Below are 113,004 nucleotides of genomic sequence, written 5' to 3'. Positions count from 1 at the left end.
TGGTGAGAACCCATATACCCATTGTTTTTCACCTTCAGTACAGTAGTCAATAAATTACACTAGATAGTCAATACTTTTAATATAAAATAGGCTGTTATGCTAAACAAAGTAAGTCAGAAGGAGAAAGATAAATACTGATGGTTTCACTTATATGTGGAATATAGAGAAACCAAACAAAGGGTCAAAGATAAACATTAAAACCAAGGAGAAAGAGAGAAAAATAAAGCTGAGCTGTCCCAATTAAGCTATCTAGTCAAGACCAGTCTAGAGCAAAGTCCTGAGTTCTAAGACTCTAGAGATATGAATGAACCCAACCAATATCAGCAAATCCCAATCTTGTAACTCCTGAGCTTAATGAATGCTATTGCTTTTGTTGTTTGTTACACACTATTATTGTGACTATAATTAAACAAAATGCACACTTTCTAGAGCCTCTTTCCCTATATTTCTCTGCTGTCCATAATAAATTTTTTTAAGATTTATTTTATTTATTTATGCATATAAGAGCCGGGGTGTAGGCCAGAGGTGCAGCATGGGGTGAGAAGATTCACCAGAGGCAGAGTGGGGAGCAGAACAAGCAGACTGACTGAAATACACTGCTGAGGGGAGCAGCAGTCAAGACAAGAGAAGTCTGTTGTGCCATGTGGCTAGCTTCCTGGCCAGGGATCTAACTCTTGTCACAAATAGTTTCATAGTGCTGAGACCCAACTTCTTGCACCACAGGGAGGCTCCCATGAGAAGGGTTTTTAAAATTAATGTCAAATAAGTCAATATTCAAGGAAAGGCTGTAGGATAGGTAGATGTGATTCTTACATTCCAACAGAATCACCTTTCTATTTCACAGTAAGTTTTTATGGCATTATAATACATTTAAACAAAGCTTAAGGATATTTGTTTAGAGTTACAAACAGCCAATTTTATTAAAAAAAATCATAATCACTGTTCTCCACCAACCATGGGCATTTTTTTTACCTACATAGTAGTAAGATTTAATACTTTCTCCCCTTTTGAATATTTTTTGCACCCAGCAATCACTTTTCTTATTAAAGATGGGTGGCTTAGGTTATCTTTGAAAGGAATGCTTATTAAGTATTTATTATGTGGCAAATATTTTGCTAAGCTTTAATGTAAATATTTTAGTCTTCTGTTTTATGACATCCCAAATATACAGATGATTAAACAGGCTGAGATTAAGCAACAAACTTTAATTCATTATCAAGTGGTAGAAATATAATTGAAGTGTAAGCCTTTTCAATTCCAAAGCCAGTACTCTTTTGCTGCATTATACTGTACCTTTAATTCCTTTTACAATTGAAAAATTTAAATCATATAGAAATAAGCAAACATTTCTTGAATTTATTATTTCCTTTGATGATGTAAAAATAAAAGATTCATGGCTTAAGGGCTTTTCAGGCCACCTTATTTCAACTTAGGTGTCAAGTTAACATGCTACCTCCAATCACCATAGTTACAATAAAGTGAAATGGCTACCAATTCTATTTCTTCTTATTGATATTGTTTTGTCAATTGTTTTATCATTAAGTATCTTCTCTTCATTGTTTTTGTTACCATTGACTTGTCATCTAAGTTTTATTCGACCTTTCAGAGTTAGAACAAGCATAAAATTGCTGAATGCATGCTATCCAGTTTAAAATTGTTCTTTGCAATGCTACTTAATGTGTATTTTAATTCAAGTTGCAAACCACTGTTTAAATAATTCTATACCATATACTTTAAAATCTGATGAAAACATCGTTGCCATTTGGACATTTTACTTTCCTGACTATTACAATGGGTTGAGGAACCCCGAGAAGTTCCAGCACCTTATCTTAGCCCCAGGACCAACATCAACCTATAGAACTTAGCCAACTCCTCTTCAAAAATCCCTTTTCCCACGTTATATTCCTCCATGACAGTCATTGGAGCAATTTATGTGTTTCCCTCAAAATTATATCACTAGAGGGCCTCCCTGGTGGTGCAAGGGGTTAAGCACCACACTATGAAGTAGTCCACAGCCTCTGCAGCGCGAGTTTGATCCCCAGGGAGCAACCCACATAGCACAGCAGACCTCTCCTGACTCGCCCTCTGTTCCCCTCAGCAGTGTGCTTCAGTATATCTGCCTGTTGTGTTTCCCAATTTGTCTCTGGTGAATCCTCTCACCCCCTGCATCTCTGGCCTATACCCCAGCTCTTGTATGCATAAATAAATCTTTAAAAAAAATTTTAAAAATTATATCACTAGAATTATCTTTTAGCTATGCTTCTATCATTTAAAAGAACGAGGTAGATAAAACATTCCATTGCCTAGCTAGTTATAAATTCAGCTAGTTAGGAAAAAAAAAAAATCACACTAACCTGCTTATTTAAAAAAATGAAATTAGGGGTGCTAATTTAGATATGAAACTAGTAAGACCCTTGTGAGACTTGTTACAGCATTGCTTGGTAGGTAAATATGGGAATAATTAATTATAGAAAATGAGTACATCTGTATAATAAAGGTAGAAGCATGTGTATGTCTATGTCAGGTTTAAAAATCAGGCTAATGAGCAAATGCATTTAATCCCTTAAAAACATATTTACATATCTGTTGATATGCCACAGATTAAGTATGGTTCTCTCTGGGTAGTAGGATTATAGGTAGTTTTTATTTGATGTATGTATTTTATCAAATAAATGTATTTTATCAAATAAATGTGTTCTTACATTCAGAAAAAGCATATTCAGGAATCATGGAAAAAATTTCAAATATTTAAAATAACACTAAGCCACATTTAACATTTATCTTTCAAGTGGGACTTTTATCTCTTTTGCTAGGTTATATTTTGTAATTTGTCTTCTTTAAACATGAAATAGTGGTATATCAAAAATTGTTACAGAAAGTTTTGTAAACCAATAGGTAGCAAAGTGTTTATAATTTGTCACCCCTTACATTTTGAAGAATAAACTCATATTCTTAACTAAGACTCTATGTCCTAATCATTCAACGGTACCAAGTATTTCAAAGTATTGCAAATCAATTATTTGTACTTACAACTACACGCTGGACTTGACATGTTAACAAGAAAGCAGTGTAAAGCCAGGCTGATCTGGATTAAACTCTTTACCATTTAACATTTTACTTAAGCACCTAAATCCCAATTCAACAAAAATGTAAGACACAGGTTGTTAATAAAATCAGCAAACAGAACATTTAAAAGTCTGGGTACACACCAAATTAAAATTACTATTTTAATTCATAGTAAAATATGCATATCCCATCTTTATACATTCTCTTTTTACATTCCAAAATTTTTTCCTTTGCAATAGTCTAGACCATGGGACCTTTTTTACCCCTATTGGAAATTTATGGCTCTATGTATCATAAATGTTGAGAGTGTGGCTCACTATTTTAGGCAGTCTTCTTTTTCTTTTTTAAAGATTTATTTATACAAGAACTGGGGTACAGGCCAGAGGCGCAGGAGGGTGAAAGGATTCACCAGAGACAGAGGAGGGAGCAGAACAGGCAGATGGACCGAAAGCACTGCTGAAGGGAGCAGCGGGCGAGACAGGAGAGGTCTGCCACGCCATGTGGGTATATCCCTGGCCAGCCGGGAATCGAACTCATGCTGCAGAGGCTGCAGACAGCTTCACAGCGCTGCGCATAACCTGCTGCGCCACAGAGGAGTCCCTATTTTAGCCCGTCTTTTTTTATGAAAAGATCTTTTTCCCTTTTAAGATTGGAAATAGTTGTACTTAAAAAACTGAAGTTCTCTTGGACACAATAAATTATGTAATTAATGTAATTGCACCTTCTTTGTAAGTTCAGAACATTTAAAGGAAGTACAGCATTCTTGCACTTTTTTTCTATCATGATTTATTCCACTTCTTTACTTTGGAAAACAGAGAACTTCATTCATTTAAGGAGTCTGGAGAATCAAATATCAAAGTACATAGCACTATGTCTGGGCTATCTTAAGGATTCAAAAATCCTAATTTCATATGACTGGTTTTGCACTTGCAAATAGCACTGTTTGGTTTACTCTTACTTATTACAAAAGTGCCTGATAAAATTCAACACATTCCAAATTCCCTTTGAGATAATGGGATTGACCAAAACCAAACAAATGTCAAAACTGAAATGGATAAGTAAGTTAGTTCCAGTACTGAAGGTTAAGAGAAATAGTATTATAAGCCTGATGTCAATGATACACAAACTAACATTTTGGTAATTTGTTTTTACTTCATCTAAAAGTGAGCTATTAAATACACTTTCTACTTACAAAAGACTTAAATGAAGAAATTATTTTGTCAACATATGGAATGATGTATAACAAAATTAAAAAATATCTTAAAGTACTTCCCCAAAAGTCCATAAAATGTACTAGCTCTATTAAAAATTAAGCAATGAAAATGGGTAGAGCAGAAATTAAAGACAACCATCGCCAGGTAACAATTTGAGGTATGTAAGTAGTAAAAGTAGATGATGCAAACAAAACCCTTGTCTTCTCATGTGGCTAGAGTAAAGGAATTATGCCACTTTAGTTTTTGTAGTGTTGATTAAGTTTTTCTTAACTCTTGAGAAAACTACCCACCCACATTACACAGGGAAATCTCACAGTTAATCAGTGCAAAAATTTTATTTCTTCAGTTTCCCTTCCCTCCCCCACTTTACAAGATCTGAAATTTTACTTAATCCACAGCATTCTTTTTTTATCATCTGCAATCAGTCATGTAAAATGTGAGGAAAAAAACACTAATCAATTTAAAATCTCAGTCCCCATTCCCCACTGTTACAGTAAATTTAAGATAAGTCTACAGCATTCACTTACTTTAGCTGGTTCTGATACTGAAGCATACTTTTTTATTTGAGAATCAACGCCTAAAGACTTGGCTAATTGTACAGCATTTGAATCGTCACTGATAAGTGTCCCAAGAGCCACAAGAAGTCTAAAAGTGGCTTCTAGGTCTTGTACAACTTCTAAGATTGTGCTAATTACTGACAAGCACTGAGCTTTCCCTTCAATGTTATGGTCTTTATGAAAACAAACAGAATAGTTCAGGGTTAATGTAGCCAGAGCAATGTGAATGTTCTTATTGCTCCCTGATTTCAGTTCTATTGCATGGGACATTAGTGATTCTCTCTGAGACATCATGAGCTTTTGTCCTGCCTGGCCAAGAAAACAATTGCAAAAAGTCCTGAGAGCAAGCAGCTGGTTTGCTGGCCTTCCTTTAGGATTCAGAAGACTGATAAGATGACTGCTGAACTGAGCTCCTTCCTTTTCATTGCAGAAGTTCTCATTTACACTGGGATGTTTAATCGACAACCGAAGAATGTCAAGTGCAGGAAAGACAATATCTATTAAAAAGAGAAAGTTGTTAATGTTATGTAACACCAAAAAATTCCAATGACGAATGCAATACTCAGTTTTTAAAATTTCATGTTCTTGTCACAAAATTAACATAACCATTTATAAAAATGTTAAAAATCATGTGCTTGCCTTATGAAATGCATTTTTTTTTCTGATAGTTGTACTAATTTTTCTTATTTATAAGGATTGATGTATTGCTAAACCATCATATATGCTTAAAAATAAGGTAAACTGTACTGGGCTGACACACAACACATATTTAACAAGTCCTTGTGGAAAAATGGGAATGGGACTTTGCTTTCAAAAATCCTATAGCAAGACCAAAGAATTGAATAAAGGAAGGTTAACTATAGAATTTCAGTTTACAAATGCTAATAGGATACTTAGAGGTTGGTGGAAAGCTTTATATTCAAGGAAGTAAGTGGGTAGACACCATCACCAAGAAAGGAAAGTCACTCAAAAAACAAAACTCGTACCAGAATCTAATTATATATAGAATCTAATATGTGTATTCTATATGTATAGACTTGAATTATCTCTACAGCAGAAACTACAGAGATAGAGAAATATATTAAAGTGTTCAGCCAAGTCCACAGTATGGAACATTTATAGGACAAATGGCTTCTTTTGTCCAACAAATCAACAGCATGAAAAATTAATAGGGGAAAGGAAAACTTGGAATTACAAGATTTAAGTGAATTAGCAACATGAAAAAACGTATAGCAAACATTTATAGCCCAGCTTAAAAGACCAGAGTTTCTTGCATGGTTTGCATGAGGATCTACAAATACTCTGAAACTGTATACAAAATGACATAAGTATGGGGATCAATATACATTACTTTCACATTCTCATAAAGCATGTGACCAAATCAAGACTTCAAAATACAGAGTGAATGCTTTTTGTGAGGGTTTTTACAATGAATTTCAGTACCCATTTTGCTTTCATTTAGTACAAAAAACACCAGAAATACTGATAGACATACAAAAAGACACTTTCAAGTTACATTTTAAAACGTGCATCTGTACCTTCAGGCCATTTAATAGCTTTCCACAAAATCTGAAGTTGCTGGGCTGTGGGTTTCTCTGAAGAACTATTACATATTAGAGATAATATCTTTTCCAGAAGTATCAGATCATCCTCAGTTAACTTCTTTTCTTCTGGTGCAGTCCCATTGAGCTCCTTCAGTTTACCTAGAACCAAAAACCAAATCTTCAAAATTATCAATTAGCCAGATAGAACACCAAAATATTCTATAAAAGTATTCCCTATATATCATGGGAAGTAAGACTTTTTTTAATGATCTTTTTAAAAATTTATTTTTTTTTTAGATTTATGCATACAAGAACTGGGGTATAGGCCAGAAGTGTGTGTGTGTGGGGGGGGTGAAAGGATTCACCAGGGACAGAGTGGGGAACAGAACAGGCAGACTACCCGAAATACACTGCTGAGGGGAGCAGTGGGTGAGTCAGGAGAGGTCTGTTGTGCCATGTGGGTTGCTCCCTGGCCAGGGATCGAACACATGCTGCAGTGGCTGCAGACAGCTTCGTAGGCTGCCTCTAAACCCCTTGCGCCCCCAGGGAGGCCCCTGGAAATAAGACTTTTTATAGCAATAATCAAAGCCAATAAAATAAGCAGCTCTGTTCGTATTTTTAAGCTGAGCATAGTGTAGGAAGCAAAAAGATTTTTATTTAACCTGTTACTAAGGTCTTCTGAAGCCTTTTGCTTTAAATAAATTTTTATTTTTATTAATTTTTATTTTAACATTTATCATTTTTAAAAAAAAATTTAAGACAATATTTGCTTCCCCCCACCCCCTCAGATTGAGTCCTCATAGAATTTCCTTCCCCAAGGCACCCATGCACCATCACCACAGTCCCCTGTGCTCCGCTCTCCATCCCTCTGATCCCTCTCCCTCCTCCTCCCCTGAAGTATGACTCTGGCTTATACTTGTCCTTTTTTACTTCGTTGTGTTCTGCACTGTTATTATTATTTTTTTATACCGATGTCTTATTTGGTTCCCCTATATTCCTGTTATAAGTGAAACCATCCGATATTTTTCTTTTTCCTTCTGGCTTATTTCACTGAGCACAAGTCCTTTTTTTTTTTAAGTTGGCAAATTCTTTATATTTCCAGCTGTTGAGACAATGTTTTTGAGAGCTGAGGTTACCTCTAGCGGCGAAACCAGAGCTAGCTATTAAGCAGCCAGAATGCTACAGTAATTGAATACATGACCATTTCTCTTTTAGCACGTTCTTTGTTCTCCTCTTCTAGAAGTTGTAGATGTCTATTAAGTTTGATTATCTGTCGTCTTAAGGAAGCTGCATCTAGAACAGTCATGTCATCTGAAGTTGTTTCACTTGTTGCATCTATATTTGAAATGCCATACCTGCGTTGTCATGATGAGGATTAGAAGTGCAGCAGCAGACCCACCCCGCAACACAGGTCTTTCCAAACGTATTTCATTTCATCTTCTCACACTGCGATTTTCATCCAGCACATCCAAGATCTGCTGGTAAGCCATGGAATCAGATCTGACCTGCTGTCCATTTTGGTGAACAGCATTTTCACTCATAGAGCACTCTCTTTTTAGCTTGCCAACTGCATGGATTTCTTCATTTTGAGGGGTTGGAGGAGGTCTTTCTAAATCCAGAAAATCTAGTGGTCTTTCACTCAGCGTAAGTATATAAGGTGGTGTTTTTAGTGCTGGGGTTGTAAAGGGGGTTGACTGAATAAGGTCAAGATCCGCTGGTCGTGAAAATGGAATGTCTTCATTATTTCCTGCTATAACAATCCTCTCTGGAACCTGCATAATCACACTAGCATTTGGAACCCCTTGTTGGAATCCTTGTTTCAGGTCAGCATTTGGTGGTGCTACCTTTAATTTTTCTGGTACCCTCATTCGCTGACTAATACCTTCAGAGTATTCCATTTCATATTGAATTTGACTAATTTCCACCATCTCAGCAGCAGTGGGAGAAGGAAAAGCTGCCCCACTCACTAAATGTGTTCCAAGTATTGCTTACAATTTGGTACTATATGCTTCTGTTCCTCATATTAAATCCTTTCGTGCTTCAATGTGTATTTGGTGGATTTAGAGCCACTTTTGTCCCCCGGGACCGCTGGAGGGTCCCCGGCGAGGGCCACCGCCCGCCGGCTCCCGGGGCGCTCGGGTCAGCGATCTCAGAGGCCACTGGCCGAGCACATGGAGGCACCCAGGCAAAGCACCGGCTGGATGGCCCCTGCTTTGAATAAATTTTTAAAGTATATCATATTTGTAATCATGAATGGTTTTCAAAAGAGTATCATGTCATACATACCCAAGTATGAGTCAATTCCCTATCTTCTAAGGAGAAAAAAAACTTGTAACAACTTCTAGCAAACTATGTCAACTTCTGCTTATGTTAATGAAATAATCTCTTAAATGCCTATATTAACTTAGTTCCATATGCACATTTGATATCACTTTAAGAAAGATTTAATGGAAATTAATTCCCAGCATATTCACATTTTATGAAATAGTTTCTTTCAAACCCTTCACACCCCACTTCAATATCAGCATCCCCATCATCATTGTGCTACTCTAAGTCATCTAACAACTGTTATCTCAAAAATCTTTATCTCAAAGGGAAAAAAGCTCAATTCCCATCACAAAAGGCTTAAAAAAAAAAAACTGTCCAAATAAAACTTTAAAAAAACATACAAAATTAACTGTCTAAATTTATAAATTTTTATCAATCATTACTGAAAGCAACGAGCATTCAAAAAATGCAAAAAGCAAAAGACTGCAGATTTGTAACAAGAGTTGAAAAATGTTAAGTTTACTAAAAGTGTACATATACTTCTCGATTTGCTCAAAATAAAGCAAATAAGTACACACCTATGGGTTATTATTATAGAATAGTATGAAGGATAACAATGACCAAAAAAACCCATCTTATATTCCAATATGAGTGCTATCATATCTCAATTAATTCTCAATGTATTTTTGTGGTCAACAGAACTAGTAGTAGTCTTAGATCATTTCTTTTTTTTTTTTAAAGACCTGAGGGATGCACAGGAGTTTAAGGATTCAAGTAGGTAGAAAAGGGAAAGACTACTTTAGGCAGGAAAGAGTAAAAGGTCCAGAGGCAGAAGTCATGGACTACAAGGAAATTAGCACAAGTATCTGAACTGGAGACCCCTGGCTTTTCCCTTCCTAAGTGAGTCCCACCAGACCGCAGCAGGTCAGGGTTCTGGCACAGCCCAAATTCTAGCAGCTCTGCGAGCTCCTTATGTGGTCACCTTGCCCCCTACGAGACAAGAAAACAGCCCTGAACTAGTGAGGAGATCCTAATTTTGCCATAAAATCTTGACCCAGGTGAGTATAGCTGGACTTTATGCTGTCTATAATGTCAGAGTTGATTGACCTAAGAACTATCTCTGCTCTTTCTGGGGAGGAATAACGGTCATCATCCCTTCAAGATTAATGTCCAGGTTCTGGAGTCTCTTCAACCAGGTCCTCTGAGCTCTTGCCCTTGCCTCTATTGTCTGGTTCAACAAGGTTCTTATCCTCCCTGGCAGGTCATGCACTTCTGAATCCTGTGAGGTATGCCCTCGTTCTACTCATGTCCTCAATGAACTTACCCTGCTCTGTAATACCAGCACAAATGACTTTCATAGATGGCCAACATCACAACATGGGAGAAAACCAACAATGTATATTTTCTGGTGGAAGAACACAGTTCTCCAGGGTGGAAAAAAAATTTTTTAATCCTCTTTCACTTACATTTGAAATGCAAAACATAGCTATATTTTTTTCCCACTGCTACCTTTTCCCCCTTTTCGCCTCCCCCCTCCTAAGTCTCACATCCTTTATTAGTGTCCATTAGTTTTTATAAGTATGTTGCCGTGTCTTTGTAGTTGACACAGCTATGTAATACCACAATAGAAGAGTCTATCATAAACACCCAGTCCCCAGCACAGTTGTAAGCTTCTCAAAGGGTCTGTGGAAATGTGAGAAAACTAATTATTTAAAATACACTTACCTAATATTTGTGTAGGGTTTGCTTGGTCAAAAGTAACAGCTTCTTTTTTAGGGAAATAAATATTCACTGTTTTAGATGCAGCTGATCGGTAGGCACTATTCCCTATTTATAGAACAGAAAATAATGAAAATCATAACAAGTGGTCAAAAATGAGATCTTAAAAATTTCATGACTTGGTTTTCAGTACTGAAGTATATAACGACTACTTAGTTCATGCAATAAAATAATGAAGCAATCTCAACCAAAAAGAAAAAATATTTATAAGAATTTGTATACTATTTGTATTTGTTGATGTAGAAAATAGTTTTTGGAATGGGAGGTTAAATGTAAACCAACATTTTTCCCATTTGACATTTTTTACTTCTCTGATAAATTTAAGACTAAATCTATATTAGACATTTTTAAGAGAAGAAAGAATAAAAAACAATTATAAAACTTCCTATTCCAGTCTTCTCTATGGCATATTGATCTCTTATGATCTCCTCATGTCTCTTATTGCTTATTCCATCTATGTAGACAGCACTGTCACATTCTCTAAATCATTCTAATAAATTCCCTCAAGTTACATGTCCCTGAAGAATCATGGTTCTAAGTCTTTTATAACATTTCTACTTTTTAAGTACCTATTACAGTAATAGAAACTTACTATCTGATAATGAACAAAATAACTGGCACAGGATGAAAATTCTACAGTACTCAGTGGACTAAGAGACTTCAGCTAAAGTTTAATTTAAATCTAATTTATACCTTACTTACATTTCAAAACTTTATATTTAATGTTTGCCCCAATGTAAAATTATTTTGCAGGTATTTGAATAATAAATTTTAAATTCCTAAGTATAACAGATAAAAAACACAGAAAAAGATGAATGACATAAATGCACAAAATTAATTCTGTCTGCTTTATAAAGCATGCTGTATAGACACTGCTTGCACTCTTAATCATTAGAGTATACAGGTAATTATGTCCTCCCTTAATACTGCACACTGGAATGACATTGTTTTAGTCAATTCTGGTTGTTTTTTCCTCACCAATGTTATAAGATCACAAACAAATCTGAATAAAGTTATTCTAGTACCTGATACAGTTATAGTAATAGGAGAATACAAATCAATTATCACTCAAAAGACTAAGTACATCAAAAAGTTCTTTAAAGGAAAAATAGAGGGTGCAATGAGAACATATGCTTGAGTCAGTGATCTAATCAAGAGCAGATCTGAGTGTCCAGAGCAGTTTCACTGAATTCATCTAATAAATACTATATTGCAAAATCAAAGAAAAAAGAAAAAGGAACGGGGAAAACAAACAGTAATTTGTGGTCTAAACAACAAAGCAAAGGATAAGAGTATTCCAAAAGAGAACAGCATGTACAAAACTCATAAAATAACATGGTATTCTCAAGAAATTGATTCAGGCCAGATGGCTGGATGGGGAGAAAAAGCAGAGGGGAATGTGATACAAGGCAGAGAAAATGTCCAGTGGGAAATCTTTAAAGATTTTAAGCAAGGGAGGGGTATAAGGTATGCTATCCTGTAAAAATTTTGCTAGCTGAGGTACAGACCATAGAGAGACCAACTTGGGGGCTGCTCTTCCATTAGTCTAAGTGAGAGATGACAATAGCTTAGACTAAAGTATCCAAAGATCCATTATATATACCCAACTGTTAAATACTGTAACTTCTGGAAAATGGTACAGCTAATGATTACTACAAGCTTATTTTGTATAAAGTGATACATATACATATATATTAATTATAGTTTTAAGTGCTTAACTCCAGGAGGTAGGTATTATCTCACTTTACAAATGAGAAAAAGCACAGGCACCGAAACAAAAGCATTGCTCAAGTTCAAACAGATAGAGTAATGGAAGTGAGATTTGCATCTAAACATTCCCAAGGCCTGAGTCCTTAATCTTAATTACAATGTTATACTTCAATACTGCCAGCCAATGTTACTTTTGCAATGAAAAACTAGCTTATAAAAATCACATACCAAAGTAGAGTGGCAGTTTTATTTCTTTTATTATGTTCAATAACATATATATTCTATGTCTGTGTGTGTGTATATCATAGAAAATACCATTAAGTTAGGAAAAATATCTGCGGAGAGGTTCTGTGAAACTTGCAAGAGGTGAACCAATTTATCTCTGCATTTTCCTGGCAGACAATACAAAGAAAAAAAATGACTGTATATATTTAACAATGATGAACAAGATACGTCAGACTCTAGGTTAGATACTAAGGATAAAAAAAAATTAGGAGAAGGATATTAAATATTCCAGGGTTAAATGATTAACGAAAATTCCTTTCTAAATCTTAAAAAGAACAATGTATAACATAGTGAATAATATTTTCAACAAACTAAGAATGAAATGGGAAACACTGAATAAACTCAGATTTTGTAAGGGCAGCGAGGAAACCAGCCTTATTGAGGTAGACTGAACAGCAGTTTTCAATCCTGGCTGCATAGCAGAATCACATTAGATTATAAAAGCAGCCTTGCCACGGCATCAGTCCAGAGCAGTATTAGACCAAGTGAACGTCTCTGGGGATCAGACTGTGTACTTTTTTTATTTTTTAAAGATTGATTTTATTTATGCATCTAAGAACTGGGGTATAGGCTGAGAGAGGAGGGTGTGTGTGTGTGTGTGTGTGTGTGTGTGTGTGAGAGAGAGAGAGAGAGAGAGAGAGAGAGAGAGAGAGAGAGAAGATGCACCAGAGACAGACTGGGGAGCAGAACAGGCAGATCTACTGAAATACACTGCTGAGGGGAGCAGTGGGCAAGATAGCAGAGGTCTGCTGCACCATGTGGGTTAGCTCCCTGGCCGGAGACCGAACTTGAACTCACGCTGCAGTGGCTGCTGATAGCTTCACTGTGCTAAGACTTAACTCCTTGCACCACCAGAGAGGCCCTGAGTACTTTTTAAAACTCCCCAGATAACTTTAATGTGCAGTGATGACACAATTCTGAGACTACTCTAAAAGCCAAGCCAAGAAGTTTGGTCTTGATTTACTACACAAAACATTCTCCTGCATGATAAGGACACCTATTTCTTAGTCTTTCATGAAATGAAAGTTTCACAAAGAGGGAGGGAGGGGAGAAATGTTTACCTGTAAATGGATCAACTCCAGTCATGGCAGTTCCCATACTTGCAGAACCTGGCACATAACGACCACCACCTAAAATGCAATAATAATCCTAGTAAGAAAGGTAACTACAAATTATAAAGTTCAATACAAAGGTCAAACTGCTTATTCTTTACACGGAACTTATTTTCATTATTAGTCACACTTCAGAATGGCATCTTTATATATGTGGTAGGCTGTACATTTAATACATGAAAATGCTTAATAGTGCCTACAACTTACAGTGCCTAATGTCAGAATTATAGAAAAGGAATTCTCAAGTTACAAAATAAACATTAGAGACTTTATACATCATAATTATAGAAGTTTCATGAATGATAAAAAAATTGGGATTGGTGACACGCTGAAAGGTGTTCATATTGAGATATGAACACCATTCTATTAAAATAAACAGGAATAGTGGCACATAAAACTAGCAGAAATGAGACTATAGAGTTTTGGGATGCTACAACAATAGCTTAGTCTCATACTTGAGATTATTTTTGTGGCTATCTCATTGACAATGAAAAGAAAGGAACATGAAAAACAAGTGCAGAAAGTCACCAGGATTTGAAGATGTTCAGAGCCCTGGATAAACCTATGTGGGCAGAAGAAAGATGAGCTATTATTCTAGCCCGAGTTTAGAATCTAGGAGTTGGCAGAACAGGGTTAACAGATGAAGAAAAAGTAAACAAAAGCCACAAATGTAAACAGTATTAATTAAAATAAGGTAGGACACAGAATACTTAGACTTTCTGAGCTTTTACTATCTGCTAGCTAGTACATTAAGCATCTCAAATGCACAAAATCATTTACATATTTGATACCCATTACTATACATAATATTTTACAAGAGGAAGGTTGAATAACTTGCCATGTCCAGAGTATAGTCCAACACTTTTCTAAATGGATCTTTGATCACCCCAATGAGAGTTACCTGTTCAACATGTAGATTCCCTGGGTTATAGTAACTCAATGGTTCTCTAAACTGGCTTCACCTTAGAAACCTGTAGGACATTTTAAAAGCTACCTAACAGCAAACCACACCCAAGATCATTTCATCAGAATGAATGAGGATCAGGGCATGAGTGTTTTAACTTCTTTACTAATATAGTATATCAAAATTTTATGAGTAGGATGGTGTGATGAGTAAGTTAAACACACACCCCAAAGAGTCTAACTGGCATTCGACATTTGAGAACCACATAAGTAAGGAAAAGCAGAAAGAATTAAGATTAAGGTTGACCTGAAGATGTAAACCAAGTGGAGAAACTTTTTTGGACCCAGTGCTGCAGGTAAAGTTGGGGGAATAACATCAACAGTAATAATATGTATTGAGGGCTTAAATATATTCTAGGCATTTGCTAAACACTTTACATGTATTATACCATTTAATTTTCATATCTTAAAATGGGAGGTGCTTATAATAGTCTGTCTCAGTTATTTAAAATAGCATTTAGTATGCTATTTTGCATATCTCCATAAGTCATTACATCTTCTGAATTACTGACATCGGGCAACAGGAAGATGTGCTGGCCATCAGGATAGTTCCAAGAGTTCTCTAATGTTGCTGGTATTGTTTGAAGCTCGGTGTGTTCTTTCTGTTCCAAAAAAAGTCGCCAGTGAGACTCAGAACTCTGTTGTTCTAAGTTTTAGGGCATCACCATCAAAGTCATCACTCTTCAGATTCCTACTATACTTTCTAACTGTATTATGCCATCAAAGAATCCCTTCATAGTCAATGTGCTACCACATTTAGCTTGATAGTTGGCTACTGTTAATTTACTGGTCATCAATGCACAAGGTACAGTTCTTGGCATCAGGGTTACCAATTCATTCACGGGAGCAAGGAAGATCACTGAGAATGATCATAACTTTGTGATACCAACCCAGGTTGTATGCTGATCCAATCTATGCTTTAGACATGATTGCACATTGTCGCTTTTAGAGCTCACAGTATATGTATGTCCAGTCAATGAACACCAAAAATGCTATGAATTTTTCTCCAAATCTGGTAGATTATCTGGGAACTCAGGTTGAAGATCCAACAGCAGCATCATAAAAAATATGTCAAAAGCTATTCTGAAAACACTTCTTCAGCTGCATTAAGGTCCGAGCTTGGCAATTTTTTTTCCCAGTAGAGCAGACTCTGAGATATGCATACCTTGGCAAAAAAAGTCACTTTGAAAAGACACACCAACACTTCCAGGACTTCATGAAGGACAAAAACTTAGATTAGGAAGATTAATCCGGGCTAGGTGGGTGAAATGTCTTCCATGCTATGGCAAAATATGCCTGGGCAGACTTCTTGACTGCATTGCTTCATCCAGTACCAGGGACTCATGGCTCCTCCTGCTTGTGATGGATAGCATCTCGCCACTGAGAGCATTCATGCTGTATCCTGGGTGGTGAGTTCCCCTAATATCTAATTTCACAGATAAAAAAAATAGGCTCAGACAGGTTAAGCAACTTGCCAACTTCTCATAGCAAGTAAGTGGTAGAGCCAGAGTTTGAACCAAGATCTGTCTGACTCTGAAACCTACACTTATAAAACTATTCTGCTCTTCGGGAGGGATCATTGGAGAAAATGATCAGTCCTAATAATATGTTTTAAAAGTCATGAGGAAAGATACAAAATTCCTCCAAGAAAAAGCAACCCGTCAAAACTGGAAATACATTAAGGGAACTACCAATTATTGGAAAAAAGCTCTAAAACACAAAATGCTGTACATTTAGTGAGGAAAGATATATTCACAAAAACTATAGCCTACCTGTAAAAGGATCTGCTGCAGGCACTGTGTTAGATGATACTGATGATGAGCCTGGAACATATCTGCCACCACCTGTGTAAGCAAACAAAGGAACAGCTGAAGTAGGCCAGATTTTGAATTTAATAAACAGCATAATGCTCACATTGTAAGATTCTAAATTTTGAGAAAAAAAGAAGAGCAAGGCCATCACATGACAGAAATAACAGAAACTAAAGTCAGGAAGTCTTATAGTTGGAAAGACTTGTATGAAACACATTTCTCTGATTCTCCAAGTTCTGTTTCGTAACTTTAATATTTCATAATACTTTAGTCACTGTACTCCAATATTAAAATGACTGTGAATTCAAATATAAAAAGAGAAATTGTAGGTGTCCCCTGACCTAAATAATACACACACACAAAATCAATTCCTGTTCCTATACAGATTCGCTAGAATTCCTGCTGTTGCTGTTGCAATCAAAACTGCAGGTATCAATGTTAATCTTTTAGCGAACCCCTGGGTTCATTAATTCATGTGTCAAACAGTGCATTCAGTGCTGGGAATCCAGCAGGGAACAAAATTGCTTGTATCCACTGAAGCTTATAACCTACTGGAGAAAAGAATTACAAAGGGAAAAAGTGCTACAAAGCAAACAGATTTCCATTTATATGTTTACAAATGTGTGGTTTGTGTATGTTTTGTTAGTACCTCTAGGGAAATAATCAGAGGCAACTACAAAATAATGTACTGAAGAATGTAAAGTGATCAAGTTTCAAAAGAACAAAAAAAATCAAAGTTTTTCAATACCTAGAGTTAACTGCTTTAATAACGCACATAATTCTGCAATTATTATTCACTCCCTTACACATTAGCCTGAAATTCCACCAAAAGAAATAAACACATTGTTTTTTTCCTCTTCAGAGAAAAAAAGTGCAATGATTGGCAGGCTTACATCAGTTACAGTTCAGTAGTAACTCAAGACTGATAATTCTAAGTCAACAAACAGGTGAAATTAGGTTTATTATGTGATTGAACAATAGTATTTTGGATTACGAGGGGACAGGACAATTTAAGAACATGAAGTATCTGTGAAAGGAAAAAGGCCAATGTATACATGGACTTAAGACAGGAAGAGTACACAGGATTCTTGTAAAACAAGAGAACTAGAACATGAAAGATGGAGTCAGAAATGATAAGAGGAAAACATTAACAATAAAGTGCCAATTTCAAATTTTTATTTAGACCGGGTCCTATAGCTAATAAAAGAATAAACATTTCATTTCTCCTGTATCATGGCATCAGTTCTCAGGACCCAGAACTCAAGCTAATCCTCCTAAAATTATAATCCATTTCCTAGAAGCCAGGATTCGGAATACACTACTACTAGGATTATAATTTATGATCTGGTATGAGATCACTCATGGGATTTAAACACTCAATAGTGTTACAAACTATTGACTTAAAAAAATGGATGTGTAGGGGGCCTCCCTGATGGCGCGAGGGGTTAAGCCCCACACTATGAAGCAATCCACAGCCTCTGCAACAAGAGTTCTATCCCCAGCGGGCAACAGAGAAACCCGCATGGCAAAGCAGACCTCACCTGTCTCACCCGCTGCTCCCCTCAGCAGTGTATTTCAGTCAGTCTGCCTGTTCTGTTTCCCACTCTCTGGTGACTCCTCTCACCCCCTGCATCACTGGCCTGTACCCCAGCTCTTATATGCATAAATAAATAAATCTTTTTTTTTTTAAAGTACTTCATTTCATTTTTTTTTTAAGATTTATTTATTTATTTATACAAGCACTGGGTACAGTCAGAAGTGCAGGAGGGTGAGAGGATTCACCAGAGCCAGATCGGGGAACAGAACAGGCAGACCGACGAAATACACCGCTGAGGGGAGCAGTGGGCGCGGCAGGAGAGGTCTGCGCGCCATGTGGGACCCTCTCGCTGGCGGCCGGGGATCGAACCGGCGTTACAGAGGCTGAGCAGCAGCTTCACAGCCCAGCGCTCAACCACTGCGCCACCAGGGGAGGCCCTAAATAAATAAATCTTTAAAAAAAAAAATGGATGTGTAAAATACAAATCACATATAAACTAAACTACCTACAATTCAGCCCTAGATTTGTTGCATAGCAAAGGAGTCAGAATGGGGGGGGCTGCAATTGTATGGGGAATATAAAAATAAAATTTATTATTAAAAAAAAGAAAAAAAATGTTACAAGATCTTTAAGGAAAAAAAAAATGAATGTGAAGTAAAAACCTGTGGTAGGTCTCAGTTTGTATGTAAATAGCTAATTATAACAGGAATTTAAATGCATCAAGAAAAAAAACCAACATTTATAATACATAAGAATATAAACCTTAACTTACCTGTAAACGGATCTGAAAAATTGGTGTTCCCAAGTCCCAACATTTGACCTTTTGTGTTATCAATAATAAATTTAGCCACTTGATCCAAAAACATAGGATTTAAATCATTCTTCTGCAAGAAGTTGTACGCAGTTAACCAGGGATCATCACTGATGTTATATGGCAATTTATATGATGGTCCACCTTCATTGACATCAATTGAGAAAACATAATCAAATTCCTTTAATAGGAATATAAAAAGGAAGATAAATTATTACTAACTTATCTGCTCAAATATTTTAATGACATAGATAAAACGTTATTTTTTTTTAATAGCTACATTACTTAAACTTTGTCCAAACTACAATGCTAAGATGTTCCACTTGACATATAATGATTAACCATCTGCATGTATTACAAAATAAGTGTTTCCCTGGGGTTGGAGGTGAGGGATGGATTACAACACTTATTAATTTTAAGGCCAAAGGTAGGTTTCCAATTGGTTGATCTCAAAGCCAAACATATCAGATGATACCATGCCCCACTTACCAAAACATGCTGGTATTGTAAGTACTGCCCAGCAGGGTCTCTCATGTCTTCTCAAATTAAATATAGTAAAGCACTAAACATTAGATAAAAGGTGGCACAGAAGCACCTAATCCTTAAAATGTGTTGGGAATAGCTTATGTATCTCACTACTAGGGCAATTAATGGCTACTCTGTCTATCCAAATGCAATACTCCCCATTTGAAAAGACTTACAAAATTTATTGAAGACCGGGAAAAGACAGAATTGCCCCACTGAAGTATAATTTCATTTATTTTATTTTTAAAGATGTATTTTACTTATTTATGCATACAAGAGCTGGGGTGTAGGCCAGAGGTGTGGGAGGTGAGAGGATTCACCAGAGACAGTGGGAAACAGAACAGGCGGATGTACTGAGGAGAGGTCTGCTGCACCATAAGTGCATCAGCTCCCTGGCCACAGTGGCTGGCAATAGCCTGACAGCACTGAGACTTTAACCCCTGCATCACCAGGGAGGCCTCAAAGTATAATTTTAAATGTCATAACACCAAAGAAAATGTTATCAGCATGGGGGAAAAAGAAAAGACAATCTTTAATTTTTTCTAATGCTTTAACATAATGATAATTAGAAAGTAGACGTTAACATACTTTCCCTTCATATAAAACTTTTCCAGATGTTTGCTGATTAGCACCAGATGAGCCAACAACATCACCAATTTTTATCCATCTCCCATCGCTAACACTCCACTGATAGGCTTCGACTTTCTCACCATCTCTGATCAGACGAGTCTGTCCTTCTCTAGTACCTTAAAATAAAAATTTTAAGAATCAAAGGTGGATGACACAGTGAAATTCAAAAAACATTTAGTTTTTTTATCATTAACTTTTTTGTTTTTTTGATTTAATATAAATTGTTATTAAATGAGAAATTTTAGAATGTAACTTAACTATAAAGTGACCAAAAAGAAAGTAACAGGAACTTTATTACATAAAAGAAAGTTAAAAATAAGATTCTACTAGCCAGCAGCTGGTCTATCAAACCTAACACAAATTTTATTACTGAGTATCTTCTAACAACACTTTTATTTCAGTAAATAACTCTCCATTTTTTTCACCAGCTCAGGCCAAAATGTATAGGGGAATCTGATTCCCTGTTCTTCCACTCCCAATTCTTTGGCAAATTCTATCACCTCTATCTTAAAAAAATATATCTGGAAAACTTCCTCATCTCACCATCTCATGGCAATCAACAGATTCATTACATATTGAATATATATTAATGAAAACTAAGCATGTTTTCAGAAATTTACAAGTCTAGTAGAAGTCTCCACTATTTCTCCGTTGGATTGCTTCAATGGCTTCCTACTCCTGTTCTGGGGACCCTACACTCTATATTCGACTCAGGTAACTGAAGAATATTTGAAAAGTTTAAGGAACTCCTGACACTCTTTTTCCAGAAACGTTCACTGACTTTCCATTTTAGTCTTGAATTAGAATCTAAGTCCTAGGTGTGGTGTATAGGGCCAGCTATAATCTGCCCCCACCACCTCCTCTGGTTTCGTCTTCTTGATTCTCCCCTTCATCCCATTACTCTACTTCAGTCATGGAGTCTCTGCAGTGGCCGCTTATTCTGCCAACAACACCCTTCACAAAGATGTTGGCAAGATTTGCTCCCCTATTTCCATAAGGACTTTACCCAAATGTCCCATTTTCAGTGAAGGTTTCAATGGCAGAGATAGCTGGCTGTCCTCCAGAGATTCACATCCTATTCCATAGGACAGTGTTGTCTAATCAAAGACTTACTAGCCATGACCACATTGTTCAGATCCTAGATGTCATACACTGAGTAATGGGCAGTGAAATTTGGATCGGTGCAATATTAAGTGCCAGTTTTAGAACTACTCTGTCATCCTCTATCCTCCCTTCTTACCCTATTAGGTAGCTGAATATCTACCTATACTCAAGGAAACCTTGGAAGTCACATGTGGAAGATTGTGAGTTCCATCAGCATGGGCCCCTAACTGACTATGAGGAGCAAAATTACTCTGAACATAGAGTTCACAGAGGCAGGGCTCCAGCATGGCCTGCCATCCAATCCACTAAGCTTTAAATATACAAGTAAAATTATCTTGTGTTAAGTTACTAAGATTTTTGGTTTACCTATTACAACAGTTACTGCTGTGTTAAGTATTATACATTCCCTGATGGTTATATTAAGTTCATAAAACAAATACCTCATGATATTGTTATAAATATCCCAAAACATTACAATTTGTAGAAATAGCTGGGCCTAAGGGTTTTTACTAATGGTTTGCTTAGCTGTATAGAAAATACTACAATATTTTACTGATTAAACAAAAAAATATTATAAAACATCCACAACCCCTGGTTCTTTTATCCCATGGTACTTTTCATTCCCTGATGTACTTATATATTTACTTATTTACGATTTACTTATCTGTCCCCTATAGAACATAAATTTTGAGAACAGGGTTTGTGTTTCTTTCATTATCTACTATATTCCCCAAAGTTTAGACAATGCTTGGCAAACATTAGGTACTTAGTAAATATCAACTGAACATCTATACACATACACACACACACACACACACACATATATAGTAATGAAAGGACTACATTTTTGTAAAGAATTCTAGGAATATTAAAAACAATGCAGCAGTTCTCAGATGTTTGGTTTGAAGATCTCTTAATAGTCATAGAACTTATTCAGAAGCTGAAAGAGCTTTTTTCCCCTGTGGTATCTGTCAACTGATTTACTGGATTTGAAATTGAACCTGAGTAAAAATACATATTTATTTCATGAAAAATAATAACAGATTCATTACATATTGAATACATATTAATGAAAATGAAGTATGTTTTCAGAAATTTAGAAGACTGGCACTGTTTTACATTTTGTAAACCTCTTTGACGTTTCTCTTTTAGAAGACAACTAGATTATCTGTCATACCTGCCTCAGCATTCACTCCACTGCAATCTGCTGTTTTGGTTGAAGTACACAAAAGGAGATTAAGCCTTATACAGATTAACATAATCAAAGCAAAAAGGACAAGTTCAAAAGTCTTTTTAGAAAAATACGGATATTAAAGTTGTAGGTCTTCAAAGATTGCAATGTAGGATCTGAAACCATATCAGTGATTTTTTTCCATGGTCTACTGCACTGAAATCCACCTTCTACTTTAAACTTTGATCACCACTTCTTGCTGCTTTATCCTCTGACTTTCAACTGAACTTTTACCCATTTTTACTTTTTAAACACCATTAATTGGTCATATTGACAGTGAATTAAAGCAGATCATCCACATATTTAAACATTTTATTTATATAAAAAATTGCATTTGTTAATAGTACCACTGATAGTATTAGAATAATCTTTTAAGCATAAGGAAGTAATCAAATCCTGGTGGCAGACATAAATTTCCCAAAATTTGAATTTTCATTTCAAAAGTTTGAATTGTATCTGGCAACAAATACTGCAAGTTGTTTTCTTGAAAGTAAACATGCTTAATTAGCTGATTATCAAAAAATGTCCGCCAAATATGCAAGCCTGAAGAGCCATAGTTATTTGTCCTTTGAAATAAAAAATGGCATTCTATAGCAAAAAACTCAGCCTGCAACTTAACTGACTTATCCTGGTGGATAGTATGATACTTCCGTGTATTTTATGTGTATTTTACATTTTGTAATCCAGAATATAAAAAAAAATCATATTAAAGGGTCAAAATGTAGTAAAATTAACTTTCAATGTATCCTCGAGGACTAATATTAAAGTCAGATGGCATTTGCTTTTAAATTACGACTGTGTGCCCGGTGAAGAACACAATGATTACCACAAGAATTTAAAGCCATTGCCTTGAGTGCAGCCTAAGGCATCAGCAGTTTCACCCCAGATTGCTTTCATACTTTAAGTGCAAATGTTAACAGTATAAAAGATTCTTAATGTTATGAAATTAGTTTTGATTGTATGGACACTATGAAAGGATCTCAGAATTCCCAGTGATCCATGAACAAGTTCTGAAAACAACTGATATAGGGGAGCAGGAATATATTGAATGGAAGATTCTATTAGGGCAATTGCCTCTGATTTTAAACTCAAAACTCACAGTTCATTCAGTAGACATCATCCTATGCAACTAATTTTTATTTTTAGCCTGTACAACCTTTTATGGGATTGAACTAACCAAAAATTATTAAATAGGTAACTTCTGAGTACTTACAATATATAAGTAATGGAAGTTTTATTTAAATAAAAAAGTATTTATAGGGAACTTATCTAGAAGTCTAAAACTAAGACAAAAGCAAGAAAAACATGGATTCTCACAATGGTTATTTCATAGTGATAGACATTCTCAAAAATCCAGATCTGAGAAAAACAGAGAATAACACTAGCAAAACAATCTTTCTTTTCTTACCTCTCCAAAAGGCAAACATGGTAACATTTTTTACTACTAGACATCCTGAAATATTTACCAGGTTCATTCAGATGTTCCCTTCCTGGAAGCTGGTCAGCATTAATATCTCCTAAATCACCAGTTTTGGAATCAATGGTTGCCTGAGAGAGTTCTTTTTCAAAAGCCTTGATTTCCTCAGCACTGGCTGTTCGATCCTCTGATTCTGTAAACACTCTAATAATACCATCACTATAAGGAAAAACAAACTCATTTTAAGTGACTGCCATTGTATATTGTTATCACACGATCCAAAGTAAAAATGTGTATTTGTGACTACGAGAAACATGACTCTGCCTATACAGCTGAATATTGCACTATGTGGGTATGTGGGCTTTAGTGCACACTACTCTATCATTTTCCAGAGCAATGTATAGAATGGGAAAAGGTTATTTCAGGGAAAAGGTACTGGCAAAAGATTAAGAGAGAAATATACTTAATATAGTTTTTAATTCCAAGTTAAATAGTTACCCTTCACTAAATAATTTCACCCATTTCGTTGATTTACTTTTTTTTCACAATGTCAAATATGCTTAGGAGGGAAAAAAAACTAAACCAACAAATCAATGTCCCACCCAGGCAAAACACTTCCACTTTTATTAGGCTCTGTGTCCCTTATCATTGTAGCCTTTTTGCCTCCTGCTGTCATTGCCAGAGTAGTCTATGATTCCATCCTCATTCATTTCCCCAAACAACTTTATATCTCCTCTTATTTAACTTATTCTATTGTTTTCTACTAAAATGTGATTTCAAAAAAGTCACTAATAACATTTTTTCAATTAAGAACAAAAGCTCTTCTAACTTTTCATTCTGTAAGCCCTCATACACCTGTTGACACTGATCATAATTTCCTTTCAAAACCTTTCCTTTACCATCTCTGAATTTCAGTATCTGAATTCTTTCTTCTCTTTAACCTACTTGCTTCTCTTTTTCTACCCACAGTATATGATGATTCAGTCTATAGCTTTCTATACCTCCTCCTATGTATGTACTTCCCTCAGAGAAAGATGTTCTATTGCTTGTCTCTGGCAGTTTTGTGCCAAGCTTTGCCTTCGGTTTGAGTCGTTACCCTACGCTGGAGTACATCTTCCTACACCCACTGGCATGAGTGTGGCTCTCCACCACTTGGACCTCAAGCAGGTCTATAACCAAGGTAATCATCCTTGCACCAAACCAATTCTTATACTTTGCATTTTTATTAGCACAGATTTCCAATCATCCAAAGTTTAGCTTTTTCTTTCATCCCCTTTCTGATCACTTTTCCTCAACATTATCTGTTGTGGTTTTTTTTTTTTTTTGTTGTTCTCTTATCCACCAGCATGTGGGGCCAATACTTCATAACGTCATACCCCTTACTACAACTGCTTTCTAATTTGTTTTCCTGCCCACTGTTACCATTAGTTAAATACTACTGACATATTTAATAATTCACAAATTCTGCTTTAATCTTTTTAATTCTAGCTTTAGAGCAAAAACCTTTTAACCCCAAACATACAATCTAAAAAAGGCCTGCCATTCAAGGTTCTCCATAATTAAGCCCCACCTTATTTATTATACACTATTCCCCAGCATTTGTACTTCATTTTCCTTCATCTTTACATGTATCACTTTCATTCTCAAGCTACCTTTATTAATCATTTCTTTCGATAAGCTTCATTTCCTTTATTATTATCTTTCAAAATTCAATTCAAATGACATCCTCTTCCAGAAAGTTTTCCCACAACAAACTCTACTTTCCTGAACATCAATTCTCTTACATTCATTGTTTCAACTGCATAACTTGCAGTACATATGTCATTTGTGTAAAAGCTGTTACACTCACTACTGTTTTGTTTAGTAACCCAAAGTGCATATATATGCCCCCCCATGCACCTGAAATTCCTTATGCTTATCACTGTGCACTCCCACAGTCTACCAAAGATTTAGCTAGACACTTTATTGACTGAATATAATATAAATACCTCGCACCGACCACAATGTCACCATTGTCTAGCACACAGCAGCACCATATAGACTGAGCTGGAAGTCGAATGGTTTGAGCACATTCCCCATGTTTCCAGATTCTCAGAGATCTGTCTTCTGCTGTTGTCACAAAATCTAAAATGAATACAGGAAAAGTAAGTGTGAATAAAAAAAGATATATATCTACACACATTATCTTTCTAGATAATTCCAAAGTATTTTAAAGTTTCAAATTTTATGTATTTGCCACTTATACCATATTATCAAAAATAACAATTTTATACACTATATCTTACATCCTATACCTCATTCTAACAAGTTATACAAAGTCTTTCCTCAAATATGTATGAACTTTTTACAACACATTCATCAAATCTGAATTAATACAAGGCCTCCCTGGTGGCCTAGGGGTTAAGTCTCAGCGCTATCATGATATGACTGCTGTGGCCTGAGCTCAATCCCTAGCCAGGGAGCTAACCCACATGGCACAGCAGACCTCTCCTTTCTCACTCGCTGCTTCCCTTAGCAGTGTATTTCAGTAGATCTGCCTGTTCTGCTCCCAGCTCTTTCTCTGGTGAATCATCTTACCACCCCCTGCACCTCTGGCTTGCACCCCAGTTCTTCTACATTCGTCTACGCAAAAATAAATAAAATCTTCAAAAAAAAATTGAATTAATAGTGAAATATAATCTTACCTTTACAATTTGGAAAGACAGATATGCTATAAATATAATTGGTATGTCCATAATATACTTCAAGACACTCGCCAGTGATTTGCCACCTTCTAATACTAGCATCGTTTGCACAAGAAAGAAATTCTGTTTCACTCAGGATTGCCAAACCTCTTACACAGTCTTCATGCCCTGTATTAAAAAAAGAACATATTTCAATAAAATGGATCATTTGCTGATAGCTTTATGTAACTTACTACACCATTACAGAAGATCAGTGAGTACTAAGAAATGATTTTTGAGTTAGAGATAATCTTTTTTTTGTAGAAAAGCCAAGTAAACAGTGTTTTGTGTTTGGTACCACTTTTTATCATCAGTCTTGCAAAGTTATTTTACATTCATCTTATCTTTCTTTTAAAACCTGCTAGAAACATAATTTTGATCCCCTCAATTTTCTATTTTTACCTGACAATTGATTACACCTAATTTTCCCCAATAACAAGAGTAATCAAGAGCATACACTATAATTGAATGTAACAAAGATTCCCTCAATCTCAGCACAAAATGCTAAGATTTATATTCAAAATACACTGGAAGAAATTCACAAAAATTGAGATCACAAAAGGAATTTAATTATTTAAGAGTCAAAATAAAAATTTCATCACTAAAAGTAAATTTTATTAAAATATAAGATAGGCTGAAAGAGATTAATTTATCTAAAACCACAACTAGTAGCAATGCTAAAGTAAGAATCAAGTTTCCCACTTCATAAGCTTACCTTTTTTTTTTTTAAGATTTATTTATTTATTTATTTGTTTATACAAGCACTGAGTACAGTCAGAAGCGCAGGAGGGTGAGAGAATTCACCAGAGCCAGAGTGGGGAGCAGAGCAGGCAGAAGGACTGAAGTACACTGCTGAGGGGAGCAGCGGGCGGCAGGAGAGGTCTGCGGCCATGTGGGACCCTTACCTGGCGGCTGGGGAATGAACTGGCGCTGCAGAGGCTGAGGGCAGCTTCGCAACCCAGCGCTCAACTGCTGCACCACCGGGGAGGCCCAATCTTACCTTTTTTGAATCAAATCATAACCTATTCTGCCGCTTTGATACAACCAAATTGCAAACAGAAAGCCAAACCCCACTGCATTATCAATGGAAGTATTTCACAATTTATATAAATTCAGGCATTAAAATGGTGAAATAAAAACTAATGATCAATGATTTTTTTTAAAGGTAAGAATTTATGGAACAAACTTCTTGCATTAGGTTCATATATGTGTATGTATATACATACATATGCATGCATATATACATATAGGTATGAATTAATGTATGTGTGAATATGCATACATGTGAATATATGTATGTATGTGTATACACACATACATGTGTGTATAAGCACACATTCACACATATATTCTACTTAACAGAAGCTATTAAATATTTTCAAAAACTTGATAAAATTTTATTTCTTTCACTATTTATTGAAGCATTGTTGAAGGTATTACTATATAATTAAAGGCAACGCATTCTATCAACTTGTGATCTAGTAAATAACAGCAGAAGTCACTGTGCACAATATCTGCTGATTTAGATTAACTATCCAGATTACCAACAGCTACACACACACGCACACACACACACACGTGCGTTTTCTGTATGGAAGCAGAAAAACAGGCATGTTTAGTTATAACTCATTGTCTATATTCTACCTACAGATAGCCTTATGTCCACAACGAACTTTTTACAGTACTATAGAGTGTAGTGTTCAACTTCAAAGAAATAAATAAAAGTAAGGAAAAAACCCATCAGAAACGTGACTCCCAATAAATTAGCACTACTGATATTAGATAGCAAATGCTTCAGTCTAAGAGTTATTTAAATGTTTAAATTTAAATAGACTACCCACCTGAAATCACAATAAAAGTCTAATATTTGTTATTATTAATGTACTTTATTACTAATAAAGATACTGATTTTTACTTCATGAGTGAAGATGACACTACTGACACACCAATAAGGTTTATGCTTGGAAGTTTACCTTGCTAAAATGAAAATAAAAGCCAAAAACATAATGGCTGGCCAGAAATTACATATCGGTAATACACAGAAGCACATACATATATCACATCTCATCAGGTAGCTATTATTAGTGCACATCTGATTGTTTTATGAAAGGTCTCATTATATCATTAAAATATATTAAATATTAATTTTTAGAAAAATTACATGCCATATTAAAGTGACTCAAATACAGGGATGCTTTTCAATTACCATTTTCTAGTTTCTAAACTTTAGAGAAAAAAACCATCTGAACAAATAAAAAAGGATTAGATTATAAAAGTTGTCTACTCTAATCTTACCTGAAAAAGTCCTCTCACATCTTCCAGCCTTCCACAGCTTAATAGTCTTGTCTGCTGATCCAGTTAACATTAAGCCCTGTTCAGGCAGGATCTTTACTGCCCACACGGCAGCTGTATGACCCTGTGAATAAAATGGGTAGTAATTTATGTTTCTACTGAATCATCATATTATTATCTAGAATAGTCACAAAAAAGTACTGTACCTGTAAGGTCATCATGCATTTGTCATTCAGCCAGACTTTAGCAGTAGTATCCCATGAGCCACTAAGTAATGTCCCAAATTTTCCAGATGAAAGACTACAAACTAAAAAGAGGGAAAAAGGCACCAGTTAACACATATTCATTGAGAATAATGCTCAACACTTTGTTAATTGTTAAAGCACTGCAATTTTAGAAGCACTTTGTGACAGTATCTTAGTCAATTAAGGCTTGAGATGTGCAGAAGAGTGTTGTAGTAAAGAGCAGATTGACTGGGGTGTCCCCAGTGGCGCAGCGGTTGAGCGCTGGGTTGCAAAGCTGCCCGCAGCCTCTGCAGTGCTGGTTCGATCCCTGGCTGCTCCCCGGCCACCAGAGGAGGGTCCCGCATGGCGCGCAGACCTCCCCTGCAGCCCGCTGCTCCCCTCTGCAGTGTACTTCGGTCCTTCTGCCTGCTCTGCTCCCCGCTCTGGCTCTGGTGAATTCTCTCACCCTCCCTCACTTCTGACTGTACCTAGTGCTTGTATAAATAAAGAAATAAAATAAAATAAATCTTAAAAAAAAAAAAAAAAAAAGAGCAGACTGACTGGTACCAGACAGCCTGGGAGCAAGTCCAAGTTGTGCCACTTAGGAGCTATGTGACCACAGACTATTTCTTAACCCTCAGATTATTCATGTGTAAAATGAAAGAAGAGGATTAAGTGGCTTACACAAAGCCTTCAGTTCTAAGAACTATGTAGGAAGATAATACAATACAAATGGTTTTGAAACATATAGATTATTTAAAGTAATTTTAACTAAAATGTGAAAACTGTAGCCAAGATAAGTGTGTAATAGTAATGAAACAGTGAAATAATTGTCTTACTATCTTGACATAAAATTATACAGGCATTAAAAAATATACAGGCTATAAATGAACATGAAAACTTGTCTTAAAAATATGGAAACAGAGACAATTCTAATTAAAAATGGCAGGTTTTCCATGTAACATTATAAATGGTATGGAGTCTGTAAGAAGTTTATATACAACAGGAAACAACATAACTAACTTAGCAAAATAGAGCAAATTGTAATTTAGATGCCCACAGAAGAGTGGTTAGAAGCAGAATGACTGGCCCCACAAAGCTCCTATGAGATTCAATATCCCTCTACTAGTTTCCACGGAGGAAACTAGGACTTGAAAAATGAAAAGAGCGAATCAAAGTCTGCATACAACAAAACGAAACAATAGATACCCCTTGCAACTTAATCAGAAAATACATCCTCATTCACTACAGGAGACAAGAGGTTTTATTCTCTAAGGAAACTAAAGCAGTTTCAAGATTAAAGACGCCAGACTTAGTGAAAAGAGTCTTCCTGTACACAAGGGGAGTGGGTAAAGCCTACATCCTGCAATGGGGCACCTGTAGTCCTCTGCTCCTGCAATAACAGTAGTCAGGCATATATCTCCCTAAATGCAGGCAAGAGGTGGAAAAATTCCAGTGTGAAAATAAGTAAAAAACTAAAAGGAGAGCTATACTTTAAAAAAAAAAAAAAAGAAAAGAAAAAATACCCAAATTGAGATCAAAAAGGCAATGACATGAAAAAATAGGAAAGAAAAGTTTTGCTAGAAAACCAACTCAGCATGCTCCTCATCCAACTAAATAGGGACTCCATGAAAAGATAATGGGGGGGGGGGGCGCACAGAGGAAATAGTAAGAGTCCCAAAGTGAAGGACATGAGTAACTAAATTGAATCAACCCACAAATATGCTCAATAAAAGGCATTTTCAGAAACAAAGAGATGCATTGTGAATTTTTATAACATCAGAAATAGATCCTAAAAGTTTGGGAGGCAAGAAAACTAACCCATAGAAAAGTTGGGTATCAGAGTAGCATTAAACTTCTTAGTAACATAAGTTAAAAGACAATAAACAAAATGGATAAAAGACCTGATTGAAACCATAAAATATATAGAAGAAAACATAGGCAAAACACTCCATGACATACATCTTAGAGATGCATCCCCCAAAGCAAAGAAAATGAAGGAAAAGACAGCTGGGACTGCATCAACTAAAAAGCTTCTGTGCAGTGAAAGAGACAAAACCAATATGAAGAGACACCCTACAGATTAAGAAAAAATATTTGCAATTCATACAACTGATAAAGGGCTTATATCAAAGAGCTACAAAGGGCTTATACAACTCAACAAAAAATAAACAACCCAGTCAAAAAATGGGCAAAAGAGCTAAAGAGACCTTCTTCAAAAAGGAAATGCAGATGGCCAAAAGGCATACGAAAAATTGTTCAACATGACTTATTATCAGGGAAATGCATATCAAAACCACAATGAGATACCACCTCACACCAGTAAGAATGGCCCACATTAAAAAAACTGAGAATGAATGCTGTCAAGGATGTGGAGAAATAGGAACCCTCTTACACTGCTGGTAGGAATGCAAACTGGTTCAACTATTATGGAAGGTTGTGTGGAGGACCCTCAAATTATTAAAAATGGAACTACCGTATGAACCAGCAATTCCACTCCTAAGAATCTAGCCCAAAAACACAAAAATATTAATTCGAAAGGAAATGCGACTTCCTATGTTTACTGTATCACTATTTATAATAGCTAAGATATGGAAACAACCCAAATGCCCACAAACAGATGACTGGATAAAGAAGATGTGGTATTTATATATACACAATGGAATATTACTCAGCATCAAAAAAGATAAACTCATGCCATTCCCAGAATATGGATGGAGTTAGAAGGGATTATGCTCAGTGAAATAAGTCAGAAGGAAAAGTAAAGTATCAAATGATTTCACTTATAGGAGGGATACAGGGAAAGCGAAGAAGGAGTTGGGGGAAAAAAAACAACTAGCAGGCAAACTATCGATCTGAGACATACAGCAGGGGAGAATCAGGGAAAGGAGTCAAAATGGGGAGAGAAGAGCAAAATAGACTATGGTGACGGTTCACAGGTGATTTGGTGGTGGGAATTTTACAGGGATTACATCTGTGGGAAGAAATCAAATATTACAGAAAAATGAACAATGATGTAAAAAGAGTAAATTCAAAATTCTAAGGTTAATGGTTGTAACACAGGATTCCATAGCTAGCCAAATTAACAATCAAACATAAAGGTGAAGTACAGCCATTTTCCAATATGCAAACATGATTTAACTACAGTCTTATCTTTCTTAGCAACAGCTATATTACACTAAAGGAGTTAAGAATAACAAAAAATGTAGGATCTAGAAAACAGACATGCAAAGTGGAATCCAGGGAGTGTGAATACAACAGCAGAATGTAAGAGGGAAGTTTCGGGAAAACATGAAACAGATGATTATTTAATGTGTGTGGCAGCCATCACTGATATCCATTAAACATTTTCTGCTCTTTGCTGTCTAACCAAATGTTAAGACTGAATTTCTCCATTTCCTTTGGTTTTTGGCAATTTCCACGACATGTTCTAGCATTAAAGAATGAGAGGAAATAATGTTACTTCCATGTGGAAGCTTTCAGGACAGGATACAAGTATGTCTCCCTCTCCCACCCTCCTCCCCGCTCCAAAGTCTGTAAAAATACGTTGGGATAAAGCCTCTGCGTGAATCTAAGGGGCAGAGCCCAGTACTGTGCCATGAAGAGCTAAGCAATCTTACACTGTATTAAGCCACTGTTATCTGGAGTTGTCTGTTAGCACAATGTTATCTAGCAAACCTGAATGATCCAGGTATTGGCAGAAGGCACTGTGAAACAAAAATCTAAAATACATGGCACTCACTTGATGAGTCATGAGGAGACCAAAGAAAGCAAGGTCAGTGATCCTTATAACACTGTGCAGGAATGTTTTGTAAAACAGTTGCCTGCAATAACTGAGGATATTAAAAACACATAACCTAAAGAAAGTTTGGAAAGTGAGACTTCCATTAACAGGAATGGTTACTACTGGTTACATTTTACTAAGCAGGAAAAAAATGGAAAAAGATCAAGCATTAGCTAATTTTCAAGCAGAAATGGAGAGTCCAGAAATTTACGGACTTGAAGGGCTGGAGGAGTCAACTTTCAATCGTAAATGAAAAGAGTAAATCTGAACGCTCTTCCAGCAGCAAAGGGCAACTGAAATTCAGTCATGCAGCAAGAATAAAGAAAAAAATAAATATGGCCATCACAAACAGTTGTCAAAACTTCCATACGGATTTAAAGTATTTCTGAAGCCAAAAACCTCTTGCCATGATAATAAATGTTTTCAACTGGGCAAAGAGCTCAAGGAAAACAACCAAACAGCAGTCATCCCACTGATGTCTGACCGGCTCAAGTTATCAGTAGTTAAATCTGGTGAGGCAAGTACAGAAGGGAGAGGGGAGAGAAATACAGCAAATGCAGACTACAGCTAAATAGGGCTAGTGACACAGAGACCAATTAAGATACCTTACTGTGTTGATTCAGAGATATGGGATCACGTCTCTTCATATGTATGCTACCACCCACCACCAAGGAACCCATAATCCTCCATTATAGTCCATTGGGCCCCTTTACACCCAGCTGTTCACTCTTCCACTCTGGTGGCAATTCTACAGCTAGACTTGTAGGGAACTAGTTTAAGAAAGTCATATTGCCAAGAATCAAAGAGTCTGTGACTGTTTAAGGTTTAAAAGACTCCTGTGTTCCCAATTCCCACAAGCAGAAAGCAAGGTAAGATAGCTGCTTAGTTCCCAAGAAGGGCATATACTTCAACGTAACCCAGGAAAATACAGGAAGAGTGCACTTGTTTCATTCCTTCACCAAGACTACAAACTCTGATTCAACTTGAGTCTCTTAGCAGCTAACTCACTGCCACATAGTTTATCATAAGGGCCATATAGTTATATAAGCAGTGATGTATAAGTGACACACGCGTAACAAATTATTCCCAAAGCAATTACTAATGTGTAGTGTCCCTATAGGTCAGAGCAGAGCCATAAAGAAAAATGGGACTGGGGGAACACCTTTTGAAACGGAGAATCACAAATCTCTCTCCTCTCTCAGAGCACGAGGTCCTGAAACAGTCTTGCATATGGATTTCATAATGGCTCCAGGTTAAAAATGGCTATCTTGCATTGCTCGCTTTTCCAAAACGTAGTATTTGCTCTGATTATCCTGTTCCACAATTTGTATTGAGTAAATCGGCGACAAATAACTAGTGTTTTTATTCCACAGGTGTCTTAATTTAAAAGGGACTATGTCTAGAAGTGATCATGTAAAACCATGCAAGCATCACCACCCTGATGTTTAGACTACTATTATCCAGAGACACTTAGCCTTGAGTTTGATGTTATGTTTGAAGTTTCAGTTTGTCTGACATTAAGAGGGAGAGAGGAATATATTTTACCTGAAGAAAGGAGAGCAAGTCAAGTAAGTAACCAGTAATAGACTGGGGTAGCTCTCCCTTTTTGGGGACTACCTATTAAATGCAGAAATAATGGTAGAATCAAACTATAACCACCTATACACCTTAATGAAATAATGGACTTATACAATGATCATCAACAGATTCTAAAAACCATAATATAAATGTTTTATGGATCTTTATAATGGAAACTTTATAATGAATTAATGAAACTCACATAATTTGAACCCACCGATCAATCTTAACAGCACAAGAGATAGTGTGTGCTTCCCAAAGTGCTACAACAGAAAGTACTCAATACTTCCAACAAAGTATTCTTGCCAAAAACTTGTATCTGAATCTGATCAACCATCTAGATCTAACTAGCAGCTTACAAGAAATATAGGGGATTGAGGAATATGTTAAAGGAAACAACAAAGTTTTAATCAGCAAATTTCACATGCAGAAAATTCTACAAGTAAAATAACCAGCTTTCAAATAGTAAGGGAAAGCGGGCTTCCCTGGGGGCGCAGGGGTTAAAGACACAGCGCTATCAAGCTATATCCAGCCAGTCACTGTTGCATGAGTTGGATCCCTGGCCAGGGAGCTAACCTACATACAGCGCAGCAGACCTCTCCTGTCTCACCCGCTGTTCTGTTGTTCCCCTAGCACTGTATTTTAGTACATCTGCCTGCTCTGCTCCCTACTCTGTCTTTGGTGAGTCCTCTCGCGCCCACCCCTCCTTGCCTCCCGCACCTCTGGCCTATACCCCAGTTCTTGTTGTATAAATAAATGAATCTTTAAAAAAAAATAGTAAGGGAAAGAAACCAACAGATTTAAAGACATGGATCTTGTCTGGTCACAATTCAAATAATAAAAAATTTATGAAGCAGGCCAAATCGGAACATTCATTTAGGAAATATAACAATAGTTTTTACTTTTTAAAGACTGAATCCTTATCTTTGAGAGGTCAGCCAACTATGACATGTGGACTACCTATTCTTATACAGCTCACACAATAAGAATGGCTTTTGTATTTCTAAGAGATTGAGAGAAGGAAAAAAACGGTATTTCCTAACACGAAATTTATGACACTCAATCCTCAAGGTCCATAAATAAGAATTTATTGAAATACAGATAAGCTCATTCATTTATTTACTGCTGATGACTGCTTCTGTACACAATAACAGAGCTGAGTAGTTGAGTAGTTGTAATAGTAACCACAGGCCTATAAATCTCAAAATGTTTCCATCTGGCCTTTACAGAAAGTTGACAATCCCTGTTTTAGAGCCACATAAGAAAGGAAGGGAGGGAGGGAAAGAAAGAGTATATTGGAATTCTTTTATAAAACCTTATTTGAAAGGGGGGAAGATAAAACAAGATAGGCCATGTGATAACAACCTTTGAAGCCATGTAAACACATGGGTGAATGGACCACCATACTATTACCTCTTTTACACAGTCACATATCCCTTAAATGGGAATATATACATTTCATTGTGCCATTTGGCGATTCTGTCATTATGCCAACCTCGTCAAGTATAATTACACAAATCTAAATGGTATTGTCCACTACACTGGGAGGCTGTCGTATAGACCTGGGACAACCATGATCCATCTTTGACAGGAACAAGTGTCATTAAGCATTACATGACTGCACAGATTTATCTAAAACACATTATAAAATACTGCTTCTCCTTTTATATAAATGAGAATTTCTACAATAGTTTTTTACAAGTCTGAAAATGAACTTCTTACATTACATAGTTGAAAAACCAAAATCACAAAGTGCAGGTTAGAATTATACAGTGCCTTTTGTAACTGAACACTTTACTTTTTACATATATAAGCATGACAATATTTAATGATGACAATAAAATTATAAGAGAATTAAGAGACATTTATAAGATTATGATGATCCAAAAAGATTTTTATTATCAAACTACAGCTATAAGTAAAAATAACATAAAATAAAAACTTAGGAAAATGGATATCAAGTTCAATTTCAAAAGATGAAATGTCCTAAAATAGAAAAATATCAAAGCATATACTCACCAGTATTTTTGTGACCTTTTAGTATATAAAGTGGTGCTGGACTGTCCAGTGAGAAAATGCAAATATTGTGGTCATTTCCTCCTGTGGCAATTAGTCCATGAGGGTACATGTCACTTGAAGGTATGATGCATACACAAGATACAAAATTGGAGTGGCCACTCATACAATGCATTTCTGTAAAGCCCCTGTTAGGACTGGAAAAGCATGATAATTAGTGTAATATACGTTTGTCCCCTCACTTAGCTGAACATAGGCTTATCAGGTACTCATTTAGTTCTTGGGTGAACTGTAGAGAGCATATAATTTGAAATTAAATATTAAATAGCTAATTTATATTAGCTACAACAGAGGTTCACATCAGAATAAAAGGTCACTGTTTCATTGGTAAGAATTTGTTCATCAGCAGAAAAAACAAGTGAGGAAAGAGAGGAAACAAATATCCTACATGGTATTTTTTCATCCTCTTTCATTTCTACACATTAGTAACTGTTACTCTAAGAAATCCCTGTTGAAGTGAAACATTCATGCAATTAGGAAAATGGAATCCACTACCAATAAGGCTTTACATAGAGAGAACATTTTCACACTATGAAGCATTTTAGTACCCATTAGCATAGTGTGTGTATCTAAGTAGCTAGAATATGGATCGTTCTCAATATGCAAACTAAAGGAACAAATACAGGGACATATAAATGGCTGCTCTAGGGATACTGCCCCTTAATAATTGCTTTGGGAATAATTTGTTATGTGAATCAGTCACTTAGCATCATTGCTTATATACCGAACTAAATAGCCGGTTGTGATAAACTATGTGGTAGGAAGTTAGCTGCTGAGAGGGATATGATAACCCTGACTCAAGTTGAATCAGAGTATGCAGTCCAGCTGAAGGAGATAAAACAAGTGCACACAAAGAGATAAGACTCCCACACAGATTGAACATACTCCTCTATTTTTAACTCTCTCCCCAAAATACTTGGAAGTACATAGCACTACTAATTCTTTTTTTTTTAACTGGGGTACAGGCCAGAGGCACAGGAGGGTGAGAGAATTCACCAGAGATGGAGCAGGAAGCAGAACAGGCAGAAGGACCAAAATATACTACTGAGGGGAGCAGCGTGAGATAGGAAAGGTCTTTCATGCCATGTGGGTATCTCCCTGGCCGGCCCGGAATCAAACAATGCTGCAGAGGCTGCAGAAAGCTTCACAGCGCTGCATTCAATCAGCTGCACCCAACCCGCTGCGCCACCAGGGAGGCCCCGCTACTAATTCTTGAGCCTTTGGGGAATGCAATGGTAAACTGTTTCTCTACTTTCCCTAATTGCCTGCTTAGAATTCATTTTTCTCACCTGTACTAAGGTCTTTACTACTTTTCTGTTCACCTCAGGGTTCAAAGTTATAATCCTTTTCTCTTTTCCTTTTTTTGGTTATTTTGTGGAGTTGTCTTTCTTAGAATATCTATTTTTTTCATATCTGCATGAATATGGGTATATACACATATGTATATAGGTATACACATTCATGTATATGTGTATATAATATATAAATTAGGAAAGACATAAACCAACAAGGCCAGAGAGAAAAGAAAAAAAAAAAAGAGGGCCTTCCCGGTGGCGCAGTGGGTTGAGTGCAGCGCTGTGAAGCTGTCCACAGCCTCTGCAGTACAGGTTTGATTCCCAGCTGGCCAGGGAGATACCCAAATGGCTCGGCAGATCTCTCCTGTCTCGCTCACTGCTTCCCTCAGCAGTGCTTTCAGTCTGTCTGCCTGTTCTGCTCCCCACTCTGTCTCTGGTGAATTCTCTTACCTCCTGCACCTCTTGCCTATACCCCCGTTCTTGTATAAATAAGTAAAGAACCAATTTACCAATGAATCCCCTACAGATTCATGAACTGCCAGCGCCATATTAACTCTAGAAAAAGGAAGAGAAAAAAGGGTAGGACTAGAATAAGGAAGACTAAGTTGAAAGTCTTCAGAGTAAGTCAGAAAATGAATCATGGAAAAAAGTCTTCATAAGATCTGGTAGTAGGTATTTTTAACTTTTATTTTATTTTGGTGGGTTTCTTTTAAAAAACTGTGCTTTTAAATAACATTTATCAATTAGCCCACAGGAACTTAAAAGGTAGGACATGTTTTAAAAAAAATCTATTATGTAAACTACTGAATCTACCTATTTGTGACACACAGCACTTCCCAGCTTAGGTGTTTATGTGCATCTCCCACGTTGATCTGTGAAATTCTTAAAGGCTGAATCCATATCTGGTTCTTCTTTTTATATTCTCAAATTCCTAGCACAATGTTCTACCTAGTAAACAGTATTTCTTGAATCAATGAAAAAATATAGACTAAAAAAAAAATATAGACACCTCAGATAGACAGTAGTCCTATTTGCATCGAGCAAATATGAAACATATTTCTCTAGAAAAGGTGAAAATCTTTAAATAGAGTGACACAAGGCCTAGTTGAGCTTTGCGGCATGAAGAACATGTACTTATAATGGTGCCCAAGGCTACCAAAGACAAAACCGTGGCAATCAGGCAGCCATCTCTGAGGCCGGAGATCAGTCCAGTGAAAGGGTCCAGTCAGGGAAGCTACCGTGAAGCTCTCAGCCAACAAGTCCCACCAAGAGCAAAGATTCCCAGCAGCTGTTTAAGCTCCCTACCCTTAACACTGAGCACAGAATAAGAACTACCAAACATTTGGGGGAAATGTCCTCCAGCACACAGTATAGTGGCCAAAACAAATAGGAAAGAGAAAACAAACAATTTGGAAGATACAAGCCACAAAGGACCATAAAAATAAAAACAATCATCATTACTATCCTTTCATGCAGCCATGAAACAAGAATATAACTTCACAGAAAGTCAAGTCAGTCTCTGAGGAGGTTATAGCACAATGAGAAGACAGAGATTTAGAAACAATTGCAGTGTCTCAATATTAACAAGAAAATGTCCCAGAACTTAGGAAATGACTTTTTATAAATAAGAAGGCTCTGAAAACTGGATAAATATAGACTGCCTTCCAGAGAAGAAAATATATATATATATATATATATATATATATATATATATCAATCAAAATGGCTTCAGAGTTCTCAACAGTAACACTAGATGCTAAAAGATAATAGAGCAGTAGCTTAAAATTCTTAAGAATATTTATTTGGAAATTAGAAAGTTAGCAAGGCAGAATAATATCACTTTCAGTCTTGCAAGATTTTAATACATTTATTTTCACTGCATTACATTTCAGGCAAACCCCAGGAGAATGTGTTCCAATAAGGCATCAAGGAAGAAAACTGAGAAAGAGAAAGTTAATGGATATTAATAATAGAAATCCAACACATGTTGTCCATAAAGGGGATGACAGAGATGACAGTAAAGGGAGGTCTCAGAATTAACTGTCATGAGCTGATAGGCCAGTTCAAAAAGTCTTCATTGTCAAGAAGATGAAACTGGAAATTTTCCAATGTGTCTAAAGGTCTTGAGACAATATTTAGACAGCCAGCAAAGAACTTGAAGCTGAATTAGTGATGTATCACTAAAACTACGCAAGTGAAAACCAAAAGAGACATTAACTACAGAGAAAGCATAAAATTGTTGAGGATAAGTTATCACAGCTTATTTCACAGATCAGGTGTTGAGAGATTACACATGCTAACACAAAATACTGATTTAATCTAAATAAAGCTCTATTATAGTTAATAAAATTAAGCTAAGCTATAATTACCTGTATAATAAGGATCAGGACATAGAAGGGATGTAATATGATGGGGGTTGGCAGATGATACAGTTAAATTCTCATGTACCATAACTGAAACTAATAAAAATGCCTGAAATTAAAAAATAGACAGCAATACAGCACTTTATATAAGGATAAATAAGATACAAAAATAAGCAAAGAGATGAAAATTTTGTCTTCAAAGAAAGGAAAATGAGGAGGGAGGGAATGGTTCTGAGTTTTTGAATACCACAGAAATATCTGATTAAGAACCAAAAATGCTGAGTGTTCACATGAAGAACAAGTCACTTCAGTCTTGGAATGATCAGGAAGGATTTAATGCATATTAAATAGACAATCTGAAGTTGTATCTTTCATATATGGATAGCATTCAAAAGGCAAAGCAACAGCTGATAGACTTGCGAAATCCAGTTTAACATGAAGTGGACTGAGAAGCCTGAAGCAGTCTAAAACAATGGCATGTTGAGAGATCCAGTTCCATGCACAACCAAAAAATAGTGTATCTCTCATTTGGAAGGGCATTCAAAAGGCCCAGACTTCCTGGGTTTTCAATGGGCTTTTGTAAAAGATAAGGTATCTGGTTTAGTTCTCCCTAGAATAGAACTATTTTGCCTCCCTGGAATCAAATTAAATTCCCCTAACCTTTCAAGTCCATCCCTACACTTACTGCCCTGATAAACAATGTACATGGGAAGACACATTTCATTTATCATGTCTCCAAATATTTAATAGCACATCATTAACTTTATTAATATACCATGAAATAGAAATTGTCAGGATGTCAGCCTGGAGGATACTTTATTATATCACTAACGCTATAGATGAGATGCTCTAGTTGGGATGCATAAGAGCTTTCTCACCAGTGATGATGAGATGTTCTAACCTGAGCAATTGGAAATGGGAGATAAAACAATCTAACCTCACTAACTACTATCTAGCTCTGTGCCTGGCACAATGCAGGCTCTCAATAAGCGTTAGTTGAATACATACATAAATAAAAAATAAAATTTGGAAACACAAAACAAAAAAACATGAGTTAAATGGAAAAAAAAACCCTCGATTTCAAACATGCAATCATTTCTGCACAACAAAAACCCTCAAGCTCCTGGTAAATGCAGGACAGTCCCACAAAACATAAAAGTTTACACCAAGCATCCTTTAAATCCTCTGTATTGCAATGTTTATATCTTAAATTGCACATGCTTCTGCTGAACTTAATTTTTAAATATAAACTTAATTAACTGTGCCCAAATAAAACACAAGGTTCTATTTTAATGTTACTAAGCGGTTTTGGGTATCACAGAATCTTGGGAGACTTCTGAGGTCATCTCATCCAACACAGAGTTTGCTCTACAATATCCCTAGTCTAGTCTATTACCATTTCTTGGCTGCATACTGCAAATGCCTCCAAGCAGATCTACCTCCACAGTTACCACTTTGCAACTCCTTCCAACCAGCAGCTAGCAAAAACTTTTCAACAGGTATACGAGATGCAGCACTCTGCTCCAAGGAGCCCACATACTGACTTTGAAGGAGTCCACATACTGACTTCTCTCCTTAGCCCCCTTATCAAGGCATAATCTGGCTCCTGCCAACATCTAAAACCTACCCTCACTTCACAGATCACTTCACAGCTCATTTGCTCCAGCATACAAGGCTTTACTCTTTCCTAGTCAATGGTCTCTATGCTTCCTTTCCCTACAACCTACAGTGCTCTCCCAATTCAAACCCTCCACATTTCAGGCTCCCAAGAATAAGCTGTCCATCTCTTGTCAGCCTAACACAAACCAAATACAAAACCCTTCTCAGAGAGCCTTTCCTCCTCAACATCTCTCCCCATTCAATTCTGTACCTTTGACATCCTTTCCCCCTAACACCTTTACTTGATTTCTTCAAAGTACCATGCACCAATGTCTATTTATTTGCTTGCTTTCTGATCCATCTTCCCTCCAAGAGTATCAGAAAGTTCTATAAACACAGGGCACGAGTCCATAGTCTTATTCTTTAGGATCCCAAACAAGTAGAATGCACAGAATAGTCATCAACTGAACTGAAGGATGGTCACCCAAACTGTAAGTTAAACCTTTGGAGGCTTAACTACAGAAAAAAGGAACTAACCCTAATGTTGCTGTTTCTAAAATTAAATGTATTCCAGGTCATAAATTTTCTGTTACAACCAGCCAAATCAGAGTTGAAACCTCAAACCTAATCTGAACTGGGGCGTTCTCATTTTTTGGGTAATCTCTCAGACAATCTTTTGGGCGGGCTTTCTCTCCCCAAGAAAACAATGCTTTATCACATATCCCTAAGACATCTGCAGCGTTTCCTCCTCTCCACCCAAGTCCATCACAAGTCCCAGACTTGGAAACTCTAACCTAGACGAGAAGAGGAGCCAACGCAACTTTTTGCAATGCAGTTTCTGGCGCCCTCAAAAGTTAAATTCGAGGGAAGATTGTTACAGAGCAAATTCGTAAAACAAGAACTTAACTTCAATTGCATGCCAGATGTTTTCATGAACTCATCTAGGAGAGTACACCTAGCACCCATAATTTGTTAAATCTAAAAGAAACACAGAGATCATCGTCTAAACCCCAAAGCCCCAAAAGACAAGTGGTTCGTCCAAGGTCACCCACTCGTTGGTGGCCAAGTTAGACCAAAAAAAGTTCTCCAAACACGGTGCTCTTTCCAGGCAAATCTCACCGGTTCCCCACACAGCGCGCCCAAGGTGCTAACACTCTCAGAATTCGGAGGGGCCCCCCGGCGGCGGGAGGGCCAAGGGAGAGAGCAAGAGCGCAGGCTGGAGCCGGGGAGGGCCCCTCGCTTCCCACACCCCGCCGGGAGGCTCCGCACCCCGAGGGACCGGGAGGCGGCCAGCCCCGCCGCACTCACCTGTCCGGGGCCCAGAGGCGGGTGGTGCGGTCTCGGGACACAGACACAAAGGCCCCCGGGGGGTAGAGGCAGCACACCAGGCCCCGCACGTCCAACTCGTGGCCCGAGAGCGAGCAGCTCAGCCGGTACCTGGAGGCGCCGCTCGCCATGGCCCTACCGCGTGTGGCGCCCCCGGCCGCGGCCCCGCGCGAGATCCGTACGCCCAGGAGACCCGCCGTGCGCCGGGGGGCGGCGGGAAAGGGGCCTGCAGGTGAGGGGCGTCGGAGACCGGAAGAGCCCGCGAGCCGGTGCGGAAGGGCGGCGGGGAAGGGGCGCGCCGGGCGGGCCGAGTGACACAGCAACCCCGACGGGCACACCGGAATTCATCATCGGCCTCCGCCCGCCATGACGCAGAGCGTGTGCGTCCCGACCGCGGAGGCCGGCGCGGAGGCCGGGCTCGCTTCGCTACCGAGCGCTGGGCCTCCGGTCGCCAAGGCTATGACGACGCGCGACCCTTCTGCCCAGGCAGCCCAGTCGGGGCCTTTCCTAGCTCGAGTCCTTCCGGGCCCCGTTTGCAGGAGCAAGGGATGCTGGTCGGGACTACAAATCCCACAATGCCACGCGCTGGTGGGGCGTGTGCAGCGGAGGCGCCGAAACCGGATATTTTGAATCGTGGGCTGTGTGTATTGGGGCGCTTCTCGGCCTCTGCCCACGAGTGAGTTTTAGAGCATCGTGACCCTTATTTTTCATTCCTTTTCTGCACAGTTTTCTGAACTTTTTACAAGCTTAAGGTGGTTTTTAAATTAGAAAGAACGCTTGGGGCAAATTGGAAGCAATTGCTTGCCTCATTCTGTGCAGAAACAGTGTTCTGGGTACTTAAAAAGATTTTTTTTTAAACATTTATTTATTTATGCATACGAGAGTTGGGGTACAGGCCAGTGGTGCAGGGGGTGAGAGGATTCACCAGAGACCGAGTCGGGAGCAGGACAGGCAGACTGACCGAAATACACTGCTGAGGGGAGCAGTGGGCGAGACAGGAGAGGTCTGCTGTGTCGTGTGGGTAGCTCCCTGGACGGGGATCGAATTCGTGCTGCAGAGGCTGTGGATTGCTTCATAGTGCGGTGCTTAACCCCTTGTGCCAACAGGGAGGCCCATTAAAAACATTTTTTGCGTGTGTGAAAGCAATTCAAAGATTTAAAACAAGGGGTTTGCTCCAACTGTCTTATCTGCGTACAAACTGTGGGTGTCCCATATGTATGAAGCAAGGAGGAAGAATTCCATGTCAGCAGCTCTCTCGGTCAATATGCAATAGAATATAAAGGAAGAAAAACTTTCTTTCCAGCTTCTAGGGCTCTCTAGCAAAAATACAGATTAGGAAGAGAAAAATAGTGACATGTTTCTCACATATCCAAGCGAGAAATTCAGGGACAAATAACTCAAAATGTGGCTTAACCCCTAGGCCACCAGGAAAGTCCTCAAGTTGTCTTTATTAACTTTCATCCTTCCTGCTTGGCAGGGAGAACATTTGTGAAAACGTTTATCCTTTTTTTCAGCCAGTAGGGGATTAATAGAGAGCTTTTCTTTTGTTTCTCAGTGCACAATAAACCTCCTACCAAATGGCATATTTGGGGCTGGCCACTCCTTTACAAAGTGACCAAAAGGATAACAAGTGATCACTGCAAACATGTTGGGCACAAATGGAATAACTACATGAAAATGTTTGTACAAACTTTGAGAACACAGCCACAATGACATGTTTGTTCACTTTGTATTGCACTGACTTGAAACTTCAGAAGATAGGCATATAAGACAATAAACCTGCATGGTGTGTGCAAGTTGGAAATAAGCTGAACAGTCCCATTTAAGCTACCTATTGCAGAAAACCAACTGCAAGTTACTTTATTAGAGGTGGAATTTGAACTAAAGTAGTTCTTGCATTTTATTTCTTAACAGATGTTAAAATAATTCCTTTAAGATTACTTGTCATTTAACTAGCCTTCTTCCAGAACTTGGATCAAAGAAAAAAAAAGAAAAACTTTGCAAGGAAGCTTAAAGATACGAAGTTGTCAATCAAACGAAGATCTGAACAGATGGTAGCAGAATCGCATCCATATTTTAAATAATGGGTACACTGTGTACTCCTAACGGGAAGAAAAACTACCACGAATTAGCAGTAAAAAGACTACAATGCCGCCTACCATGAAATAACTTCAAACAAGTCTTATTTAAAAGTCGAACATATGGTAGGAGGCAGAAGTGAGGTTACAAATCGATATCCTAAAATTCGCTTAAGTGAGTTCAGGTCGCACACAATCAGGTTGCTCGGATTATTAAAATAAAAGGTTTCAAATAAAATGTCTGTTTTTCTAGTCAGTTTGCATCTTCCACTACTTATTCCAGAAAAGCACGGAAAAGAAAAATCAAATTTTAGGCTTCCTATCTCGCGAGAACATTCTTTTCTCGCTGCACCTACATGCCCTGGGCCTGAGATTGGCCAATCAGGCCCCCCCCGCCCCCCCCCCCCACCCAGCGCCTCGGTTGCCGGGATACGCGGCGCCAGCGAGGCCTCGGCGCCGAAGAAAGTTGCGCCTCGAAAGCCAGGAACCGCCCGAGAGCTGCCCCTCTGCAAGCCCAGCGGGGGTTCGCTGCAGTGGCCACCAGGAGAAGGAATTCGGGAGCCTCGGAGTTGTTTGACTTCCCCCCTTCCGCGCCGGCTGTGGTGGTGAGAGATCCCAAGTCTAGTTTTTCCTTCCTTCCCTCCCTCGCGCGGGTTACTTGACCTTGGAGATGCTCATCCTCCCAAAGAAAACCAACCCAACTATGATTTTTAGCAGTGCTTTCCCAGTGCCTAGCCAGATCAGGGACATTCCCAGCTCCGGTCTGGCGATGCATGTTCAGATACTTCATCAGACAGTTCTCAGAAGCGAATCCAAGGGGGTTAGAGAAAGTCACTCTGGACAGAGGAATGCTACTCAAAGTAAATAGATTATTCTCTCGGTCGTAGTGGAAGGAATTTTCTACTTTTTTACATATGTGACAAAACCTGATTTAGGGAGGATAGTGATGGTGATAATACTTAGGAGCCCGATGGTTTTTGTTTTTTGGGGTTTTTTTATATATATATTATAGTATCTATAGTCTTCATAGCAAGGTGTGCTCGTTGCCACATTTATATTTTACAGATGAGGAAACGCATTCAGAGGGCGTTGCACAGATGGTAACTGCCACAGTTAGTATCTGGACTTCTGGAACCAAAGGCCACTCTACCTCAGTGTGAATTGTTTGAATAACCCTGAGATTGTATGAATATTTAAGTGAATAAGCCTGGAGTTAGTGACATTTTCTTCCTTATGTCTCCTCTCCGCTTCCCCCTTTCTAGACCCTGGACCTGAGCTAATGCTAAGCTTTTTTTTCACTGTGGTAAAGCAGTGACAAAGTAAACTGGTTGGAAATTGTATATATTTTACATGTTTCAAAAATTACTAGGAAATCTAGAATAACAGTGACAAATTGTGCTGGATACAAAGCTTACTATGTTAACTTTCTTTTGGAGAAACCATTTTGATCATAAACTTTTTCTTCCTTTCAAAAAGTCATTTTTATGTAACTCCCTTTTACATTTGAAATAGCAGTAACAATCCTGTTGCTTTAAGAATTCAAAACAAGGGAAATTTAATCATAGTGCTAGTTGCAATGGGGAGATTGTAAATTTGACATGAATAGATTCAATATGAAGTGTTACTAGCATATCTGAATACAAATTTCCAATAACCAATTGAAAATTCAAAATTGGTACCCAGTTTAAAAGAAAGAACTGCGTATAGTGAGTTATAAAGCATTTGCATAATTAAGTCATAAGAAAAGAATGAAAGATTATGGAGAGAAGAGAAGCAATCCAAGGTCTGATCATAAGTGATGCTAAGGAAAGCCAAAGAAGTACTAGACATGGGATGTAAAAACTAAGAAACCATTTCAGTTCAACAAATTATTTGTTTTTAACAATTTAGGACATTTTTGCAATTGGCAGTGCCTTCATATGAGAGGAATGTGTTTTCTTACCCAAAAAACACAAGGTTTTTGCCTGGCACTGAGATTTTGGTTATATGAAAATGAGTAAGATACAGACCTTGCCCTCAAGGGAGAGAAATATTGAAGAAGAAGTACTAAGCAAATTATTGTGATAGGTTCTGGGATAAGGTATGTATGGTACATATAGTGGCATATAGGACAGGTCCATGAACACGCATAGAAAAACTTGGGAGTGCTTATGGCAGGGTCATGGAATGATTCCTAGAGAAGGTAACAGGCAAGATGTGTATTGGCAAGGGGACCAGGTAAGATGCCAGCGTAATCATTCACTTGAGTCTGTGATGCTGTATAGAAAAGATGGTACAGATTAAGCATTTTGGGATAAAATCCATAAAACTATGTGATTAAGAATAGGAAATGAGGAAGAGGAAGAAATAAACACTAACCTGGCTTGTATGATTAGACAGCGGTACCAAGAGAAAGAACAAATTTGTGGTGATAACAATAAGCTTAAATTTATAGGTATTTTAACATATCGATGGGACGTTCAAGTGGAATTGATAAACTAGGAGAGGTTGAGTGAATTGAGGAAATGGTTTAAAGGGAGATGTAGTAAAAATAAAGTGGAGAAAAGAATGGAAAGAGAGGAGTTTAAGGTCAGAGTTAAGGTGTTTTTATGTAGATGATTTGTGATGAAGCAATTCTAGATGCTGACAAGCTGCTGATCTTGAATGATTGAAGTTGAGATGGTGACTGACAGATTATGTCAGGGAACTAAGAAACTAAAATGTTAGGTTTTGAATCTGTTTTCCAAATGGAAGTCATACAATATGTTGGTGGGAATGGAATAGACAGTTTATCAACTGGGTGTTAAGGACTTTAATAAAGATGGGGGAGAGATTAGGAAATGCCTACATAATAGCAACCAGGAAAGATCTAAGGCAATATGGTTGCATTCTTTGATCCTCAAGAAAAGAGAATCCTGCTTGTTTTTTTGTTTTATTTTGTTTTGTTTTGTTTTTTTAAGACTTGGGAGAATAATGGTTTAGGAGACACTGAGGAGCAGGTAGAGTGCTGCACACATCTATTTTGGTTTAGAATTATGGGACAGGATGCTAACAGTACCTTCATCGCCAAAAGCATTTTCCATGGAAACCAGAATTTTGTTAAGGCAAAGAGAAAAAGGACGTATTTGATAACAAGATTAAGAATATAAAGCAGTTAATCATTGACCAGAAAGCAAAGGAAAGAGTTGGGACAAAAATAAGACTGACTATGCAAGGAGAGAGAAAACTTACTGGAAGTGTCCCGTGAGAGCATAGCAGAGAGCTATAACTAGAGGGATTGCATTTTGATAAAATAATAGGAGTATGAGGAGAGCATGTTGTAATAAATGGTTCTAAATGGAATTTTTTAAAGAATTTTTTTATTAGGCGCAATGGTTTACAGCTTTGTGAATATGGTTCAGAAAAGTAGGCTTCTACCTCTTCAGGTGTATGTAAATGTAATATCAATGTCAAAATTTAAATAGAATTAAAACAGATCTAATTTTTTAGTGGTACCTACAATGCCAATTTGTAAGAAATGTTATCATTAATTAAATGTTTGAGGGAAATGTGAATTAATTGTGTCTTACTATAAAGGCTATCAAAGGAGAATTAATCTATTCCTTAAAGTGACTGAGCCATGGCCAGCAATCATAAAGCTTCAGTAACTCGTCCTGTTTCACGTGGTGGAGTTGGGATGACAGGAAGACCTCCTTCTGGAATACGTCCCCCATCAGGAAATATTCGAGTGGCAACTGCAGTAAGTTTAAAACAAATCTATGAATTCTTGTGTATATATCTTGGTAAATATTGGAAATTCTGCCTATAATACAGAGTTCTACTTTGTTATTTCTTTATCAGCGTGCTATTATATGTGTTTGTGTTTGAAATATATCTAGAACATAAATTTAGAAGAATGTCTGAAAGACCTATTGAGACTAGATGCCTGTTCATGATGAATTTAAATTTATTTTAAGGCTACAATAATTCAGTGATATAGTGGGTTGGTACTAGGATCAAATGAAATAAAATAAACCAGACACAGGATCTGAACATATGTAAGAATTTATTTAATAAGGTGGCATTTCAAATTAGTTGGAAAAGCATGGAGTATTTAACAGGGCATTTAAAAACTGGTGAACCATTTTTTTGTTTGTTTGTTTTTTAAATTGATCCTTGCCTCACATAAAATTCTAGATATTTAGAAACTTAAATTTAGAAAATAAAATCATAAATGTGCTACAAGAAAATGTTGGCAAGTATGTAACATAAAACTTAATATGTTCTAGGACTGTCTAAAAATGACGGAGACACTAAACACTGAAGGGGAGAGTATTTCGGTATATTCGAATTTAAGAAAATTTAAAACTACAAAAAAGTTAAAAGAAAAATGACTAATTAGTAAAAACATACTATAACATATTTCACATATAGATTTCAAAAATCTTAACAATAAAAGGCAAGCGGTCTCCCTGGTGATGTAGGGGTTAAAATCTCAGTGCTATCAAGCTATTGACAGCCACCATAGTAGCATCAGTTTGATTCCTGTCAGGGGAACTAACCCACAAGGCACAGCAGACTTCCCATCTCCTGCTGCTCCCTTCAGCAGTGTAGTTCAGTCAGTCTGCCTGTTTTGCTTCCCACTCTCTGGTGACTCCTCTCACTCCCTGCACCTCAGCCTACACCCCAGCTCTTGTATGCATAAATAAATAAAATAAATCTTTAAAATAGAAGGCAAACTACTAATTTTTAAATGCTCTTTCTATATTATAACTATGAACCCTATGTCCAATCAAAAGTCCATCACATTTCTTTTGGGTGTGGAAGGGGAGATAACATTATACAACTATTCTCCAATTCATCAAGGACAATAAAAAAGCAAAAATCAGAAAAAACACAATACTCTAATTTAAAAATATATTACAGATAATAAATAAAACAATGTACAGATAACCACAGCAACCTACAAACCAACTCTAGTAAATATTGAGAGCATAATGTTAGATAGTATCGTAAATCAATGGATCACTCAGGGAAATGTATACCACATTAGAAAAAAATTGGATAGTTTACAAACTGATAACTCCAAGCAAAGTAATATAGTATAAAGCAATTTACTTCGTTTTTTAATAATTATGACATACTGAAAATTTGGGAGCAGTGTAAATGATCTTACAACAGGTAAGTTTTACATTATAATATGCTTATAACAGGGTATTAGGTAACCATTAAAATTTATTTCCAAAGAATATTTGAGGCAATTATATACCTTTATAATGCAATAGTAAGCCAAAAAAGGGCAGAGTGCTATCAGTTTAACATTTAAAACATTTATATAAAAAGCATTTTTGCGTATATACGAAGCAATGAATATGCTAAAATATTCATAGTAATTTTTCAATGCTCACAAGAGTTGATTTTAACTACCTCATAATATATGTTAATATATGAGGTACACAAACTCAGACAGCAGCCTAACTGCATACTGTAGATAATACTGGATCCTATGCTTAATTAGTAAAAAAAGCAGCATTTTTTGGAGTGAAAAGTTGGCTTTTCTTAAAGTTTTCATTTTTCTAGAAGTTCAAGTAATGTTACAATCATATTCAACTTATACTGAAATTATTGTTCAGAAGTCTACATATATATTTATCTATATAAGTAGGTAGATCTAGATAAATATATGGTACTAAGCTAGAATATCTTTGCCTATTATTCTAATAAGAATTTATGCTTGTTAGTGAAATATTTATAAAGGGAATATGTCACTTATTGGCCAACTATTATTTACCAGGTGCTTTACCTACTTAAAATTTAGTTTTAAAAAAAAAGTTTAGGGCCTCCCCGGTGGCGCAGCGGTTGAGCGCTGGGTTGCGAAGCTGCGCGCGGCCTCTGCGGCGCCGGTTCGATCCCCGGCTGCTCCCCGGCCGCCGGAGGAGGGTCCCGCATGGCGTGCAGACCTCTCCTGCCGCCCGCTGCTCCCCTCAGCAGTGTGCTTCGGTCCTTCTGCCTGCTCTGCTCCCCGCTCTGGCTCTGGTGAATTCTCTCACCCTCCCGCGCTTCTGACTGTACCCAGTGCATGTATAAACAAAAACAAACAAACAAACCAGCAAACAAATAAATGAAGCATGCCTCTATAAAAAAAAAAAAAATAAAAAAAAAAATAAAAAAAAAAAGTTTAGGGCCTTCCCTGGTGGCACAAGGGGTTAAGATGCAACCTATGAAGCTCGCCACAGCCACTGTAGCACCAGTTCGATCCCTCACCAGGGAGCAACCCACATGGCGCAGCAGACTTCTCCTGTCTCGCCCGCTGCACCCCTCTGCAGTGTATTTCAGTCAGTATGCCTGTTCTGTTCCCCACTCTGTTTCTGATGAATCCTCTCCCTCTCACCTCTGGCCTGTACCCCAGTTCTTGTATGTATGAATAAATAAATCTTTAAAAAAGAAAAGTTTAAAAAAAAAAAAAAGAGGGCAAGTCTCACATCTTTTTCTCTCTGCCCCAGGTATAACCATTGTCAACATTGTGACTTACATCTTTTAGGACGCTTTTCTGTCTATTTACAAATACCCTTTCGTATACAATTGGTATTAGTGTAGTCTTTTCCAAAATCAGGATAATACTATATGGTACATTCTTATTTTCTCCTTTATTTTCAATAATATGTTGAAAATATATATTCACACATATATATATTCACACATATATTCATAATATATTATTATACATATAATATTCATGTGATATATGCATATATATTTGTTCTTCATGTGTGCAATTTTAATTTAGTTTCTTCTCTATACTATAATCTGATAATTTTTTTTAAAGCACAGTTATTTGAGTAACTGTTATGACTGCATAGAGCAAATGAGGAAATTATTCAGAAGGTTTACCCAGGGAAAGATTTAGCATTCGCTTCCAAAGATCATTCAGGATAACTGAACTCATTTCATTTAAATCTGTAGTTGACGGTATTCCTGTGTAGTGACAGTGTTCTCTAGAATGCGTTACTGTTGCTGGCAACTATACTCAAAATATTTACCAAGTAGTTCTCAGAATCTTTGTTAACTTAAGGGCTAAATTAATTGATAGGATTAGAATTTCAAATAATCAGAATATAAGATGATGGGTATTCCAATCCTTATCTAAAACTTCTGCTTTGGCAGAAAGAATAGGGGGAAAGAAAGGAAAGAAAAACAAAGCAAGGACATCTTGGAACCTTTTCGATTGGTCTTTTATACTTTCTCATGCCAGTCCGTACTCTGAACTGACAAGAATTTTTCTGTCCTTTCCTCATGGTATAGAAACTCATGCTGGATTTTGCAGACCTAAACTAGAGAATCATGTCTAGTAATCTGAATTCTTGTTTAATGATGTGAGCCTTTTAGCAGTTACATGAATATCCTGTGGTGGGATTATAACTAATTTTTTTAATTCAAAATGAAATTTATTTTATAAGTAACATATACTTAATGTAATAATGCTGAAAATACTGAATGAATTTAATGGACAAAGTAAAAATAACTATTCAATGTATAGACATAACCATTATTACTATTTTTATTATATAATTATTTTTAAATAATACTCTGCACCTTTTTTTTTACAAAAATGGAATTATATATACTGTTTTATAAACTATTTATATATACAGGTGTGTGTTTATATACACTAAACCTTACTTTTACCATTTTCTATAAATAAAGACAAATAACTGGACATTTAGCTCCTTTCTGGTTTGAAGAATTTAAATAATTTCTGTACATAGAATTATTTTTTAAATGTATTTATTTATTTGAGGTAACAGTGCTTTATATCACTCTGTATGGTTCAGAGGAATAGGTTCATAACTTCTCAGATGTGCAGTGTCTACCACACCCACCCCTGAGCAACTACTTCCCTTTTTCATGCACCTTTGGGCCCCCTACTCACTTAATTCCCACCTCTTTTCCCCCTCTCATGGCCTCAGTTCTGCAGTCATTTCTAGAATGTGTTTTGCTTTAGTTCTATCAGTTTCTTTGTTTTGTTTCTCTATATTCCACATATGTGTGAAATCATCCAATATTTGTCTTTCTCCCCCAGGCTTATTTCACTTAACATAGTTCCCTCCAGTTTCATCCACATTGTCACAAATGGCAGCTTTTTTTTTTTTTAATATAGCGCAATAGCATTCCATCATATTTACGTACCAAATCTTAATCCACTTAACTGTGGTAGAGCACATAGGTGATTCCTATAATTTGGCTATTGTATGTAGTGCTGCAGTGAACATAGGGGTACGTATATCCCTTCTAATTAGTGTTTTTGCCATCTTTGGTAAATGCCAAGGAGTGGAATTACTGGATCATATCATGTATCTATTTTTAATGTTTTGAGAAACCCCCATACCATTTTCCCATCGGGGCTAGGTGAATCAGCATTCCCACCAGCAGTATACACCATCCAGTATTTATCTTTCTCCTTCTGTCTTATTTTACTTGGCCTGACTCTAGTCACCATGCTGGTGAATGGAAGCTAAGGACCAGCAGCCCAGTTCTTGCTGACACAGCTGGAGTTTGGGCCTGAGTTTTGGCTCCCCTGCTGGTAATGGATGCCAGGGAAATCTGGCCCTTGCTGCGGTGGCTGGGGAGGGGAGTGTCCTATGGCTGGTGATTGGATGCTGGTAGATGTTTGACTCTTGCTTTTGCAGCTGTCCACTGTCAGATGGTGGGTACCTAGTACTACCTCCCATGACTGGTAGGCACTCTGGCAGCAGGGCTTCCCAGATGACTAAGGGCTGGGCTAGGTACCCCTCTCATGGATGTGCTCCAAGTACATGCTGCAGCCCTCTGTCTTACCTTTAGGAGTTAACTGCTTTCTTTTGCTACACTGGAGATGGGAGTACAAAGAGGATGTGAGCCTGCATCTTCACTCTGTTGCCAACTTGCCTGAATTCAGAATTCATTTAAAGAAATATTGTTTAATAGTCATAGAATTATAAATGTTGGGTGTGTTTAATAATTTTCATTTTCAGACATTCCAAAATATAAAGAATATTTTACAAATTATATAGAATTATAATAATAAAATATTCTCTTTGCCTTTTCAACAGTAGTAAAGGAACAGTATTTTTCTAGTTTACTAAACTAAAATCTTTTTTGTCATTTAGATGCCACCTGGAACAGCAAGACCAGGCTCTCGTGGAGGTCCCTTAGGGACAGGAGGAGTTCTGTCTTCTCAAATCAAAGTTGCTGATCGTCCTGTAACACAGCAAGGTTTGAGTGGAATGAAAACTGGCATGAAAGGTATTCATTTTAAGAAAATGAGTATATTGGGTATAAAAAGTATAAAAAGTATTATAGTCACATAGTACTGAATTAGCATGATAGTGTGAAAGAGAATGTTTCAATTCTTATTCCTTGATTTACAAAATGTTGTGAGGGTTAAACAAGAGAATGATTGTGAAATTATGTCATGAACTAGAGAGTTACATATATACATACACTATTTTGTCTTCATTTTTCTGAAATGGATCTTTGATGTAACTTGAGGAAATTTAAAATAATTTGTAAAAAGCTCAGGATTGAAAGTTAGTATTCTAGTATTGTAGAAATATTCTAAAGTGCCTTTTGATTGTTTCCATATTAAAATGGCACTATTAAAATACTTGTGTACTTATGAGAAGTATATAGAAATGATATCTATTCTAGTAATACTTTATTATAGTACATAAGTAAGGGAATGAGTCTAACATACAGATTTATTTAATCTGCATCTCTCATTGTGCCTTTCTGAATGTGTTAAGAGAAACCTCACAATATACTATATTATGAATTTAAAAATTGGTATGTGCTATAAATATAAATCAAAGCATGGTTAAATATTTTATATTGAGTTTTTGTCTTTTGTATTTGTGACAAATGACTTATCAGGGATGAAGGTATCCTTCTGGTAAAAAAATAATTATAAAATATACTGTCTTTCATAATATAGTGTGTTATACATTTGAGGAGACTTAAATCTTCCTATTTGCATTATAATACTACTTAGCTCACTAAATATTATAAACTAATTTATTATTTTGAAGTGTTTGCTTAATAATTACCAATTTTATAAAAAATGTCAAAATTATATCATTGAGGCTTTTAAAAATGTACTCATAGAAACACATATATTTATATTATTTTAAAATATTAAAGGTAGAAACATATTGAAATTCTATAGAAAATCCATTCAATATATTACTGTATTATTTTCACCTTCAAAACAGAATCAGTATCATTTAAGATGGTCAGTTTCTGCCAATGTATGTCAAAGCCTTATAGGAAAGAGTTCTGATCGTTACCATATGCATCACTATCTACTGTGACCTTTGTTTTTGCTCATCTAGTGCTCATTCCCCCATTCTAAAAAAAATTATTGTCTCATCATAGATTTCACGGTCAATATTCCCTAGCCTTTGCAAGGTTTGGGATGTTTAGCCTAGGAATACTTTCTTAGTCTTACTGAAATGTATGATCATGGCTGTAAAGATGGTCTGAAACAAATTATGAAAAGTGATAGTCTCATCCACACATTGAGAAACTTACAGTCTAAACCTGCATATCCATTATGATAGCCAATAGCTACATGTAACTATTTAAATTTTTATTTATTAAAATTAAGTAAAATAAAAATTCAGATCCATAATGGCATCAGCCAAATTTCATACTCAGAGATTCTATGTAGCTGCTTTATTGGGTGGTGCTGATATAGAATATTTCTGTTGTTATGGAAGTTCTTCTATCTTTGACACCTTAAACCAAATTCCATTCAGTCACCCTGTCCTGTAGATCCTACCCCTCCTCTAGTCCCATCTTTGTAGCTTAAGCTTCCACTATGTCATCATGATATAATACTAGTAATCATTTCCATTTCCATGATTCTTATTGATTAACAGATTTATAGGGGCATTCATGAGGTTGATCAAAGAAGTGTAATTCTGGTTATGCTTTGAATTTGCTATTTTGGCAGCATTTCCAAAGTAAACACTAATAATTTAAATTTTTTTTTAGGTCCCCAGAGGCAAATTTTAGACAAATCCTATTATCTTGGCCTTCTTAGGTATGTTAAATAAACACTTATTTTTTCTATGCCTGATCATGAGGTTTTAACTATGGTGCTTATTAATGTAATTAGGCATATGTTGATTTCTAAGAACTCTTTTGTATTGTAGCAGAGTTTCTGGCTGTGCAGCAAACTGGAGATGAAAATGCAATTAGGATTTTAAAATTTTGTGAGTTTTTTTAAAGATTTATTTTTATTTATGCGTACAAGAACTGGGGTATTTATAGGCAAAGGTGCAGGGAGGGGAATGGGGTGAGAGGATTCACCAGAGACAGATTGGGGAGTAGATCAGACCGATCTACTGAAATACACTGCTGAGGGAAGCAGCAGATAAGACAGGAGAGGTCTGCTGCGCCATGTGGGTTAGCTCCCTGGCAGGGGATTGAACTCATGCTGCAGTGGCTAGCAATAGCTTGATAGCACTGAGACTTTAAACCCCTGTGCCATCAGGGAGGCCCCAAAATCTTGTGAATTTGTATCTAAGTGACCTTTATTTTTCAAGTTCACATTTTTTATTTAATGATAAGAATAATCTTTTTTGTTTCATTCACTATTCTGAAGTGTATTATTCATGACATTGGAATGTCATCAGTTACCTTTTAATAAGAAATGGAAATATACTTATTTAGTATATTGGTCAGTTATTACAGTTGTGGCCTAATTTTAACTCATTCACAAATTATGTTATATTTCTCTATGTATGCCACTCTAACTTAAGAACCTTTCTTTTTCCTTCATTTTCTATTTACCTTTTCTTCTGCTTATATATCCTACTGTCCATTTTACTCTATTTTCTTCTGGTCTCATTATCGAGATCTTCTTTCATATTTCCATTCCATTTTAATCCATATTTCTATCATTTCCTAAGTGCCCTACTTTATTCCTTAGTCCTCCTTTTTTAATTTCTCATTGATCTTAAACTTTTTGATTCTCAAACTCTAGAAGGTAATAAATCTGTAAATTCCCCATCTGTCCTCAAAACTAACATTAATAAAAAAGATAGTGAGGCCATCAATTGTGACTTAAGGTTTTAATGACTAAAGGATATTCATTTGAGTTTGTTTCATTATTAATAAAATAAGCCACTTAAATTATTTTCTTTCTTTAGTGAAAATTTTAAAAATACATTTGTATTATTGTACATTTATTAAAAGTTTTCTGTTTGACTAGAAAGACTCTTTTCTGGATTTGGAAATATTGCTGAATTTCTTATTTCTTTTCATTTAGGAGTAAAATAAGTGAACTTACTATAGAAATTAATAAACTCCAGAAAGAAATAGAAATGTACAATCAAGAGAATTCAGTATATTTGTCATATGAAAAGAGGTAAGTAATATTTAGTTAAAATGTGCAAGATTTTTTTATATGAGTACCATAACACTTAATGTAACATATTTCAGAAGTTTAATGCTGAATTTTTAGTTCTACATAATATTTGTAATACTCATCCTCATTTCTTTATGAATGTATTTTTTTATGCTTGCAGAGCTGAGACTTTAGCTGTTGAAATCAAAGAGTTTCAAGGACAACTTGCAGACTACAACATGGTATTTGTTTTTTTCTGAGATAATTTCCATTGAATATTTTGACTGCTTTTTACACCTTTAAAAACATATTAAATAGGGCCTCCCCTGGTGGCGCAGCGGTTGAGCGCTGGGCTGCAAAGCTGCCCGCAGCCTCTGCAGCACCGATTCAATCCCTGGCCAGGGTCCCACATGGCAGGACAGACCTCTCCTGCCGCGCCCACTGCTCCCCTCAGCAGTGTATTTCGCCAGTCTGTCTGTCCTGTTCCCCGTTCTGGCTCTGGTGAATTCTCTCACCCTCCCGTGCTTCTGACTATATCCAGTGCTTGTAGAAATAAATAAATAAACCTTTGAAAAAAAACATATTAAATAATACTTAAACATATGGGGCCTCCCTGGTGGTGCAAAGGGGTTAAGTTTTGGCACTATGAAGCAATTCACAGCCTCTGCAGCACGAGTTCAATACCTGGCTGGGGAGCTGCCCACATGGAGTGGCAGACCTCTCCTGTCTTGCCTGCTGCTCCCCTCAGCAGTGTATTTCAGTCAGTCTGCCTGTTCTACTCCCCACTCTGTCTCTGGTGAATCCTCTTACCCTTACACGTCTGGCCTGTACCCCAGTTCTTGTATGCATAAATAAATAAATCTTTAAAAAATAATAAAAATAATGTTAAAAAAGTAAGAAACTTTCTACCTTAATGGTTAGGTAAATTTGGTATTGATATTTGATATTATGATAGTGTACTTGGAATTTTACCAACAAACTTAGACAAAGTGTGTTGGTCTATGGACATAACTAACTTTTTTTAGGACTTAATAGTGCAAAATTTTTAGTAGATGATATTCTATTCAAAATTAGTTTTTTATAAAATATGAAATGACATAAGATGAAGAGGATTTGAGTTTTCCTGGAATACCGTAAGCAAATTATTTAGCATTAAATATAGTGTAAAAAAGTATGTCATTTGTAGGCTTAATGAAGAAACCACTTAGCTAGATATCTAACATATGTCAATAGTAAGCACCTGATTTTAGGTCTTATTAGCACTGATTATGTTACAAGTGAAAATGTGATACAAAATATGTATTACATTAATAAAGCTTAGTCTTTTAGAATCAATTATACCCAAATAGTTTACTTTTATTAGCCCTCCTATTCAAATTCTGGTTCCACAACTTGCTAAATTTATTTATTTGCTAAGTATGAATGATAATTTCTACAGAGTATTTGTGAAATTTAAGTGAATTAACACACATAATAGGTTCAGAATAGTGTTTGGTAGAAGGTAAATGTTAGCTATTGCTATCATTGTCTAACTTTTTAAAGTAAGCTTACTGGTGTTCTGTTCATGCTATGCCTTACCCTGTTGATTTAAAAAAAAAAATTAAAAGACCAAGAAAATTGTTTTACATTTTCTTTCTTTTTTTTTTTTTAAGATTTATTTATTTATGCATACAAGAGCTTGGGTACAGGCCAGAGATGCAGGGGATGAGAGGATCCACCAGAGACAGAGTGGGGAAAAGAACAGGCAGACTAACTGAAATACAATGCTGTGGGGAACAGTGGGGAGACAGGAGAGTTCTGCCTTGCCAGGGATCGAACTCGAGCCACAGAGGATGTGGATTGCTTCATACTGCAGTGCTTAACCCCTTGTGCCACCAGGGAGGCCCTTTTTTACATTTTCATCGGTATAGATTTGTTAATCTTTTAATACCTCTCTACTGGATTAAAAGAAAAAAGTGATTTCAAAACGTTTCTTCTCAGGAACTCTTTTTATAAATCAGTTATCTTTTCAGAACAGGTAGAACTCCTCTACAGAAAGAGTAGTTCATTTTGCTCATTTTTTCTTCTCTAAAATTATTAATTGGTCAAATGTATAGTATATGTTTACTTGGGTACCTTAATTTTACCTTTATTTTAGAAGATAAAATAGTTGAAAGTATTAAAACTGAAATTACTACTCATTATTCATAAGATTGATGACTATATTATGAATTTTGAAGAAAGTTTATTGAGAGTAATAGAATGTGTTTTCTTTTTTATATTTCTGTTTTCAGTTGGTGGATAAACTTAATACCAATACTGAAATGGAAGAAGTAATGAATGATTACAACATGGTAAGAAAATTTATATGTATAAGCAATTCATCTATGTATATCATATCCTCCAAAACAAAGTATTTGTATCTCAAAGTAGTTTGATAGAACCTATGGACTTTAGCAATAGGTGTTACTCTGATTTTAAATACTAGTAATACAGTTGAGTCCCTTTGTAATGGTTGACACTCTCAGGTAGATGCTTTAGTGACTATGAGGCTAGAGTTTAAACTGTTCTCACACTCAGCTTCAGTTAGGGAATACCATGTACATGTTCTTATATACAAATTAGTTTTTAATACTTCTATTTTAATATTTGCACAAGTGGAGCTGAGTTCTTACTGAGATATTGTGATACCTTTACATAATTTTGTAAGAAAGGGTGAAAAATGTATAGTTAGTATGATGCTAGACATACTACTACTTTTGATTGGTAAATGAGAATTTATGTTCAATGTTCTTAGATTATTTCGTAGAAAATAATAAAATGATAACTAGCTTATTTTGATTATAAACATTTGGAAGAAAATGACATGCAACTTTTAACTTATTATATAGCTTGTTATTTACTTGCATGATCAAAGACTATCTTATGACAACATAGAATTTATAAGATAAATCCTTAAATTGGAGTTCTAAAAGCATGATAATTAAGTGAAACTATTCTTAGCTTTAGAACACAGAATAATTCCAAATTTAAATATGGTATATAAAAAAGTTATATTTTCTATATGTTTTGTTAGTTATAAGGATTCGGTGACACAGGGGTTAAAAACAGCGCTGTTAAGCTATTGCCAGCCACTGCAGCAGGAGTTCAATCCCTGGCCAGGGAGCAACCCACATGGCATAGGGACCTCTCATCCCTTGCCTGCTGCTCCCCTCAGCTGTGTATTTCAGTAGATCTGCCTTTTCTGCTCCCCACTCTCTCTGGTGAATCCTCTCACCCCTCAACCCCTGCACCTCTGGCTTACACCACAGTTCTTATATGCATAAATAAATAAATCTTTAAAATAAAAAAAGAATAAAACTTGTGGTGGGTCTAAATTCAACATATTCCTAACATTAAACATCCAATACATATTTGAAATGCTCTATATAAATGAAGTTTACTTCAAATTATTTGACAGGTCACTAAACAATAATTTTGGTGTGAGGTAACAATACCAGGAAAGAGACTGGTATTGTGATACTTGCTAAATGAAACACACATTTTTTTTTTTTAATTTTGCATATAGCACTAGTATTATCCAGCTACCCTAAAGGTGTGGATCCTTTTTTGTCATTTGTCTAATGATTAAAAGCAAAAATTCAGAAGCCAGGTTCCGTTTAACAAAGAACTTTATTGCCTAACAAGCAATGGAGAATGGAAAAATTGTGCTCAAAAACCTTCTCCCTGAGCTTTAGGAAGGGTTTCCCTTTTATTTGGGGACTGGTAAATCACAAAATCAGGGTAGAGTCTTGAAGTGTCATGCACAGAAGGTCTCCTCATGCACCAGGAACTCTTGGCACATGTCTCCTTCCCCTAAGACACTCACTCACCATCTTGGGAATAACCAGTTGAGTCTAATACCTATCTCCAATCTCAGGCTTATAAAAGGAAAACTTGATGTAAATTTTCTACCTCACAGTTACATTAGTATCATTATAATAATCTCTCAGTTTTTTATCAGAAAGAAACAGTTTGGCTTAATGGCTATTTTTGGTTATTAACTTTGTTAACCCTTTTTTCAGCTTAAAGCTCAAAATGACCGAGAAGCACAAAGTATGGATATCATATTTACTGAAAGACAAGCGTAAGTACAGTCCACTTAGAAATAATAGATTTATTAGTGAGCTGTTACCAGGTACCAGGTAGTTTAACCTCAGAGTCGTTTATTTCCTTTCACATTTTCTTAACTGTCCCTGTTGCATTTTTTTAAATGTTGAATATTTGCAATACAAATTTTATTGTTTACACATCTGTTATCATCATTTACCATTAAGTACCTGTACTGAGATTATTCACAAAGAAAATTACTGTGTAGATTAGCTAAATAAGATTTCTACTTATAGGAGTTTAAACTTTAAGTTGATTAAGAATATTTTCACCTGTGTCATTTGTAATTTTAACCTGGGCTTTTAAACTAATTTGATTATGAGATTTAAACCCCAGTCTAATGAGAGGCATTTACATTTTTTCATTAGTATTGATAATTAATAGTTATTATAATAGTCTATATCATAGATGTAGTTGCAGCTTTATATATAACCCAGTTAAAGACCAAATGCCAAGTAACTTTGACCTCGGGAATAAGTGGCAGTTACAATAATGCCTATAAAGATAAGTAGGTATGATATATTTGTCTTAGTCTGTTTGGTCTGTTATAATAAAATACCATAGACTGGGTATCTTATAAACAACAGGAGTTTACTGTTAACATTTCAGGAAGCTGGGAAGTACAATACCAAAGCACCAGCTTGGTATCATCGTGGTGAAGGCTGTTTTCCCGATTCAAATTTTGTGCCTTATGGCTGTGTCTTTACAAGAGGGAAGGGTTTGAGAACTGTGTGGGATCTCATGAGGATGCCATCTGTGTACCTAATCACTTCCCAAAGGCCCCACCTATTAATACTACCACCTATGGGGATTAGGATTTAAACATGAATTTGAATTGGGAAGAACATAAACATTGAGACCTAGAATGGTTAACATAATTATTCTTCATTGGCTTTTTGACCCTAATTGAATATTGTCTAAAACAGTGCAAATATAGAAGATGATATATTTTGTACACACATTTTGTCCCAGAAATTTATTGATAGCAGGGATAATAACCAAAATTACCAAAAATTTTTAACACCAAATATAATATATTACCTTTGCATAGACAAAAAAATTTTGCTGAAGAATAGTATACTGAAATATTGTTATACATTTGAAAGAGAAATATTATTCTTCTGTTGTTTAAAAATAAAAGTCTCTTTTTCCCCCATATCATCTCTCCTTATCAATTGATAGTACTGTAAACTACTCTCTTAAAAACTACAAAAAATGGAGTCTTTTCCCTTTTACAAAGAAAATTCCACATTCATAGTGACCAAGCTCTTACTTGAACATTTTTCCTGTGTTGCAGTTGTTCCAGATTTAAACCATTTAGCAAATATTTATTATTTACCATAGAGTATTTACTATACTGTCCTTTGTACCTAAATAAGAAATAATAAACTATTGTTTATGGAAGACTTTACAGAGCTTAGCACATTTCATTTATCTACAAAATTATTTAATACCCAGGTCAGATTTATAAACATTGTATGTACATGTTTTATAGATATATCATCTAAAAAGATAACTCCTAGACTATAGTTTTAAAATGCTGTAGGTTTTTATGTCTTTTTGGAATTCTTATAATATGGTAGTTTGTCCTAGAAATGTCAATATTTTCAAAACTTAATATTAGTAGTTTGTAGTTGAGGCTGAGTGAATAAGGTCTCTTGATCCTTTGAAGCAGAATTCTAAATTAAGAAAAAAAGTTATTTTTGTGAAGTTTATTTTCATATGCAACAAAAAGGATAGATTTGTTTCATGTGTTAACCAGATGGCCAACATCTGAAAAACACTAGGATCTATCTTGCCTCTATACATTCAAAGGAAGTATAAAATACCATACTTGAAAATGCAGGTGTGAAAAAGTTATTTTTTCACTCTCTTTTATACCACCAACTCAGAGTGGTATGACTGTCTAACTTTATTACAGAACACCTATTTACAATAAATTGATTACAATATATAACCTTGATATATTACTACAATGGCACTTAGATACCTGATTTTAATTAAATTTCATATGTCTGCTTGAATCAATGATTCTCTTCCAATTCTGAAGTCCGCACTTTCTAATTTGATAATAATTAGGATCAGTTATCCTTTAAAAACATGTAATTATAATTTCATATTCTATTTATTTTTGTTTAGTCACATATTTGTTAAAAACCAATATTCAATTAAAACACTTTTGAATATGAGATTAGATGTAGTCTTTGTCTTTTTATATTAATAGTTGCATTTCATTTTACCACATTTCCTAAATATTAATATTTGCATTTTAAATTAAAATATGTTTTAGCAGAATGATAGATGATTTAGAAAAAGATGTCTCATTTCCACAATTATTTCACTCTGACAGTTGAAATTTAATAATAAGGTATGATTGATATTATCTTTTAGAAATTATGAAATGTAGACATTTATATTCTTATTGAAAGCATGTTCCCCTAAACACAAGCAAATATGCATCATAAATAAATGAGTCAGTTCTTCTATTTTACAGGAAAACATGAGGAATGAAATGTCCATAGAAACATTGAAAATATTGCATGTTTCTGGAAATGTAGAAGGTCTCATGTATGTCCAAGGCAATGTGACTTCTCAGGAAAGATCTGAAAAGGCCAAAACTACCACTTCTGATTGATCGTGAAGCTCTGCACAGGCAGTGAAGGCTAAGTCAGAATTGTAAAGTGCATGCCTGAGTGTTGAAGTAGTATCTCAGAATACACACACACAGACATACACATCCTCTGAACAAATTAGAGAGTTATTGATTTTATGTGTCTAAGAAAATCTTTGTCCAACTATTAACAAAGCAGAGACTTCAATAACCAAATACAACAAAAAATACAGACTTCACAGAATTGCTTTACAAGTCACTAAACAAACAATAACAAAATGTAATAACAGCAAATTCTGGGAGAGGTGAGAATCTGATGTCCAGAGTTTCTGCGTTATATTATTTAAAATTTTCCTGATTTTAATAAAATAAATTAGGAGATATGCAAAGAAGCAAGAAAGTGTGGCCAATACAGATGGACAAACAATAAGTACCATCATTGACAAACTCTGGACACTAGACTTACTAGACAAAAATTTTAAATCCACCATTTTAAATATGATCAAAGGCCTTAAAGAAAACCATGTCTACATAACTAAAACAAATTATGAGAACAGAATTTGTTGTCACCAAATAACAGAATATCAGTAGGGAGACAGAAATTATTAAAAAGAAATGAATTGAAATTCTAGAGATGAAAAAATATAGTCAACTGAATGGAAAGGTCATCCTACACCTTTATTAGGGATTGTGCTTGAACTTTGTGCCTGTGGTTTAAATTGCTACTAAATTTTCAGGAAATTTATCATGCTAATTCAGTGAACATTTTAAAAATATTATACATATCCATGAATTCATTCTGTGAACATAAAATTAATCTTACTGTGTTGTCAATTTAAACTAATTCTGTTTCTTTGACCCTTATATAAATCCAAACCTTTATTTCTTTATTGATTCCAATTACTAAAACTTTAATTTAATATATATGACATTAAACTTCTGGGCTAGAATGAAAATCAGGTAGATACATTAATGAATCATTTACTGTAGTCTGTTTTCCTTACTATTATGTATTGTCTCCTGAATACTGCTGAAAATAGCACTGCTACTATTTGTAACTGCTAGCTTTTTTTTTTTTTTTAAGATTTATTTATTTTTTTAATACAAGCACTGGGTACAGTCAGAGACGCGGGAGGGTGAGAGAATTCACCAGAGCCAGAGCGGAGAGTAGAATAGGCAAAGTGACGAAGTACACTGCTGAGGGGAGCAGGTGGGTGGCAGGAGAGGTCTGCACACCATGTGGGACCCTCGCCTGGCAGCCAGTGATCAAACCGGCGCTGCAGAGGCTGCGGGCAGCTTCGCAATCCAGCGCTCAACCGCTGCGCCACCGGGGAGGCCAGTAACTGTTAGCTTTTGGTAAGTGTCAGTTGCTCTATTTGGACCTACTTGCTTAATATCAATGAGAAGAATATAGTTATATGGTATTTGTGTTTAATAACATGAAAGTCTATTAGCTATAGTTTAATATGCCTCATATCAAAATCTCATGTCTAAACTATGAGTTGATAACATTTTTTAGAAAATCAAACATTGAAAGAAAGAAATTAATCTTCATGTAATACTTGAGTATCTATATATTTATCTTCAATAAATCCATCATCATCTACCACAAATGAATGCAATTGTTCAAATATTACTGTAGTGTCTTCAGAGTTTGTATTTGATATCTGTGAAAGATAACTTGAATTTCTAGTAAGCCCATCTTCATAGGTTTCTACTTCATGCTCTTCCAGGCGATGATGATTGTAACTAAGCAGAAAATTATACCACACTGGACATTTGATGGCAATAAAAATGAGGAATGAAGTGAGCAGTACAGTGACTACAACACTGACAAGAAAAAACCAGCTTTTTCCGATTGGTTCATGTTCTTAAATGAAAGAGAGAGAGAGATTTTGTTAAATTGACAAAAAGTAAAGTAATTATAATTGTGTGTCCTGTAACTCCTCTATATTGGAGAAATAAACATATTTTATAATTTTCTTTAGGCAATAGTTGCTAAAGCTACAAAAAATAAAGATATATCACAGTGTGGTAAAAGAATACCTTTTTTAAAATAACTAGTTATCTTTGCAAATATTGCTTATCCATTCATTTAGGAACATTATTGATTATGCCTATTAAGATTTAAAACTGAGGCTCAGTGAAGGTAAATAATTTGCATAGTGGCATTTGGCTGCTAACTCTCAGAGCCTGGTTTGGAAATCCAGTATTTTGGAAAGTTTTTGTTGAGATGAGGAATTGTTCTTTCTTGTTGTTTACAGAAATTAAAAGTACAGAAAAATAATGAGAACAACCTCAGTTCAGTATACTAGTGTACTACTTTCAGCGATAGTAATATTCAAAAACGGTACATTACCTGAATTTCTTGTTAAGTTGTTCAAAGAGCTATTAAATGTTGAATTGCTAATGGACTGAAAATCATTGTAAAAATCTTCAGTTAGAGGTGAAGAAAACTTAGAATAGCATTTAGCCTTATAAGGTACTGTTTTGATACTGTAGTTCTTCAGGATATCTGGGGAGTTGCACATGGTGATGTTCTCATTTTCTAGTAAATAAGAAAGAATAAATTAAAATATATTATAGAAAATAAGAATGGCTAACAAGATTTTATAATTATTTTTATTCAGAATTTTACAATTATTATCTAGAATTTATTACATGTATAAGACTCTTAGATTTGCCTGGCAACACATTCTTGTTTATTAAGTTATTTTATGATAAGGTTTAAGTGCAGTATCTGTTTATTATTTAGTTTGCATTAATACATCTGATGTGATTAAGATTATAGTGAAAATCTGAATCTTAGGCCGAGCATGGTTAGTAGTTAACAAAGTAGAGAGCCTGTTTTCATCCACTCTCAGTGTTTCTCCTGTTCCCTTAAGCAGGAATGGTTTCCTTTACTTTAAAACATAAAATAAGGGGCTATTCTGGGGTGGAACAACACACAAAACTCAAATTTTGGTTTGTATTAAATTATGATAGCTTACCTAGTGTCACATTTGATGTGTTCAACCAGTTCTGCAAATTCAGTAGACAAGAGCAGTTCCATGGATTTTCATGTAAAATTATTAATTCCAGATGAAACCGTGGTGGTACATCCAAATAACTTATCAAATTGCCTTGCAGATTTAGAAGTCTCAGATTTTTTAGAGACACAAACATGTCGGGATTCAAATGTAATATTTTGTTTTGGCAGAGATATAACTGTTTTAGTTTATTTAAACCTGCAAATGCATGCTGTTGAATTAAGTGGATGGAGTTTTTACAGATATTTAAAATTTTTAGCTTGGAGAGATTAGTAAAACTATTACTATATAAAGCAGAGATATTGTTCTCAATCAAATAGAGTTCAGTGAGTAAAAAATACTGCTGTAGAACCCTAATGTCTGTAGCATTCAGAGAAATTTGGTTATAACTAAGATCAAGTATGTTAACTTCTTTATTAATATTCACTGGAATCAAAGAATAGTTCTTTTCAGTGAAATTACATTTGATTTCCTAAAAAAGAAAAATATTAAAAATGCATTAATCAGAAATAATATTAACATAATTTCCCAAATTTTTAGATCTAGACTTTAGACATTGGAAGGAAAAGGTTTAGAAAAATATCTATTATCTGATCTGATGGTATTATATAGTGTGAAAAAAATAAAGCAGATGCTTTTCTAATGGACTGAAAATCATTGTAAAAATCTTCAGTAAAAATCTTAACTGGGATGAAATACTGAAGATTAAGAAATTCTGATCCATACAATTGATCATGGTGATTTTAGCTTTGCATGTAGGTCTCTTTCAATTTATTCAACCATTACAGAAGAATGTTTCAATTTATTTTTGTGGAAATACGTGATAGTAATTCTGTTAAAATATTTAGTATTCCCCTGTGCAAGACTGACAGTTTTAATGAGGAAATTATTTTAAACATGTAATTTAAAAAAATAAGTAGAGCTACCAACATTAAACCTAGACTATTAAATAATTAAGAAATGATACACAATATGTAGCTCTGTAGGGTTAACAGCTCAGAGTTTGGTGCTTTAAACTAAAGTTTTTATCTTTAAAACAGAAATTGTACTCTGTATTGAATTTTAGGTGAAAGGAAGTAGTGCTCTCGTTATGTGGAGGGGATACAGAGAAATAGTTCTTGTTTTTATTGTTTTTGGAGTTGAAAGCAATCTTTTATTTTGTAGTAAGAATTTATACATACCTCCTTTAACCACTTTCAAAGAACTCAGTTTTATTTTGTTTTTTTTTTAGAGAACTCAGTTTTTGAAATGAAGACTGCTTTTGTCAAGTTAGAATCTAGCTCAGAGATAACAGTTGAATATACACAGCTAAATAAAGAACTAGTTTGATAACTTGGAATTTTTTTAAATTTTGTTTTCTTTTCATGTCTTGGGATATTTTGCTTAATATACCCACAGTGTGCCCTTGAAAATCACTACTTTATTGTAAAAACTTACTGTTTCAGAAGTCTGACTTTCATCTGATAATAATAGCATGGAGAAGGTCCAAAACAAGATTGTGATGCATTTAATTTTCATGTTGCAGACCTGATAGGAAAGAGCACATTTTCATCTGGATAGGGGACTAGCACTTGAAAGATTATTTAAGACATCTTGATAACCCTTTTCATTTCAGTTTTTTTCCTTAGAATACATAAAATGTGAAACAAATACTTGTCCTTCACTTTCTTTACATTCTAATTTTAAACTGAAAACCTTGTATAGAGAATGAAAGTACATTTTAAGGTGTCTCATTAGTTTCTAGAGCTATTGAAAGGAACTTTAAAATGATTGATGTGGTTGTGCATTTAAAATTTTGTAACATATGTAGACAAAAATACTCAGAAGAATATGTATTCATTAATATGTACATGTTTAAATATATCCTTGTGTTGTTACCTTTTTGCTTTTCAATTTTAGATGTTAACTATTCCTATAATCTGTTGACTTTGTAGGAGATAAGAGTCTTTCTTCCTTCATTTCTAGCACATCGGAGTCTTTCTTCCCTCATTTCTCTAGATAGTACATTATAATTTTGGTTAGATTAATATTCATTCTTTATATTATACCATAATATAATATTTATTATATATAATATTTATTCTTTATATTATACCATAAATATAGAAACACTATCAGTGACTGAATCATGTAACAGGATTACTTTTCTGTTCCTGCACTTTTCTCTTCTAAATTAACTGTTCTTTTTATTAATGTGCTTTATTTTCTGGGGTTTTTTTGGTTTTTTTTTTAATGAATGTACACACAAACTCTCCCCTAGCAAATCTCTCAATAATTTTTTTTAAATTCTTTTTTCCTCCCACCATTCCTTATCTCCCCTCATACTGTCTCCCTCCCCCTTTTCTCTTAACCTCAGAACTTTCATTTTGCTTATTGGTGTCCACAAGTTTATATAAGTATTTTGCTTTGTTGAATAATCTATGTAAATGTCCAATATTTGTCTTTGTCATTCTGACTTATGCATAATTCCTTCCATCTCTCTCCATTGTTAGTGCAAATCTCTTCATAGTTTACATATATACTAGGAACTTTATCTGTTTCATTTATTTAGAAAAGTTTCTCCAAGTACTTGTAACTAGTCTCTAATCTAGAGCAGCTGATCTCTAGGCCCTCTACACAGCAGTTGATGTCTGCTTTCCCTCTGTCCTCAGAGACAGTCCCTTTTGCTTTTGTTACTGGATTCCTGTTTTTCTAAAATATCCCTTGAATTATTACCTTATTTTTTTTAATGGAAAATCCTATAGTAGTTTCTGGAGGAGGGAAATTTTTTAGCTCTCGAAAGATATTGGGAAGTAACAAAATTCAAAGTAGAAAATAATTTTCTCTCGAAATGTAGACAGCATTGCCCTGTTGTCTTTGGGTTTTAGTATCACTCTTAAGAACTCTGATGTCTTGCCATACTAATTCTTTGTTCTTTTATGTCACTTGCTTCTTCTTAGCCCCAGTAGCTTTTAAAGTCAGTGTTCTGAAATTTCATAATCCTGTGTGAAAGTTAGTTTTCATTGATGAAAATGGGTATTTGGTGGGTGCTTTCAATCTGGAAGCTACGTCAGTCAGTTCTAGCAGATTTTATAAATTATTTCTTGGGTAGTTTTTTTTTTTTTTTTCCCTTCTTTTCAGTCTTCTCTTTCTAGAACTCCCTTAATTGTATGTTTGATCTCCTAGAATGATTTTCCAATATTTTATCTTTGCTCTTCTACCTTTCACTTCTGTGTGTTTTTGCTCTGCTTTCTGAGAGATATCCTCAGTTTTATCTTTAAACTTCTCTATTAGTTTTTTTTTCACTGTCATCTTTTTAATTCTATAAGCTCTTTTTCTCCTCTGAATGTTTTCTTTGACATTGTCCTGTACATTTTCTTGTTATTTCTCAATTAATTTTTCCTTGAATAGCCTCTGTGGCCACAGGTTGTGCTTTTCTGGCTTAATTTGGTTAATGTCCTTTATATTAGAGGCCTTATTCATATATCTGTTAACACTGGGTTTGGAGCTTACATATAAAAATAGATGACTAAAAAGCTAATTGGAAACTGTATTTATGGGTCTTATTGACTGTAGACCTTGCTGTAGACTAGAAGTTGCCAAGCTATTTGCTTAGGAATTCCTAAATTTTGTTATGTTTAGCTCTTTTCTCTTGCTGGCTGGATTCCCCCAAATGATTCTTCTAACCTACTGCCTCAACAGGTAAAGCCATGTGGTCAGGATTCTGAGAGCTGGATGGTGAAAGTGGGCTTATCTTCGTATGTAAACATATTCTCACTGTCAAATATATATTAGCCCCTCCTCCTCTGGTTACACAATACCTCGTGCTGCCAATTTCTAGACCATTTAGAGGTTCTGCAGTATAAATTCTGGACCATTTAGAGGTTCAAGTGGCTTCTCAACTTTTCCACATTTCTGGCTTGGGAAAATTTTTGCTTTAGCAGTCAGTTCCATCTTAACTATTAGCATTCCAGTTTCTTGTTTGTTTGTTTGTTTTAAGATTTATTTATTTATGCATACAAGAACTGGGGTACAGGCCAGAGGTATGGTGGGTGAGAGGATTCACCAGAGGCAGAGCAGAGAACAGAACAGGCAGATTGATGGAAATACACTGCTGAGGGGAGCAGCAGGTGAGTCAGGAGAGGTCTGCTGCACCATGTGGGTAGCTCCCTGGCTGGGGATCAAACTCATGCAGCAGTGGCTGCGGATAGCCTCATAGGTTGTGTCTTAATCCTTTGCACCACCAGGGAGGCCCTAGTTTCTTGGTTTTATTGCTATTCCTCTCTTTTCCATTCTCTTTGTCCTTGGATTTTCTATCCCTTATTACTTTTTATTTTCATTCTCATTGGGTTCTGGGCAGAAAAGTTAATAGCTACAGTCAATGTGCCATCTAACTGGAAATTGCTATTTATTAGAGTAAATTCTTCTTGAATTTACGTGAATACTTGAATATTTTCTATTTAATCATTTATTACTGTGATGTTTCTTGTTCTTTATCTTTTTTTAAAGTCATAGAAACTATGCTGCAAATATCTATTTGAATGGTTATAAAGACATCTGTGGTGTTTTTCTAACATTTTGTCTTTTGAACCTTCTTATGGCATTTGTTACAATTGGTTACTTATGATTTTTATGAAAAATTAATTCCATGAGAGCAGGAAGTAGGACAGTTACTCAGAATGAGACTCACTTCAAGTTATTAATTACCTCATTAGCAATGAGAAATTTATTGTTATTTCAATACTGATATATTTTAGTTGACTTCCTCATTGCTTTCAGTTCGTTCATCTGTTTATGTATATTCTCCTTCCACTTTTTCCCTATCCATAGTTAAATCAAACTTGTTAGAAAAGCCACACTTTCTTCCAGATTTTTACAACTTAGATGTAGCTCATAATAGAATCTCTTTTAGACTAAGAAATTAGTTCAAACTGTCACTTACTCTATACCATTTCTTACAAAAGGGGGGTGCCTAATATGTAAAAGGTTGTTTACCCATATTTAATGATCTTTAGGAGTAAGTATACAGCCTCTTCCGTGGCTTGTTTCTGTACTTTCAGTGGTGTAATAAAGTTTATATTGATGTCTATGGCAGGGTGAGATATTGGCAAATAAAAGAGACGTGCCTTTTTTTCCGCCCCAGAAATAATTGGGTAGAGATCATTAAATAGGGTAGGACTATAAAAAGGTGATGAACTGGACTTAAGATTTGATGTGAAATAGGAACAGCTGAAGAAAGTAATGGAAGTCAGGCAGCACTGTGAGCCTATGAAGACAGAAGATGGCCCTGCATTACTTATATCATCTATTTAATACCAGAAATTATTTTATCCATTGTGCTACTGGAAATAAAACTATAAGGATTAGAGGAGTCTTTTTCCTAATTGACAAATCTTAAAATTACAAGCAATATATACAAGAAAAGTGCTGTAATTATTTTGGTCTGTTGAATAAAATATATGTATCAGATGTACAGCGTTAAAAATCAACAGGTTAATATTTACATTAAATTAGCCACTAAAATTCTATCCTTCACCATACAATTGACCTCTTTTATCTGATTTACCCACTTCCCTTCCTCTTCCCATGTGGTAAACACTAATTGTTTGTGTAATCCAAAAGTTTTTTTTTTGTTTGTTTCATTTGTTTGCTAAAAATTTTTATAATGGAAAATTTTAGGACAAAAATCTTGAGAAAATAGTCACTACCTAGTATCAACAATAATCAAATGGTGGCCAATCTTTTTTCATCTTACAAAGTTGTTTTTAAGTTATTGTCACTTCAAAATGACCTGTGGTGACTATACTTCAAAATAAAAAGATCTTATAAATGTGATTGGCTAGATGAAAACTTCTTGATTTTGAAAGAAAAACAATTACTTTGCATTACAGCATAACTTTATTTGAGAAAGATTTTTTTTTATCCATGTTCTAGGTTTATAATTGTAAGGTTGGTTACATAAAAATATAATCACATTTTCTGCTCTTACTTCACCTTTTAAAAACAAAGATTATAGTACAGACTTAACAACTTAATTATCATTTTTTAGAATATCAACAACCACCCCAAACCTGTAATTACATAGGATCTTACCTTTATTTTTTTTTGCTTTTGTCTCAGAAAATGGTGTACTAAGGAATCTATTCTGTTTCTTCTAAACCAATTTAAAAAAAAAAAAGTATGTCATATGATTACATTTCACTTTGTGTTAACCTTTGTACCCAGTGAACAGGTGATTAAAAAAAAAAAAGTGCTAGAGTTCCTTAGCAAAAGATTGACTAGCATTTCTTCAAGTCATCTTTGACTTTTGCATGTAATAAGGTGGTTTGCATAGCGTTTTTCGTAATTACTCTTGAAAAATTTAAATATAAGTAACTTATGTTGTGAATTAAAGTACATAAAAAATAATTGATAATGCATGCTTTGCAAGATACATAGGTGATTTGAGTTAATCGCAAAGGTATTTTGTTTTTGGAAAGATTCGAGTGAAAAGATTCCACCAAGTTTTACATTCCACTGAGTTTCAACTTTGTTGTTTACTTATTTTTATGATACCCTCATTGGTGGTTTTACTGCTGTTACAGAAGGTACAAAGTGCTGAAAGCATCAAAAGATCTTACACTTGGCCATTTTGTTGTCTTAAAATTCAGTTACCTTTTTTGTGCTATAATTTTCCCTCTGTGGAAGGGAATATTGTCCAACATTTGTTCCCATCTAACTATAGTAGACATTAGGCAAAAGCATCATTAAGATGCATTGTTGGTAGTGAATAATCATGGAATTCAGAATGAGTTAGTTCCAGAAGTTTCTTTTCACAATTTTTCTTTACCCTGTTACTAACTGATGTTGCCTAAATAGTAAGTGGCACATCATTGTATTTCTTGCGATTATATGATAAAGATAGTTAGGGCCTTTAATTAATTTTGCTATTATTTTTACAGGATTATATTTGTAATGTTCTTGTTTTTAGGAAAATTAACTTACTATTTTAAACTGTTAAAATGTAACTGATAATTTCTGGAATACCATTTTCAACTAAAGCAATAGCTAATAGGAAATTTAAGTACATTATTAATCCAAAAGTATTTTATTTTTTGAAATAAAATTGTACTATAATTTTTCCTACTCTCCAGTTCACTCAGAGCTGTTTGCTTTATATGACTTACATGATACATTTCCATAACAAAGAAATCTGTACCTTGATGTTTGAAAACCACTATTCTGAAATATAACTTTTATTTGTCTTGAGAGTGTGATAATAAAAAGTATAAATACATTCTTAAGTACAAGGCTTTCACAATTTTCTTTGTTAATTTTTTGTTAATATTGTTTTTTAACAATAATCTGTTTTTTCTAATAAGTAAAATGAATAGTAAGGAAATAAAATGATTTGGAGATTGAGAGGAGAGAGACATAAATTTGAACTGCTATGTCCAAATTTTGTGAAGGTCACATAGAACATTTTTATACAACTATAAGGATTTTCAAACACAAACTATTGTTAAGTGTCCTACTAAGTTGGGACTGACCTTAGTAAAATTAATTTTGTTCCCCCTGACTTTTGATTTCAGGAAAGAAAAACAAATCAGAAGTGTGGAAGAAGAAATTGAACAGGAAAAACAAGCAGCAGATGGCATTATCAAAAATATGTCTCCTGAAAAACAAGTCAAGTATATAGAAATGAAAACCACAAATGAAAAATTGTTGCAGGTAATATTAATACTCTGCAGTCTTGCTACAAAAATCTGAACATGGGAAACCTAAGCAACAATTTGATCAGAATCTTCATTTTTACAAGGTCTACAGATTTGTCTGGACATTTAAATTTGAGAAGCCAGATCTAATTTTCTTATGCTGCGTAAATAACCTAGCTTTTGCTATATTATTTCTTCAGTTCTATGCATCCTTAATTTTTGCATATCATAAAAATAATTGTTTTTACAATGATTTTTTTTAAAAGATAGATTTATTTATTTATACAAGCACTGGGTACAGTCAGAAGCGTGGGAGGGTGAGAGAATTCACCAGAGCCAGAGCGGGGAGCAGAGCAGGCAGAAGGTCCAAAATACACTGCTGAGGGGAGCAGCGGGCTCCAGGAGAGGTCTGCGCGCCATGTGGGACCCACCTCCGGTGGCCGGGGAGCGGCCGGGGAGCAGCCGGGGATTGAACCGGCGCTGTGAGGCTGCGGGCAGCTTCGCAACCCAGTGCTCAACCGCTGCGCCACCGGGGAGGCCCCTACAATGATGTTTTAATGGAAGCATCAAAAGTCCTCATAGATATTTACCTTCTTTTCTGTACTGCCTACTAAGCAGTTTAAATTTTTTACCTGCTATGTCCTTGGTTTGAACAACTAATATCCCCTAACCATGATATTTACATAAGTAATTTGGGTGCCTATTGGTGGAGTATTAAGAATCCTCCCAACATTAAGTTATGGTGTTGACTCAGATTCACATGGAAGTATCCTTTCATGCCCAGATATTCCTTAACCAAATGGTTAAGCAATTAGTTTCCACAAATGCCAATTATGAATGGTTTTAGTTTCTTCATTTTCTTTGATTGGCATTTCAATGTAACTTTTAATTGTAGACAAGATTTATAAGCCACAGTGAAATATAGAAGAAAGTGCATTATAGAAATGTCAAATATAAAATATATAGTTATTCTTTCACAGAAATTTTGAATGAGTAGTCAGTTCATGGTCTTATCCCTTAGCCTTGTAAATTAGTATAACTCTTGGCTCTAAAGGAAATTTGGCAAAAGATATGAAAATATGGTTAAAAAGATCAGAAGTAAAAATCACCACTTTAAACAATGCCATCATTAATTGGAAGACTTGTGATATTTTTCGAACAGAATCAGATTTGACTGTGAATAGGTCTGGCAACCTTTGACAAGTTCATAAACTATTTTTAAAGGTAGATCATGGGCCTCCCTGGTAGTACAGGTGGTTGAGTGCCACTCTGTGAAGCTGTGCATAGCCTCTGCAGCACGGGTTCGATCCTAGCCGGCTGGCAAGAATCCCACATGGCGGAGCAGACCTCTCCTCTCTTGCCCGCTGCTCCCTTCAGCAGTGTATTTCATCAGTCTGCCTGTTCCGTTCCCCACTCTGTCTCTGGTGAATCCTCTCACCCTCCCACACATCTGGCCTGTACCCCAGTTCTTGTATAAATAAATAAATCTTTAAAAAAAAAAGATGGAAAAAAAATAAAGGTAGATCATGGTAAGGGTTTTAGGAATACAGAAGAAATTGGGTAAAGGGGAATTAGTGAATGTTAATAAATTCTAGTCATCTTGTAAAATGCTGTTGAAATTATTTACAATATTTACTTTGTTACATCCATATTTGAAGTTTTGAGAAACAGAAATATTCTTAATGTAACTTGAATTTATATTTGCTTTTTTCCCTTGTTCTTAGGAACTAGATACACTCCAGCAACAGCTAGATTCATTGAACATGAAAAAAGAGAGCCTGGAAGCAGTAAGTACAAAATTAAATAGGGTTCTTACATTACTCAGTCATAGACAATAATTCAATTAATTATGTTATTAGGATTCATTCAAGTACATATTAATTTAACATTTTACTAACAAGAGTATAATATTTTTTCCCCATTCATGACTATACATATCCTTGTTTGGTAAGAAATTAGATTCAACTATTGAGTACCTATTGTGTACATATGAAATTAACATAAATTTTTTTATTTGTTTTTAACTATTTGAAATTTATTGCAGTAATGTTGATTTACATCACAACATATTTCTTAGGGGTATAGGTTTACATTTCCACAATTGTAAGTATTTTTACCAACCTACCACCAAAACAAGAACTTGATAAACAACAGCTTCAGATGTTATTTTCATTGTCATCATAATCATTATCATCACCGTCATCAACATCTCTAGTTCTTTCCATTATTTAATAGAAGTTCTTTCAATTATTTAATAGCCCTTATTTTCTCTTGGTGAGCAGAGCAGCTGCAAATACACATAACTATTCTACTTGGTGTATTAGTTTCTATTGCTACTATAATAAAGTGCTATAAATTGGAGGACTTAAAAGAACATACATTTTCTCACAATTTTAGAATCTGAAAGTTAAAAATCAAGATTTCAGCAGAATCATACTTATGAGATGCTGGGTAGAAACCTTCCTTGCTTCTTCCAAACTTCTGTTAGTGGCTGTCAATTCTTGGCTTTCCTTGCAATCATTATAATCCCTATGTCATTGTGACTTTCTCCTTGTTTATCTCTATAGCTCTTCTCTCAAATGGACAGCAGTAGTGCTGATTTAGGTTCCACTGTAATGACTCATCTTTATTTGTCTAAATCTGCAAAAACGCCATTTCTAAATTAAGTCACAATCACAGGTACTAGATATTAGGACCCTTTATATCTTTGGAGAAGACACAATTCAACCCTAATATTGTGGGAAATTATATAGATATAATTATATATATATATATTATATATAATCTGTTTCAAGGAAAAATATCTCTCCTATAGAAATAGGCTCTTTGGACTTTGAATTGGATATTGTGGTTAAATTTGCACATACAGTGTGACTTTTTTTACTATCTTACCATTGGTAGAGATGTTCTATCGCTGTTTAAATATTATATTTAGAAAATAAAGTAAGCCTACCATCCTCTTGTGACTCTTAGACTGACAATAACTTATGAAAATATACACATTTTTATTTCATCTTAGAAATATGATTTTTAGCATTATTGAGTATGATAGATATCTGATATCTGTGTAAAGATGCTACTAGTTTAAATTTGCCCATATTCTTATAAACTAAAACCTATTTGCAAATAGTTTTGATAAAATACTAATTTTTGGTTCCTTTCAGGAAATAGCACACTCCCAGGTAAAACAGGAGGCCGTATTACTGCATGAAAAACTTTACGAGTTAGAGTCCCATCGAGATCAAATGATTGCAGAAGACAAAAGCATGGGATCTCCAATGGAAGAAAGAGAGAGATTACTTAAGCAGGTAAAGGAAATCCTTTGGGGTCTACAACTTGTGGAGGGGAAGCAAACATTGTTTAAAAATGAACAATGATGTAAAAATTATATAAATAAAGAGAAAATTTAAAAAATGAATAACTCTAAAAAAACAAAAAAAAGAAATTGACACAAAAAAACTTTTATTTTAACATATCAGGATTTGGAAAATGCATTGATTTATTTAAAATATATGAATTAAATGTCAGTAAGTTTGTTAATAAGTGAAAAGTAAGCTTCACCTAAACTAACAGGGACCACTTCACCAAGACAATATAGGAAAAAGTTATTTTTTGCATAAACTTTTTTTTTAATTACATCCTAATTCTGTATTAGGTCTTCATGAATGGTTTGGCCGTTTATTTTTCATGTTTTGTGCCCTGTTAAGAAAAAGTTGAGGGCCTCCCTGATGGCTCAAGGGGTTAAGACATAACCTATGAAGTTATCCGCAGCCACTGCAGCACAAGTTCGATCCCCGGCCAGCCAGGGAGCAACCTACAGGGCAGAGCAAACCCCTTCTAACTCACCCGCTGCTCCCCTCAGCAGTGTATTTCAGTCAGTCTGCCTGTTCTGTTCCCCACTCTGTCTCTGGTGAATCTATTCATCTCCCCCCCCCACCCATGCCTCTGGCCTATACCCCAGTTCTTGTATGCATAAATAAATAAACCTTTTGAAAAAAAGGAAAAAGTTGAAACTTCTTTATTGGTCAGTAAATAATTATATAATCTTATTGAGATATATTTCATTATTTGCTTTGGGTTTCATATTTAGAAAATAAAGGGCCCCAAGGCTAATAACATTTTGTGATTATTACAATCAGTGCCTCCATAAAGTGAAAGGGATTAAAGTGACCTATGAAATCATACTATGTCACAAGGTCATGTCCCTTGAGCTCAATACTTTGTTAATACCCCAAGGCTGATTTCATTTATTTATTTATATTAAAGATTTATTTATTTATGCATACAAGAGCTAGGGTGTAGGCAAGAGGTGCTGTGAGGTGAGAGTATTTACCAGAAACAGAGTAGGGAACAAAACAGGCGGATCCACTGAAATACACTGCTGAGGAGAGCAGCAAGTGAGACAGGAGAGGTCTGCTGCGCCATGTGGGTTAGTTCCCTGGCCAGGGATCGAACTCATGCTTCAGTGGTTGGCGATTGCTTGATAGTGCTGAGACTTTAACCCTGGCACCACCAGCGAGGCTCCAAAGGCTAGTTTTAATCTCACACTAAGTTATAATTAGCCTGTTGTTTATCCTGAGGCACCTGTATAAGCCCTTAGAAGAACTGCATACATATTTGGGGACGACTCCAGTTAGAGACTTAAAAATGGAATGCCTGCTGTAGTCTTAGATTAAACCTATTGGGTTTAGAAGAACTTTGGGTATCAACTCACAAACTATTTATTAGTATCATTCCAGAGAGGTATAAAATGCAGAAACTCTGGAGTTTCTTGTAAAGAAATCATTAAAAGCAGGGGAGGAGAGAGATTTCAGGATAAGATTGCCAAATAAAATACATAACAACTAGTTAAATTTGAATTTCAAATAAACAGTGAACAATCTTTTTAAAAAAATAAAATAAGTATGTGTGTGTATATGCGTGTGTGTGTGTGATGTAAGAATGGTGAGTTTATCCCAAGTATTACATTATCTGTATGTACCCTAAATTTATTTATTTATTTGTTTTTTAAAGATTTATTTTATTTATGCATATAAGAACACGGGTACAGGCCAGAGGTGTGGGGGTTGAGAGGATTCACCAGAGACAGAGTGGGGAACAGAACAGGCAGATGGACTGAAGTACACTGCTGAGGGGAGCAGCTGGCGAGTCAGGAGAGGTCTGCTGTGCCATGTGGGTAGCTCCCCGGCTGGGGATCTAACTCGAGCTGCTGTGGCTGTGGATAGCTTCATAGGTTACGTCTTAACCCCTTGCGCCACTAGGTAGGGCCTGTACCCTAAATTTTTTTATTGTTTATCTGACATTCAGATGTAATAGGGATTGCTAAACTTGTGAACCTAGCTTAGAGGGAATAAAGGAGACAGTCTCAGAAATCCTAGATGTTTATATAAACTGATTCAGGCCTGAAGATTTGTTAATTTCCTGCTGCTATGTAGAGAAAGGAAAAAAATCTATGAATAGCTCCTTGATGATCTTTTTAACTTTTGAGATTGTATTTTACTAAATAAGTTGGAGAACTTAAGTTTGAAGAAAAAAGAGACTATATTTGACATTTTAGTATAACATACTTTAGAAGGAAGTAAATTCTCTTTAAGAAAGTTTGGCAGGGGCCTCCCTGGTGGTACAAGAGGTTAAGTCTCAACACTATGAAGTTGTCAGCAGCCACTGCATCACGAGTTCAATCCCCAGCCAGGGAGCTAACCCACATGGCGCAGCAGACCTCTTCTATCTCCCCACTACTCCCCTCAGCAGTGTATTTCAGTCAATCCATCTGTTCTGCTCCCTACTCTGTCTCTGGAGAATCCTCTCACCGTCCCCTACATACCTCTGGCCTACACCCCAACTCTTGTATGGATAGCTAAAGTACAAGGGACTATGGTGATAGTTCACAGGTGAGTTGGTGATGGGAATTTTATGGGGAGTACACAATGATGTAAACAATATAAATAAAAAATAAATTAATAAAAATGGTTTAGAAAGTTAAAAAATATGAAAAATAAAATCTTAAAAAAAATAGTTTGACAGTGAGTTGTTTTTTTTTTTTAAATACTGTTGTCTTTTTATGACTTTGTAGGTTAAAGAAGATAATCAGGAAATAGCCAGTATGGAACGACAGTAAGTACAGTTACACTCAGTTATGCTAAGATTTTTTTAAATCCATTTCTCATCTTTTAAATTACTTTCTAAATGTATAAGAGTTGCACATTGTTGAATTTTTTTCAAGTAGTTCACATTTATAATGTTGATGCTACTACCAGGCCTCCCTGGTAGTGTAGGGGGTTGAAGTCACAGCACTATCAAGCCAACTACTGCAGCATGAGTTCAATCTCCAGCCAGGGAGCTGACCCACATATGACACAGTAGGCCTCTCCTGACTTGCCCACTGCTCCCCTCAAGTGTATTTCAGTCAATCTGCCTGTTCTACTCCCCACTCTGTCTCTGGTGAATTCTCTCACCCCTTGCACCTCTGACCTCTTGTATGCATAAATAAATAAATCTTTAAAAAAAGACCCTACACTATTTAACCATCACCCCTCTCATTTCCTCCTACTCCCCCCAAGCCTGTGCAACCACTTATCTACTTTATGTCTCTGTAGATTTGCCTATTCTGAATGCTTCATAAAAATGGAATCATACAATATATGGTCCCATGTATTCATGTAAGGGTTCATTCACTTATTCACTTAATATAATCTTTTAACTTTCATCTGTGTTGTAGCATGAATCGGTATTTCATTTATTTTTGTTGCCAAGCAGTGGTCCATTGTGTGGGTAATTCATCAGTTGATAGACATTTGAATTGTTTGCTTTTTTTTTTTTGCTATGATGGATCCCAATGCCATATACAAGCTTTTATGTAAATATATGCTTTCACTTCTCTTGGGTAGATAGCTAGAAGGAAAATCGATGGCTCATATAGTAACTCTATATTTGCTGAAACTACCAGACTCTTTTCTAAAACAACTGCACCATGTTTTATTTTCACCAAAATTATGTGAGAGTTTTAATTTTCTCCAGATCTTCACCAACTCTTTTATTATCTGTCTTTTCTTTATTATACCCATCCAAGTGGGTGTGAAGTAGTGTCTCATTATGGTTGTGATTTGGATTTCCCTGAAGACTAATGATATTGAGTTTCTTTTCCTGTGCTTGTGGCCACAGGTATATCTTCTTTTGTTGTTGTTGTCTTTTAATATTGTGAGTTTTTTTTTAATTGAAGTAGCATTGGCTTATAACACTGTATATGATTCAAAAGTATATGTTCACACCTCTTCAGCTATCTTCATTGGAGAAATTTCTGGTCAGATCCTTTGTCAGTTTTTTAATTGGATTGTTCATCATTTTATTAGTGAATTATAAGAGTTTTATATATGCCCTAGATGCAAGTCTCTTAGATAAAAGCTTTACAAAAATTTCCTCCCATTCTGTGAGTTGTATTTTCACTTTTTGATGTTGTCCTTTGAGGCACAGAAATTTAAATTTTTGATAAGATTCAGCTTATTCTTTTTTTTTTTTTTTTTGTTACTTGTGTCTTTGGTGTCCTAGCTAAGAAAATACTGCCTAATCTAGGGTCACAAAGATTTATGCCTGTATTTCATTCTATGAGTTTTATAGTTCAGTTATTATATTTAAATCATTCTTTTGTATATGTTGTGAGGTAGGTGTCCAGTTTTTTTTTTTCCTTTTGCTTGTGTATATCCAGTTATCCTAGCACCATTTGTTGTTTTGTTGTTTTTTTTTATAAAAGATTTATTTATTTATACAAGCATTGGGTACAGTCAGAAGCACGGGAGGGTGAGAGAATTCACCAGAGCCAGAGCGGGGAACAAAACAGGCAGACCGGCGAAATACACTGCTGAGGGGAGCAGCGGGGATGGCAGGAGAGGTCTGAGCGCCATGTGGGACCCTCACTGGCTGCCGGGGATCAAACCAGCACTGCAGAGGCTGCGGGCAGCTTCACAGCCCAGCGCTCAACTGTTGTGCCACCAGGGGAGGCCCAGCACCATTTATTGAAATAGTCTGTCAACAAACATTATTTAATATTCTTTCCTCATTTAATTGTTTGTCAACTTTGTGAAAAATCAGTTGTATACAGAGACATGGTCTTATTTCTGGACTCATAGTTCTATTCCATGGCTATATAAAGCCTATCCTTATTGCAATATCACAATGTCTTGATTATGATTGCTTTGTTATAACTACTTTTGTTACAGTTTTAACTGATATAATCTTCTTTATGGTAAATTTTCTGATTTTTGAGACTAATTTGCCAGTTTAGTTCAGTTTATATAAACCTACAAAAAATCGGCTGCTAAAAATTTTCACTTAACATCACAAGTCCGGCTTAATGTCTGGGGAATGGCCTGCTGAAAAAGTAGACAACTTAACATTCTTAGAATTTACTGTATGCATAATATGAATCATAAAAAGTATTTAGAAAACTTTTTCATATAAATTTGTATTACTAGCCTCAGAATAGATCATATTACTTCTAGATATTTTTATGCAACTTAGAAAAGATTTAATATTTCCTAAAATTATCTAAATATTTTTACTGAATGTCTAAATTATCAGTCATGAATTCATTAAATAATATTTCAACAGATTGACAGATATAAAGGAAAAAATTAATCAGTTTAATGAAGAAATTAGACAACTTGACATGGATTTAGAAGAACACCAAGGTAATTTTTTTGTATTTTTATAATGTAGATTAATAGATCTATATCATTATTGGTACAGTACTAACTAGAGCCTTGGGGACTATTTACCAGGGATTTATGAATTCTTTATGATGATATATATTTTATAATAGCAGTATAAGCTTGAAATAACTTTTTTAAGACTTTATTTTTTAAGAGTAGCTTTAGGTTTTATAGCAAAATTGAGGGAAAAGTCCAACAATTTCCCATATGCCTTCTGCCTCTGCACATTCACAGCCTCCCCCATTATCAGCATCTCCCACCAGCGTGGTGCATGTGTTACACTAGTGATAAACCTGCACTGGACACATCATCATTTAAGTCCAGAGTTTACAGTAGGGTTCACTGTTGATGCTGTGCATTCTGTGGATTTGGACACATGTGTGATGGCATGTATTTGTCATTACACTAACATACACGGCAGATTCTCTGACCTAAAATTCCTCTGTGCTCTGCCTATTCATTCCTTCCTTGCCTCTAACCCCTGGCAATCACTGAACTTTTTACTGTTCTCTATAGTTTTTGCCTTTACCATATTGTCATATAGTTGAAATCATATAGTATTTATCCTTTTCAGATTGATTTCTTTCACTGAGTAGCATGCATTCAAGCTTCTTCCATGTCTTTTCATGGCTTGATGATACTTTTCTTTCTCACTGAGAAAAAGTCCTTTGTCTGGAAATACCACAGTATTTTTTTAAATTTTTTAAAATTTATACAAGAGAAGAGATATGTGAAAGTTATTCCTCACTAATGCTAATTAATATAAATTTCTTAGTTTTTCCAGTCAGAATATACTTTTCTGACAGTTTTCTAGCCTCGAAGGCCTGAATTTGTACTACTAGCATGATCCACAAGATGGCGCTAATTTTCTAGTCATCCTCATAAACTACACTTGACAAAGTACTGTTACCTCTCCAAGAGACATTTTTGAGTGTTATAATGCACTAAAAATTATTCCTTTATTTTTAGAATATGGTTTTTTCCCAAAGGTTTAATAGATTGTAAAACATCATATCACAAATTTAATATTTAACTCCTAGTGTTATAAGTATGTATCATAATAGCAGCATACATAAAATTCTGTAGGATTATTTGATAACTTTTAAACTGTGAATTAACTCCCCACAGTTTATTTTATAATCCATTTGCTTTTTCCAAAAGATTAAAAATATGAAACAACATTTTACCTTAATTGGTTTGTAAGATACTTCATATTCAGGGTTCCAATGCCTAAGTTAGGCATTTTTATTCTGGCTGTGTAAGGTAAAACAGAATTTAAAAAAAAGAAGAGTTTTGTTTTAGAGCAGTTTCTGAAAGCAGAATACCTAGATTCACATCTGAAACGTGACATTTTACTGGATGATCATGGATATGGCTTACTTGACCTTTATGTACCAGTTTTCTCACCTTTAAAATGGAAATAATAACAGTATCTACCTACTTGTTAGGGTTATTCTGAGAGTTAGATGAATGTAATGTGTATGTATGTGACCAAGAGTTGCACACAGTGTCAAGGTGCTCATAAGTGTAAGTTGTTGGCAATTTTTATTGATGCTATTCATTTATAAACTGAAACTTAACTTTTCTGGAGATTCCCTGAAACACCTTTTTGAAAATATTTTCCCCAGGATATACAAAATAATCTATTCAATTTCAAATTGGTAACTGAGATTTCAAATGATATCTGTATATTGCATTCTAGTTTCTCAGTATACATGCAATGAAGAATGAGTCATAGCTTATTGTTCAGTTGGAAGATTGGTTAAGTTACACTTTGTGTCTTTCATTAGAATGGTGGTATCATCTTTAGATCAGGCTCATCAGAAACATCTGCAGCTTGTTAGGAAAAGAATTCTTGGACTTCACTCCAGACTTACTGAATATAAAACCCTGGGGATAGAGCTCAGCATTTTGTGTTTAAGCAAACCTTCTTGATGATTTTGATGCATGCTAAAGTCTGATCATCACCACTTTAGGAAATAATGAAGAACTTCTGTTGTTTTTTACTACATGCCAAAGACTACTAATTATACCATCAGAATTTATCAACATTGTTCTGTTGAAATAAACTTCTACATAGTCATCCTCATCTTTAGAAATGATGGAGCTTTTAGCAATAATTTAACTTTTACCAATTTAGAGGTTTTTTGTTGTGTGTGTATGTGTATATATATATGTGAGTATACATGTATGTGTGTGTGTGTATATATATATATATATATATATATATACATACATATTGATGTATATTTTTAAGAACCACCAATGGCTGGAGATAAGAGTTATCAAATCTTGGGCCTCCCCTGGTGGCTCAGCGGTTGAGCACTGGGTTGTGCAGCTGCCCACAGCCTCTGCAGCGCCAGTTCGATCCCTGGCCACCGGCGAGGGTCCCACAAAAAAAAAAAAAAAAAAAAAAAAGAGTTATCTAATCTTGTCTGCATGTCTACAAAGAAACTTTCCTGCCAAAATTTAAAACATTTTCAGAGAATATATGATTAGTAAGTTGGGTGAAGCCTAAAGTCAAAATGTAGTTTAAAACATTAAACTTATATGTACTCATTTCAATATACCAGTTTAGTAGTATATATTTAATATTCTCGATTTTATTTACTGCTGTAATGATACGTGAAAAATAAGAGACTGACTATAAAAAATGGAATTTAATAGCTGTACAAAACTAATTAAAATTGAAAAGGGGAGAAGAAAGTGTCCTGGCTTAGTGAAATACGTGAAAATAATATAGGGATGTAGATAATCTAGTTTGAATTAGTTAAATGAAAAATAACCTCCCCCCAACAGCTGTAATCCTAGGTTACATTAACAAAGAGATGATGTATAGTCTATGGAAGCCTGTTCTGGAAAATGGAACCCTAAGTTTGTAGACATCATACATTAGAAGAGACAAGAACCGGCACTCACAAAAAGTGTAATGAAGAGAAAGGTGACGAAACAGAAACCTTATCACCTAAGAAATACTCAGAGGTACAAACGAGACTTAGCTTGCCTCAGAAGGGCTTCTAGTGCAGAAAGCAGAGTCTGTCTGTGCAGAAGTCTTTTGAGATTTATTCTTGCCCCACCTCCAATCAATTTGCTTTCTGCTGTCTGAAACATCCAATATCAGTCAGTAGACCTGCTGAGCTGGAGGCCATTAGGCCCGGGAAATCATTGACACATATGCCTTGTATATTGATAAGGAGAAAAGAGTGGGGTAGTTACCTGTTCTGGAAAGTGATAATCAGACCTTCTCCAGAGTCAGAATGTAACTGGAACCAACATGGGTCCTTGGCCTGTTGTGCCGAGACAGCTGAACCTGTGACAATGGTTTTTACAGCAGGGAAAAGCTTTATATTATTACTTGACCAGTCACATATGCAAGTGGGAACTGATTCAAATCTGTGTCCCTGCCCCTTATAGGATTTTCACTCTCACCTTTAAAAGGTGAGTGGAGGGCACAGACACCTGGATAGGTTAGGAAGAAGGGAGGGGGTTCCAGTATGCAGGTGTAGTGGCTATTCATGCCTCTACTTAAAAAAAAAAAAGATTTATTTGTTTATGCATACAAGAGCTGGGGTACAGGCCAGAGGCATGGGAGGGTGCGAAGATTCACCAGAGACAGAGTAGGGAACAGAACAGGCAGATCGACAGAAACGCACTGCTGAAGGGAGCAACGGGCGAGTCAGGAGAGGTCTGTTGCGCCATGTGGGTAGCTCCCTGGTCGGGAATCGAACTCATGCTGCAGTGGGTGCAGATAGTTTCATAGGTTGCATCTTAACCCTTGCGCCACCAGGGAGGCCCCTCATGGCTCTTCTTGAGCGACATGTTAATCCAGGAGGAAGGCTCTTAGCTTATGCTTCACAGCAGATTTGGCATTCTTTCTTCTAGGGGGTCACATGTATGCCCCGGAACAGAGCTGCTGGGTAACGTTCTAGAACCTGTTTTTACCATTTTCTACTGACCAGGCTCTACTGACTTTGCAAAAACAAGTTAGGTAAAAGGTTGTGAAAAAAGAAGGGGTGGGAGATAAATACAAAGAGGAGGACAATGAGTAGACTTAGACCATTCCTTGTGAAACAGGTTTTTATCTTTGCAAAACAGTTTTCTGACCATGATTTCAGGAACAATTTCTCAGAGTATAAATGGCAAGGTAATCACAAGGAAACCTCTGAGTCAGAGAACATCATTTGACACCAGTGAAGTAAAAGAGACAAACTTCCTGGCATGAGGAAGAGGTGGTTAAGGTGGTACTTAGTCCTTAGTAACACAAGACGAGCATATCTGCCTTACTCCAATGACTGGCTATCGCAGAGAGCATCAAAAAGCTGTAGTATCCCTTTTAAAATGTCCCAGGTCTTTTCTAACAGTTTATATCCATTTCTTCTTTCCCTTCTGTGAGTTTAAAAAAAAAGACTTGAATTTATAGTGTATATTTTTGAGTACTTAGTAGACTGTAAATTTCTTGAGGGAAAATACCTTCTCTATATGACCTACACCACTTGCTGAAGTAGCTTGCCAATATGTACTTTCTGTGTAAAAATCTCCTGAATCCTTTTTACCCATCTAGTTATCAGCATACTTAATATATTTATTAAGTATATATTAAATAAAATGTATATATACCCACCTATCTATATATACACCTCAGTTACATCATTTCTGTTCTGTTATAATTTTTGTGTACATTTAATAGATTGTAAACCCTTCTAGGATAGAGGGTAACTGTCTTGTTCATTTTGACATCACTAGTGCCTTTTATAATATCTAGGATATGACAGACACTCAGTAAATTTGGAATTCAAAAATTATAAAGAACTTACCACATTAAATTCTCACAATTTGAGGCCAGCTCCACATCACCCTCCTCTTATCAGCATGCCCTCCGCCCTCTTCTTTGGTCTTTCCCTTCTTGATCTTCCTACATTAAACCCTTTTGCTTGCCTGCTTTGCATCCTGAATGTGACATACCTGTTAACTCCTCCTGTCTATGAGCTTGTCCTCTCCTATGACAATAAATCTAAGGATAGATTTGGTAACCCCTGTATTTTACCCTATTTAGAATGACCTCCATGTGTACAGTGCCTTTCATGGGGAGCTCAGATATAATCCTCTAACTGAGAAGTCATAAAATAGAGGAGATCTCTTATGCTCTGACCTCTCTCCTTAACATGAGTGATACGGGAGGAGTTTTTATGAAACTTGGGAATTTGCTGAAATAGTGGGAGCTCTTTTCTATCTAATTCAGCTGTGCAGCTGGAGCCATTGACGAAATATGTCCTCCATATTTGGCAGCGAGGAATATGGACTTAAGGGGAGCAGAAGGGAGGAGTCTCACAGGTTTCTAACTTAAATGGTGTGTGTGAAGGACTACGAAACATAGTAGGAAACATAATGGAATGCAGACTTTGAGGGGGAAGACTGATGAATTTAATTATGGATATACTGAGTATTAAGATATCCTGAAAGATAGTCACAGAAATAGATCTAGTGAACAACCGAATAAAACAATCTGAAAATTAGGGGATAGGTCAAATTGGATTGTTCCTAAACCACAGGTATGGATGGGATTTCCTTGGACATAATGTAGCATTAGAAGTCAACTAAGAACAAAACCCAGAATTTAAAAGGAGAGAAAGCTATGACAAGAAGACAAAAGAGGAGTAATCTGAGAACAAGATAAGCCAGAGAAACATCCTGAAGGGAGGAGGTTCCCAGTATGCAGGTGTAGTAGCTATTCATGCCTCTTCTTTTTATTTTTTTTTAAGATTTATTTATTTATGCATACAAGATCTAGGGTACAGGTCAGAGGCATGGGAGGGTGAGAGGATTCAGCAGAGACAGAGTGGGGAGCAGAACAGGCAGATTGACTGAAATGCACTGCTGAGGGGAGCAGCAGGCAAGACAGGAGAGGTCTTGTGCCATGTGGGTCACCTCCCTGGCCGGGCATCAAACTTGTGTTGCAGTAGCTGCGCATAGCTTCATAGTGCTGATGCTTAACCCCTTGCACCACCAGGGAGGCCCCAATTTTTCACATATTATTAAGTATAACATGTCTAGGAGTCCTGTAAAAAACCTCTTCAACCTGCTCTTGTTCATTCACTCTGATCCTCAAATGTCTCAAACAAAAACTGTCTTTCTTCCTAATTGCCACCACTGTGCTGCAGGCATCCTTCCTTCATCTTTCACCCAGATTTCTGTGACAGTTTCTAGTCTTTTTTTTTTTCTTCTCTGGATTAGAAATGTCTTTCAAAAGTTGCAAATGGATTGTTTTATACCCCTTTTTAAAATTCTTTAGTATTTTTACCATTACCCTTAGGAAAAACTCCAAATTTTTTGTAACGTGTCTTATAAGGTCCTTTATAACCTGTTTTATCTTTATGCCTCTTTTTCACCTCATATTCCCGACCTCAACAATACCACTTGTTCATTTCCTTGTGAGATAGTCATTCTCACTTCAAATATTTGTGTTTGTAATGCTTTGATTTTGAACATGTTTTTTCTGAATTTTGACCTGGAATTGCTTTTCATTTTTTCCCTATAATTAAGCTTAAATATTCCTTCTTTAAAATAATATATCTTGGGGTAGGTCTCATTGCATTTAGATGTTAGCTTCATGGACTTGAATATATAGTTCCTTCCCTAGGTTTGGTACATTTTCCTCTATTTTTTTGAATAAGCTTTCTGTTTTCTATCTTCCCCTTCTTTCTTTTTTTTTTAAAGATTTATTTATTTATACAAGAACCGGGGTACAGGCCAGATACGCGGTATCTTCCCCTTCTATGTAGTTCTGATAGTTCTTGAAATATTTCTTTTTATCCTTTTTTTTTTCTTTTTACTTTGTCTCTTCTACCTGGTTGTTTTGTGCATTACCATGGACACTAATTCGATCCTCCACTTGGTCTATTCTGTTTCCATAGCTTTCTCTAGAATTATTTTTATCTCATCTATTGAGTTTTTTCTTTTACATTCAGAATCTGTTATTATTTAAGGCTCAGTTTCTATTTCTGTTCATTAATTTTATTCTTTAGGTCATTCATTTGCTTTTCTGAATTTTATTGTATCTCTTTGGTTAGGTTTTCTTTTATCACTGTAATTTGCCTTTCTGTTTTTTCTTCTATCATTTTTATTTTCTTTTTTAGAGCAATTTTGTTTTTGTTTTTTTAAAGATTTATTTATTTATGCATGCAAGAACTGGGATGTAAGCCAGAGGTGTGAGGGGTGAGAGGATCCACCAAAGAGAGTGTGGAGCAGAACAGGTAGATCTACTGAAATACACTGCTGAGGGGAGCACCAGGCGAGTCAGGAGAGGTCTGCTGAGCCATGTGTGTTGCTCCTTGGCTGGCCAGGGATCGAACTCATGCTGCAGTGGCTGGCGATAGCTTGATAGTGCAGTCTTTAACCCCTGCGCCACCAGGGAGGCCCCTAGAGCAATTTTGAAGTTAATATTCCTTGTTTTTATAGTTGGATTCTAGGGAATTATTTACTTTGAGGACTCAGGTTTCCATGTTTTATCTTATTTTTTGTCTTCCCATTTTGCTGGAAAGGTATTTTAACATTTATGTTTGTTTTTTTTTTAAAACATCTATAGCAATAAATTAGAGAGTTGAGCTACTTTTGCTTTTCCAGCAGATGGTGCTGTCATTTTATTTGCTTTTAGTGTTTTGACCTTTGCTGACTTCTGTAGATACTGAGACCTAATTTTGCAGTTGCTGAGCCAGCATGTAGGGAGGAACCTCCAGGGATTCAACTCTGAATGCAAATGTGCTGGGGTAGAGGTTTCTTTCTCTGTGGATGTCTTTTCTCTCTGAAGTTCCAGATGTACCTGTGAGTGTACAATTTGTACACTGTATGCCCATCAGAGATCAATTTGAGTTCTGAGGGGTGAGAAAAGGGAGAAGGGCAGTTCTCTGTACTGTCTTTGTTGTTTTTAGTAGTTTCACTAGTTTTTAGCAGGTGTTTCACTTAGTCTGTTCTGTGTCTCTGCACCATTCAGCTCTCCCCTCCCTGGGGCCCCTGCCTGAGCCAAGAGCCTTACTGTCTAATACCCATCCCCTCCTCAGACTGCAACCTCATGTACAATGAAATGTGACTCTTTTATTTCGCAGTCTGTTGATCTCTGAAATCCATGGGATATTCCTCTTTCACCCGAGCCACAGGCCCCGCGGGGTGTACTGTCCCTGTGGTAACCTGTTAGATGATGGTCTCAGGAGTAAAGTATGGAACCTCCTCTCTCACCCTCTTGGTCGCCAATCCATTTTACAATTTCTGATTACTTGTCATGCCTGACTGGTGGCTCTGGAAGATGGACTCAACTGTAATAGCAGCAACAACACCATGGCAGACAGGGACTGAAGAGAGTAGAATCAAAGTTATCTGGCTGTATGGCATAGCATATAGAACTGACTGGAAGTGGGCAGCCCTCAGCCTAGACAGAAAATTTTAGGGTGAGGACTGTGAGGGACAATAGCCACTATTTTTGTGAGATCGGCTCACCTTTTCCCCTGAAAGCTCACGTGCACTACACTTAGTACATTAATTTTAAGTATTTGTTAAATCCTTAGGTTTTAAACTCTGTGAAGGAAGTAACCCTACTATCTTGATTGCTGTTTTGAGCTTTTCAAGAATAGAATGAACATTGATGGAAACTTATGTTGGTCATTGCCAATAGTATTCATATGTAGCTTAACTATGTGGAACTGAATAGGGAATCATTGGAAAGTGTTAAGTCCTCTTTCCAATAAGGAAATTTCCCCCCAAATAGTCAAATATAAATACACATACACACACACATATACACACACATATATGTATATATATATGCACACATATATACACACATATATACCTATATGTACATATATCTATATATAGAACTTTCAAAAGACTCAATAACTACAAGAATTTTACCTAATTTAAAATAATTGAATATTCAATGATTAATGGCATGTAAGAACCTAAGAAATATTCCTAATTTATTATTTTCTTTTATTTAGCTATAAGTTGACATTGTTATAGTTTCAGGTATACAACACAATGACTCAATATTTGTATACAAGTAAAATGAACACCACAATAAGTCTGGTTATAATGTCCATCACTATACATAGTTGCAAAGAGATATTTCTAATTTAGAGCATTACTTCTGGTGTTATTAAAATTAATGTTATGCATTGTGTCTCTTACAGGTGAAATGAATCAAAAGTATAAGGAGCTGAAAAAAAGGGAGGAAAACATGGACAGTAAGTAATCATAGATATAAACTGTTCATTTATACCAAATCAGAGATCTCATGTAGGGAAGGTGTATGGCTAACAATAAATGCTAAGTGTGGACATTCAAAGCATTTGCCTTGAAGAATTACTGAGTAGCCATCATAGTTTAGGGATGTGTAGAGAACTGTAAAAATGTCTTGTATATGTATATGTGCATATTAGTGTTTGTATGTTTGTATTTATGTTCATAGTCTGAGTAGAATGTCTGTACAACAGTTATTGATTGTTCTCATTGAGATGCTTCACTGTGTTCACCTTAAGTATCTTCCCCCCCTTTTTAGCTTTTCATAGTACTTACTACTATATCCCATCCTGTTACTTGGTTCTATCACTAACTGTACTTTAATAGCTTCCGAAGGTTGCAGCTTCACAATCACTTTCTAAAAAAATCTTAACTTGATTTGGTAGATAGATCTTTACTCCATATGTTGTACATTTAGAAATCTTTCAAAATTGACAAATATTATCTACTACTGGTTTCCTTCTTAAATGTCATTTCATTAGAATCTGAAGTTTCTTAGGTCTGGTGTTGTTATCCTCCATAGAAACAAGTACTAAAGGTTATCAGTTAATTGTTCCACGCTAATGGTTTAATTATACTTAACTGTGAGTTTTTATTTTTGGAAAATCCATGGAAATACTTTTAAGAAAGTAAATAAGAGCAATGTATGTGCTTAGTTCTATATTGAACAAGAAAAAGAATGACTTCTTCGAATATCTTTTTATAATATGAATAAATAAACTAATTTAGTTGAGACTGAAGAAGTATTATAAGTAAAATACTCATTTTTAGATAAAATAGCTACTTAGTAATATTTACAGAAGCTTGGCTAATTATAGATACTAATATTTATAGATATATCAAGGAGGTACTGTGTAAAATACATTCCTACTTTTTTAATTGCCATTTTAACAACTGTTACTTCTGAGCCCATACTTACAAAATTTAAGTTTACTTATGTTAAGGTCATTATAGGCTGCAAAATTTCAAAGAATGGAAATGTATTTATTGAATAATTCTCTCATATTAATAAAAAGCAGTGGTAGTTTAAATTTCACTTTAATTTTCTAAAAAGTATCTTTAAACCCTAAAAATCAGAGTTTGTGTGGTATTAACTTTATCAACAATAGTCTCTCATTATATTTTTCAATTTGCAGCTTTTATTGAGACTTTTGAGGAAACTAAGAATCAGGAACTGGAAAGGAAGGCACAGATAGAAGCCAGCATTGTTTCACTTTTGGAGCATTGTAGTCGAGTAAGAACCATGTGTCTGTCCTGGGAAGGGGGTGGGTTTCTTATTATTTTTACTGTGATTACCTTTATAAACAAAACTTTGAAAATATGATTCCCTATTGTGTCTGCTCATTTAATGTTTTTCCTTTAAATTCCTTTCCTTATTTTGTTTAAGCTATTTATTTTTATCTTTCAGCAAAATTCAGCTAATTAGGACAATTAGGAAAAGGATGAGCAATAGAATAACAATATTCAGCACTAAATGAGGAATTTTTTCACAGTTTTTTAAATTAAAATTTTATTCCATTATTAAACTAAACTGATAGTAGTAACATCTGCACAGATAACTTCAAAATACATATGTTATATTAGAAAAATGTTAACATACTTTCACCCTGTAATTTGTACATGAAGGAGATTCTTGTAAGAATCTGTAAGAGTAGAGGATAACTAATAAGTGTCTTGATTCACCAAATATTATTTTTTGAGCTACTAATATTTGGTGTACTGTATGTAAAAAAAAAACAAAAAAACTAGATATCCTTTCAATACTCAACGAGTTTTAAGACTCCAGTCATTACTAAAAATAATGTAGTTGATTTTTTTCTATGGTGAAATAAAAGCAAATTAAAAAAAAAGTTCTGAATTTTAATTTAACCTCTCCTTTTGAGAAAACCTAACTTTGAATCTCACTGTATCCTACAATGAATGACATATTTCAAAATAAGAATACCTATTCAAAGCTTCCCATCCTTTAACAGTGTATTCCAAAAGTTTTATTGGAGAGTCAAATTAATGGAATTTTTTTCCATTTTTATTTTATACAAATACAGAATTTAAATCGCATGAAACAGATATCCTCTATCACCAATCAGGAGCTGAAAATGATGCAGGATGACCTCAACTTTAAATCTACTGAAATGCAGAAATCACAAAGTACAGCTAGGAATTTGACATCTGGTGAGGAAACAACCGAGGTTTTAATAGCCTTTTTTTTCCTATTCTAAATTAGAATTTTTAAGATTGATTGAAATAATTCTGTGTGCTTTTTCTATTGCTTGTTCCATGCCTGTGCTATAGCTTCAGTAAACAGAGACTTAAAAACTACATTCAGCTTTTTTTCTCAAGGAACTTTCAGCCTGGTGGAATGATAAACAAGTAAAATACAATGGAAGTGCTGTAATAAAAGCATAAAGGGTAATTGAAATTATGGAGGGCTCATATCTACCCTAATCTTGGGAAATTAGGAGAGATGCCTCAGAGAAGGTAGCGCTATTCATAATTAGTCTCAGGCATGATGACTAGTATGTTATTAGAGCAGAACTGCCCAATGGAAAGATAATGCCAGCCACAAAATTTTCTAAGAGACATGTTTTAAAAAAAGACAAAAAAAAAAAAGTTGAAATTTAATATATTGTTTGGCCCGAAATAATAATATTGAAAATAATATCTCAACATATAATTAAAATAAAATAATTAGTGAAATATTTTACGCTTACAACCATTCTCAATTTGGACTAGACACATTCAAGTGTTCTAAAGTCGTAGGTCACTAGTGGTTGCCATTTGGTAGTGCACATAAAGATTAGAAACAAACATACAAAATCAAACTTCAGCAAACTAGGATAAAGTCATGTAAAATTTTCTATGGAACCTTTGATTTTTGTGCTGATGGATTCTAATTATGGGTGTTCTTTATGCTGATGTGTGGTGACTTTGAATTAGCTGTTAAGAATTAGCTATCTAGGGCCTCCCCTGGTGGCACAGGCAGTTGAGTGCTGTACTGTGAAGCTGTCTGCAGCCTCTGCAGTGATGGTTTGGTCCCGGCCTACAGGCGTGAATGCCACGTGGCGCGGCAGACCTCTCCTGTCGCGCCCCTCAGCAGTGTATTTCGTCAGTCTGCCTGTTCTGTTCCCCGCTCTGTCTCTGGTGAATCCTCGCACCCTCCTGCACATCTGGCCTGTACCCCAGTTCTTGTATAAATAAAAAAATAAATCTTAAAAAAAAAAAGAAAGTATATAAAAAAAGAATTAGCTATCTACTTGGAATTACTCTGGGAGTTAGAAAATCATGGAGAATGAAGATTTAATGTTTGCTAACCTTAAGATGGTGCGGGATTCTTGAAATATAATGAATCTACAGTACTTTATCTGGAATCCTGAAATGTAAACAAGCCCTTGGCAGTAAAACCTAGTCTGACCTGAAATGACAGGAGGTTATTTAAAGTTTTTAATAATCCCACTTAGTACGACTGTTCATATGATTTCTGTAGAAATATTAATGTACTGATGAGAAGTGCTGCTTCAGACATTGCTCTAGGGATTTGTAATAAACAATATATGCACTATATATTGTATATAATTTGCTAAAATCCAGAGAATCTCTGCATTCTAGAACAACTGCCTGGAAGTTTTAGGTAAGCGTTATAGCCTCATAAATTCATAGAGTATGATATTAATATACAATTGGATTTAAATTATGATATAGGTGGATAATTTTTATTCTATGTATTTAAGCATATTTGTCTGCCCAGATTTTTTAAGTTTGTTTTCATAGTTTTACCTGTCTACCTGAATTATATGCCAAGCAACTAAGGGAGATATATTGTTAACTTGATTTATAAACCTATTATTGGTTTGATGATGAGTATTTTTTTTTTAAGATTTATATTTTATTTATGCATCTAAGAACTGGGGTATAGGCCAGAGGTGCGGGGAGTGAGAAGATTCACCAGAGACAGACAGGGGAGCAGAACAGGCGGCCACTGAAATACACTGTTGAGGGGAGCAGCAGATGAGACAGGAGAGGTCTGCTGCACCACATGGGTCACCTCCCTGGCCAGGGTCGAACTCATGTTGCAGTGGCTATGGATAGCTTCGTAGTGCTGTGCTTAACCCCTTGCACCACCAGGGAGACCCTGATTATGAGTATTTTTAAATTGTGATTAAAAAACAACATAAAATTTACCATCCTATTTTTTAGTGTATAGTATAGTAATGTTCATTAAATGCACGTTGTTGTGCAACAGATCTCTATAACTTTTTCATCTTACAAAACTAAAATGTATACCCCATTGAACAACAGCTCCCTATGTCACGTCACTAAGTCTTTGGTAACTGCATCCTACTTTCTGTTTTTGTGAGTCTGAGTACTTCAGATATGTCTTATAAATGGAATCATGTAATATTTGTCTTTTTGTGAATGGTTTATTTCACTTATATTGTTTTCAGAGTTCATCTGTGTCATAAAAGGACCAGGTTTCCTTTGTTAATACTGAATAATATTCCATTATATTTACATATGATAATTTATTTGTTGGTGGACATTTAGGTTGTTTTTCCTTTTCAGCTATTGTGAATAATGCTGCAGTACATATGAGTATACAATTATCTTTTTTTAAGATCCTGTTTTCAATTCTTGTAGATATATAAGACTGGGGACTTTTACATTTTTAAAAAAAATATATATATATGTGTGAAAAAACTTTAATTAGCCCATCTAGGAAACTTCTGTTTTGTGTTTAAGTTTTTATTTTTTTTACAGATTTATTTATTTATGCCTAAAAGAACTAGGGTAAAGGCCAGAAGTGGGGGTGATGGTGAGAGGATTCACCAGAGACAGAGTGGGGAACAGAACAGGCAGATTGACTGAAAGACACTGCTGAGGGGAACAGCGGGCAAGTCAGGAGAGGTCTGCTGAGCCATGTGGGTAGCCCCCTGGTGGGGGCTCGAACTCTTGCTGCAGTGACTGTGTATAGCTTCATAGGCTGTATCTTAACCCCTTGTGCCATCAGGGAGCCCCCTGTTTAAGTTTTTAATTTGTCTAAGATCAGTATTAATTCAACAAGTTTTGCCTCTTTTAGGGCATCTTTTCATAAATGTCAAAAAACATATTCTTTAAAGGCAAGTGAATTCAATAATCAGGACTTTATATTCCTTTCAGACTTTTATACTTTGGGTTTACTTTTCCTTTTAAACACTTATGTTTTCCACAGTGTTGTAGAGTTGATAAAGAATGAAAACTGGCTTTAGTGGAGCTGAAATTTCAGTTTATTACTATGATCTATATCTTACTGAAAAATTTCCTTGTTAAGGTTTATATTGTCTGATCCCTACAATTAATTTCATTTACTCAATTATTTCTAAGAATTAATTTAAACCAAGCATATAAATTATTTTTCCTCTTTCCTAACAACATCCCCACAAGAAATTTTTTGTATCTAGAAATCATGATAAGAGGTTTATATAATATTCTTGTTTAAACATTCAGAGAGTGAATTTTACATTTACCTTTTGTAAAATGCCTCCCTTTATTGTCCTTGGGGCTATAAATTAGAAGTTATCAGATTTTCTTAGTGTGCTCTGTTTCTTAAGGTGGTAAAATTACTTCTTGAGGAGGGTAAAATTCTTAGATATTATGATTCATGATCTTCCAAAGGGTCAATGTACATAGACACACATTAAAGCTGTAATATAAAAACTTCATGGGAGGGAGGCAATTGGGGGGAAAAAAATGGTCTACAAAAGCCTCCTAGGGAGACAATAAGAAAATAAAAGAGTTTGAGAAACTGGTGTACTGCTTAGTAAAACAGCAAGGAATCTGTCAGCAATAGTTTTTATTTATATTTTTGGAAAGGAAACTCTAGGGAATAAACAAATGCGCTGATGGCAGAATATTTCAGAAGCATTTCCCTAGGTCAAAGTGGTTCCTTCTGAGATTTTGCTACTATGTACACACTGCTTGGTAAACTTTGCAACTTCATAGCATATCAGAAGGAACTAGTCTGCATCCTCTTCCTGTCTCTTCCCTTGGAGAAACTTGTACCTTTTCTTATGGACCTGCTGTTAAAGAAAGATAAACTTTACCCTATACCCACCAACAATTTTCTCCTTCTCTCTAGGAGAAGCATTTGTATAGCTCCTAATATATTTCCCTAATATATCTTGCAACTAAAGTTATAGTTAGACTTATGTAACTGTTTTCACCAGTCAAAATATACATTTCCCTCTTAGACAGTTGGAACACATAAAATCTCAGTGACTTGTTTAGCACTTTGATTCTTAACTGTTTTCAATTCTACTGGAGATACGGATCTAACAAAACAAAATTGCCTCAATAACATTTAAGTATGTTTTAAAATAATATGCCAATATGAGTGAGTCTTATGACTTTTAAAGGGATACAAAGGGAATATTCAAGGAATACTAGTTTATATACCAACATCTAAAAATTCTGATTGATAAACTTTTAAATCAATCAATTTTGAAGCACTGTTATTTTTACTATTTAATATTTTATACTCCATATAATTGTTTTATTTATGAGTAGAGATCTATTCATTTCTTGAACATGAAATTTTTATTATGATGTCACCATCCAGGTGTAACCTGTCCAGAAATCTTTATAGGTAGAAGAGAAAGTTTAATAGTATCTTTGTATGTAATTTTCTATTAGAGAATTTGTACAGATAATAAAACTTAATTCCCAGTTAATTTTGCTAAATGATATATGAAGAAACCAACTTATTTACTCATTGCATGTGTACGTATTAGGGAGACATCCAGGTGTGAGGGAGACAGAGTGCCAATATCTATGTATAAATTCTACTCAAATCCTAATTTGACTGCTGAACTGTATATAAATTAGGTAGAGTTCAGGGGACCCAGAAAAAAACAGCAGTTAGAAGTTAAAAGAACTGTGTATAGAGTTTATGTCAGTTGCCACTCTAGAGGAGAAAAGTTTATAGCTTTAGTTCAGCAAAGTTTATCGCTCATTAATAACATATAGCAACACTCTTCAAAGGAATACAGGAGAATCTAAAATCTCTATAAAATATCATTAAAAATCCATTATACTATAATAATTTATAAGATATGAATAGGAAAAAGTGACTCAAGGGGAAAAGCATTCGCTATAGTCAACCTGAGAATATCCAGATGTTGAAATTAAATGGACTTAAATGTTTACAAACATTTCAAGGCTTAAAGGAAAAAAAAAGTCATATATAAACATATATAAAATCCCATAGAGAAATGGAAATTACAAAAAAGAACCAAGAAAAATTTTTAGTGTTGAAAAGTGTCACTAAAATGAAAAATTTGAGCCTCCCTGGTGGCAAAGGGGTTAAAATCTTAGTTCTATCACTGCTGTGGCCTGAGTTCTATTCCCCAGCTAGGGAGCGAACCCACATGGTGCAGCAGACCTCTCCTGTCCTACCCTCTGCTCCCCTCAGCAGTGTATTTCAGTAGATCTGCCTGTTCTGCTCCCCACTCCGTCTCTGTTGAATCCTCTCACCCCCACACCCCTAGCCTGTACCCTAGCTCTTGTATGCATAAATAAATAAATCTTTAAAACAAAAAAAAAGAAAGATTCACTGAGTGACCTTATTAGTAGGTTGAAACAGAAAAAAGGGGAGAAAAAAACAGTGAACCTAAAGATTGAGCAATAGAAATTGTCCAATCAGAATAAGAAATAAAAATACACAGAAACAAATGAGTGGATCAGGAAGCTATGGTATATATACACTATGGAATATTACTCAGGTTTTAAAGATAAATTCTTGGCATAAGTGAGTGACAACATGGATAGAGCTGGAGGGGATTATGTTAAGCAAAATAAATCAGAAGAACAAATACTGGGTGGTGTCACGTGTGTAACATATGGAAAAGAAAAAACAAAGGGTCGGATAAAGCCAAATTGATAAACCCTAGAAATCTGACTATGGGACTGAGGCTGCGAGATGAGAAATGAGAGCAGAGTGGGGAGAGAGCACAGTGGACCATGGGAGTAGACATTAGGTGCTTTGGTGGTTGGTGTGATATGGTAACAGCACCTAAGGGAGAGATCTTATAGCTGTAAAACACAATGTTCTAAACCAGTGTTACCTCAATTTTTCAAAAGAATGGAAAAATAAAATAACTTCTTCTTATGCTCAGGTCATAGAAAAATATACAATAACTAAAAAAGAACAGAGCCTGAATCACCCAATAGATAATTTCATGCAGTCTAATGTTCATGTTAGAAAGAGAAAGGAACAAAGAATGAGGGGGGTGGGAGTGATAGTTTAAGGAATAATGACTAGAAATTCCAAATTTTGATTAAAAACTTAGTTTTACAGATCCAAGAAGTCCACTGAATCCCAACAGGGTTAATATAAAAATCCCACACCTCAGCACATCATAGTCAAAATGCCAAAATACAATAATGGAGAGAAAATAATGAAAGGAACCAGAATAAAATAATATATATAGGGAACACAATCCCACTATAAGGTGAACTTTCGTCATAAAAATTAATTTGAATTTTGTATTTCACACAAAATGTTATTTTAATATTTTAAAAAACCCATTTACACCTGAATCCCTTAAGTTATAAAAGGAAAATGTTCATGTTTGGCTTTTGATTACAGAAATGCTTGTTTCTTTGCCTTAAAACGGAGGGAAAGTGAAGGCAACTATGTTGTGAAATGGAAATCTTTTGTTCTCTATGTCTCTTATCCACATATAAGTCGCTATAGAATGTGTGAAATTATTGCCATGCCCAACCCTTGGGCCACAGAGGAGAAATTGGCCAAAGCAATTTGAGTTCAGAATTCTTCATCTGATATGTAGGATATGTATTTCATTTCTACTTTACTGTCTGTTTTATTTTTCTCTAACTGCATTTTACTTACAAAATTTTACTTTAAGGAAAGCAAACCCATGAATGATTCCTGGGAAAAGAACCTGAAGTAGCAAAATCGGGCAATTGTTACTGTTCCTTTTCCCCCAGCACACTGTTGCTTATAGAGGCATTATTTTGGACATAAAGTAATATTTGCTATCTTAAAAATGAATTTTTTATAATGCTGATGTTAATGCCACTTAGCACCAAAGCCTGACTTGTTTTGAAACCATGCAAACCTGGGGAATATTACAGTTTGACTCAAACACAGAGAATAACAACAGTGTTAATTTACAAGGGGGAGATTAAAAAAAGGAAAGAGTTTCTAAGATCACAAATGCCCATCCATCCTACTCCAGGTAGTGTCCTGTGTCAAGTAGCCTAAACCAAAACCTACCTATGAATGACAGCGTTGTCACTCTGTTGAGAACCTGGAGCTAGTGGCATACCGAGAAGCTGTGGGCCAGGACCCAACTCATGGTGGCAGCTGGAAGTAATCACAGCAGCCAGCACCAGCAATCCTGGAGGCTGGACCAGGCCAGGCAGCACTGGAGGCATCAGCAACAGGAGACAGCTCTGGTGGCATGGGCACAGGCCAGCAACATGGATCAGGCCGCTGCAGACGCCTCTTAAAGACGGAACAAGCCTATGGCAAGGATCAGTAGGTGATGCCAGAGGATCAGACAGAAGCAATCAGCTCTTAAAGACTGCGCCAAGGGTGCCTGAGACAGGAGTGGCCATCAGGAGGTGGTGCCAGTCATGCTAGAGGCAGGAGCAGTGACAATTGACAATCTGAAGCAAAGAGTTGGAGATCAAAAGTGAAGATTGTTCAAGACAAGAGTGTTAAATGAGTTGGAGATCTGAACACAGGAGCACCTGGGCTTCCCAGGAGAGAGTCCCCAGATCTGTCTGCTGCCCTAGCCATTATGGCTTTCAGGGTTCCTTAGTTCTTCTTGTTGATAGCAACAGGTGTGGCTTTCAAACCTCATTTTTGTCAAAACTGACTGGGGTCTCAAAATCCAAACCCCACTGTTGTGTGAAACCCTACCTGTGCTGGAATCAGCTACCTCACATCTTGTGTGGCAGCGGGCACAGTGGGTACAGTTGAGCCAGGCATACTCTGCTGCACCTGGTTGCTAAAGGGGGGCTGCGACGCTGCACCACCAAACCAGGAGCCTTGGAAATCCTCTCACAGTATATAACCTTGGGTAAATTTCCTTTCTAATATTTAGTTTTCTCATACAGCATTTACCTCCTAGGGTGGTTATGAAAAGTAAATCAAATAACATAAATTATACATACTCAATAAGATTGGTTCCCTCTTTTATCTTTCTCTCCCTTAAAAAAAGACACATTTCAAAATCAGAATCACAAAGTCTCTAAAATAGAAAAGATAGGTAGTATTGTGGGGGGGGGGGGTGTGAAAGGAATTTTTAAAAATTGGGTTTTTTTTAAAGTTTTTTTTTAAGATTTATTTATGTGTACAAGAACTGGGGTACAGGCCAGAGGTGGGGGTGGTGAGAGGATTCACCAGAGACAGAGCGGGGAACAGAACAGGCAGACTGTCTGAAATACACTGCTGAAGGGAGCAGCGGGCAAGTCAGGAGAGGTCTGCTGCACCATGTGGGTAGCTCCCTGGCCAGGGATTGAACTCTTGCTGCAGTGACTGAGGATAGCTTCATAGGTTGTGTCTTATTAACCCCTTGCGCCACCAGGGAGTTCCTAAAAATTGTTTTCTAATTATAAATGTAATCTGAGTTGTTGTAGAGGATTTGGGGGATATTTAAAAAATGTAAATAAGAAAATCCTACTAACAAGAGTTTATTACTATTAAAATTTGGTATTTATCATTCTAGTCTTTTTTTCTATATTTTATCCCATTTTGAAAACAAAAAACACTTTTACCGAGTTTTCGCTGCCAGCTATCATTCCTCCCTTTCAAAGCTTTCATAGCCAAATTCTTAAAACCATGCTTTTAAATCATGCATTCTACATTCACAGAAAAAAAATGTACTCTTAACAGATACATTCAGAGCCTCCTGGTCAGTAAATCCAATATTTTGCTGTCTTTTTTTTTTTTTTTATTACTCCCCAAGTGTATTTTGCAGTATAAACCATTCCTTTATTCTTGAAATAAAGGACTGACTTTTCCCTTATTTCCTGGTCTCTTTTGGATACATCCTTTATAGGATACTTAATGTCATTTTTATTTTTAAAACTTGAGTTCTGTCACAAACCCATTTCAATCATCCTATAGTTTCACTTGCCATGAGTATGCTGTAACTTCAGACCTCACATTTTCTCTCTGTACTTCACAGCCATGTGTCTATATTTGAACATCTTTATTAACTTTATCTGGATTAGTCTGAGGTGTCTCAAACTCAATATACTCTAAACTAACTTCAGCCCATTATCTCATTCCCTCCCACAAACAAAAGTTTGTCTCTGAGTATTCTACTATTTTCTCATTTACTCAAGATGGAAATGGGATTCTGCATTAACTCCTTTTCACTCAGTCACTGTACCCAGTTGCACTACCAAATCCCTAGTATCTTTCTAGTCCCTCCAGAAAAGAGATTGCTTGGGCCTCCCTGGTGGTACAAGGGGTTAAGATGCAACCTATGAAGCTATTCACAGCCACTGCAGCACAAGTTCGATCCCAGGCCAGGGAACTACCCACATGGTGCAACAGACCTCTCCTGACTCACCTGCTGCTCCCCTCCACAGTGTATTTCAGTCAGTCTGCCTGTTCAGTTCCCCACTCTGTCTCTGGTGAATCCTCTCAACCCCTACATCTCTGGCCTGTACCCCAGTTCTTGTATGCATAAATAAATAAATCTCTTTAAAAATAAATTTACAAACAAATAAATAAATAAAATTCACTGGTAACTTGCTGTAGCCCCTAGAATAAAATCCAAACTCCATATCTTGACTTAGAAGAGTCTTCCTGAATGGAAATCCTTCCAATATTTTATCTCTTGAACTTTGGGTTGTAGTTATATAAGTGTCTATTATTTGCTCAAAGATACCAGGCTTTCTCACCTCTAGACTTTACACATGTTGATGGTTTCCTAAAACACTTTTACTTTCTCCTTTGTTTGGCTAATTCCTAATCCTTACAGCCTCAGAATACATGTTTTTATATAGAGTTCTCTTGACTAATACTACATCTTCTGCGGCATCCTGCATTACTCTTTTCATAGCAGTTAGGTAATTCATTGTAAATGCTTACTTTGGTGCCATTTTTTCTGAATTTTTGCATTTTATGTTGATGATTTTGGTATTTTAATATGGTCCCCAAACAGTGTGCTGAAGCCCTAATCTCAAGAAGGCTGATGTGCCTTAGGGAATAAAAATTTGCTAGATGAGCTTCAATCAGGCATAATTTATATTGCTGTTGGCCATTAGTTCAGTGTTAACAAATCAGCAGTACCTATTAAATAAAGTGTCTTTAAATAGAAACACATAAGCAGGACTGTGTGTTAGTAGATGAAAATATTCTTACCAGAGGTTCACAGGATTCCCAACCCTTGAGATTCCCCTAGGAGCAATAGTTCAGTATTTGCTAACTTAGTGTTCACAGTAACTTTATAAAAATTATGAGAACTGACTGTATGTGTAAATATATATAAATATAAATATAATTTTGTCAAATACAAATATATAATACATGTCATTAACTTGCTTCCCTCCTCATATAACTGTATATGTACCATACATCTATACAAATAATAGGTGTTCAATAATAACAGTATCAGATGTTATGTAATTAAGAAAAAATTATGTATGTACTTATATAGTGCATGAGCATGGAGACAGGTGTGACTAATATACATCAGTTATATATTGATTCCCTGGGGGAATGAGTATTTTTTTTTAATATATCTTTGTAGTCTTTCACTGGTTACAAGGAACATATATTTCTTTTGCAGATACTCTACAAAAGACTTTTAAGATATGACTTTTAATGGCTATTTTGCATTTCCCTATGTGAAAGGAATGAAGTTTTGACTAATGCCTTGGCTATTCCTGTGTTTAGATAGTCAACGTCTGCAATTGGATCTACAGAAAATGGAGCTTTTGGAAAGTAAAATGACTGAGGAACAACAGTCTTTAAAAAGCAAAATTAAGCAAATGACGGCTGATTTGGAGACATACAGTGATTTGCCAGGTTTAAAATTATCAGGTGAAGAAAAGAAAAAGGTAAGTACTAACAATATCTTTAAAAATTACAATTGAATTTGCTTTTTCTTGATCAAATTTAATATATAGTTTATTGAGTTTATTATTTTTATTTGGTTATTTGATATTTAAGCTAAGAAAAAAGTTAAGATGTTTACATTTTAGTAACATTCCTACAATTTAGTAGGAATTTAGGCTTGAATTTCAAAAGGCAAACATTGAAAAACAAGGAATAGCGCATTGCAACAAATACGACATTTCCTAAGTGCAGATGTGATTAGGACCTATTTATGAGTTGTGAGAGGTTTTTCATTGTCATTAATTTAAAATAAATCTGGTGGGATAATAACAGATATGGCAGCATTAATGGTGTTTTTAATGCAGCTAAAACTAACAGCTTATTATAGTCCAAAGGATTGCTTCACAGATATTAGAGTATATATAACCTTGGTAGAATTTGATCAAAATATCTCTGAAATTATTTACATCAATTATAATTTATTTGGCTTACCAGATATTTGCTATGCCCTGTTATTTACTTTTGTTTGGATCTATCTAGAAATTACATCAGGAGAGAGCAGTATTATCAACCCACAGAAATGCTTTTAAGAAAATAATGGAGAAGCTAAACGTAGAATATGAGACACTAAAAACACAACTGCAAGAAAATGAGACACATTCTCAGGTAAAAAAAAAAAAAAGACTCTGAAATTCATTCCTATTTTTAGTCTTTCTATTCTGTATTCTTAATCTATTATTTTCACCCCAAAACAATCCTTTCCTTTTTTTTTTTTTTAACCTGCTTTATTTATTTACCTTCCAGATTCTCTGGCTGTGAAGATAGCCACATTCTGTACACTCTTCACCAAGAATGAATTTTACTCCTGTTTATTACCTCTTACAAGCCTGTTGCCTACACTGTACTGGGCACTGTTCTGGGCACAGCCATCATGATGATAACCTTAAATTTTTTCCAAAGTAAAGCATTTATAATATAGAGTTTGCTAAACCAAGGAAAGCCAGAAAGAAAGAGAATAAACACTAATGACCAATATCCCACCCAGAAGAGATTATTCTTACCATTTTGGTGAGGGTTCTTCCAGTCCATCTACATATATTTTTTTATATATATCTATATATACTTTATACAAACACATAAGTACACATTCATTATTATATATTTATAGAAATGGCATATTATGTTAAAAGCTTGTTTTTCATTATTGACTATAAATCATACTTATCAATAAATATTGACAAATATTTGATAAAATGTCAAATATTTTTAATTAATTCTAATAATATTTGACTACATGGATATAGCATAATTTACTGAACTATTTCCCTATTGTTAGACATTTAGGTATTTCTAGTTTTAAAATTGTTCAAGTAATGCTATAAAGAATAGTTCTGTCTGAATTTTTTTTTTTTAAAGATTTATTTAGTTATACAAGCACTGGGGTATAGGCCAGATCCGCTGGAGGGTGAGAGAATTCATCAGAGTCGGAGCAGGGATTGGAGCAGAACAGGCAGAAAGACCGAAGTACACTGCTGAGGGGAACAGCGGGGGAGACAGGAGAGGTCTGTGTGCCATGTGGGAATCTCCCTCATTGGCCGGGCATCGAACCGGCACTGTAGAGGCTGCAGACAGCTTCATAGCTCTGTGCTCAACCCGCCATGCTACTGGGGAGGCCCTGTCTGAATTTCTTAATTCATTTCTCTGATTATTTACACAGGGTGCAAAGCCAAGCATCTCACTGATCCTACTGATAATGTCTGAGGTGTTCTAGATTGACAGTTCTGTCCCAGACAGTAGAGATGAAGTCTATTTCTTGTTCACTTTTTCCCTAGCTAGTAATTGTGAGCTAGTAATTGTCAATAGGTGTTCAATAAATATTTGTTGGAGGATTAAATGAAGCAACATATGTGTCATGTACAAAATAAAGATGTACAAGATAAAGATTGGTTATCTTTTTCTCAAAAGTGGTAGAGGCTTACCAGTTTGCCACAACTACTAATAGCTTAGAAATCACTAATTTAGGGCCTCCCTGGTGGCGCAGCGGTTGAGCGCCGGGTTGCAAAGCTGCCCACAGCCTCTGCAGCGCCGGTTCAATCCCTGGCCGCCAGGCGGGGGTCCCACATGGCACACAGACCTCTCCTGCTGCCAGCTGCTCCCCTCAGCAGTGTACTTCGTCACTCTGCCTGTTCTGCTCCCTGCTCTGGCTCTGGTGAATTCTCTCACCCTCCCGTGCTTCTGACTGTACCCAGTGCTTGTATAAATAAATAAATAAATAAATCTTTAAAAAAGAAAAAAAAAAAGAAATCACTAATTTACATAATTCAAAATTATCAGTCATTCTGTTGCTACTTCATAACATACAAACCTAAATAAGTGGCAAAATTATCTTTAGATGTTTAGAGATGAAATAGGTGCTGGAGAAGAAACCTAAGAAAAAGTTTATGAAGATACTTCTTAAATGATTCTTAGGAAAAACTGATTTTTTAATGTAATACTGACTCTCCTACCGAATAGAAAACTCTAAGAAAACATTTTTTAAAAGATTTATTTATTTATGCATATAAGTACTGGGGTACAGGCCAGAGGTGTGGGTGGGGTGGTGAAAGGATGTACCAGAGACAGAGTAGGGAATAGAACAGGCAGATAGACTGAAATACTCTGCTGAGTGAAGCTGCAGGTGAGACAGGAGAGGTCTTCTGCGCCATGTGGCTCACCTCCCTGGCCAGGGATCGAACTAGTGCTGCAATGGCTGTGGATAGCTTCACAGTGCTGCGTCCTTAACCCCTTGTGCCACCAGGAAGGCCCCTAAAGAAAACATTTAACAGTTTCTTAGAGTCGGCTGGTGGTTTTCTTAATTTATTACCATAGGAAGTGCTAATCATTTCCTGAACCATATATATAAATATATGCTGAATTTGTAGCATAAGCCACAATGTACTGTTTTTCTCTGTAGTATTTGTTGCCTTTTATTTTTTCCAAATGATAAATCAAATCCTGATTTTTCTGTTTTTCATCCTTTTTCTTGAAAACTGGTTTTTGATATCTGTAAATCATTTTCCATGACAGATTTTTCTAAATGAATAGCTGTTAATTATCTGAAATCATTTAAACATATTGACATTGGAACAAACTGTAAAATTCCTAGAAGAAAATATAAGGATAAAGCTTCTTGACTTTGGACTTGGCAGCAATTTTTGGATATGGCACAAAAAGCATAAACAACAAAGGGCAAAGGGAGATAAGCAGACCTAGGTTAAAATAAAAGACTTCTGTAGAAGAAGCAATCAATAATATGGAAAGACAACCTACAGAATGGGAGATAATATTTATAAATCATATATCTGATAAGGGGTTAATGTCCAAAATATATAAAGAACTCACTTTTTAAGTAATCTGTAGGAAGAAACAGGTTTTCAAAAATGAAATTACGCTTCATGATATCCTCAGCAAGTCACTAATATAGACATATTATGGAGAGAATTTGACCATCTGATCTGGTGTTGCCTTTATAGCATTATTCATGTAGCACTTGAGAGGTCTATTGCATTATAAGAAGGCTGCTTCTTTGTATGAAACAAAGGGGGAAAAGTTTGGTACTTGACTTTGTAAAAGGTTATTAGAGATTTATTGTCAAAAAATGCTGACTGCTTCCTTGAGTTCATCATAACTTCAAGGTCCTATCTGGGAGAGCTAGATCTGATTTAGTAGTGTTAACTCATAGCACATACAGTTCACATAATTAATTCATTACAATTCATCTTAATATCTAGATTTATCTCTTTGAAGGAAACAATGGGATAGATGCAACATTAAGACTGAACCTATGCCCTGAAAAGAAGTTTAACGTGAAAGTAAAAAGAAGTGTTAATGCTGATTCAATTGTCAGATTGTAAAAACAATTGTTACTTTTAAGAAATGTACAGCAAAACATTACTTTAATGTTTCGTTCATCAGACAGTCCTATGTTTAGGGAAAAAACTATGTGCGTCTTAAAAAAGAAAGACCGTAACCCAGAGTTACAAGGTTAATTAAATCAGAAAAACAGTTTAATTCTATAACAGTAAAATTGTCTTCTGAGGAAGCAACCATCAATATAATATCCACATTAGCTTCCTGTTGATGCAGAAATTATTGTAACAGTGCCAGCTTTTTACCAGCCTGCTTATAATCTTCACACTGCAGCTCTGTTCTTATCACAGCTTGTGGAATTAGACAGGAAATTTAGCCCTGGAAATAAGGAAGTTTCTCCTCTATAGCTGAACCTTTGACAGTGTTAGTCTATATATTATATTTGTGGTGTTACATACCCAGATTTCAAGGAGAGATTCCCATCATGTCCCAAGCTTCTTTTCTAAATTTTTTTAGGAAAGGGAAAAATCATATATTCTCTTTCAGTTGGCATGTTCGTGGGCATAACATTTAAAATATTTTCCAGATAAAGTAGACATATAAAGTAAAACCTATTGTTGAAGTCAGCATTGTATTTATTAATGTATTTACTATTGTTTAATCTTTCCTAATTTTTTTTTTTTTGTCTACATGGCTTTGTATCAGTAAAATGCAAGGAGTTGATAAGATTTAAAATTGAGTGTTTTTTTCCCTTATCCTCTTAAAAGGGTGCATAATTGTTTTTAATATGGGCACTGGTTGACATTTTTCTTTTGTGTTTTTAGCTTACAAATTTGGAGAGGAAGTGGCAACACCATGAGCAAAATAATTTTGTGATGAAAGAATGTATCCTTTAAAAAGCTGCACATGAACTTGACCAAGTGATTTTTTTTTTCTAGGAATTTTTTTCAAAATTTAATGATTAAAATAAAATTTAATTCAATGCACACTCCCAAATACCTAGTATGTACAAAACACTGAGCCAAACATGTACACTGTGTGTACGTGTGTGTGTGTGTACCCCAGTAACTAATAGAAAGCAGAATCCATAAAATTGTAGTGTGGCATAGTAAGTGTATAAGTTTTGCAATCAGGAGATCTTTCTAATTTTAAATGTTGACTATTACATATAGGTTGTGGACTTTGTACAATATATGTGATTTATTTAAACCTCAGTTTTATCATCTCAAAAACAGTTAATGTTTTCTTCCATAGAATTGTTGGGGGAATTACATGTAACCATATGTATACATGTAAGTATATATAGTTGTTTGTTGTTTATAATGCATGACCTTGGATATCTGGATGGCACATGCAGATAAACTAAGGTCATGAGAAATTTGACCTTCATCTGTGTTGCAGCCAATTCAATTTCATCTGATTTCTGCCAAGATGGTATTTATATTCCTTTTTTTTTTTCCTTCTTGTGTGATCATAGAAGAAAGCAGATGCTGAGAACAGGTATCATGGAGTTACAAGGAATATTTCACCAAAAGTGTTTTGTAGCTCTCTTTGACCTATTCTAGGTCAAGAGCTTGATAGCACTGAGATTTTAACCCCTGCACCACCAGGGAGGCCCAGGAGAACTATTTTAAAAACAAGTTTTGTTTGACCTTTTGGGTTATAATTGATATGTAATTTGTTAAAATCCTCTTACTTAAAATATTCAGTTGTGCTTTTTCTATGCAATCTTCAATTTTCAATTAAAAAAAGTAGCAATATAATTTGGTTTTTTTCTGAGCCACATTTAAACTACTATTTTTATTAAGTGTTTCCCCTTAATTCATATTATTAGTCATAGCAACCAAGAGTCAAGAGAGTGATTACCGACCAATTATGAAGAATGTGACCAAGCAGATTGCAGAGTACAATAAAACTATCGTGGATGCTCTACATAGCACAAGCAGAAACTGAGTCTGAACCAAGTGGGAGTCTATAAAAGTATCACCTTTTTGCTAAGTTTTATTCAAATTGAGAGAAAAAAGAAAATTCACCCTTGAAGAATTTTATGTAAAATTTATTATGGTGTCATTTTTGTGAACTCTTTGAAGAGTGATATAGCATAGCAGTCAGTAGTCAAAGAAGTTTGCACGTGCAAAAGTTTCTTCTTTTGTGATATTTGTATTTGTGTTGGTAATAAAAATGCCTTAAAGAATCCAGAGAAAAACTAAAAGTGACCATTGAGACTCCTGTAGTCTGCATAATCCATCTAACTTAACAAATGAAGTCATCCTTTCACATGTCAACTCAAGAACTGCATGCAGGAGTGTGATTCTGATTTAGCACTTCAGTCAACCTTATCAATTTTTGCTTCTAGAAAAAGTAAAAATAGAAGGAAAATGTTTTGCTTTGAGCTTTACTTCTCAAATAGGGCATATTTGATACATTGTAAGGCACATAAAGTTACAGTAAATATGAGTCATGTATCAGTTACTAATAAAGATGTGGAATTAAAAAACTTTTTTTAAAGGTTTATTCATATACGCATACAAGAACTAGGGTACAGGCCAGAGGTGTGGAGGGTGAGAGGATTCACCAGAGACAGAGTGGGGAACAGAACAGGTGCATTGACTGAAATACACTGCTGAGGGGAGAAGCGGGCGAGGCAGAAGTCTGCTGTGCCATGTGGGTCACCTCCCTGGCCAGGGATCGAACTCGTGCTGCAGTGGCTGGGGATAGCTGCATAGTGCTGATGCTTAACCCCTGCGCCACTAGGATGGCCCCTGGAATTAAAAAACTTTTAACCTTTGCATTCTTATTTTCTTTCATGTATATGCCAGGAAAAAACATGTTGTTTAAAAGTGCTGTTCTTACGATGGGCCATTTTGAACTGTGACTGCTCCTGGTCATTCTGCCCTGCTGTATGCATTTGCTTTTTTGTATTGTAAGAGGATGGAAGCAAATTAATTTATAAGCATTAGCAAGAACACTTGGAATCAAATGTTTCCAATGAAGAGGTAGAATTGTGTAATATAAATCTGGAAAATCTTGTAGTAACTAAAGATGTACCCTTTCTGGTGGGGCAGAAGCACGTCATTCAGCAAAAAATAGCCCTTAAAACTATCTTCCTTTTCTCTGATCACATATTGACCAAGTTACCCTATATCTCAATGTTCCTGAAACACAAATATATTTGTTTCTTTGGGGGAAAAAACTTCCAATATAATTTACACACCCTAAAATGAGCTGTGTATATTTTCTTGAAGTATATGTTTATCGTTGTAAATTATTCAACTTTAGTGTGTGTGATTGTAAGTAGAGGGATAAGCATTGTACAGTTTAGTTAACTCTGGATTACTAATGTGTCTGAAGATCCTGGACAGTGATACATTCTTTAAGGTGCATTCCTAAAATGTATT

The 113,004-nt window shown here is 35.6% G+C and overlaps 4 protein-coding genes across 8 annotated transcripts; 1 reads left to right on the top strand and 3 right to left on the bottom strand.

Annotated features, from left to right (window-relative positions):
- Window positions 1-4,768: 4,768 nt before the first annotated feature.
- On the bottom strand, window positions 4,769-43,190 carry PLAA (phospholipase A2 activating protein; the record flags this gene model as incomplete). 5 transcript variants are annotated; one of them, XM_084238139.1, is made up of 14 exons in its annotated part: window positions 4,769-5,334; window positions 6,376-6,540; window positions 10,375-10,476; window positions 13,485-13,553; window positions 16,271-16,342; window positions 18,619-18,838; window positions 19,771-19,928; window positions 23,614-23,783; window positions 25,553-25,688; window positions 26,249-26,416; window positions 28,583-28,703; window positions 28,786-28,886; window positions 36,185-36,378; window positions 42,807-43,190. In XM_084238139.1, the coding sequence occupies 14 exons, from the start codon at window positions 42,953-42,955 to the stop codon at window positions 4,769-4,771; spliced, it is 2,391 nt and encodes a 796-aa protein (XP_084094265.1). The 5 variants fall into 5 exon arrangements, with proteins under 5 accessions (XP_084094265.1, XP_084094262.1, XP_084094263.1 ...); XM_084238136.1 differs by lacking the exon at window positions 13,485-13,553 and having other exon boundaries at window positions 42,807-42,955; XM_084238137.1 differs by lacking the exon at window positions 16,271-16,342 and having other exon boundaries at window positions 42,807-42,955.
- LOC311173481 (mitochondrial fission factor-like) lies at window positions 7,538-8,309 on the bottom strand (the record flags this gene model as incomplete). Its single annotated transcript, XM_084237469.1, has 2 exons — window positions 7,538-7,736; window positions 7,870-8,309. The coding sequence occupies 2 exons, from the start codon at window positions 8,307-8,309 to the stop codon at window positions 7,538-7,540; spliced, it is 639 nt and encodes a 212-aa protein (XP_084093595.1).
- A 5,178-nt stretch (window positions 43,191-48,368) lies between the features above and the next one.
- IFT74 (intraflagellar transport 74) lies at window positions 48,369-111,559 on the top strand (the record flags this gene model as incomplete). The annotated part of the gene is made up of 19 exons (XM_084236769.1): window positions 48,369-48,620; window positions 54,007-54,142; window positions 55,892-55,940; window positions 57,171-57,269; window positions 57,430-57,490; window positions 59,522-59,581; window positions 61,292-61,353; window positions 74,567-74,705; window positions 76,414-76,476; window positions 77,854-77,997; window positions 80,763-80,803; window positions 83,294-83,373; window positions 92,574-92,627; window positions 93,819-93,916; window positions 94,728-94,854; window positions 105,596-105,759; window positions 106,298-106,423; window positions 110,431-110,491; window positions 111,441-111,559. Exons 1-19 carry the CDS (start codon window positions 48,501-48,503, stop codon window positions 111,557-111,559), a joined length of 1,803 nt encoding a protein of 600 aa, XP_084092895.1. The 5' UTR covers window positions 48,369-48,500.
- Window positions 65,532-68,641, bottom strand: LRRC19 (leucine rich repeat containing 19; the record flags this gene model as incomplete). The annotated part of the gene is made up of 4 exons (XM_084236231.1): window positions 68,454-68,641; window positions 66,978-67,488; window positions 66,347-66,535; window positions 65,532-65,857 (listed from the first exon to the last, which is right to left on the bottom strand). Exons 1-4 carry the CDS (start codon window positions 68,532-68,534, stop codon window positions 65,532-65,534), a joined length of 1,107 nt encoding a protein of 368 aa, XP_084092357.1. The 5' UTR covers window positions 68,535-68,641.
- Window positions 111,560-113,004: the final 1,445 nt, after the last annotated feature.

This window comes from Talpa europaea, assembly GCF_964194135.1.
Source record: "Talpa europaea genome assembly, chromosome: 7".
NCBI lineage: Eukaryota > Metazoa > Chordata > Mammalia > Eulipotyphla > Talpidae > Talpa > Talpa europaea.
Note: the sequence above shows the minus strand (reverse complement) of the source record. Positions and strands in the feature narration are given on the sequence as shown.